General features: G+C 36.3%; 5 protein-coding genes across 11 annotated transcripts; 3 read left to right on the forward strand and 2 right to left on the reverse strand.

The window, feature by feature from the left end:
• Window positions 1-37,812: 37,812 nt before the first annotated feature.
• On the forward strand, window positions 37,813-61,659 carry LOC131167544 (E3 ubiquitin-protein ligase UPL1-like). 4 transcript variants are annotated; one of them, XM_058126348.1, is made up of 16 exons: window positions 37,813-38,192; window positions 43,913-44,008; window positions 44,089-44,295; window positions 44,692-52,623; window positions 52,701-53,018; window positions 53,599-53,800; window positions 53,875-54,161; window positions 54,244-54,533; window positions 54,726-55,857; window positions 55,963-56,109; window positions 56,212-56,292; window positions 56,445-56,670; window positions 56,761-56,900; window positions 59,426-59,532; window positions 59,615-59,789; window positions 61,317-61,659. In XM_058126348.1, the coding sequence occupies exons 1-15, from the start codon at window positions 38,160-38,162 to the stop codon at window positions 59,715-59,717; spliced, it is 11,301 nt and encodes a 3,766-aa protein (XP_057982331.1). In that variant the 5' UTR covers window positions 37,813-38,159; the 3' UTR covers window positions 59,718-59,789; window positions 61,317-61,659. The 4 variants fall into 4 exon arrangements, with proteins under 4 accessions (XP_057982331.1, XP_057982343.1, XP_057982337.1 ...); XM_058126360.1 differs by having other exon boundaries at window positions 44,695-52,623; XM_058126354.1 differs by having other exon boundaries at window positions 37,819-38,192; window positions 59,615-59,783.
• Window positions 61,660-63,498: 1,839 nt separating this feature from the next.
• LOC131167567 (pentatricopeptide repeat-containing protein At5g55840) lies at window positions 63,499-70,702 on the forward strand. 3 transcript variants are annotated; one of them, XR_009140124.1, is made up of 4 exons: window positions 63,499-63,756; window positions 63,858-67,276; window positions 67,410-67,533; window positions 69,915-70,702. XR_009140124.1 is itself a non-coding variant. In XM_058126371.1 (2 exons), the coding sequence occupies exons 1-2, from the start codon at window positions 63,591-63,593 to the stop codon at window positions 67,085-67,087; spliced, it is 3,396 nt and encodes a 1,131-aa protein (XP_057982354.1). In that variant the 5' UTR covers window positions 63,501-63,590; the 3' UTR covers window positions 67,088-67,386. The 3 variants fall into 3 exon arrangements, 1 of the variants encoding a protein (XP_057982354.1); XR_009140123.1 differs by having other exon boundaries at window positions 63,503-63,756; window positions 69,929-70,702; XM_058126371.1 differs by lacking the exons at window positions 67,410-67,533; window positions 69,915-70,702 and having other exon boundaries at window positions 63,501-63,756; window positions 63,858-67,386.
• A 4,479-nt stretch (window positions 70,703-75,181) lies between these two features.
• On the forward strand, window positions 75,182-79,997 carry LOC131167579 (protein NOI4). Its single transcript, XM_058126380.1, has 3 exons — window positions 75,182-75,275; window positions 78,344-78,523; window positions 79,684-79,997. Exons 1-3 carry the CDS (start codon window positions 75,270-75,272, stop codon window positions 79,723-79,725), a joined length of 228 nt encoding a protein of 75 aa, XP_057982363.1. The 5' UTR covers window positions 75,182-75,269; the 3' UTR covers window positions 79,726-79,997.
• A 2,099-nt stretch (window positions 79,998-82,096) lies between these two features.
• On the reverse strand, window positions 82,097-93,613 carry LOC131167586 (transmembrane emp24 domain-containing protein p24beta2-like). Of its 2 annotated transcripts, XM_058126387.1 has the most exons (12): window positions 93,235-93,613; window positions 92,130-92,448; window positions 91,568-91,708; window positions 91,303-91,434; window positions 90,951-91,163; window positions 90,613-90,837; window positions 90,116-90,463; window positions 89,467-89,961; window positions 87,159-87,368; window positions 83,289-83,475; window positions 83,081-83,188; window positions 82,097-82,340 (listed from the first exon to the last, which is right to left on the reverse strand). In XM_058126387.1, exons 1-12 carry the CDS (start codon window positions 93,585-93,587, stop codon window positions 82,207-82,209), a joined length of 2,865 nt encoding a protein of 954 aa, XP_057982370.1. In that variant the 5' UTR covers window positions 93,588-93,613; the 3' UTR covers window positions 82,097-82,206. The 2 variants fall into 2 exon arrangements, with proteins under 2 accessions (XP_057982370.1, XP_057982367.1); XM_058126384.1 differs by lacking the exons at window positions 89,467-89,961; window positions 90,116-90,463; window positions 90,613-90,837; ... (3 more) ...; window positions 92,130-92,448; window positions 93,235-93,613 and adding an exon at window positions 88,185-88,561.
• Window positions 93,614-109,004: 15,391 nt separating this feature from the next.
• On the reverse strand, window positions 109,005-114,651 carry LOC131167592 (cellulose synthase-like protein E6). The gene is made up of 8 exons (XM_058126389.1): window positions 114,228-114,651; window positions 112,714-113,032; window positions 112,347-112,487; window positions 112,133-112,264; window positions 110,696-110,908; window positions 110,251-110,487; window positions 109,670-110,017; window positions 109,005-109,585 (listed from the first exon to the last, which is right to left on the reverse strand). The coding sequence occupies exons 1-8, from the start codon at window positions 114,623-114,625 to the stop codon at window positions 109,037-109,039; spliced, it is 2,337 nt and encodes a 778-aa protein (XP_057982372.1). The 5' UTR covers window positions 114,626-114,651; the 3' UTR covers window positions 109,005-109,036.
• Between the last annotated feature and the right edge of the window lie 29,528 nt (window positions 114,652-144,179).

Consider the following 144,179-nt stretch of genomic DNA (forward strand, 5'->3'; position numbering starts at 1 on the left):
ACACTGATATAACCTGCTTTCTTCCTTACTGAGAGGTGTCTCACCCCGAATGTACGTACAATGTTTTCAGGTCCATCAGATAGTCGTATTTAGCATCCTAGTAATTGGAAGCAGGGGTGTCATTAGCTGCTCTTAGTACCTGATTAGGTATGAGATTTTGTAACCGAGTTGTCGTGATGGTTTTGTAGACACCCGGAGTATGTACGATAATTATGGGATTGTATACCTTTGTATTGTATGGGCACATGTATCCTAGCTTTATGCAGACTCTGGTATGGTATGTTATATAGATAGATGAAGCATTTTCTGCTGCATAACTGATGAGTATGTATGTATATGTGTATGCGTATAGGGCATCCGTGTACCCCACGAGGTCAGACCCTCTTATTGTATTGTATTATGTATATTTGAATTGATACAGAGACATGTTTGTTAGGTTACTATATTCACACTTGGGACCCATTTGTGGGTTCGGGGCATGACAGTTTGGTATTAGAGCTAATTAGGTTACTAGGTTTTGTAGACTTGGTTAGGAGTATTGATGTGTACATATTAGAGTATAGGATGTAGGAAATGGGTACTGTTGGTCGAGGGTTGTTCTGTTGTTAGACCGGGATTTGTCCGTGTTTTTCCTGGGATGACGATTCCAGTAAAGGCAGGGCAAACCATTGATGGATTCGTGTCAATGTGACGGGGCAGGCTTAGACCTGTGAGAGTAATAATTGACATGATTAGGTCTATGATTGTGTTAACTGTGTACGACATAGGAATTCTAATCTATTCTTATTCTGTTTTCAAAATGGATCCCAAAGATAAAAACTTGGAGAGTGGTTCCGAGGAGATAGCAAGTGATGAGTCTCCTTCTGTGTCTCGTGGTTTGGTGAGACAGGTGATCCGAGAGATTGGGCAGAGTGTTAGGAGACGTGAAAGCTTTCCTACTGATGCGGGGTGTACCATCGAGAGGTTCACATGCATGCACAATCCGAAATTTATGGGAGGACCTAATCCAATAGTGGCGAAGGACTAAGTCGAGAAGACCGACAAGATTTTGTAAGTCCTCCACTGCACTAAGAAGCAGAAGGTCTTGTACGCTACCTCCCAGCTGACTAGGGAGGCAGGGCGTTGGTGGACGGCGGTGAGTCTGCTTGAGAGGCAGAGAACTGGTCCATCTGGTATGACGTGAGACCGTTTTAAAGAGGTATTTTTCGAGAGATACTTTCTGGTCTCTACTTGGGATGCAAAGGCCGATGAGTTCTCGAGCCTGACGTAGGGAACTCTAACAGCGCAGAGTTATGTTGCAGGTGTATCGAGTTGTCTCAATTTGCGCTGTACTTGGTTCCGAATGAGCACGAGAAGGCTCAGAGGTTTGAGAGGGGTTTGAGGAAACACATTTGCCATCTTGTGGGGATGCTACAAATCCGTCAGTTCTCTGTCTTGGTGGATAAGGCCACCATAGTTGAGACCGACCTTCGGGGAGATGAGGTAGTGCAGGATCAGGGGAAGAGGCTAGTATCTTTTGGTCCTTAGAATGGTCCTTGGCAGGGACAGTGGAAGAAGAAGAAGAGCTATAGTTCTGGTTATCGGCAGAACACCAAGCGGCAGAGTTATCAGGGGGATCTGTCGCCCGCACCATGCGCCAGGTGCCATAAAAGGCACGATGGCGAATGTCAGTCGTTCTGGGGAAATTGCTACAACTGTGGAAAGTTGGGCCACATGTCACGGTGTTGCCAGGCACCAAGGAGAGATACGCCTGCATAGAGCCAGAATCGTGGGAGTAATCAGATGCCTCGGGGGAACTACCAGGCAACCACGGCTCCAGCGAGGGTATATTCACTGACTCCAGCAGATGCGGAACATGCTGAGAACGTGGTGACAGATACCATGTTATTGCTTTCGAATAGAACTGTTGTTTTATTTGATTTGGGGGCAACCCATTCGTTCATATCTGCTAGTTTTATGAAGTTGTGTGGGGCTGAAACCTATGTGATGAATGAGATGTTGTCTGTAACTACGCCGACTGGGAGTGTAACGATCTATAGTAAGATGTTAGGGAACTGCACAGTGGAAATCCAGGGGAGACTACTATCAGCGAACCTTGTAGTATACGACATGTATGGTTTTGACGTCATACTGGGGATGGATTGGCTATTCTCCAGTTTTGTAGTGATTGATTGTCATGGGAAGGTAGTAGTGCTCAAACCTCCTAGAGAGCAGGAGTACGAGTTTGTAAGATCGTGTGTGCGTTCGATGCCACAGGTTCTATCTGCGTTACAGGCGAGGAGGCTACTCTGAGACTCAAGGATATTCGGGTTGTCAACGAGTTTCCATATGTGTTTCCTGCTGATTTACCCAGTTTACCTCCGAATCTTGAGGTGGAGTTTTTGATAGAGTTGCTACCTGGCAAGGAACCAATCTCTAAAGCTTTGTACTAGATAGCTCTAGCAGAACTTCGAGAGTTGAAGGAGCAGTTGCAGGAATTGGGTTGATGCATATGTGCATTGATTACCATGAGATCAACAAAGTAACAGTGAAGAACAGTTACCCTTTGCCTCGTATAGATGATCTCTTTGACCAGTTGCAGGGAACGCAGGTCTTTTCGAAGATCGACCTACGGTCAGGGTATCATCAAGTGAGGGTTAGATAAGAGGATGTAGCGAAGATTGCTTTCCGAACCAGATACGACCACTATGAGTTCTTGGTTATGCTGTTTAGGTTGATGAATGCGCCGGCAGTGTTCATGGATCTGATGAACAGGGTGTTTCATGAGTACCTGGATCTGTTCGTAGTGGTGTTCATCGATAACATTTTGGTATACTCGAAGAGTCCGGAAGAGCATGGAAACCATTTGAGGTTGGTATTACAGATTATGCGAGAGAAGAAGCTGTATGCTAAGCTTAAGAAGTGTGAGTTCTGGTTAAATCAGATCGCGTTCTTAGGCGATGTGGTGTCTAAGGGCGGTATCTCAGTTAATCCTAGTAAGGTTGAAGCTGTAGTCGACTGGGCAAGACCGAAGAGTGTGTAGGAGGTTTAGAGTTTTTTGGGACTGGTAGGTTACTATCGTCAGTTCGTAGAGAGTTTTTTTAAATTATCTGGACCTCTGACACGATTGACTAAGAAGGGGGTGAAGTTTGACTAGACTAGTGATTGCGAGCAGTGCTTTCTCAAGTTGAAGCACCGACTGGTTACTGCTATAGTATTGACCATTCTTTCGGGGGATAGGGGTTTTGTGATCTATTATAGTGACGCGTCCTTGAAGGGTTTGGGATGTGTGCTTATGCAACATGGTAAAGTTGTAGCTTATGCTTCTCGGCAACTTAAGGAGTATGAGAAGAATTACCCTACGCATGATCTGAAATTGACTGTTGTAGTTTATGCCTTAAAGATCTGGCGACACTACCTGTACGGTGTTCAGTGTGAGATTTTCACTGACCACAAAAGCCTCAGGTACTTTTTCACGCAGAAGGAGCTAAATATGAGGCAAAGGCGGTGGCTAGAGTTGATTAAGGATGACGATTGCACAATCAGTTATCACCCAGGGAAGGCTACTGTGGTAGTTGACGGGTTGAGTCGGAAGTTAGAGCATGCGGAAGTATTTGCGGTTGTAGCTCAGCAACATATCTGGCGGGATCTGGAAAGCCTTGGCATGGAGTTGGTGTCTGGTGATCATCAGGATTTCATTGCTAGCTTGGTGATCCAGCCGACCTTGTTTGAGCGTATTAAAGTCGTGCAGGCTAGTGATGCAGAGTTAGCTGAGATTATGGAAAAAGTGCAACAGGGTTTGGCTGTGGATTTTAACATCTCTGACGGAGGTATGTTGAGGTTTGGGACCAGGCTGTGTGTTCCAAACGACAATGAGATCAAAAGGACGATTCTAGAGGAAGCGCATTGTTTTTCGTATACGGTACATCCGGGTAGTACAAAGATGTATTGGGATTTGGGCGAGTCCTTCTAGTGGAGTGGTATGAAGAGGGATATTGCCCGGTTCGTGGAGCAGTGTTTGACGTGTCAGCAGATGAAAGCTGAACATCAGAGGCCGGCAAGGCCGTTGCAGCCTTTGCCTATTTCGGTGTGGAAATGGGAGCACATTTCCATGGACTTTGTTACCAAATTGCCGCCAGCGCGTCATGGGAAGAATGCTATTTGGGTAATCGTGGACAGGTTTTGTAAGAACCCGAACCGTAGTATATGGATTAAACTGATTAAGAGAGAGGTAAAAAGGTAATTATGCAGACTTCATCAACGAGGCCATCATTCGTCGATGAAGGCTAGTGGCTCCTCATCGACGAAATTCAAAGGCTCGTCGACGAGGGAATGCTGAGGAGTTCGGAAAAATTTGAAATATCCGGCTCGTCGACGAGGATGCCATTTCGTCGATGAGGGCGGCCGAGTCAAGGGCTACAAATATCAGTTTCCATTACTTCTAAGCTAAGTAATCTCAAAATATCCTCTCTCTCTCTCTCTCTCTCTAACTTAAAGAACTCTCTCTCTCTAGCTTTCTTTGTCATTTGCTGCCTGATTTGTAAATCCAACGTTACTGTGAGGATCAGAGAAGGATTCTCTACGTTTCTAGCGGATCAGAATCTCGTTTCGAGTAGTTTCAGGTTTCAGGCTAAAATCGAGGTAAGACTCGATTTTCCTTTCTAATTCGCAATATGTGTAGTTGTATGAGTTGTAAGCATGTATTGTACTGTGGTTTATAGGTTTTGGAGTACTGGTTCGTAGTTTTAGGGACTATAGAGTTCGTAGTTGGAATTCGGGTTAAGATAAGGGGATTCTATTTATATCAGTTTATTTTTTAAATCGGGATCGGTAAGCTTGTAGGCTACAATCGTATGTATGTTTTGGTAACTTATTTAGGGAAATCTATCGGGTAAAATGCGGGATTTTCATATTACAGTTTTCGAAAAAATTTGGGGATTTCGGGTATCATCTCTGCTTTATTTGGAAAACTGTCTGTTTTGTTTAAACTGTATTATTGAGATGATTGTTATCCATATTTGTATAAACTGTATACTTGAATTGAAAAACGATATGATTTCCGTAAACCAAATGAGTGTAGTATGTATGGTTGTATGTAATTGTTCCAGGTATTTTGTAAAACAACTATGTGGCGGCTAATTACCGTACACTGATATGTATAGGAGCTCCAAAATGATTCCAGGTTTTGTGAAATCGTCTAGTGGCGGCTAATTACCGTACGCCGAAACAACTATGTGGCGGCTAATTACCATACGTTGCGCCATGTACCAGTGTGAAAATCGTAGGCGAGAGTGTTCGGCTCTATATCCGAGGGTGTGAAATATCACTAAGTATCCCGGCTGGTCACCAAGGGATGTGAGCTACATTGTATTGGCAATGTAATCACTGTGAAGTTTTGAGTTTCACGGAATAGTTGTGTATTGGCAATGTAATCACTGTGAGGCTTTGGATTCATGGAGTAGTTGCGTACTAGTGTGAGCTACATCGTATTGGTAATGTAATCGCTGTGAAGTTTCGGATTTCATAGCCTAGTTGCGTATTAGTGTGATGACACTGACCGTATGTTTTGGGTATCGTATGTACTAGAATGCATTTGTGAAAATACTGGAACTGTATGGAAATGTTTTCGAACTGTATAGTGTTATGTTTTATGTAAAATAACACTAATATACCACACACTGATATAACCTATTTTCTTTGTCACGACTTGCTCATTTTTCATATATATTTTTTTTATAATAATATCATCATAAAATCAATACCACACATCCCACATTCCAGCTCAACAGGTCACAATCCACCTGGACCCATGGGTACCAGGGATACATCAGAATATATATAACAGAAGCCTAAGCAGTAGAAAACATACAATCTCATGCATCTCATCATTTCATATATCACAATACCAGAGATACTACATTCATTGTATTTCCATATACATCCCAAAAATGTAATCCAGGGACAATCCCCACAAAAACCTAACTGTCCCTACCAAAAACTTACCCTTCAAAAAGGGCAGATAAACCACACTATGTCAGCGGGGCTTTCCCCTCTCTTTTATCTGGGACTCTTGAAAAATTTGTAAAGTTTAGGGGTGAGACACCTCTCAGTAAGGGAAATAAACTAATACTAGTGTGTGGCAGCATGAGTATTCTGTGCTCTACATATACCATACATAACATATTCGATACTGTTTATCAAATATGGGGAAAACATGTAAATATATCAAATCATGGCAGAACATACTGCATTTCATAAGCATATCTCATCTCATATCATAATAATAACATAAAAACATTCCTGGTAGGTTAGTGGTTGTTGTCATGTATTACCCCCACATGATTGGGTTGTGTGGCCCGAAGGCGGGACCCGACAATGGTTGGCCAACCACTGCCAAGTCAATAGTCTAGTTTGTAGGTCCGATGGGTCTGCCAGACCTAGTCCGTACACCAGGGGCGATAACAGCACACTTCTTGAAAATAACCAAATCGACCATCCAATTTCACACCACTCCGTACAGCGGTGTTAACACAGATATCATGATCATGAAGACCATAGACACATAGCAATGGTACCGTGCAAGTGCTAGCCTAGACCAAGCCAACCAGGTTCTGATATCATATACATATACTAAAACCGTGATACATAGATATCTCATATCATTCATTTGCATATATATATATATATATGTGTATCATGAAAATCATCGGCCCGTACGCCGGTAAATCATATAGCACAGCCCGTACGCTGACAAATCACATAGCACAGCCCGTACGCTGGCAAATCTCATCCACATAGCACAGCTTGTACGCCGGCAAACATATCCACATAGCACGGCTCATACGCCGACAAATCACATATATATATATATAAATATCTCAGCCCGTACGCCGGTTATCCATCATGAAAACCCGTGTCATAATCTCATTTCCAGAAAACAGTTTTTCACAACATTTTATATTCATGCCACACAAACAGATTTTCACATATTCGATCATACAATAATTTTCACAGTATTTTGCAAATATAAAACATATATATAAATATATATACATTTTCCGCAAATCAAATGCTAAATATATATATATACATACATTTTCCTAAAACAAACTAGCTTAATTTATCCCCTTACTTGATTCCTGCAAAGCCCCTAAGAAAATCTTCCCTGCACCTGCAGGGTTCCCAACTCAACAACCCTGGACACGAAAACTTCTAGTATTAAAGTTTAATATTTCTACGTGCATAACATTTCTTATAACTACCATTAAGTCAAATTTGGCTTAAAAAGTCTTACCTCAACTTAGGGATGACTCCCAACGTTCCCAATTCAATACCCCTAGAAATGAAAATTCTCAATATTAAACTTCGATATTTCTACGTGTATAACACTTTTCTCAACTGTCAAAAGTCCAAATAATGAGTAAAAAACCTTACCCTGGATTTGGGATGGTTTCCAACTTGCTTTCACCAACGATCCACTCCAGCAGATTTGGAGAGGACTTCCCCAGGAGCGTCGTGGTGACTTCATATTGTCGATCCGGTGAAAATCTAGCCCGAAATCGAAGAAAGAAAGGGAGAGGACCGAAGGGGACAGAGAGAGAGAGAGGAGAGAAAGCTTCTTTAATAAGTTAAAAAATCGGATTTATATATGTATATATAACAGAGAATTTCATCGAAGAGCCCATCCTTCGTCGACGAGTCCTTCACAAATTTCCTCGATGAAATCCACTCCTTGTCAACGAAATTCAGTCAACTCAAGGACCCCTCTCGGTATTTTCTCGTCGACAAGCCCCCTGTGTTCGTCGACAAATTCTGTTAAGCCTTCGTCAACAAAACCCTGTGTTCGTCGACGAAGTCCTGCCGATTCCCTTTTTTTCATTTTTCTTCCCAAAGTTCAATGTCGTTGACGAAGTCAACGGCCTCCTTCTATTTTCGGTCTCCATTTCCCTCTCTTTAAATACCATTCTAAATTCGGGTCGTTACATTCTTCCTTACTGAGAGGTGTCTCACCTCGAATGTACGTACAATGTTTTTAGGTCCATCAGGTAGCCGTAATTAGCATCCTAGCAAGCGGAAGCGGGGGTGTCATTAGCTGCCGTTAGTACCTGATTAGGTACGAGATTTTGTAATCGGGCTGTCGTGATGGTTTTTGTAGACACTCGGAGTATGTACGGTAGTTATGGGATTGTATACCTTAGTACTGTATGGATTCGTGTATCCTAGCTTTGTATAGACTCTAGTATGGTATGTTATATAGATAGATGAAGCATTTTCAGCTACGTAACTGATGAGTATGGATGTATATGTGTATGTGTATAAGGCATCCGTATACCCCACGGGGTTAGACCCTCTTATTGTATTGTATCATGTATGTTTGAATTGATACAGAGACAGGTTAGGTTTCTATATTCACACCTAAGACCCATCTGTGGGTTCGGGGCGTGACAGGTTGACGAAATCTACTCACTTTTTACAGACGAAGGTTAGCTACCCTTTGAGTAGGCTAGCAGACCTGTACGTGCATGAGATAGTGAGAATGCACGGAATACCGGTGTCCATTGTTTCAGATCGGGATCCGAGGTTTACTTCTCGATTTTGGAAGAGCTTGCAGGAAGCACTGGGGACGAAGCTTACTTTCAGTACAACATTCCACCCCCAGACTGATGGATAATTGGAGAGGACGATATAGATCTTGGAGGATATATTACGGGCTTGTGTATTAGACTTCGGTGGTAGTTGGATCCAGTTTCTGCCACTAGTGGAGTTTGCCTATAACAATAGCTTCCATGCTAGTATAGGGATGGCACCGTTCGAGGCTTTGTATGGTCGGAGGTGTCGATCTCCTTTGTATTGGAATGAGGTCGGCGAACGTCAGGTTTTAGGACCTGAACTCATGCAACAGGCATTTGAGAAGGTAGGTTTGATCCAGGAGAGGATTAGATCGGCTCAGAGTGGGCAGAGAGTTACGCGGATGTTCACTACCGTGAGTTGGAGTTCGAGGTAGGGGTAAGGTATTCCTTAGAATCGCTTCGATGAAGGGAGTGATGAGATTCGAAAGGAAGGGCAAGTTGAGCCCGAGGTATATCAGATCATTTGAGGTTATTGAGCGAGTGAGTCCGATAGCCTACAGAGTTGCACTACCCCCAGCATTCTCGAGGGTTCGCGATGTGTTTCACGTATCCATGTTGAGAAGGTATGTGTTGGATCCATCACATGTTATCAGTTATGATGAGTTGGAAATTGAGGATACTTTAACGTATGAGGAAATACCTGTTCAGGTTCTGGACCATAAAGTTCAGAAGCTCCGTACCAAAGATATACCGTTAGTGAAGGTATTGTGGCGAAACACGAGGTTGAGGAAGCTTCTTGGGAATTGGAAACGAAAATACGCCGGAGGTATCCGCAGTTGTTCTGAGTAGTAGTTGGATAGCAGGGTGGTATGAGTATGTATATATGTATGTAATACTCTATTATCGTATTAGTATTTGGTGGTTAGTCTCTGGGAGAATCCTGTTGCATTGTAAGCTCCCGAGGCCACGTATGTATGTAATCATGGTATTCCTCCGCCATAAGTGAGGGAATGTATGTATGTATTGTATCGGGGCTATGTATAAATGGCCGCCGTTTTCTCTAGAGTATGTATGTATATATCATGACGGGGCTGCGTATAAATTGTGATATCCCATGGATGAAAAGACTTAAAAAGATTAGATGTTACTACCTATATCAATAAGGTGCACCTTTCTTTTCGGGAGCTTTCCCATAAGAACTCCACGGTTAAGCGTGCTTGCCTTGGAGCACGTCCTAGGAAGTTTTCTCAGGAAGTGTGCGAGTGAGGACAAAACACACTGAAAATGACAAGTGTTGATCTTTAGGGCCAGTCATTAGTCCGATAAGGCCCGCCCCCTGTTGTCTGGTCCAAGTGGAGAAAGGGAGATACAGTGCTCCTTGGCAGACCCAAGTTGGGGCGTTACAAATGGTATCAAAGCCAACACCCAGCCGGAAGTGTGATGAGATTCACATCACCTGGGTTTGAAAATGTGGGTTTGCAACGAGGACGTTGCGTTCTATAAGTGGGGGAGAATGTGATACCCCATGAATGAAAAGTCTTAAAAAGATTAGATGTTACTACCCATATCAACAAGGTGCACCTTTCTTTTCGGGAGCTTTCCCATAAGAACTCCACGGTTAAGCGCCTTGGAGCAATATTACGATCGGTGACCTCTTGAGAAGTTTTCTCAGGAAGTGTGCGAGTGAGGAAAAAACACACTAAAAAGGACACGTGTTGATCTGTGGGGCCAGTCATTAGTTCGATAAGGTCCGCCCCCTGTTGTTTGGTCCAGGTGGAGAAGGAGAGATGCAATGCTCCCTAGCAGACCGAAGTTAGGGCGTTACATAAATGGCCGTCATTTTCTCTAGAGTATGTATGTATGTATCATGACGGGGCTGCGTATAAATGGCCGCCGTTTTCTTTAGAGTATGTATGTATCATAACGAGACTACGTATAAGTGACCGCCGGTTCACCTTAGAGTGTGTATGTATGTAGTAGTATGAATGTGTTCGTAATAAGAGATTGCAAATTTTGAGGACGAAATTTTTTGCAAGGAAGGGAGGTTGTAAGAACCCGAACCGTAGTATATGGATTAAATATTCGAATAAGAGTAAAGTGGTAATTTGGGCAAGCTTTGTCGATGAAGCTAAAGTTCGTTGACAAAGTCCCTTCTGTTCTCGGTGACGAAATTCAGTGTCTCGTCAACGAGGAGATCCCAAGGGATTTTGGGAAAATCTGGAACCTCGGCTCGTTGATGAGGCCACCATCTCGTCAACGAAGGCAATAGCAGACTCGTCGACGAGGACGCCAATTCGTTGACGAATTCACTCGAGTCAAAGGGTTATAAATATCCAAAAGGGTTGCTTCTAAGCTAAGTTAGCTTGATTTTCTCTCCCTCTCTCTCTAAAACTCGAAGCTCTCTCTCACTCTCTCTTGATTTCTTCGTCATTCGTTGCCTGATTCATAAATAGGATGTTACTGCGAGGATCATGAAAGGATTTTCTACGTTTCTAACAGATCGGAATTTTGTTTCGAGCGATTTTGGGTTTAGGGCTAAAATCGAGGTAAGACTCAGTTTTTGTTTCTGATTCAGAATATATATAGTAGTATGAATTGTAAGCATGTATTATATTGTGGTTTGTAGGTTTTGGGGTCTCAGTTCGTAGTTTTGGGGACCGTAGAGTTCGTAGTTGGAATTCGAGTTAAAGTAAGGGGATTCTGTTTATATCAGTTTATTTTTGAAATCGGGATCGGTAAGCTTGTAGGCTATGATCGTATGTATGTTTTGGCAACTTATTTGGGGATATATATCGGGTAAAATACGGGATTTTCAGGTTACAGTTTAACTGTAACGTCCTATTTATCTTAACATATAATAAAACGTAATAAATAAAATAGTCGACCCGAACCCGTGGGTAGCGGGGACACCTGTCATACACAGTGGAACCTAGGCAGCAGTAAATGTAAATCATATTCATCAACCAATAATTACATAATACTAGAGTCTACTACATCACCAAAATACTGTATTTATATACAATCTCCAATAACGTCAAAATAAACCTAGGATCATACAACAAAAATCTCTTGATCCTAGATCAACACTTACCCTTCTAGTGGGGAAGCTCAACTCACTCAGCGGCGACCCTGACCAGCCGGTTTTTTTGGGTTTCTTGAAAATCATTTAATGTTCGGGGGTGAGACACTTCCCAGTAAGGGAAAATAAACTAAATACAGCTGTGTGACAACATGAATACTTAATGATAATATAGATATACGGTATAATCTTCATACCAGAAATCATTCATCATTTAATAACTGCAAAACGTATACTTTCATATTTCTAATAAATCATACTAACCATAACTGTCTAGTATAGCTAATAATACTGAAAATGAATCTAGGATGAATAGCTAGCTGATGTCATGTATTACCCCCCATGACAAGTTATGCAGCCCAAAGGCGGGACCCGACAATGGCTGGCCGACCACTGTCGAGTCAAAAATGTCTGTAAGTACGATGGGCCCGCCACACCCTGGTCCGGACTGTCAGGTGGACGTCTACAACTCTACACTAAAAGTCACATCGACTATCCATCTCCCACCCCCTCGTGGGGTGATTAGCACAAATCTGAACATAGATATTTGATCTATAGGTTATGGTACCGTGCTCCTGAACTGAACTAAACTAACATCCGGGTTCTGATAACATATAATACATGATAATATAACGTTTAACATAAATGGATTGATAGCATTTTCTATAATTTCATAAATACGGCCTCGTGCCGAACATTTCATAAATACGGCATCGCACTGAATATTTAATAAATACGGCCTTGTGCCAAAATCATATCTAAAACACGGCCTCACGCAGGCTATTAATCATGGCCTTGCACCGAATATCTCGTACATATCATTTTGAATAATAAATCAATTATCATGTATTTTCAACATCATTTTGTACTGTAATATTTCATATTCTTGAAAACATGCTTCATTCATAACATAGTCATATCATAATACTTCTCACGTAAAGTAATATTCATGCCACACATTTTCTATATAAAACCATACTTTATATTCTAAAATCATAATTTCTGGCATCTCATACATATATATACATTTCAACATTATAGTAGTATTTTCCCAAATGTGCATTTCCTTCGTAATATACTAATATAATACATGCTTTACTGAAAATTAATTTACTGATAAATAATAACAATTTGCATGGAAAATAACTACTTTAATTTATTCCCTTACCTGGCACTGAAAAGAAAACCCCCCTAAAACCTACTCGTTCTGCACCCGCAGGGTTCCCTGAGTAACACCCTAAAACCAACAACTCACAGAACTAAACTTCAATATTTTCACGAAAGTATCATTTCCTATAACTGTGAAAAAATCAAATTTGGCATAAAAAGCTTTACCTCAACCCAAGGATGAAATTTAACTCACTTCCACCAACGATCCGCTCCAGTAGATTTGGAGAGAACTTCCCCAGGAGTGTCGTGGTGGCCTCAGATCATCGATCCAGCGAACGACGGAGCCGAAATCGAAGAGAGAGGAGAGAGAAACCGAAGGGAGGGGGGGAGAGAGAGTGATTTCTTCTTAATTTTCTATGTTTAAATCTGGGTTTTTACTATTTATAGGGTCGGATTCGTCGACGAGACACGTCACCTCGTCAACGAGTCCTGTAGAAAGTTCGTTGACGAACTTGCACCTTCGTCGACGAATTTCAGATTTTCCCAAAATCCTCTCTCGGTATCTTCTCGTTGACGAACGCAAACCTTTTGTTTCTGTTTCCATTTCCCTTTCTCTCTATTATTTAAATATCATTATTCTTCGGGTCATTACAGTTTTTGAGAAAATTTGGGGATTTCGGGTATCATCTCTACTTTGTTTGGAAAACTATTTGTTTTGTTTAAACTATATTATTGAGATGACTGTTATCTATATTTGTATAAAATTGTATACTTGAATTGGAAAATGATATGATTTGTCGTAAACCAAATAAGTGTGGTATGTATGGTTGTGTGTAATTGTTTTAGGTATTTTGTAAAATAAATATGTGGCGGCTAATTACAGTATGCTGATATGTATAGGATTATGAGATCCAAAATGATTCCAGGTTTTTTGAAATCGGATAGTGGCGACTAATTACCGTATGCCGAAGCAGCTATTTGGCGGCTAATTACCATACGCTGCGCCATGTACCAGTGTGAAAACCGTAGGCGAGACTGTCCAACTCTATATCCGAGGGTGTGAAATATCACTACGTATCTCGGCTAATCCCCGAGGGGTGTGAGCTACACTGTATTGGCAATGTAATCACTGTGAAGTTTCGGGTTTCATGGAGTAGTTGCGTGTTGGCAATGTAATCGATGTGAAACTTCAGATTCATGGAGTAGTTGCGTACTAGTGTGAGCTACATCATATTGGCAATATAATCGCTGTGAAGCTTCGGGTTTCATAGAGTAGTTGCGTATTAGTGTGATGACACTAACCGTATGTTTTGGGTATCGTATGTACTAAAATGCATTTGTGAAAATATTGGAACTGTATGGAACAGTATGGAAATGTTTTCGAACTGTATCGTATTGTATAGTGCCATGTTTTGCGTAAAATAACACTAGTATGTCACATACTAATATAACCTGCTTTCTTCCTTACTGAGAGGTGTCTCACTCCGAATGTACGTACAATGTTTTCAGGTCCATCAGGTAGTCGTATTTAGCATCCTAGCAATCGTCGGAAGTGGAGGTGTTATTAGCTGTTGTTAGTACCTGATTAGGTACGAGATTTTGTAACCAGGTTGTCGTGATGGTTTTGTAGACACCCGGAGTATGTACGATAATTATGGGATTGTATACCTTAGTATTGTATGGGTACGTGTATCCTAGCTTTATGCAGACTCTGGTATGGTCTGTTATATAGATAGATGAAGCATTTTCCGCTGCGTAACTGATGAGTATGGATGTATATATGTATGTGTATAGGGCATCCGTGTACCCCATGGGGTTGGACCCTCTTATTGTATTATATCATGTATGTTTGAATTGATACAGAGACAGGTTAGGTTACTATATTCACACTTGGGACCCATTTATGGGTTCGGGGCGTGACAACTATACCTACTCACTTAATCGGGTGGGGCAAAAGCCTTTTACATCCTCTCCTTACGGGGCGAGGAAAACCCCAACTCAATTACTAGGCTGAGCCAAACTAGTCTCACTTGCGGGGCTGAGACTCCCCAGTTCAATTTCGTGCTGAACCGAACCGGTCTCATTTACGGGGCTGAGACTCTCCAGTTCAATTAACGGGCTGAACCCAACCATTACATTAAAACCATTTTGTACATGAAAATGCTTCTAAAAAAATACAAGTAAAGATGTACACAATAAGCTCAATAAAATATGCACTCCAATGATATGAAATAATGCTCAGGGGAGTAAGGGTGCTTAACTATATTTAAACCCTAATAAATGGTTTTCTCCAAAAAGGTATTTCAATAAAAATATAGGAGAACCTAGGGTTTTTCTCTTTCAATGATTTTTGCACAAATAGAATGTATATGAAAAATGAGTATTATGTTCTCCAATCAAATATTTATGCATGTTAAAAATACTTGGAGAATCTAGGAGTTAAGCTCAATAAAATATTTGTGCAATAGATAACTTCTCCCAAAATATATTTATCAAGGAAATAATCCGGGAGAAAACCAAAGCTATACTCTCAAAATGATTTTCAAAGAATAGAGAATAAGTGAGAGTAAACAAACAAATACCCAAATATAAATATGCTCTCTTCAAGAGTATTTTTGAAATGAAAGAGTGGAAGAGAGTTTGGAGAGTTCAAAACAAGACAAGTGCTCTCTTTTAAAATTATTTTTCAAACATTAAGAGTGAAAGAGAGTCTAAGAGATTAAAAACATTTTATCCCAAGAAAATATTTTTGCAATGAAAAATTAATTTGGGAGAACTTTGATAAAATTAGCCCAAAAGATTAGAGAGAGAAATTTGGCTAATCAAAGTTGCTAATCTAGAGTTATGAGGGGCTATTTATAGATTTTCAACAAATCTGACCATTGAGGGACCCGCTTGGTATTTCGGAAAAGTTTAATTAAGTTTTAATTACATTTTAAAACATTTAAAAAATTCTAACCCAAGAGCACCGGTCGACTAGGACAAGTTCGGTGGACCGAAGTTCTTGAGGTTCGGTCGACCAGGGAAAAATTTAACTGTGAGCTCAGTTGACCAGACATGTAAGTCCGAAGGGCGATTTTCCATTTTGCGTGGTTCGGTCGACCGAGAAGATTTGAACTAGGTGGTTCAGTCGACCAGACCATTGGGACAACTCCTGAGGACCCTCAGTCGATCAGAGCGTTGGAGTACATTTTTCTTTTAGTCGACCAAGAAGTCAAAATGTTGACTTCATAAGGGTTTGGTCTACCGAGACCATTTGAACTACAATAATTTGGTCGACTGGGACATGGTCAACCATTGACCTGGACCTAGGTTCGATCGACCGGGCTACAAATGAACTATAAGGGTCGATCGACCGAAGCTGCACATTTTGTACAATTCGGTCCTGTTTCAGCCAACAATCACCCTATTCAAATGACTAACACGTGTAGGTGTAAGAGTGAGTGTCATAGGGTCATCCTAGGTCTTTTTGAAAACACCGAAAAAATCCGGTGTCGGTCGACTGAAGGAAGCCCTAAGGTCATTCGGTCCCTAAGGTCATTCTACGGTCATCTGAGCATTTTAAACATATCATGCAGATACATGCATTATTATAGACCAAAGATAAAAAATAAATGCATATACAAATTAAACATAAATGTCGTCTTTATCTTTTGTGCTCTTAAATCTTCATGGAAAACGTCAGATATGAGCTTTGAGTTGTGGCATGACTTCCATGTCCTCTTGATTTTATGTGTGACCTGAATTATACCTTTTTATGCACTTAAAAGCACACATAAGATGCTGATGGTTTGTCAACATCAAAATAAGAATCGGACTCAAAAAGTCAACAGAGGTGACGATAAAGAACAAATACCCACCACCTAGGATTGACGATTTGTTTGACCAGCTACAGGGCACACAGATCTTCTATTTACTTTTTGAGTCTGATTCCTATTTTGATGATGACAAAGCACCAGTATCTTATGTGTGCTTTTAGTGTATGAATAGGTTTTCATTTCAATACAAACATAAGATACCGAAAAATGGATGCCAACAAGAACATAAAGCTCACACTCTCTTGGCATTTTCCATAAAGATTTAAGAGCAGAGAAGATAAAGAAGACATTTGTTTTTAATTTCTATATGCATTTAATTTTTATCTTTGGTCTATAATAATGCATGTATTTGCATGATATGTTTTAAATGCTCAAATGACCATAAAATGACCATGGGGACCGAATGACCTTAGGGATCCCTTTGGTAGACCGACGCTGGATTTTTTTATGGTTATTTCTCAAAGGCCTTAGATTGACCTCAGGTCCCTGAATATTTCATAAAAATATGCCCTATAGGCTTAACATTAATCATCATATGAATAGGGTAAATTTTATAAGAGAAAATTAACCGAAATGCACTAAATATGCATGTTCGGTCGACCGAACCTCTCAAGGTTATATCTACAGGTCGACCGAACCGGGACCGAGTCAACAATTTGACCACAGCCCGGTCGACCGAACTTGCCCAGTTCATTTTCACCTAGTCAACCAAACTCTCTAAGAGTCAACTGTTTGACCTTATGGTCAACCGTGCCAGATTGCATACCAATGCTTCGATCAACCAAGTTCCCACGTGTGGAGCTCAATGATCTAGTCAACCAAATTAGTTAGTTCAAAAGCTCTCGGTCGACCGAACAGCGTTAAAAAGGAAATTCGCCCTCGAACCTCTATGATCGGTCGACCGAACGTGTAGTTCAAATGTTTCCAAGTTGACCGAACTTGCATAAGCTCGATCAATCAAACCTTGCTTCGGTCGACTGGTGCTCTCGTGTTGAAATTTTTTTAAGTATTAAAACTTCATTAAAAATTAATTAAACTTTTCTAAAATACCGAGCGTATCCCTCAACAGTCAAATTGTTCAAAATCTATAAATACCCTCTCCATGACTCAGATTAGCAACTTTTGATCAACCCAAATTTTCTCTCTAATCCATTGTTAATCGAAGTTCCCCCAAAATATTTTTTTATTGTTTAAATCATTCTTTTGGGGCCAAATTTTTCTACCAGACTCTCCAACTCTCTTCCATTCTTTCATTTCAAAATTACTCTTGAAAAGAGTATATTTATTTTTGGGCATTTATTTTTTACATGCTTACTCTCACTTATTTTTTATTCTTGAAAATATTTTTGAGAGTATAGCTTTGATTTCTCCTCATTATTTTCATGATAAATATTTTTGAGAGAATTTATTTATTACACAAATATTTTATTGAACTTAACTCCTCAATTCTCCAAGTATTTATCACTTGCACACATCTTTGTTGGAGAACATAATACTCATTTTTTCATACACATTCTACTTGTGCAAAAATCATTGAAAGAGCAAAACCCTAGGTTCAACTATATTATTATTGAAATATCCTTTTGGAGAAGACCTTTTATTAGGGTTCAAATATAGTTAAGCAGCCTTACTCGCCTGAGCATTATTTCATATCGTTGGAGTGTGTATTTTTATTGAGCTTATTGTGTACATTTTTGGTTGTATTTTTCAGAAACATTTTCATGTACAAAAATGGTTTTAATGTACTGGTTGGATTCAGCCCATTAATTGAACTAGGGAGTCTCAGCCTCATAAATGAAACCGATTCGGTTTAGCTCAAAATTGAACTGGAGAGTCTCAACCCCGTAAGTGAGACTAATTTGACTCGGTCTAATAATTGAGTTGGGGTTTTCCTTGCCCCGTAAGGAGAGGATGTAAAAGGCTTTTGCTCCACCCGGTTAAGTGAGTAGGTATAGCGGAATCCTTCGGGGGTATGCCCAAGGCGGGGATGTAGGCAGTATTGATCGAACCTCGTTAATAAATATGTGTGTCATTCTCTCTTTATCTTATTTAAATTCTTACACTTAAATTTCAATATGTGTATGCTTGTACATATTTTGTTATAACCATCTTGCATGCACACAGAACTAATTTAAAGGAGATATGCTGCACACATGTATGTATGCAACACTGATAGCTTAATCGTTGTACGTACACATTTTCAATATTGAATGGGATATGAACAGTGGTGAATCAACGTAATTATTTAAATTAGTGAAAAATGTTTTAAAACCCAATTCACCCCCCCTATTGGGATCACACCAATTCTAACATCTTCTCTAAGATCGACCTACAATTTGGGTATCATCAGCTGAAGGTGAAAGTGGAGGACGTTCCGAAGACAGCATTTCGAACTCAGTATGGCCATTATGAATTTATGGTTATGCCTTTTGGTTTGACTAACGCACCTGCAACATTTATGGATTTGATAAACAGGATCTTTTATGAATACTTAGACCAGTTCGTTGTGGTATTTATTGATGACATCCTAGTGTATTCAAAGAGTGCTGCAGAACATGAAGTTCATCTGAGACCAGTACTGCAAATGCTTAGGGAGAAAAAGATATTTGCTAAATTGAAGAAGTGCGAGTTTTGACTGGAACAGATTGCATTTCTAGGGCACGTAGTATCTAAAGAAGGTGTATCAGTGGACCCAATTAAGATAGAGGCAGCAGTGGACTGGGAGAGACCGAATAATGTTTAGGAGATCAGAAGTTTTCTATGTTAGGAGATCAGAAGTTTTCTATGTTTTGTAGGTTACTACAGACGTTTCATAGAAGGGTTCTCCATTTTAACAGGTCCTTTGACATGACTCGCAAGAAAGAACGTGAGGTATGATTGGACTGATGTGTAACGACCTCAACCGGCCACGTGGCTTGGAGTGCTACTTTAATGACGTCTGTGTACCTAATACCTTATTCATCATATATAAAGCACATATACGCAGCGGAAATAAAATACAAAATCCTCAAATTACATTACTAGAGTTCTATTTATCCTTATACATAAATATATCCATTTTCACATAATTACATACCATAAAACTAAACAAAAATAAAATTTCTATCTATACACTACTTACATAAAATTTACACCACTAGTCCGGCTCCTCTAGCCTGCTAGACCCGATCTCTAGGATTCCCTGAAAAGACAGTTTGTAAAGTAGGGGTGAGGCACAGTTCAGTAAAGGAAAGACTAAGTTAATGTCAATGTGTGGTCAGCATGCATATAGTGTATAGAAAATAGCCAGTTCACTAAGTAGATAAACACATTTATGAAATTATTCTTATTTTACACAAACACACACAATTAGTCGAGGATAGAGAAGATTACCCGTCCATACAAGTAGTTTCCTTCTGCTCTAATACCACTACTGCTATTAGAGCACTCACCTTTATAAGCAAACCCTCGAAATTATTTTATTAATTATCCGTTTTCAAATAAATTAACAGATATACATATAAGACACTTCCTGTGACAAACACTGTAAGAACCTAAACCGTCATATAGGAAATTTAATTAATTAAGAGAGGGGTAAATTGGTAACTAAGCAAGCTCCGTTGACGAAGCCAGAGTTCATCGATGAAGTCTTTGTAGTTCTCGACGATGAAGTGCAGCGACGAGGAGTGGCCGGGTCAAAGGGTTATAAATAGATATTTTCAATACTTCTCAGCTAAGAAAACTCAACCTATTCTCTATCTCTCTAAATTTCTTTGTCGTATGTATCGAGAATCGTAGATCCGATGTTACCACAAGGATTAGGGAAGGATTCTCTACAAGTTCTACGGATCGGATCGTTGATTCGGGTATCTTTGGGTTTTGGCTCGGAATTAAGGTAAGGCTCGATTTTCAAATCTAATCCTGTAGTTGTGTAGAGAATAGGTTTGTGAGCATATTTTGTATTGTGGTACGTAAGTTTTGGAACTCGATTCGTTGTTTAGGGGCCTTGGAGTTCAGGATTTGTCATTTGGGGAAAGATAAGGGGATTCAGTTTATGTTAGTTATTTTTGAAATCGGACTCGTTAAAACTATGGTTCACGATCCTGTGTGCATTTTGGTTACTCATTTGGGGGGATCTGACAAGTAAAATTTTGGGTTTTTCATGTTACAGTTTTGGGAAAAAAAAAGGTATTGGGTTGTATCCCTGGTTTTGTTGAAAACCGTATGTGTGATGACCTGCTAATAAAAATAAAATATTTTCCCCTATTTTAATATAAAACATTAACCTAAATAGCGGAAAACCACATACATAAACATAACCACATAAATTACAATACCAGAGTGTCAAAAAATCCCATATTTTATACATATATCACTGTTCTCCTCAAAACTATTCCCTACTGAAGTCAGGGCATACAAAAATACTACCCAAAAGTACTACTCACCCTCAATAGGGCAGTCTAACAGCCTCTCTACCTGCGAGTCTGATCCGCTCGCCTAACTGGTTCACCTGAAAAATAATTCAACACTGGGGTGAGACGATGCTCAGTAAGACGAAACATGTTATTACTAGGGTGTGGCTACTAGTTATATTTCTATATAAATAATCTGATTTAAAGAAATATCATGGATAACTGAAACTGTAAATACTGGTATAAATAACATATATTAAAACTATATAAATTTACTTTTCATAATACTACTACTATTTCTAAAAATCTATTTATACTTATAATATCTGAAAAAATTTCCCTAGATGGCTGTATGTCATGATTTAACCTCTCATGACAGGGTTGTGCGGTCCGAAGGCGGGACCAATCCTGGCTGGCCTACCAGGGTAAGTCAACTGAACTCCGACAGTCTGATCGGCCCCCTCAATCCATATCTGATGGGGAGCTTGTCCTGACGTGGGCACGATCGACCTCATACCACTTACTATCTAAGTAAAGTGGTTGCACTCTGAATTGAATGTTTGTAGCTACGGTGCCGTGCTCTGCTAAATTCGATCCATCAGGGTCTGATACTATATAGGTAGCTGATATCTTTAACATACTGTTTTTACCATGATTTCTGGAATAACCATAACCTCATAGAATTTATCTGAAATTTTAAATTAACTGACTGAAAATTTGATTTCTGTATAACTGAATTGTTATCTGTATAACTGAATATTGGGGCATCATGGTACTGGAAAACTGATTATTCTGAAATTACTGGAAATACATTTTTCTGTGTATACTGTATACTGAAAGTCCTTAATTCTATAAACATGTAAATATCATGATATTTCTATTCATAAACTGTAAACATGGTATTCATAGTTTGTATAAATACGGTACTATACTTTAATCAACTCAAGCTACACTAATAAATATCATTATAATTAGGCTATAAAAACCGTATATATATATAATTTGAATAATAATTTGATAACAACCTATATTTTGTATTGAAATCATAATGAAGTTTTCTAACATAGCATGTTTCCCTTACCTGACTACTAGAAAGGCCCTCCTAAATATCGGTCCTACACCCGCAGGGTTTTCCACTCAACTCCTTGAAAACAACATTCACCAGAACAGAACATCATTATTTTTCTATCTACTTCATTTCTTACAACTGTTGAAAAACCTAATTTTGAGTAAAAGACCTTACCTTGAACCTAGGGAGAAATTCAACTCGATCCCATCGACGATTTGCCCCGATAAACTTAGAGGGAACTTCGCCAGGAGCGTTGTGATGACCCAAATATATATATATATATATATATATATATGATTAAAGTACAATAATAATAAAATAATAAAAATGGTCATTAAGTTAATATCAATACAGAAGTGTTTTTCTATAAGATCCTTGATTTCATGTTTGATGTCTAAGAAAGACCTTGTCTAAGCGAGTGCTCAGAGACCATTGCGGCTCAGTCGCTCCCTGGAGGTCGGCCTGGTCAAAATGGAATTTCATAGGATAAACAGGATAGACACTGTTTGTACACGTAAATAAGTATATATACATAAAATAGTGTTTTGACAGACATAATTTGTAGAAATACATAATAAGATGATAATAATATAGGTATCATATGTGGGGCCCACAAGACTATGTGGGGTCCACATGAGTCCCGGAGCCACAAGACACTGTTTATATACGTAAATAAGTACATAAAATAATGTTTTAACTGATATAATTTGAAGAAATATATGATAAAATAATAATAATATAGGTATCCTATGCGGGGCCCACAAGACTGTGTGGGGCCCACATGAGTCCCGAAGCCGTATGGAGGTTTACACAAGTCTCAAAGCTATGTAGGATGCATAAAATCGTATAAGAGTTATTCAAGTTACGTATGATCCATTCGGGTCTCGAAGTTGTGTGGGGCCCACAAGACCATGTGGGGCCCACATGAGTTTTCAAAATTTAAATTTAATTCTTATTCAAAAATAAATAATAAAATAAATAAATACTAAAAATAGTTTAAAAGTAATAACAATGATAATAATAATGACAATAATGATTAAGAAAAATAATAAAATAATAAAATAATTAATTAACTAATTGATTAATTAATTAGGTAAGTAGTTAATTAAAAATTTATTTAATGGGAATGGTGGCAAGCACTCCCACATGGCCTCCATCCCCATCCCATACTCAACCCATACCTTGCCCATTCTTTAATTTAAAAAAAAAAAAATTATAATTTCATCCATCTCCCCACACTTTTATAAATTCTATTTCTTCCCCAAAATTTTCCTATAAATAGGGAGCTCTCAACCTTCATTTTTCACAACAATTTTCTAAGGAAGAGAAGGATTAGTGAGTGAAAGAATTTGTGGTGGAGAGAAAATTTTTGAATAAATTCTCAATCACCCACTTTTTCCGATCTCATTTCTTAAAGATAATTATTGTGTTCGTAGCACACGGTAAAAGAAGAAGGTAAGTAAATTTTGATTATGTTAGTTTCTTTTTATTTTAAATTCATACCCGAGTTTATTTTGTACGTAAATTTTAATTATGTTACTTAGTTCCACAAAATTTCTATGAGTTTATTTTTACGCATATTTAATTATACCAGTTCTATCTTTAATATACTTACACCTATATTTGGGTTAATAAATGTTCTAATCCCCTCGGGTAAATTTTCAGCATTTCTTTCTATTCAAAAGTAAAATTATATATATTTTTAACACAAAAATTGTGTGGCATGAGTTTATTTTTACGTTACATTTTTTATGAAAATATGAGTAAATATGAGATTTTCACGATATTATTTTAAATTGCATAAATTATAATAAGATGATTTTAAAACCCCTTATGGCAACTAAAGTTCAAAGTTATAGATGCTCGGTACCGCAGCTTAAAGTTTATACGGATCAGAGTGCACCCACACTGTTTACAGAGTGGTTATTTATATTAGTGGATTTCTCCTGAGTGCACACCTGGTTCCGGACCAGGACTTAATAAGGAAAATCTCACTTAAAGTTTACGTACGTTGATTTAGTTTGGTCGGCCAACCAGCTAAGTCCAGTCTTCGGACCGCACAACCCAGTCATAGGGGTAAACATGACTTACAGCAAACAGGCCTAAGGGTGGTTTTTATAATATATGTTTATACATATTTAATTACGTATACAAGTTACTGATGATTTGAAGGAAAAGTATAAGTTTACGTGAAAAGGATCATTCTGGTGCTTAAATGACGATCTAAGGAAAACGTATAAGGAAAAGTATATGTATGTTTATCATTAAATGTTTTTACAGTTTTAAAGTTAAAAGTTTAATTTAGCAGTTATAATATATGATTATAAAAATTTACTGTTGAAATTGATGACAAAAGTTTTATGCAGAAATTTTTAAATTTATATTTATTCTAAAAGCAGTCTTGAAGTTATAGTATTAAATATTGTTTTACAAAATTCTTTAAAAGCTCATTTTAGCCACACACTAATAATAATCTTATTTACTTACTGAGCGTCGTCTCACCCCAATCATTTTTTATTTCAGATAACTCTGAAGGACATGTCGGAAATCAGGCTTAGCAAGCATGCGGGTGGGGATTAGAAAAATAAAGATTAATTAGAAACATTAGTATGATTTTAGATATTTACGTTTGTGTAATTTTCTTCTTTTGAAATAAGTGATTGTAACATGAATAATTAGCGCTCTGGTTTAATAAAAATTGAGTTTATTTGCTTCCGCTGTAAATCAGTAGTAAAAAGTTAATATCTCAGGCCCCTTGGGGTCGGGGTGTTACAAGCGTCGTGGTGGCCTCAGATTGTCGATCTGGCGACTGATAGGGCCGAAATCAAAGAGAGAAAAGGGAGAGATCGTAGAGAGAGAAAAGAGAGGGTTTCAGTGAGTTTTCTGCGCAAGAAAACTGAGTTTAGCACTATTTATACTGCAGGATTCGTCGACGAGCCATGTCACCTCGTCGACAAGTCCTGTATAAAGTTCATCGACAAACCTGCACCCTCATCAAAAAATTTCAGACTTCCCAATAATCCTCTCTCTGTATCTTCTCGTCGACGAGACAAGATCTCATCGACAAGATCGTGAAGAACCCTCATTGACGAAACCCCTATGTTCATCGATGAGGCCTAGAAAAATTTCTTGGGTTATTATATCCCAAAGTGCAGTTCGCATTCGTCGATGAAGTTGACTGCCTCCTTCTGGTATTGTTTCCATTTACCCTTTTCTTTATTATTTAAATACTATTATTCTTCGGGTCGTTACAGTATGTATATGTTGATTTATACTGTGTAATAGGGATGACCATGCCTTAACTTTATATTAAACTGTATATGTTTGGAAAACATGATTTTCGGATTTCCAAATGGGTGTGGTTTGTTTGGTTATATGAGCATGCATGGTTGTGTTTTATTGAAATGCAATAGGAACTGGGTTCTGAGTTGTTCCAGGTACTAAAAGAGTGTTCGACTCTATATCCATGGGTGTATGAAATCGTTAGGCCAGCGTGAGCCTTACCGGCTAATCATCGAAGGGTGTGGATCCACCAGTTTGTACCAGTACGATGCCATGAGAGCCTAGGGTTTGCCATGTGCCCGGGACACCGTGTATCGCGGGCCGGCTACGAGCTGACGTCAGATATTGCGGGCCAGCTACGGGCCAAAGGGTGTAACGACACCGGGTTGATCATGTGTGTGTATGCGTGTATGCACTGTACTGGAACCGTTTTTTGAAAATACTGGAATTGCATTTAACTGTGTATGTTTTGCTATCATGATAATACTCAAATGTCACACACCGATATAACCTGTATCTGCCTTTATTGAAAGGTGTCTCACCCCTACTGTACGTATATATTTTTCAGGTCTTTCAAGTAACCGGAACTAGCGTCCTTTGAGTTGGGAGCGTAGTGGTCGGTGTACTGTGAGAGGTACTTGGGTAAGTACTTGGACTGTATTAGGTGGTCTTTTGTGGTTTTGGTTGACACCCGGGTTGTGTTTTGTAGTATGGACCTGGATTTCCTTTTGTATAGACTCTGGTATGGTACAAAATATGTATAGAATGACCTTTTTTCACTGCGTATATTCTGTTTATACATGGATGTGCATAGGGTGCTTGGGAACCCCATGGGGACAGACCCTCATTCATTATGGAGTATCATGATTGTTTGTATGATACAGGAATATGTTAGGTTACTAATTCACCTCTGGATCCCATTACCGGGTTTGGGGTGTGACAAATACTCCATTTACTTCTCCCATGACACAGGTTGTGCGGTCCGAAGGCTGGACTAAGCCTGAGTGGTCAGCCCAAACAAAGTCAAAAAAACAACATCCTTTGCAAACACATCTGCAGGCATCCACAGTAAAGCTACAGGTCCGACGCCCTTACTTTAACCTCACGCAGACAGTCGACTGGACCCCCTATACTTCTATCCAGAATAGTGTGGGTGCACATGGTCTAACTAGCAACGGTACCGTGCTCACAATACACTGGTCCCCAGGGTTCCTAAAGCATATCATGTAATTTAGATAGTAGAAATCACCATTCAAAAACGTTAATTTATATATATTTCCTATTATTCCAAAAATCTGGCCCCCGACCACAAAATACAATCCGACATATAGCCATCAATTAAAACTCGGCCCTCGGCTGTCAAATAATAATCCTGACCCTTGGCCAATCAAACAATACCCAAGCACTAGCCGTTAGTCCAAACTCTTGCATTTCATAAATAGTTCCAGTATTTTTACAAACAATTCAGTATTTCAAAATTCCAAATCCAAATATACAATAATTCATACCAATTAAATCACCCGACACACGATTTTCCACATTTTAACATATCCATATAAACAAACAAGCTTTCCACCGTTCATTTTATTTAAAAATACCATACCATATATCCTAGGCTTGTAAAACCCATTTTGAACGGTTGGTTTTCAAAATAGCCTTTAAATTCCCAAATGAATAAATAAATAAATAAATAATATGTTTATATAAACATAACAATTAAATTGATTCAAATTTCATAAAATTACTGACTTAACTTAATCCCCTTACATGATTCCTGAAAAGTCCGCTAACACCTTAGCCTATGCCCCACAGTATTCAAAATCTAAATTCAAATTTCTCTACATTACTCATTACAATCCCTGGAGTAATTTTCCCTAAAATTTCTTAGGTTCTGAATACCCTAAATAGCCTAATAAAAGCATAAATTATTAAACTTACCCCAATTTAAGATTGGTGCCCCGGAGCTCTAATTCGAAAACCCACTCCAGTTAAATTGTAAAGAATCTCCCCACGAATCTCCTGGTAATTTCCATTCGTTAATTGGACTTAAGATTTAAGAAAAACCGAGGTAAAAGTGAAAATTGGTCTTACCCCAAAAGATATGCCTACGCCGCTTCTACGACAAATCCACTTCAGTAGGATTGTCGGTGGCGGTGATAGAAACCCAACGGTATTTTTCGAAATTTCGATCGACCGAATATTGGAGACGAGATTGAGGAGAGTGGGAGAAGGAACGGAGGAGCGCACAATGAAGAAAGAAAGAAAGAAAAAAAAAGACGTCTGTTGTTCTTCTTCCTGAAGGATCCTGAGATCCTTCAGGTTATAATATATATATATATACACACACAATATTTTACTATAATATTATATTATTTCATTTAATTAATAATAAAAATTATTTAAAATTAAAATTTAATTTAATTTTAATTTCTTTTAATTATTATTATTATTATTTTTTGGATCACTACATTCTCCCTCCTTATAAAAAATTTCATCCTCGAAATTGCTTAACTATTACCAGTCACATTCTTAACTCATTATTGCTGTATATAGAAGAGTTGGTAGCCACCCACATAAGCGGCTTCGTCCCATGTTTATTAGCTACCTTCACTTATGGCGAAGGAATACCGTGGTTACAATACTACATTTGGGAAATTACAATATTCATAATAAATATTCCCAAAGACTATTCATAATTAAAACTATGCACAACTAACCACACAACCTACTCTAATCTCTCCATGTATAACAATACCCTTACCCGTCTAGCACTAGCCCTCCATTTTGTAATGCCTCAACCTGGGTCTGTCAGGGAACACTGCGTCTCTCCTCCTCCACTTGAAGTTGACAACAGGGGGCCGACCTTATTGGACTAATGACTAGCCCCACAAATCAACACGTGTCCTTTTCAATGTGTTTTGTCCCCACTCACACACTTCCTGAGAAAACTTCCTAGAAGGTTCCCAAAGACTATCCATAATTAAAACTATACACAACTAACCACACAACCTACTATAATCTCTCCATGTACAACCATACCCTTACCCGTCTAGCACTAGCCCTCCATTTTGTAATGCCCCAACTTGGGTCTGTAAGGGAGCATTGTGTCTCTCCTCCTCCACCTAAATCAAACAATAGGGGGCCGACCTTATTGGACTAATGACTAGCCCCACAGATCAACACGTGTCCTTTTCACTGTGTTTTGTCCTCACTCACACACTTCTTGAGAAAACTTCCCAGAAGGTCACCCATCCTAAGATTACTCCAAGCCAAGCACACTTGACCGTGGAGTTCTTATAGGAAGGCTCCCGAAAAGAAAGGTGCGCTTTGTTGATATGAGTAGTAACATCAAATCTTTTTTTAAGTCTTTCTTTCACGGGGTATCACATTTTATAATGCCCCAACTTGGGACTATCAGGGAGCATTGCGTCTCTCCTCCTCCACTTGGACTAGACAATAGGGGGCGGGCCTTATCGGACTAATGACTAACCCCACAGACCAACACGTGTCCTTTTCAGTGTGTTTTTTCCTCACTCACACACTTTCAAAGAAAACTTCCAGAAGGTTACCCATCGCAAGATTACTCCAAGTCAGGCATGCTTAACCATGGATTTCTTATAGGAAGGCTCTCGAAAAGAAATGTGCATCTTGTTGATATGGATAATAACATCAAATCCTTTTTAAGTCTTTCTTCTACGGGGTATCACATTCTGCCCCACTTACAGAACGCAACGTCCTTGTTGCGAACTCACATTTCCAAACCCAGTCGATGTGAATCTCATCACACTTCCGGCTGGGTAACTGTTCTGATACCATTTTGCAATGACCCAACATAGGTTTGTCAGGGAGCACTATGTCTCTCCTCCTCCACCTGGCCTAGAAAATAGGGGGGCGGGCCTTATCAAACTAATGACTAACTCCATAGACCAACATGTATCCTTTTCAATGTGTTTTGTCCTTACTCAAACATTTCTTGAGATAATGTCCCAGAAGGTCACCCATCCAAAGATTACTCTAAGTCAAGCACGCTTAATCATGGAATTCTTATAGGAAGGCTCTCGAAAAGAAAGGTGCACCTTGTTGATATGGGTAGTAATATCAAATCCTTTTTAAGTCTTTCTTCCATGGGGTACATGATGAGTGCGAGCGAAGTTTCTAGGAGCTGAAACGGTGACTGGTTACTGCTCCGGTTCTGACCATTCCATTTGGGGATGATGGATTTGTTATCTACAGTGACGCCTCTAAGAAGGGTCTTGGTTGTGTTATAATGCAGCAGGGTAGAGTAGTTGCTTACACTTCTCGTCAACTTAAAGAGTACAAGAAGAACTACTCGACGCATGATATAGAATTGGCAGCTGCAGTGTTCGCGTTGAAAATATGGAGGCACTGCCTGTATAGTGAAAGGTGCGATATTTTTACTGATCACAAAAGTTTTAAGTACATTTTCACCCATAAAGAGCTGAACATGAGACAAAGTAGGTGGCTTGAGTTGATAAAAGACTACGACTGTACTATTAGCTATCACCTAAGAAAGGCAAATGTGGTAGCTAATGCTTTGAGTTAGAAGTTAATTGATGCGCCAGTCTCTGCAGTGGGAGATCATCATCAAATTTGTATGGACCTAGAAAGGTTGGGCTTAGAAGTGGTGGAAGGAAATCATCAAGCTGTTCTTACTAGTTTGGTGGTACAGCCGACCTTATAGGAGAGGATCCGAGTAGTGTAGAAGGAGGATCAAGAGTTGGTTGAGGTTATGAAAGGAGTTCAAAGTGGGTTTAAGCTAGATTTTAGTATCTCTGGTGATGGGATATTAAGATTTCACAACAGGGTTTGTGTATCGAATGACGCCGAGATTAAATGGGTCATTCTGGAGTAGGCACACCATTCGCTCTACACCGTACATCCGGGCAGTACGAAGATGTACCAAAATCTGAGGGAATCTTTCTGGTGGTCCAACATGAAAAGAGAGATCGCTCGTTTCGTAGAGTAGTGCTTGACATGTCAGTAGGTCAAGGCAGAGCACTAGAGGCCAGCAGGACTACTTCAGCCACTTGACATCCCTGAGTAGAAGTGGGAGCACATCTCGATGGATTTTGTGATGGGATTATCTACGGCAGTGCATGAGCAGAATGCTATATGGGTTGTAGTTGATCGGTCGACAACGACTGCATATTTCATTCCAATCAGAGTCAGCTATCCTCTAAATAGGCTAGCGAACTATATGTGCAGGAGATTGTACAACTCCACGGTGTTCCTATTTCTGTTGTTTCGGATCGAGATCCACATTTTACGTCTCGTTTCTAGAAGAGTCTACATGATGCCTTGGGATCACAATTGACATTCAGTACGTCTTTTCACCCGCAGATGGATGGGCAGTTTGAGAGGACTATTCAGACGTTAGAGGATATGTTGCGAGCTTGTGTACTAGGCTTTGGGGATAGTTAGATATGGTATCTACTGCTAGTTGAGTTCGCGTACAACAACAGTTACCAGACCAGCATAGAGATGGCACCTTACGAGGCATTGTATGGTCATCGGTGTCGATCTCCGTTGTATTGGGATCAGGTAGGTAAGAAGCAAATACTGGGTTCGAAATTGACTCAGCAGGCCTCTGCAAAGGTCGAGTTGATCAGGGAGAGAATTAAGGCAGCTCAGAGTCGGCAGAAGTGTTATGTTGATACTGGCCGACGAGAGCTAGAGTTCGGTGTAGGAAGTATGGTATTCTTGGGGATCGCTCCGATGAAAGGGGTGGTGAGGTTCAGGAAGAAGGGGAAGTTAAGTCCTTGGTATATTGGGCATTTTGAGATCTTGGAAAGGATAGGTTGGGTTGCGTATCGAGTGGATTTACCCCTAGCACTATCCAGAGTCAATGATGTGTTCCACGTATCAGTGCTGAAGAAGTACGTGTCAGATCCATCACACGTGCTGAGTTACGAACCTCTAGAGATCAGTGATGCCTTATCATATGAGGAGGTACCAGTACAGGTATTAGATCGGAAATTTCAGCAGTTATGGACTAAGGAAATATTGCTAATGAAAATATTATGGTGTAATTATGCAGTGGAGGAAGCTTCATGAGAACTGGAATTAGAGATACGCTAGAAGTACCTGCAGTTATTTTATGGTATGTAAGTATGTATAGTAGTATAGGCGGTTCAAATTAAATAGTACGGTCTTCGAGAGACTTTTGTATGTGCATGTAATCTCCCGAAACGTCATGTTGTAACCACGATATTCCTTTGGCATATGTGAGGGTATGTAATAAACTTGGGTTAAAGCTGTTATGTGGGTGGTTGCTGACTCTTCGGTAGGACTGAACCGTAAGTGTAGAATATGTGTAGTATGTGTTAGCAAATTTTGAGGACAAAACTTTTATAAGGAGGGGAGATTGTAGAGACCTGAACCCGTAAAATAAATAAGAAAATGGTATTTCAGCAGGGTTTTTCAATGAAGGCAGTATGTTCGCAGACGAAGTCTCTTCGGAGCTTCGTCGTCGAAATTCAGAGTGTCATCGACGAAAAAATACCGAGCAAACCAAAGAAAATATCCGGATGGGGTTCGTTGATAAAGGTAAGGCTTCGTCCATGAATTGAGTGGCTAGCTTGTCGACGAAGGCGCCGCCTCGTCGACGAATTTGACTCGATCAAAGACTCTATAAATATCATTTTTTGTTGCTTAAGGGTTAAGAAAACCCAAAACTCTCTCTTTCTCTCTTTAGAACCAGCGAGTTCTCTCTCTCTCTCTCTCTACGATTCTTCGTCGTTCGTCGTCCGTTTCGACGATCGGAGGTTCTTACGAGGATCAGAAGGAAAAACTGCATAGTTATAGCGGATCAGATCATCGTTTTAAAGATTTTTGGTATTTTCCATAAAATCGAGATAAGGATCTGATTTTGTTTTCGATTAGGAAGTTATATGGTAGTTGAGATTATAGTGAAGTAATGTTTTGTGGTTTTTACGTTTTGGGGATCCTGGGTCGTTGTTTTGGACCGATCCGTTCGTGGTTTGAAATTCAGATTTAGGTAAGGAGATTTTTTTACATTTGTCTTTTTATAAAACTAAACCGCTAAAAAAGTTAGCTTATGTTTATATGGATGATATAACTGCTTATTTGCGAAGTTTCACCAGGTAAAAATGCCAGTTTTACGATTTTACAGTTTTGGTAAAAATAAGGGTTTTGGCATATGATCTCCAAACTTTTCAAAACTTCTTTATTTGCATTAATATTAACGTAGGAGATGCTTGAATCCCTTACTTTCCATTTAAATGATATTTATCGAGTTTTATACTATATAACGAATTTTTGATCAAACAAGTGTGACGTATGTTATGGAATGGAATATGTGAATCTATTTTAATACTTATATAAACTATAGGAACTGGAGTTCCATTTTGCTATGTGAAAAATGTGGAAAACAGGTGCCAGTTATATGTCGAGTTAAATAAGTAAAAAGGGTTAAATCGAGAGGGTGTGTGCCGGTTTATACCACAGTGCGATTGTATGAGTTTGTGAAAATACTGAAACTGTACAGGTAATTTGAGAATGTGAACAAGTTAATTCATTTTAATGTAAATTGTATTTATGATATTTGAAACCGCAATTTGTTAATATTATTATATTATGGCCTTTAAAGCTCACTGTTATAAGAGAGCCTTAAAAGCCTTACTGTTAAGCGCGGTTCCATTGCTATATATATATATATTGGATACAGTGCAATCACACATATGATTTTCAGTGTGGGTATTGAGATAGTTGGCTGGGTATTGGAGTGGCCACTGGTGGATTAATGGACCAGGTGATACTAGTCGGACTATAGTAAATTGCACAACCTGTAAGCCAAGGGGTAATGTGTTGGTAGTTTGTTATTATTGTATCTAAGCTGGACAATGTTTTATATATGCATATTTATGATTTGAAAACTAAAATGGGTAAAGTCACTGGTTTGAGTACTAGGCGGAGAGATCGTATAGTGAATGGGCTTGTATCCTACTCTAACCTTGGGAACTTTCACTTGTTATGATGTTAAACGACCTATCATAGGGTTTATGTGTATATATCTCCTATATCACAGTATTGAGAATATTCATTATATGTATCCGATTTCAATTGAAATAAATGCATGTGGTCACACATTGATGTAATATTTTCCACCTTACTGAGAAGTGTCTCACCCAATATACAACCTTTGTTTCAGGTCTTACAGCACATCGGTCCTAGTTGCTAGAGGGACGTGGAGGGTCGTTTTGATTTTTGGCTTACATAAGTGTTTTGTATATGCAATAGACTTAGTCTAGATTAACTTTTGGAGATTTTGAGAACATGTTATGTTTTAAGTACGAACTTATGTATTGGAGGATACAGTTAGAAGCTCTTGTAACGACCTCAAAAATCTTAATATAAACAAAACATAATCAATACAATAGTCAACCTGAACCTGTGGGTAACGGGTTCACCTATCATTCACAGCGGAAACCTCCGCAGCAGTAAATATAAATCACATTCTCAAAACCGTAATATACATAATACCAAAGTTTACTACATCCCCAAAATACTGTATTTATATACAACCTCCAAAACATCAAAATAACCTCTAGGATCATACAACAAAAATCTACTGATCCTAGATCAATGCTTATCCTTCTAGTAGGGAAGCTTAACTCACTTAATGGCGGCCTTGACTCGTCGGTCTTTCTGGGTTTCCTGAAAATCATTTAATGTTCAGGGGTGAGACACTTCTTAGTAAGGAAAAATAAACTAAATACAGCTGTGTGGTAACATAAATATATAATGCAGTTATACATATACAATACATTTTATATATTTGTAAACATTCATCATATCGTGTTGAATAATCATATATTTTCATATTTGTTAATAAATCATATTGTTTATAAAACGTTTGTTATAACTGATAATACTGAAAACATACCTAGGATGAATAGTTAGCTGATGTCATGTATTACTCTCCATGACGGGTTGTGCAGCCCGAAGGCAGGATCCGACAATGGCTGGCTGACCACTGCCGAATAAAAAATGTCTGTAAGTACAATGGACCCGCCACACCCTTGTCCGGATTGCCAGGTGGACGTCCACACTCTATTGAAAGCCACATCGACTATCCATCTCTCACCCCCTCGTGGGGTGGTTAGCACCAATCTGATCATAAATATTTGATCTATAAGCTACGGTACCGAACTCCTGAACTGAACTAAACTAACATCCGGGTTCTGATAACATATAATACATGATAATATAGCATCTTTCATAATTTCATAAATACGGCCTCGCGCCGAAATCATTTCATATATACACAGCCTTGCATCGGAATCATTTCAGGTATATACGACCTCGCACCGAAATCATTTCAGGCATATATATTCTGAAAATAAATCAATTATCATGTATTGTCAAAATCATCATAACATAATGTATCTTTTCATAATACCTGAAAACATGCTTTACTCGTAAAATCTTTCATATCATAATACTTTTCATGAAAAATAACATTCATGCCACACTAAGTTAGGTAAATCATACATTTCATTCTAAAATCATAATTTTCGTACAACAGCAGTATTTTCCCAAATATGCATTTATTTTATAATATTCAAATATCGTACATATTTTTCAGAAAATCAATTTGCTCATAAATAATAGTAATTTGCGTGAAAAATAACTGCTTTAGTTTATTCCCTTACCTGACTACTGAGAAAGCCCCTAAAAATTTCGGTCTAACACCCGTAGGGTTTCCTGATCAATGCCCTAAAAATGACAACCCCTAGAATTAAACATCAGTATTTTTTCGTAAATATCATTTCCTACAACTATGGTAAGACCAAATTCGGCATAAAAAGTCTTACCTCAACTAAGAGATGATTTTCAACGGAGTCTCACCGACAATCTGCTCCTGCAGATTTGGAGAGAATTTCCCCAGGAGCGTCGTGGTGGCTTCAGATCCTTGAACCAGCGAAAATTCGGCCCAAAATCGAAGGGAGAGAGAGAGAGAGAGAGAGGGAGAGAGATTTCTTAATTTTGAAGGTTAAATCCGGGTTTTTGATATTTATAGGACTAGATTCGTCGACGAGCCACGTCATCCCGTCAATGAGTCCTTTAATAATTTTGTCGATGAAACCCACTTCTCGTCGACGAAATTCAGACTACTCAAAACCTCTCTCGGTATTTCCTCGTTGACAAATCCTGTCTTCGTCGACGAGGTCCTCTTATACCCTCGTCGACGAGGCCCTGATAATTTCTCTCGGTTATTCCTTCCAAAGTGTAACGAAGCGTTCGTCAACGAGGTCTACTTCCTCTTTCTATTACTGTTTCCATTTTTCACCTTCTTAATCATTATTTAAATCCCATTTATTATTCGGGTTGTCACAACTTTGGTATGTCTTTTAGATTTTTTCATATGGATATTTATGTTTTCCTCTGTGCATGAGATTTTGGATTAGTATGGAAGACCCGTATGTCCCTATTCAGGGCGGGTCATATATGTATGTTATCAGGGACATGTGTATTAAACAGGTATCGTAACACTCTGGGGCGTATAATGGGCCGGTGCGTTACACATAGTATGCTTTCATTATATGCCTTTCAATATTTTTTAAAATATATATATATATATATATGCATATCTCATCTTGATCAAATGAACAAAAAAGGTTTTGGGTTTAGCTACAAATCATAAAAGCTCAATCCCCTAACCCCTCCCCCAAAAAGAATAAACATGTTTGGGCTAAATCAATGCTTAGCCACAAATGCCTCAGATTCCACAATAAGTGCTTCCCCTCAAACCCCACCCGTCCCACACCACCACCCCCCCCCCAAAAAAAAAAAAAGGAATGGTCATTTTTTAATCATTTGCATGGTGAAATCATGGAACCTAAAAAAGAGACTGCCTCCCAAAATTTTATTGTGTTTATTATTTGATGGTTTGCAGAAGTGAGAGGCCAACATAAGTATGAAATACAGAGGCCCAAGCAGGATTCTCCCAAAAGCCTCTTGGATTTTTTACTTCATTACTAAGAAAGATCCATCAATGCCACTTTTTCCCCTTTAAAAAAAGGAAGGAATTGGGCATCAAGAAAAAGGAGCCCATTTTAACAAGGAAACCCTTTAAATTTAAAAGCCAAATTATGCTAAAATGTCGTAATTTGTGCTTACATCCTTGAAAATCCCGTATTTTTGCGCTCGATGTAGAATAGAGGATTAGATATGTTTTTAATTGGAGAAAATATGAGCTTTGTATAGCTTGAAATTGCTAATTTAATAACTCCTTGGAATATTTGTATTAAAATACATTTATAGATAAACAAAAAGTTATAGAATCTTTTATAAAGTGAATAAACAAAATCTTTCTTAAAAACCGATCAGTATAATTTATTTTATTTTGAAAAATAATAAATTTGTAGTATCACTTGAACTTTTTTTTGTAAAAATAGTGTTTTATTTATACAACGTTGGCTAAAGTATAAATTTATAATTCAATATATTTGTTTAGAATTTTATTAATTATAGAAAAAATGTACCGACCTTTTAATAATTGAATTAGAATTTTTTAAATTACACTTGTAGTTTATAGATTAAGGGATAATTTTGATAAAATTCTTATTTTTTTCCCATCTAGGCAAGGTCATATTTTGACGAGCACGTGTGTACATTTTTTGTAAATATTTTTAAAATATTTTATAGATAAAAAAATTATCATACATGTTCGTCTATCTACAGTTTAATGTTCAGGCATATTTAGATATCGAAACAACTTACTTGTATTAATATAAAAAATTAAAATAAAATTTTAAAAATCCCGTTTGATTATATTTTAAAAATTGAATCAAGTAAGTAATCTTTATTGCTGTCATTAAATCAATTCAAACATGGTTTAAATAATAAAAAAACACAAAAAATATAAATATTAAAAATATTATAATAAATATAATTAATAATTATATTTTGCACTCTAAGCATCGTCTTATTATTTGTGACACTAGACATTATAAAAATATTTATCAGATAGTATTAATAATAACAAATTAAGTCTTAAATCTTACTAGAGAGAATTTGTTATATGAATATTTTTGTGCCAATTTATACAATCATGAAAATATTTGTTGAATAATTTGTATAAAAATAAACTATAATTGTTGTGACAAAAAGTCACCATAAATAAATAAAATTATAAAATATAATTCTCAATTGTGAGTTTAAAGTTTACAATATAAATTAATAATAAATAATAAATATAAAAATATTATTTTTACATTTTTTACTGTATTGTAATGAAAATAAAAATAAAATATCCTATCAAATCATCCATTAAATATTAAATATTACAAATATTTCATTGCTTTTAATAACTCTAAAATAATTTTGACACACAAATTCTCCATTTTATTTTTCCTTTATTTCCTCCCCCTTTTTCTCATGTTTTTTTTTCCTTTATTTTTTGCCCTCTCTCTCTCTCTCTCTCTCTCTCTCTCTCTCTATTTAAATATACGACACTCCAGGCTTCCTTAGCTTCATCTCTTTTAGTTGGAATTCCTCTCTCTCTCCCTCCCTCGCTCTTTCTCTCTCTATCTGATCGCGTAGCAACTGAAATTGTAAATTCTGCACTGAAAACCCTAGAATTCGATCACAAAAGCTTGTTTTTTTTTCATCCGTGCGGGCCGTGCTGATCTTTTATCTCGCCGCTCATCCTTTCTTGTCTTGTTCTACACGGTCCGATCTTCCTCGCAAGAACCCTACTTGACTTCGTCTCTCATTCACTTCGATTATCTCGAGCCTCCACTCAATAGATTCTCGGAAAAGAATCGATCAATTTCGCATCAGCAGCTTGATTCGGGCAATGCTTTTAATCTCAAGATGAAGTTGAAGAGGCGGAGGGCTTTAGAAGTGGTCAGTAGAGCCGCCGTTGCGTGATTATATTCTGCACTTCTTTATTTTCTGGGATAGTGATGCTTTTGTTTTTGCTTCCTGGGGTGCGATATTGTTAGGTTTTATGCTGATTTCGTTATCTATTGCTCGATTCCGGTATTAGCATTTAGAGTTGTTCAGTTGAATTATCGATCCTTCCAATTTGATCTTATTTTATTTGTTTATGGTTGCTGTTTAAAGGTGTTAACTGTATGGAGGCTGATAGTTCTAGGGTTTATCCTGCTTCTCTTGGTTGCTGGCTTGATGCCATTAGCATCAATATCCATCTGTGGTTGTGACTTATCGGACAGTGATTCAGATGGTCAAAAAATTGAATCTGTATGGTTTAACTTCTTATTATGTTATATCTTATCTTGTTCCTACAATGAACTTCACAAAAAATTTAAACTGCGTCAACTTATTTTCTGTTCCTATTGCTTTGGCATCCAATTATTTGCTACCTTTTTGGAAACCAAAAGGGGCATTAATGTTCAAAGTCAAGAACTTAGATGGTGTAACTTTTCTAATCCAACCCCCAATTACTTGTTTTTGCAGTCAGCAATTTACTTATTTTTATCATAAATCATTATATCACTATTCCCTCCCTCCTCATCTGTGCAGATTTTTGCCCATTCTATTTCTCTTGGTATTGAATATATCTAGTCCTATAGATTTGTTATGCTGGCTTGATACTGGCCTGCAACTTTTGTCCATCAGTCCCAGGGTTGGGCAAAACATTAGAAATCACAAGGCTTGTTGATTGATGTTTAATAGATGATTGTTATGTCAAGAGCCAATGACTGATGTATAAGATGATTAATGATGCTGCTTATCTGTTGGGATCTGTACACTGCTCGTTTTATTTTGATTGAAAGGGATATAATAACACTAGAAATATGGTAAGGAAGCATTATATATCATATGCATAGGGACCAGCATGAATTCTTTTAACAACTTTTTAATCTGGGCTTGTTTGCGCTCCTCTGTGCTAGGGCCATGGTCAGGTCAGGTAAGGTTTGGGCCAGCATGGTCGAAAATTTTAACAATAGGCACTGGCTGTTCTTGATTTTTCTTGGTTCACTCCCATGTCCAAGGTTGGTATGCTACTCCACTGGGTGTGAGACAAAAAATTTCCGTACCATATTTCCATGACCTTAGTTGTGTCCTTAATTGCTTGCTCTCATGCTTTTTGATGTTTTATTTGTTGTTCATTGCTTTCAATCTTTTTTCTCCATATGACTCCTTTCAAATTACCTTCCTCTTATTTCGTCTCATAATGATGTTACCTCTGGTTCTTTAGATCTAACAAGTGTATTGAAACTCTGTATATTTTGTACTCCTAATTCTTTTTGGCCTTCTCATTACAGTTAGGTTTGTCACTCACAGAGATTTTTGTTTAATGTTTGAAATTTGATAGATGCATGCTGCTTTTAATATTTTATTGATTGTTTAGGCAAAAGGAATTTGGACCCCATGGGTTTGATTATTTGGGCAGCAGAAAGGAGGTTGCCTCTGCAAACCGGGGTAATACTTACACCCACCCATAGTTGTCAAATTGAGATTCGAATCGTGAATCGAAATCCCAATTTCATGAATCGTGAATCAAGAATCGAATTGAATCGTAAAATTTGGTGCAAAATTTGAAAAATCTATTCCTAATGACTTTCATTTATGTACAAGAAGTAAAATAGTTAAATACATTGAAATTTCACCAAATATGGATCATTCATGTTGATAATTGTAATGGCGCTTGCCCTCAAAGCAAATTTTGTAGGTCTAAATCCTACCATGATCTATTTAAGTCAATACATATATTGATGTAGAAGGAAAACTAGCCATATAAGCAAGATATAATATACCATGATCTAACCATTCCACCTCTATCAAATATCAAGTTAAGCTAGTTTCTGGAACTATAACGCTTGTTATGTGACTCAAAACTAAAGCACTAAGTTAAAGAATTCAAAATACACTAAAAAGTAAGATAAGCTCCACGGGAAAAAAAATTAAAGATTGAACTTCATGCTTGTGGTGTAGTTTTACATGTTTAACAATAAAAAAATTCATGTGTGTGCTTTCTTTGAAAAAATGAGAGGAATTAAGAAAAAAACTTAATGAGAAGTTGAACTTTATGGTTTTAAAGAAAATGAATCAATGAAAAACAATAAATATTTGAATTTTATGGTGTTTAATAATAATAAAAAAAGCCATCTCTAAAGCATGGGTTTGCTTCAATAACTAAAACGGGAAGAGAAAGTAAAGAAAATTTTTCTAAAATATTAAAAACTAATGTAAATCAGATCTTTAAATCCATAGCAGTGGATAGGGCAGCATGCCAACCAAAAGCTCACCCACCTAGTTGAATTTTTTCTTCTCAAGACAGGTTTCATTCTATAACTTTCTTCTAATCTTATCTAATGGCAGAAATAAGAGGTGCAGAATGAGAGGGCCACCAGACTTCTTTCTTCCCTCTTGGAGGGTCGAACTCATTTAAGTAGCAAATAGAAGTCCTCCTTGAAGAAGGAAAAAGGTTTAAAAATCTTTTAAGTTGGGTTCTAGATGAGTTGCATCCAAATCTTACAATTTGTATGATTCAATTTGATTCAGCGATTCACCAGGTGAATCAGAGTTTACCTCGATTCACTGCCTTTTGTGATTCTCCCATGCAGTTCGAACTGCTTTATGGCTTTATCAATACAAATCGTACTATTCTAGCGACAATTTTGCCTTCTACATTCAGGAAAATAATACAAGTTGATTTAGAAATTAAATATTGTATTTTATCTATTGTTTTGGTTTCCATTTGTTATGTTTAATGAACTAAAAGAATATGAGTTAGTCTCAAAGAAAATTTTAATTATAGCATTTTATTTGTCATATAATTCTAATTAAGTATTATGTGTTTCAAAAAACCTAATCTTTTTTCTGTGATTTTTTTTGAATAAAAAATGTGAGTCTTCTCCCACCAGCATGTACTGAATCAGAAATTAAAAATCGTTTATTTCAAGACCTAATCTTTAGACTATGAATAGTTTTTGATAAATAGTATGAATCTGCTGCACAGCTGCATGTATTGAATCTGAATAACGTCAGTAAATGTTAAAATGACACTGAAAAATTGAATTTATTTGGGCAAAATGTTGAGTATGACTGCAAAGGGAAAACTAGGAAAGAACTATTAATCTAGCCCTAAATATCAAAAGAATAAAAATGTAAAAAAGTGAACAAACTTGTTGAAGTTTTTGCTCCTAAGTTTTTGGTTGCCCCATCCTTTATTGCTTGTTTATTTGAGGTTTGACAGGTTCAGTTGCTTATAATTAATGAAACGCAACCTCAATACCTGCAATTCCATTTGGGACGGGAAAAAAAATGCTAGAATCAACATCAATACTTACAGTTCAATTTTGGGAAAATTAACCTTTGTCCCCTAAGCCTTCTAAAAAATATGCAAAATGGTCAACATGTTAGAGAAGCAATTCCTCAGATATGAAAAAATGATATTAGTTGCAAAAGGCAAAGGAGATAAACGGACATCATCTTAGCTAATGTAATGCCCTTCGCTAGACCTTTGTTAATGCCTTTGCATCCTATAATACATCTAGACTTGGGAAAATGGATAAAATTTTTTTAATGTGAACTGAATTTAGTTCGCTTAGACTGGCTCATATCTGATCTGCCTATTAAACGAGTCAGATATGGATTGCATTTTGACCATACAATTTTATGTGCCATGGATTAACTAATCCGAACTGCTTTGTCAGTTTTGTGGTGGATGCTGTTGTGTGACATTCCCAAACACTACAATTGATTATAGAGACTTTCATGCTTTAAAGTTATTAAGAAGCATCAATTGATAAATTTGTTTGAGTATTAGTTTTTAATATAATTATGCTTTTATATTTAAATTTGTATGGAAAATTACATTTTGAATTGTGGGTTTTTGTTAATTTTTGAGAATTATATTTTAATATATATGTTTTGTATCTGAATTTAGATGGATTTTACACTTATGATGTAGTTTTAAGAATATTTATGTTTTGTATTTAGTAAATGTTTTACGATTTACCAAATTGTAAATTCAAACATAGACAATTATTATGTAAAGAAATCAGTTATCAACCAATTCAGGGAAAAAAATATTCCTAGGAATGATTGATTATGTGTCAATTGCCACAAATTATCTGATCCTAACTGTTACTTATTTGAGTCGGATATGGATTGTAATTTGTCCACCCTATAATCCTCCTAACCAGTCATGAATTATCTGATCTGATCCGCTTTGTTAAGTTTAAATACATCCATGACTTGGGCAAAAAAGAAAAGGAGATAATAGCCAGGTCCCTTGCCTAATCCCCCCTTTACTTTTGAATGAACATCTGGGTTCACCATTAACTGTGACATGGAAAATAATGAACAAAAGGAAGTTGTTAATCCCTTTCCCCCACCTCCCCCAAAAAACAAACACTTACTCTTTGTTAGGGATCTTCAACACACTCAATCATAGGCATTTACAAAATTAAATCTCTAAAACACACCTGCCCTACCTCCTCCGCTAGCATCATACACCACCTCATTGGTGACCAGTGCAGGCACCCTCCGACAAAAGCATGAGACACAACGCTGTATATTAGATGGAGCCATAGGCACTGACAACCAATATAATAGGTGTATGCTTTTTGTCTGTCTTGTTGAAAGACAGCCATGGTAAAACTGTCTGGACTGTAAAACTATTCTGACCCAAAAAATAAATAAATGAAGATTGATTGGTTAGAGCCAAATTTTATCTTGAGAAGTGATTTGAAGCTTCTCAGTCTGTATGATCAGGTTTGACTTATTTAATTTTTGAAAATATCCCCAATATTTGCTGAAATTTCACCCTTTTATATCTGCATGTAAGATTATTGATTGAATTTCAACTTTGGGTTTCTTTTCTCACCTTTTTTTTGTTATAAATAATTTTTCAGTTAGTTAGTTCTGGTTAGTGCCTTAATCATTAAATAAAAAATCAGCATTTACGGTTGTGCAGTACTACATAAGGCTAATAAACATGTACACTTCAAAAGCATATGTTACTTTTAAAGGCATGGAGTCCAGTGAATATGGAAAGGATACAAAATCCCACTCTGAACAGGGCCATGTTTGCTGAGGGTAATACAGGAAGGGGAAATAAGAGGACCACACATCAGCGTGACTCAATAGAGGTGATGATAGGGCTGTAGACAGCAGCAGTTACTGTCACTTAGGCATTGAATTGCCCCAATTCCCTGGTTTCCCAATTTCTAGTGGACTCGTTTTTTGGATCAAATAAACATGCATAATATCGGACATGTTGAACTGCCACCTTGAGTTAATCAGCTCTGTTACTAACATTGTTTCATTTTTTCCTTGCCTGATGTGTGAAATCTGTATGTTGTATATTATTCTTTTTAGCTACTATAATGAGTTTGATATAATGTAAGAAGTAGGCTCGGTGATGTTGCTGCTGGCATTCATGTTTTTTTTTTTGCACATAAATTGATGGCCTTTGCATTGAAGGGGAACCAATGCTTTCAAATAGACAGTTGGCTTAGTATAGATTTATTTGGTTTATCTGCTTATTCATACGATCTTTTGTATGATTCACTTGCTATATCCTGATATTTCGATATACTATTTTTTTGCTGAGATATTAGTGTGATATTCAGTTACTACTTTTTTCACAGCCTCCCAAAATTAGATCCTTCATCAACAGTGTTACTGCTGTCCCACTTGAAAATATTGGAGAACCTCTGAAGAGTTTTGTTTGGGAGTTTGATAAGGTGATTTTTTGATCCTTATGTGTTAAGATTTTGCTGCTCCTTCATTGCTATTCAGTTGATGCGCATTGTTGTTTGTGCAGGGGGATTTCCATCACTGGGTTGATCTTTTCAATCATTTTGATTCATTTTTTGAGAAACATATAAAATCAAGGAGGGATTTGCAGGTTGAGGATAATTTTTTGGAATCTGATCCTCCCTTCCCAAGAGAAGCTGTCCTCCAGATTTTACGTGTTATCAGAATAATTTTGGAGAACTGTACAAACAAGCACTTCTATAGTTCTTATGAGGTATTATTATTCTTTTAGGAAAATTATTTCCTTTGCTCATACAAATATTTTTGGAGAACTGCACAAATAAGCACTTGTGCGGATTAATATTCTCCTTAAGTTCTTTCTTATGCATTTTTTGGGAGTTGGGTGCATTTCTTACCTCCTCCTTTTCCCCTTTTGCTAGAGTAATATTGAATTTGGTTTATGTTTGTACCATTGTTAGGCATGTAATATCTTTTACTTATGTGCTTTTCTTCCTTGCTTGATTGTAGCAGGCCTGCTTGATCTGCATGTATTTTTGATACATGTGAAAGGTTATAGCACACACCAACACATAGTTACCTCCCTGGGTCATATTTAATTAATATATATATTTTTTTCTTTTTTATTTTTCTCCCCTAAATCAATATGCAGCAGCATCTTTCGTCTCTGCTTGCATCCACAGATGCAGATGTAGTTGAGGCTTGCCTGCAGACTTTAGCCGCTTTTTTGAAGAAAACAGTTGGAAAGTACACCATAAGAGATGCTTCGCTGAGTTCAAAGTTATTTGCTTTTGCACAAGGTTGGGGGGGAAAGGAAGAAGGCCTTGGATTAGTTGCATGCGCGGTACAGCATGGGTGTGATCCAATTGCTTATGATTTAGGTTGCACCCTCCATTTTGAATTCTATACAGTGAATGAGTCATCAAATGAAATCCCAGTTGTAGAGCAGTCCACGCAGGGTTTACAAATTATTCATTTGCCTAATGTTAACAATTGTCAGGAAACCGAACTTGAGCTTTTGAACAGGTTGATTTCAGATTACAAAGTACCCACAAGTTTAAGGTTTTTACTTTTGACAAGATTACGGTTTGCTAGATCTTTCTGCTCATTATCTTCCCGACTGCAGTACACATGCATCCGTCTGTATGCTTTTGTAGTTCTTATTCAAGCGTGCAGTGATGCTGACGAGTTGGCTTCTTTCTTTAATAATGAACCTGAATTCATCAATGAATTGGTGTCATTATTGAGCTATGAAGATTTGGTCCCTGAAAAAATTCGAATTCTCAGCCTGCTTTCACTGGTAGCTCTATGCCAAGATCGGTCTCGCCAGCCAACAGTGTTGGCTGCTGTAACCTCTGGTGGACACCGTGGCATCCTATCTGGCCTTATGCAGAAGGCCATTGATTCTGTCACTAATGATACATCCAAATGGTCTGTCGTTTTTGCTGAGGCTCTTTTATCTCTTGTCACTGTTTTGGTCTCATCATCGTCAGGTTGCTCAGCCATGCGGGAAGCAGGATTCATACCAACTCTCCTACCTCTTCTTAAAGATACAGATCCCCAACACTTGCATTTGGTCAGCTCAGCTGTACACGTTCTGGAAGCTTTTATGGATTACAGTACTCCGGCTGCTGCCTTGTTCAGAGACTTGGGGGGTTTGGATGATACCATTTTACGTCTGAATGTAGAAGTGTCTTACATAGAAAATGGCTCAAAGCAACAAGGTGAAAGTTCTGACTGTAGTAGGCAGAGAACACAAGCAGTATCAGGTACTTCAATTGAGCTAGATAACATGCAGCCTCTTTATTCTGAAGCTTTGGTTTCTTATCACCGACGGTTGTTGATGAAAGCTTTACTACGTGCTATATCTCTTGGAACATATGCAACTGGGAGCACTGCTCGTATTTATGGTTCCGAGGAGAGTTTGTTGCCACATTGTTTGTGCATTATTTTTAGACGAGCAAAAGATTTTGGTGGTGGGGTGTTTTCTCTTGCTGCTACTGTCATGAGTGATCTCATTCACAAGGATCCTACCTGTTTTCCTGTCTTAGATGCTGCTGATCTTCCTTCTTCATTTATTGATGCTATACTCAACAGTGTTATTTGTTCTGCAGAAGCCATAACATGCATACCTCAGTGCTTGGACGCCTTGTGTTTGAACAACAGTGGCCTCCAGGCTGTGGAAGATCGGAATGCTTTGAGGTGCTTTGTGAAAGTATTTACTTCCAGAGCATATTCTCGTGTCCTTGCTGGTGAAACCCCAGGATCCTTGTCTAGTGGATTGGATGAGCTAATGCGCCACGCTTCCTCATTGCGTGGGCCTGGAGTGGACATGCTTATTGAAATCTTAAATGCCATTTCAAAATTTGGATCTGGAACTGACGCTTCTTCTGCTTCAGCTGATTCTGGGAGCTCTTCTACTCCTGTTCCCATGGAAACTGATATTGAAGAGAGAAACTTGGTTTCATCAGATGTCAGGGAATTGTCGAAGATGGAAAGTTCTGAGCAAATTATTGAGCCATCTTCTGATGCTTCAGGGGTGAACATTGAGTCTTTCCTCCCAGAATGTGTTAGCAATGCTGCTCGGCTTCTTGAAACAATTCTTCAGAATGCTGACACCTGCCGTATATTTGTTGAGAGGAAGGGAATTGAAGCTGTTATGCAGCTATTTACATTGCCTTTAATGCCTCTTTCCGTGTCAGTTGGTCAGAGTATCTCTGTGGCTTTTAAAAATTTTTCGCCACCACATTCTGCTTCCCTGGCTCGCGTGGTGTGTTCATTTTTGAAAGAACATTTGAAATTAACGAATGAACTTCTTGTTTCCATCGTGGGAACTCAACTTGCTAACGTAGAAGCTGCTCAGCGAACAAAGGTTTTGAGATCACTTTCTAGCCTTGAAGGTGTTTTATGCCTTTCAAATTTCTTGTTGAAGGGGACTGCTTCTGTTGTCTCTGAATTGGGTGCTGCAGATGCTGATGTTTTGAAAGATCTTGGGAGTGTGTACAGGGAAATTCTCTGGCAAATTTCTTTGTGTTGTGATTCCAAGGTGGATGAGAAGAGGAATGGTGGTGACCTAGAACCTGAAAGTGCTGATGCAGCTGTATCTAATGCTGCTGGAAGAGAGAGTGACGATGATGCGAACATTCCAGTGGTGAGATATCAAGTTTCTGCTAGGAATGGTTCTCTTTCTCAGTGGGGTGGAGAGCGTGGGTTTCTTTCAGTGGTTCGCTCTAGTGATGGGCTAAATCGTCGTAGTCGGCATGGCTTAACACGAATACGGGGTGGAAGGGCCAGCCGACATTTGGAGGCTTTAAATGTTGATTCTGAAGTTCCTGCTAATTTACCAGAGACTTTCTCAACCCAAGATTTCAAAAAGAAAAGTCCTGAGGTCCTTGTATTGGAAAATCTTAAAAAGCTTGCTTCTACTCTTCGTTCTTTTTTCACAGCTCTTGTCAAGGGATTCACATCACCTAACCGTCGTAGAGCTGAATCGGGGTCATTAAGTTCAGCTTCAAGGAGCCTTGGAACTGCACTTGCTAAGATATATCTTGAGGCTCTTACTTTTTCTGGTTCTGGTGGGCTTGATTTGTCTCTGTCTGTAAAATGCCGTTATCTCGGAAAGGTTGTGGATGACATGGTGGCACTCATATTTGATAGCAAGCGACGTACCTGTTATACAGCTATGGTTAATTACTTCTATGTTCAGGGTACTTTCAAGGAATTACTCACCACATTTGAAGCTACAAGTCAGTTGTTATGGTCACTACCTTGTTCTGTTTCATCATCTGCTATTGATCGTGAAAAAGCTGGAGAAGGAAGCACATTGTTCCATAATTCATGGTTGCTTGATACATTACAGAGCTATTGTCGTTTGCTTGATTATTTTGTTAATTCAGCTCTCCTTTTATCACCATCTGCACCGCAGGCTCAGTTGCTGGTTCAACCTGTTGCAGTTGGGTTGTCTATAGGGTTGTTTCCTGTTCCTAGGGACCCAGAAACATTTGTTCGTATGCTGCAGTCTCAGGTTCTGGATGTTATACTTCCTGTCTGGAACCACCCCATGTTTCCCAATTGTAATCTGGGTTTCATCACATCTATTGTTTCACTAGTTACTCATGTATATTCTGGCGTTGGAGATGTGAATCGCAATCGCAGTGGTATTGCTGGAAGTACCAGTCAACGGTTTGTGCCACCCCCACCTGATGAAGCTACAATTGCTACCATAGTTGAGATGGGTTTTACCAGGGCAAGAGCGGAAGAAGCATTGAGGCGGGTTGAGACCAATAGTGTTGAAATGGCCATGGAATGGCTCTTTAGTCACGCTGAAGATCCAGTGCAGGAGGATGATGAGCTGGCTCGAGCACTTGCCTTGTCTCTAGGAAATTCATCAGAAACATCTAAAGTTGATAGTGTTGACAAATCGATGGATGTTGTGACAGAAGAGGGCCATACAAAAGCGCCCCCTGTTGATGAAATCCTTGATGCATCAATGAAGTTATTTCAGACTGATACAATGGCATTCCCATTAACCGATTTGCTTGTGACTCTTTGCAATCGGAACAAGGGAGAGGATCGCCCAAGAGTAACTTCTTATCTTATTCAGCAGCTAAAAATCTGTCCATTGGAATTTTCAAAGGATACCAGTGCATTGGGAGTGATATCTCATATTTTAGCATTGCTACTTTTTGAAGATGGAAACACTCGAGAAATAGCTGCGCAGAATGGTATCATCTCTGCTGCAATTGATATTCTAATGAACTTCAAGGCTAGAAATGAGTCAGGGACTGAGGTTTTGGTCCCAAAATGCATTAGTGCTTTACTGCTCATCTTGGACAACTTGTTGCAGTCCAGGCCCAGGGTTTCTTGTGAGAATACAGAAGGAACTCCAACAGGAACTCTTCTTGATTCAACAGGTGAGCATACACCCTTATCTGAACCAGCATCTGTTGCAGCAAAAAATAAGGGTTCAGATGTCAATGAGAAGGAAACTTGCTCTTCCTTTGAGAAAATACTGGGCAGATCGACTGGTTATCTCACAATGGAGGAGAGCCACAGGGTGCTGATAGTTGCTTGTGACTTGATAAAACAGCATGTCCCAGCTGTGGTCATGCAGGCTGTTCTGCAGCTATGTGCTCGCTTGACGAAAACACATGCTTTAGCTGTGGAATTCCTTGAAAATGGAGGCATGACTGCTCTTTTTAATCTTCCTAGAAGTTGCTTCTTCCCAGGCTATGACACCCTTGCATCTGCTATTATACGCCATCTCCTTGAAGACCCTCAGACTCTGCAAACTGCTATGGAGTTGGAGATACGCCAAACCTTGACTGGAAGCCGCCATGGTGGCCGTATCTCCCCACGAACGTTTTTGACGTCAATGGCACCTGTTATCTCTAGAGATCCTGTTATCTTCATGAAAGCTGCAGCTGCAGTGTGTCAGTTGGACTCATCCGGAGGCAGGACTGTGGTAATGTTGTCAAAAGAAAAAGAGAAGGAGAAGGACAAACCGAAAGCATCTAGTGTTGAACTTGGGTTGTCATCTAATGAAGGTGTGCGGATTCCAGAAAATAAGGTCAACGATGGTCCAGGTAAGTGCGCTAAAAGCCACAAGAAGATTCCCGCCAATCTCACTCAGGTTATTGACCATCTTCTTGAGATTGTATTGAAATACCCTTCAACGAACAGCCAGGAAGATTGTGCAAGTTACTTGAATGCTATGGAGGTAGATGAACCTGCCACCAAAGTAAAGGGTAAATCAAAGGTTGATGATGTGAGAAAGATGGAGTCAGACAGTTTGTCTGAAAGATCTGCAGGGCTGGCTAAAGTGACTTTTGTCCTCAAGTTATTGAGTGATATTCTTCTGATGTATGTACATGCAGTTGGGGTTGTATTGAGAAGGGATTCAGAATTGTGTCAACCCCGTGGGTCTAGCCAACAAGATGGACCTGGACATGGTGGGATACTTCATCATGTATTACAACGACTTCTTCCACTATCTATAGATAAGACAGCAGGACCTGATGAATGGAGAGACAAATTGTCTGAAAAGGCCTCATGGTTTCTTGTGGTTCTTTGTGGTCGTTCTGGTGAAGGACGTAGACGTGTTATTCATGAGCTTGCAAAGGCTTTATTTTCATTCTCGAACTTGGAGAGCAATTCTTCAAAGAGCATCTTATTGCCTGATAAAAGAGTTTTTTCTTTTGTTGACTTGCTATATTCAATTTTGTCAAAAAATTCTTCCTCCAGCAGCCCCCCTGGTTCAGGTTGCTCACCGGACATAGCAAAAAGCATGATAGATGGAGGAATGGTCGAGTGCCTAACCAGCATTCTTCAGGTGATTGATTTGGACCATCCTGATGCTCCCAAAACTGTGAATCTTATACTGAAGGCTTTGGAAAGTCTAACAAGGGCTGCAAATGCCAGTGAGCAAGTTTTTAAACCTGATGGCCTGAATAAGAAAAAGTCTGTTAGTTCTAATGGGAGATCTGGTGACCAGGTAATTACACAGTCGGCCACAGGGACTGCAGATGATAATCAGAATGGCAGAATTCAACATGAACATGCAGATGTGGCAGAAACTGAGCAAAGACAACCACAAGGAACTCCTCAAAGTGAAGGCGATCATGATTCAAATACCAATCAGGCGGTGGAGCAAGATATGAGGGTAGAAGTGGAGGGTACAGTAGCGACTAATCCACCTATGGAACTTAATATCGATTTCATGCGTGAAGAGATGGAAGAAGGTGGTGTGCTACACAACAATGACCAAATTGAGATGACCTTTCGGGTTGAGAATAGAGCTGATGATGATATGGGGGATGAAGATGATGACATGGGTGATGATGGTGAGGATGAGGATGATGATGATGAGGGAGAGGATGAGGATGAGGATATAGCTGAAGATGGTGCAGCTCTGATGTCTCTAGCTGATACAGATGTGGAAGATCATGATGATGCTGGTTTGGGGGATGAGTATCATGATGAGATGGTTGATGAAGAGGATGATGATTTTCATGAGAACCGTGTTATAGAAGTCAGGTGGCGGGAAGCTCTTGATGGGTTGGATCATTTGCAGGTACTTGGGCCACCTGGCGCTGCAAGTGGTCTTATTGATGTTACTGCCGAACCTTTTGAAGGGGTGAATGTGGACGACCTTTTTGGCCTCCGCAGGCCTTCAGGATTTGAACGACGCCGTCAGACAGGGAGGACGTCCTTGGACCGATCTGTATCTGAAGGAAATAGTGTTCAACATCCTCTTCTCGTGAGACCAGCTCAGTCGGGGGATCTGGCTTCAATGTTGACATCAGGTGGGAATTCGTCAAGGGAGTTAGAATCTGTGTCAGCTGGAAGCTTCGAGGTGGCTCATTTTTACATGTTTGATGCTCCTGTCCTTACATACGATCATGAACCAAGTAGTGTCTTTGGTGACCGTTTGGGTAGTGCAGCACCCCCACCATTGACCGATTATTCTATAGGCATGGGCTCATTGCCATTGCCTGGACGAAGAGGCACAAGTGATGGGCGATGGACTGATGATGGCCAGCCGCAAGCAGGTGGTCAAGCTGCTGCTATTGCACAGGCAGTAGAGGAGCAGTTCTTATCTCAGTTGCGCACCACTGCTCCCTTAAGCAGTCCCGAAAGACAGCAGGAGAAACAACAATCAGATGTCTACCTTTCTGGGTCTGGGGATGGTCAATTGGTGTTGGAGGGAAACTACACAGACAGTCAACAAAGAGAAGGTCAGAATGAAGTGAATGGCAACGAAACAACACACCAAACTAATCAGACAGTTGACAGTGCTTCCTGTCAAGGACAAGCGAATATAGATTCTGCTGTGGAAGAAGCAGTTGAATGCCCACAGGCACATGAACCAATGTCAACCCAAGCTGTTTTTCCAGACAATACCCAAAATGGGAATGATAGCATGGAAATTGCTGAAGGAAATGCCATCACCAGTGAGCAGCTACAGACAATACCAGAGTTTGTAACATCACCTGCAGAATCCCATGGTGATCTGCAATGTGGGGGAGGTTCTGATGCACTTGCACTTCCCCAGGATGAGCCAATTCAGGCTGTGGGTGATGATGGGTCTTTAAGAACGGGTGGCCAGTCTTGCAATCCGGGTGATTCTCACCCTTCTGTTCAGGCAAGTGCCGACGTTGATATGAATGGCACTGATGCTGAAGGAAATCAGAATGAGCAACATTTGCCTCTTTCAGATGAGCCATTGTCAAGACAAAACACTCCATTTCTTCATGATGCTAATCAAACTGATCAAAGTAGTATGAATAATGAAGCTCCTAGTGCAAATGCTATCGATCCAACCTTTTTGGAGGCACTGCCAGAAGATTTACGGGCAGAGGTTCTAGCTTCCCAGCAAGCTCAGTCTGATTCAGCTCCAACATATGCTCCAGCCTCTGCAGAAGATATCGATCCTGAGTTTTTAGCTGCCCTTCCTCCAGATATACAAGCAGAAGTGTTGGCTCAACAACGAGCACAGAGGGTTGCACAACAGGCTGAAGGACAACCAGTCGACATGGACAATGCTTCTATCATTGCTACTTTTCCTGCTGACTTGCGCGAAGAGGTTCACATTATTTAATTCTTCCTTTTCCCGGTGGTCACTGAATTTGATTAACCTTTTGGCTTTTTCTTTTGTTCCAGGTGCTTTTGACTTCGTCAGAAGCAGTTTTGTCCGCGTTACCTTCTCCACTATTGGCTGAAGCCCAAATGCTGAGGGACAGAGCGATGAGTCATTATCAGGCTCGCAGTATTTTTGGAAACGGTCACCGATTTAGTAACAGAAGAAATGGTTTGGGGTTTGACAGGCAGACTGTGATGGACCGGGGTGTTGGAGTTACCATTAGCCGTAGAGCAGCTTCTGCTATTGAAGATAGTTTGAAGGTGAAGGAAATCGAAGGAAAGCCTCTTATGGATGCAAATGCATTGAGAGCATTGATCCGGCTCCTACAGTTAGCTCAGGTACTGCTATGTATTAATTCAAGTTCAATTTATAATTTTAATTTTTAAGTTTCAGATAGTTTAATTCTTAATTTTAAATTTTAGTTGGGGTAGTTCCTGTTCTTGTCATCAGTTTACCATCTGGTTTAAAGATGAACGTTGACAGCTGGAATTTGATTTTGTGACAAAAAATGTACTTACCTATGTGCTTTTATCTGAGGCAAGTAATTTTGTATTTTTGACTAAATTGTTCACAGAATGAATTTTTTGTTGGTTGAATTAGAATTGTTAAATTCTAATATGCATTGAATGGACTTTGAACCAGGAGACTAATCTCCACATTGCTGCAAACTTGTTGATGACAAATTTAAACTCTGGATTTTCTTCGTATCTTAAAAACTTTGTGCAGGAAAAGTTCAAAATTGTCTTGAAGTTCAATAGTCAAAATTTTCAAATTGTTTGATTTTTTTTTCCTTTTCTAATTTTTTTTTTGGAATAAGAACTTTGAACAGATATATTGTAATTTTCTTAGAACTGTAATTATGTTTGTTGCCTACGATGTTCAACTAATAGGGACTTTTGTTTACTTTCACATGGTTAGCCTCTTGGAAAAGGCCTTCTGCAGAGACTTTTGTTGAACCTTTGCGCTCATAGTGTTACGAGGGCAATTTTAGTTCGTCTTTTGCTTGGTATGATCAAACCAGAGGCTGAAGGGTTGGTCAGTGGATCGGCAATGGTTAATTCCCAAAGACTTTATGGTTGTCAGTCGAGTGTTGTTTATGGTCGATCACAGTTGCTAAATGGTACTGGTTTTATTTTTCTGTTCATATTTATCTGTATGCTTTACTTTTTTTATATTTGAGTGTATTTCTTACAGGTCTACCTCCACTGGTGTTGCGCCGAGTTCTTGAGATTTTGACTTATTTGGCCACAAATCATGATTCTGTTGCAAATGGATTGTTCTACTTTGATTCTTCTTCTGTGCCAGAGTCAACTCCAAGGTATTCAGAAATGACAAAGGACAAAGGCAAGGAGAAAATAGTGGAGGAAGGAGCTTCATTGAAGCCTCTGGATGACTCTCAGAAAGGAGATGTTCCTATGATACTATTCTTGAAGCTGTTGAATCGACCATTATTTTTACGCAGTATTCCTCATCTTGAGCAGGTATAATTGAGGTTCTGTTGAGATGGAGTTATTGTTTTCAATCTTAGATGCTATGATCATGCAATGATTTTTTGTGGTTCAGGTTATGGGCCTACTTCGAGTAATTGTTGATGCTGCTGCAAAAATATTAGAGCGTCAATCTGTGTCTGAACAGGAAACAGACAGCTCACAAAATCTGCGTGTCAATGAGGCTACAGGTGAAGTTCAAAAGGATCCTGTCCCATTGGATCTGGTGTCTAACCAGGAGGATAGTGGTGGAAGTGCTGAGTTATCCAATCCGGATGGAAAGAGAAGCAGCCAATTTTATAATATCTTCTTGCAACTTCCGCAGCCTGATTTGCACAATTTGTGTTGCCTTCTTGGCCGTGAAGGGTACTGTGAAACAGCCTTTTAAAATTATCACTATTTTTGTTCATGCAACTTTCATTACCTCTTAAAATTAATTGATTTTTAGTTCTTAATTTGAAATTTGTTCTTTGGGTTTTATGCAATAGCCATTCCTGTTGCCAGTACCCTGTATTCATTCCATTTTTTTCTGACTAACCTGGGTTATCAACTCATTAGGCTATCAGATAAGGTCTACATGCTCGCCGGAGTGGTTCTGAAGAAGTTGGCCTCTGTTGCTCCACCCCATCGGAAATTCTTCACTTCAGAGCTTTCTGAGTTAGCTTGTGGTTTGAGCAGCTCAGCTGTCTCCGAGCTTATAACCTTGAAGAATACAGACATGCTGGGTTTGAGTGCTGGTTCAATGGCCGGAGCTGCAATCCTTCGTGTACTACAATCGCTTAGCATTCTTACTGCACCTAATATTGAAGGTAGCAAGGGTATGGAGAGTGATGGGAAGCAGGAAGAGCATGCTGTTATGTGGAAGCTAAATGTTGCCCTGGAGCCTTTGTGGCAAGAATTGAGTGATTGTATAAGCATGAGTGAGTCACAACTGGGTCAGAGCTCTTTTTCTCTGGCCGTGTCAAATACAAATGTTGGGGAGCATATGCAGGGCAGCTCTTCCTTATCGCCTCCTCTTCCTCCTGGAACCCAAAGGCTTTTGCCTTTTATCGAGGCTTTTTTCGTTTTATGTGAAAAGCTACAATCAAACCATTCCATCATGCAGCAAGATCTTATCAATGTAACAGCTCGAGAAGTCAAAGAATCTGCTGGGAGTTCCGATCAATCATCCATGAAATGTGATTGGGATTCTCAGAGGAGGCTTGATGGCCCCCTAACATTTGCAAGGTTTTCTGAGAAGCATCGCCGTCTTCTGAATGCATTTATTAGACAGAATCCTGGATTGTTGGAGAAGTCACTTTCTATGATGTTGAAGGCACCTAGGTTGATTGATTTTGACAACAAAAGGGCATATTTCCGTTCAAGAATTAGGCTACAGCATGAGCAAAATATAACTGGACCGTTGCGAATTAGTGTTAGGCGTGCATATGTTTTAGAAGACTCATATAATCAGTTGCGCATGCGACCCAGTCAAGATCTGAAGGGGCGATTGAATGTGCATTTTCAAGGGGAGGAGGGTATTGATGCTGGTGGTTTGACAAGGGAGTGGTATCAATTACTTTCAAGGGTCATTTTTGACAAGGGAGCTTTGCTTTTCACCACTGTGGGAAACAATGCTACATTCCAACCAAACCCTAATTCTGTCTACCAGACTGAACATCTTTCGTACTTCAAATTTGTAGGCCGCGTGGTGATTCTCCTGAAATATTCTGAGTTGTGATCTTGTAATTTGTTTTGTTATGATGTTTGTTTAAGGCTTTAAGTGATGTTGTCTCTTGCACACTTTCTTCTGCAGGTTGCAAAAGCATTGTTTGATGGACAGCTCTTGGATGTTCATTTTACTCGATCGTTCTACAAGCACATTCTTGGTGTGAAGGTGACTTACCATGATATAGAGGCTGTTGATCCTGATTACTACAAGAACTTAAAGTGGATGCTGGAGGTTGGTGACTTAATAACACATTCCATTATTTGCTATGGAGTTTGTTTTCTGGAGGAAATGGTTTCTTTTTTTTTTTCATTAAAATTTTTTTCTTTGAATCAGAATGATGTGAGTGACATACCTGACCTTACATTTAGTATGGATGCGGATGAAGAAAAGCACATTCTGTATGAGAAAGCTGAGGTATGAGTATGCTATTTTGAGTTTTCAAGGCCTAAACTATTTTGGCCTTATTCTAATTTCATGTTTAACATTCTAGGGATATTTTCTATTAATTTGTTGAGCGTATAAGTTAGGCTGTTTAAGGTTGTTGACTCTTGATCTTCTTGAAAAAGGTTACTGATTATGAGCTTAAACCTGGAGGAAGAAATATAAGGGTTACAGAAGAAACAAAGCATGAGTATGTGGACCTTGTTGCTGGGCACATTTTGACAAATGCTATCTGTCCTCAGATTAATTCTTTTCTAGAAGGTTTTAATGAATTAGTACCCCGAGAACTTATTTCTATTTTTAATGATAAAGAGCTTGAGCTTCTAATCAGTGGACTCCCAGAAATTGATTGTAAGTTGGCTTGCCTGTGCACTTGTTATTGTGAGCATAAGATGCTCATTTTCTCCTTAAAATATCTGATTGACCTTCTTGTCCTTGCAGTGGATGATCTGAAGGCCAATACTGAGTACACTGGGTACACAGTGGCATCAGGTGTTGTTCAATGGTTTTGGGAGGTTGTCAAAGCTTTTAACAAAGAAGACATGGCAAGACTGCTTCAGTTTGTCACTGGAACATCAAAGGTAATGTGATTCACTAAAATGGCTTTAAAATTTAAAATCCCTTCTGTTTCTTAGTTTCTTCAAATAAGTGACCTCTCTCTCTCTCTCCATATGATAAGTACTTGATAATAATTCGCACACAAGTGCATGCTTCAATGTTTTAACATGGTGTTTTTCTTTTTTCATTGGTTTGCCACATTTCCTTATCTTATTTTTACGTTAATAATGAATAATAATATCTACGCTTTGTGTGAGACTAGGAAGCACCATACTGACGTGGGATGCAGCTGCTGCGGCAATACGAGTACTTTGTAAAAATAGGAATGCGACATGCCGGGATACATTTAATATATATATATTTAGGCATGTTTTTCTTTTCAATTGAAAAATATTGAGATAATTTTAATTTAAAATGAAATAGGAACCATTTGTGGTCAATTATGAATTGCATGATATTAAAGAACTCAAGAAACATTCATCATTCATCAAAAACCAAAAATCGTTAAGGCTTTCATAGTTTCATACTTCCATAACATAATGATAGTATTTGTATTCATAATTTGATACTTCCATAGTTCCATACTCCCATAACATAATGACAGTATTGGTATTCATAATTTGATATTAATATTAAATTATTGGCATCAATGTATGAATATCATAAGCCATAGTTTTTTTTTTTTTTTTAAATATTGAAAAAATGAGGGCTTGGGGGGGGGGGGGGGGGGTTTTGTGAAGTACTGAAGTTGCATAATCAGAGCCTTGTGATATGGTTCTGCATACCAGCTAAAAAAACCTGGAAAGGAGATGGAGAAGAGGGAGGGAAGGAGGTGGGAGCAACTCACATTGGCAAAGAAGAGGCTTCGAGCTTTAAGCAAAGAGGGCTGAGATGTACAGTGAAGAGGGTGAACAGCCGAAGAAGGGTGAGATGCTGGTTTGATGGTTAGGATGGGGGAGGATGTGGTCAAGGGTCAAGCTAAGGCCTCGATGAAGCTCCTGCTCGTCTCCTCAATCTGCCTCTATTTTTTGGTGGATTTTGTACAAAGTGGTCGAAGGAAAAGCAAAACACAGCATTTAGCATAAAATTGTGTCCTGGGCTTGTCTACTCCGTGTCCTAGAGTGTCTGGACATGTCAAAAATTAAAAGCAACAAAAAAATTCTGGATATGCGTTGGACACGTATCCAGCCGTGTTGGGAGCGTGTCCGTGTCCAACATGTGTTGGATACTGGCACTGGCCCTTTTGGGTTGTCCATTTTTCCTAGTTCTGAGACCTTAGTATTTAATCCTGTAAATGGAGATGGATAATAGTAACTTGGAACATGTAACTTTTCCATATTGGTGAGAGGATGTGAGCGCCACTTAGCTTGGTGAGTGGCATGTGGGGGACAGGGGTGTGGTTTGCTATTTTGAATCATGGGTTAGAGTGGGTAGTGAGATCCCAGTGACTGGATGAACTGCGTGGCTTTGTCTTTGATATTCTCAGCATGATGTGTGCATATATGCGAAGTGCTTTTTGCAAATGTGTAGTTTTGGGGTTTCTGACATTTAGTCAGGAAGATGTAGACATCAATTTTGTGAAGTTGATGAAGATTTACAAAATTCATGGGGTTTTGTGGTCAGACTTGTAGTTAGAATCTTATGATTCACAATTCTGAGTGATACGTTTTATATCAATTCCACACCAAATCGATTTGAATCTTAATAGATAATCTAAAAATAGCTGAATCGTTGCCAAATCTATTGATTCACCTTGTAAATCTAACGAATCGATCCAAATATATTGATTCACGTGATTCTAGGCATACCGTATCCGCAAGAACATTTTTTTTACTGCTTTTATTTTCCCACAGTTACCTTCCATTCCTTGTCTACTTCAGTTTTGTGCTAAAAAAAGGAGAGAGTAGAACTTTAGGTCTTATGTTGCTTTTGCAAGATCGTGTTCCACTCTTGTAGAGTGTTCAGCCATTGACACGAAGGAGCAAAACACTCCTCGGCTAACGTGGTACTCATATTCGTTGTGTTTTTAAGATTCAGAAAAATTGATTTTTTTAGTAGTAGTTCAATTATTACCATATTTTTAGGTTAATTGTTTTTCCCATTTTTAATTCAAGAAAGAATGTGCTAGAAATATTTTTTTTTTCAGTTGTTGATGAACACTAGAAGCACAGTTCTTTATTATATTTTCTTGATTCCTTCCCTTTAACAGCATGAAGTTCATTTTTTTATTAATATTTTTTGATTCATTCCATTATTCTTCATTAGTTTAGGGAAAGCATACACATGGAATATGGGTTTTTTAAGTGTAAAATTTGATTGTATTTTACTATTTTGCTTGTGGCTCATATATGATATATACATTTAATTTAGAATTGATTTTAGGAATTTATATGAATCGTATGGTTTGATTTAATTCTCAATTCCTGATTCCCAAATTTGGAACTCTGATCTATGATTCAATTCTTGATTTTATAACTATAGTCACTATAAGACCTTCTATAACTCTATCTATTAAGCCATTGACCATCTATGTCTTCGTGGTTTTAAGGTTCCATTGGATGGCTTCAAAGCATTGCAAGGTATTTCTGGTCCTCAAAGGTTTCAGATTCACAAGGCATATGGAGCTCCGGAGCGGCTTCCATCGGCTCATACCTGGTAGGTGTTGCAATTACTTGCATGAAAGTGATCTTGTTTTTTCTGTGGATTGTTGCTTATTCATAATTGTTATTTTCATCAGCTTTAATCAACTAGACCTTCCGGAATACTCTTCCAAGGAACAGCTTCGGGAACGTTTATTGCTTGCTATCCATGAAGCTAGTGAAGGGTTTGGCTTTGGTTGACCTGAGTTGCTGTATGGTATCCCTGCCTGCCCCAGCAATGCCAGCATTCCATCTTCACATTGTCATGTACATGTCAGTTGACACTTTTTCTCCTTCAAGATATATATTTCTAACTGCCTTGTCATATCTGCTGATATGTGCTATTTTACGGGGTTAATGAGTTAGGAAAACATGAAAGGTACATAATACATTCCAAAAAGGAGAAGTGAAACTGAGAGACAGAGCGAAGGGATAGAAAAGTAGTCCTGCATATAGGAGGGAATAAAATAAATTTTGTCCATGTACGATGTTGCACTAAGAAGGGGAGCTTAGGCACAACGGTAAGGTTGTTGCCATGTGACCTGGATGGAGGTCATGGGTTCGAAGCATGGAAACAGCCTCTTGCAAAAATGCAAGGTAAAGCTGCATATTATAGATCTATTGTGGGCCACCCCTTCCCCGGATCACGCATATGTGGGAGCTTTGCGCACCGGGCTGCTCCCGTTTTTTTTTTTTTTTTTGCCAATGTTGCACTAAGCTCATTGGAAATTTGATATTTGCTGGAAGTTTGGTCATGATTTTTTTTTTTTTCTAAAAAATTTTTGTAGTGGGTAAAGCTTGTGCATTTTTATGAATTAAATGGTTTGAATTCATGCAATTATAAAATTTTATTTTATATAATTGCTAATAACAACAAATGAACTTGTCTACATCAAGAAAACAGTGATCATAAATAGTGGCACATGTTTTGTGAGCCTTTTTGCCATTTCTCTTGCTCTTGCCGTACTCTCTTTTTCTTTCTCCATAATTCTATTACCTTAACCTGTTTTAAAAAATTGAGTTTCCTTGCCAATATGTTACCAATATCTAAATGAAGGGCTCTAAGAGATGTCTTGATTACAGATTTACAAGAATGAATCAAGTGTGGATTGGTAGATGCTAACTTAGCTATTAATTTTTGTTGTGGGAAAATTTAAAAAACCTTGGAAATGCAAAGGATTTGGATTAAATGAGTTTGAAAATATGAAATTTATTCATATGTAGCAAAAGCATAATATGGTGGCATACAACCTTGTCAGACCTTGGGCATTCTAATATTGGTACTTTGGATTCCTTTCCATCATTTGTAGAATTTATTTGGCTGGACATGCCAAGTGCACCTTTTTTCTATATTGCACCATTGCTTGATCTGTTGGCGAGTTTTATTTTAATACCTCATTTTCTTCCAAAAGAAGAATGATAAAGTGAGTTGGTGTTTTGGCACACAGTAATGGTTCAAGAACTACCTTCTGTTTACCTTTGTTCAGTTTCTCTCTTTGTAGGGCATTGTGATGTTAAATTTTCATTTTAAATTTTTGTAAGGTTTTTTTTTCACACGAGATATATTTCCTTCATAATTCTGATGTATTGGATGACATCACAAAAAAGGCAGATTTTGTTGCTGGTTCTATGTTGCCATCATGATTGGTCTTTGGCATTGGCAGTATTGTGTCCAGCAACAAGCACTTGAATTGTTTTCCTGTGTTGCACCTGCTTATGGGGTTACAGTGGTGCATTTTCTCTATATGCAGATTAGAAGTGTGACTGATTTCTGCAAGTCCATGTTTTATTTTTATGCAGAGGGATCAGCGACTATGGTAGAAAAGGTACTTCAATATTTTGAGAAATGGCTTGAAAGGATTGTCAATACTGTGGACACTTTCGATAAAAAGTTACAGTTGAAGCATGCATTATCCTTCGCTTATAACACCACCCAGGCTTTCAATGAATGGTGAGCTCTGCAGCAGCCGTGGCATAGAGAACAACTTTTTTTTTTGGTTTCTTGCCATTGTCGACATATATATATATATTCAGGGAGCAGATGGTATCTTGAAAGGCATGTGTATCTTTTTGTTAATATTGTTGTTCTGATGTTATGGATTTAATATTCTTTAATATATGTCATTTCGGGCAATTGGTTCTATAACCAGTTTTCATCTCCATGGTAATTTTATTAGTCGAAAGTATATCGGCATCTGGTGTAGTCAATTGGGCAGTTCATTATATGAGATTGTGCATGGTATTTAATTCAGTGGAATGATGGAAGTGATGCACCCTATGTTGTTGGCATATTCAACTTAGATTTGAATTTGTATGAATTTGAACAAAGTATAATATAAAATTATATTAAATTTTGTTCAAATTTGTATATTTAAATTTAAGATTTGAACTCTATGCTTTAATTACAACCAGTAAATTTTGATGCATTTGTGTTTTTGTTGGTTTAAATCTTCGGCTTAAATTTGAGTTGAATTGAATCATGTTTTGGTAGGGGGTTGCATGGGCTGTAACCCTTGTTGGGCATAATGTCCTTCCTTTTGGCATGCAAGTTCTTCTCCATTTTCAATCTTTGTTCCAGTTCCTTTGTTAATGTTAACTTCATATTCTTCTCGAGTTCCAATATTTTTCTTCAATGTTTTTGCACTCTCTAAAACAACAATATGTAGGGTCGGCAATATATACACCTGTTTATTTGAGCTAATTTGTTTGGATGGTTTAGATTGCTGATTCTTTTTTGAAAAAAAATTTATTTAAGTTAAATAATGAAATATGATATTCATCTCGGTTTAGAAAACTAGACGATTCTTTGACTAATCAGTTGAACAAACCAATATGAATTTCATATTTTATACGAATGAATATGGAAAATGTTATCCATTTAACCTCATATTCTATGCTGTTACAGCACTACTTATTTTAGGCCAACAAATCATGAACTATATAGCAAGCACTATTATCATTTTAGAGTATAAATTTGAATTAATTAATATCCAATGCTGTAAATAATAGAAGTATTTATAAAATAATGAAATGTTTATAATATATAATTATGTATAATTGGGGCACAGAAGCTTCTATGACTTATTTCAAGTGTTCTAAAATTTTAATATGGAAACTTAGATTTGAGAATTGGTTTACTCCTTCAATTTACCCAATCAAATCAAGAATCAACCTACTTTTAAGGGCCTAACAATTCAAATGGAGCAAGGAAAAACCAATGAACTAACTCGAATTGGGATCAACCAAATAACATAAATTTGAATTATTTTATTTTTATGTATTTAGCATTTGCCTTTCAAACATATAAATATTAATGTTCAACTCTCTAATTTTACTTTATGAAATGTGAATTTTAAAATATTGATTTATATTTTTTAATACTATCTTTGATAGATTATTTAAAGATGAAAGTATTAAATTATGTTTTATTTGTTTTATTATATATATATATATATATATGTTCATTTAGTTATATTACAAATATTTTTTCAGTATTATTTTAAGTTCAAATTTAAAAACATCTTGTACCATCATAGTTATTTAGATATTTTTTAATTTATTATTAATTATAATTTTCTCCATATATGTCTAAGAAAATTTATTTGAAATAATAATAAAATTATCTTGTCATACTACTATTAACTAGTTGGTTTCAAAACTATTATCAGCAAATTTGGTAACTAAAGTGTTTGCTAATTTGAACTTTTTCCAACTTAATCTATTATATTATTATTGTTTTCTTAAATCAACTTATACAATTAAATAAATAGTAAAAAATGGCATTTTATTAAGGTTAAATATATATATTTTTTCATGTGGAAGGTCCTTTTAATTAAAAAATTTAAATTTTATAAATTCTTTTGTAATTTTAAAAGAATTTTTAAAAACAAAAAAGGAGAACGTCATATTTTGAAAATAAAAAATAATTAAATAAGTAAAAATAAATACATAAATAAATAAAGACATGCCCATGACGATTGAGGCTCGGAAGTTGAAGCTCACATTTGAATCGCCGCGGTAAAGCGGGTGTCTTATTGAATGAAAGGCGACAATGAAGAACATAACATGAGTTGAATGATGTTTGCGTGTTTAATTCATTCGACAACCAAAGCACTCCCTCTGTTCTACCGAAAATTATCCAAATTTAGATTGGTTTCTCACATGGGTTTCTCGGAATGTGTCGGGAAAAGATTGAGAAGTTATGATCACAGCGGAGCACGGAACAAAACACAAACACCTGGTATGCTCTCTCTCTCTCTCTCTCGCAGTCATTTGCGGTGCTTCTTTCTCTACTCTGTCTCAGCCTCTGTTTATGTTTTTAAACATTTGCAAATGGTTCAGATATGGAGAGCAGCATTTACACAATTCTCACCATTGATCGTTGGGAGTCGCTCAATCTAATGGAGTATAGGCTGGCTTCACTCAGACCAGTTCATGGAAGGCTGGCTTTGAAATTCCTCAACTGGGTCATCGCCCAACCTGGTTTGGAACACAATCACCTCATTCACATACTCTCCATCTCTGCTCACATACTCATTAGAGCTAGAATGTATGACTCTGCTAAATCTGTTCTGCTGCGTCTCTCTCGTACGGCTATTGGGTCTAGTTCTGTTTTTGGTGCCCTTATGGACACATACCCTCTCTGCAATTCAAACCCTTCAGTTTTTGACCTTTTGATTAGGGTTTACTTGCGCCAAGAAGTGGTTCAATGTGCTGTGGAGACATTTCGTTTGATGGGTTTTCGAGGATTTAGACCGTCAGTTTCAACCTGTAATATGATCCTAGCAGGGGTGGTGAAGGAGGAGGGGTCAGTTTGGACATTTTTTAAGGAAATGCTAGAGGGGAGGATTTGCCCTAATGTTGCTACCTTTAACATACTGCTGAATTTTCTTTGCATGGAAGGGAAGCTCCAGAAAGCGGGTTATCTCTTGAGGAAGATGGAAGAGAGCGGTTATGTTCCAACTATTGTTACTTACAACACTTTGCTCAATTGGTATTGCAAGAAAGGTAGGTACAAGGCAGCTTTTGAGCTCATTGATCGAATGAGTTGCAAAGGTATTAAAGCTGATGTGTGTACTTATAACATGTTTATTGATGATTTGTGCAGAAACAAGAGGAGTTCCAAAGGTTATTTACTTTTGAAGAAGATGAGGAAGAAGATGATAACCCCTAATGAAGTGACCTATAATACCCTTATTAATGGATTTGTTAAGGAGGGAAAGATTGAAGTTGCTACTCGGGTTTTGGATGAGATGTCAGCTTTCAACCTTCTGCCAAATTCTGTTACTTACAATTCCTTGATTGATGGGCACTGTCAGGGTGGTAATTTTGAAGAAGCTTTTAAACTTTTGGATAGAATGAAAGCTGTGGGATTGAGTCCTAGTGAAGTTAGTTATGGGGCTCTTTTGAATGGGTTATGCAATCATGCCAAGTTTGATTTGGCAAGTTGTCTACTTGGGAAAATGAGGGTGAGTGGTATAGTTGTTGGGTGTATTCCTTATACAATGTTGATGGATGGTCTATGCAAAAATGGGATGCTTGATGAAGCCATACAGTTGCTTGATAATATGCTTAGGGATGGTGTGAATGCTGATGTTATCACATATTCTGTGCTTATAAATGGTTTCTGCAGAGTTGGAATGATCAATAATGCAAAGGAGATGATATGTAAGATGCATAAAGATGGTCTCTTACCAAACCACATCATTTATGCTACTTTAATCTACAATTCTTGCAAGCTGGGAAATATCATGGAAGCATTGAAAGGCTATGCAGTTATGAATCGCAATGGCCACAGTGCAGGTCTTTTCATATGTAACACGCTGGTTGCTTCTCTTTTTAGGGTTGGAAAGCTAGAAGAGGCAGAATATTTTATGTGTCACATGAGTAGGGTTGGTTTATTTCCCAACTCTATTACTTTTGATTGTGTTATAAATGGCTATGGAAGTGCTGGTGATAGTTTAAAGGCATTTTCCTTCTTTGATGAAATGATTGAATGGGGTAACCATCCAAGTTTCTTCACATATGGCAGTCTAATAAAAAGCCTGTGCAAAGGTGGACATTTAGTGGAGGCTAAGAAGTTCTTGAATAGACTTCACTACATTCCTCGTTGTGTAGATGCTGTAGTTTATAACACATTGTTGGGTGAAACCTGTAGATCAGGGAATTTACAGGATGCAGTGGCCCTTTTTGATGAGATGGTCCGAAAAAATGTGCTGCCTGACAGATACACATATTCCAATCTGCTTACTGGATTATGTGGAAATGGCAAGATTGTTCTTGCAATTCTTCTGTTTGGAAAAGTGATGGAAAGGGGAACTTTGTTTGCTAACGAGGTAATGTACACCTGTTTAATTGATGCTCTTTTCAAGGATGGCCAACCAAAGGCAGCATTCTATTTCTATGAAGAGATGGTAAAGAAGGGCTTACAGCCTGATACTATTTCACTTAATGCAGTCATTGATGGCTACTCAAGGATGGGGCAAATATTGAATGTGGAAAAATTCTTTTCCATGATGAGGAGCGGAAGTTTGTACCCCAATTTAGTTACTTATAATATTCTGTTACATGGGTATGCTAAGAGAAAAGATTTATTGAGATGCTTTACATTACACAAAAACATGGTGAGGAAAGGTTTTGTGCCTGACAGAGTTACTTGCCATTCTCTAATTCTTGGACTCTGCAAGTGTGATATGCTGGACATTGGTGTTAAAATTTTGAAGAAGATGTTAGTTGGTGGTGTTGCAGTTGATCGCTTAACATTTAACATGCTTATTGCCATGTGCAGTGAGCGTGGTCGGTTGGCAATGGCCATTGACCTGTGTGACATTATGAACTCTTTAGGAATTTTTCCTGATGGAGACACCTACAGTCACATTATTGATGGACTTAACAGAAAACATGCTTTCCGAGAATCTCATTCTGTTTTCCATGAAATGTTGGAAAAGGGAATAAGACCTAATTATACACAATATATTACTTTGATTAACGGTATGTGTAGAGTAGGAGATATAAAAGGAGCATTCAAGCTAAAAGATGAGGTGCAGGCACTTGGTGTCTGTCCCCCTGTTGTAGCCGAGAGTGCTATGGTTCGAGGCCTTGTAAAAGCTGGAAAGATTGAGGAAGCAATGCTGGTTCTTGATTGTATGCTTCGTGCACAGCTCATTCCAACTCACGCCACCTTCACAAGTCTGATGCACATTTTCTGCAAGAAAGCTAACCTTGTGGAGGCTTTAAAATTGAGGGATCTAATGGAGTGTTGTGGAGTGAAGCTTGATGTTGTGTCTTACAATGTTCTCATCACAGGCTTGTGTGCCAATGAGGATGTTGTAGCTGCATTTGAATTATATGAGGAGATGAAGCAGAAGGGTATCTGGGCTAATACCACCACCTATGCTGTTCTAATTGATGCTGTTTGTACCAAAAACATTCTTGATGAGGGTCAATTGCTCTTGTTGGATCTACATGACAGAGGATTGATATCTTGGGATGGCAGCACCCAACAATTGCACAAGGTACTGATGGTTGCCATGGAAAAATTGAATTTCTTAAGGCACAAAAGAAGGAAATAATGTGAAGGGAAAAAAAGGAGATAATCTGAGCCCCACTGTGGGTATTCCACAGCGTGGAACATTAAATGCAAGCCGCTCCTTTGGTGGCCTACAGGCACATGAAGCTGAGATGACCTTACAACTGTTCAATAATTTTGTAAAGCTTATCACATGGTCTGTTGGGTACATTTTAATAGCTTGAAGCAGAAGGTACACTATGTGGTTCATCTGTAATATGCTTTTTTTTTTTTTCCACTTAGTTAACTTTGAACTTTTTTTCTTTTTTATATTTATCTAATTATCTATACCCTTGTAAATTATGCGTTTTCTTTTTGTGCCTCAGGTTAAAAGTTCATTACTATTTGATTCATGCTGTTCATTCATGGGTATTGTGGGAATAGAAAAACCCTGGACTTACTGGAAGGAAGAGCTTCAATTTTTTATATTCTGAAGTGAATTGAGGCACTGTGAGTATGCTCCAGGAACTGGTTCTTAGTAGTAAAAGCACAAGTGTTCATTCGTGATGCATAAGTCAGCTACATTGTTTACATTTCTGTTGTTATTGATCCTTTTATTTTTGTATGCTTTGGGTTTCACCACCTTCCCCAGCCCCATCCCCTCCCAAAACAACAAATGAAGGGAATATTTTTTAAGATTCTTTCATTTGATATAAGAAAGTTTTGGATAGTTAAGGGCCCTTTTTGGTTTTAAGATATTTCAATTCTCAGGTTTTAATATTTTTAACACAAGTTTTGGAACCCTTTGAAAGGAATTCCCGAACACTTGAAAAGATTATTATGTAATTGATGCAAACCACCTATGAATGTAAAGAAAACCTAGAAGATAAGAAGGAAGGATAGACGGCTACAACATTGATGCTTCAATCCTCAAGAAAAAAGGAGAGGAAGAAGCCTACTGTAGCAGGCTGAAAGTATCTTCAATTCACCCAAAAACTGTCCTAATACAAATTGGAAAAACCCTTTTAAGAGATTCTTGAGCTTCCTTGCAAATAATCCCTCCAGGTCCTTCATTCAGACTTAATCTCTGTGCTGCAAATCTGTCCTGGAGAAATTAAAACATGAAAGTGCCAAAACACCCTGAAGGACCTGAAGAGTTACACGACTTCTAAAATAAATATCTAGACACCAAAGCCCTATTGAATATGACATAAACGACTGACAAGATAAAAAGAAATGTATAGTAGATAATAAAATACAGCCAGATTGGGACATAAAGATGATGACAAACACATTGATAGTCACATTATTAGATCATCTCTGCATCAGTAGCCTTCTTATTTTCAAACTTGAAGCCATCTGAGATAGAATCTCCAACTCTCCATGGGACTGGTTGTTGCCCAGTATTGAAAATATTTCACTTAACTGGTACATGCTTGTATTTCCTTTCAAGTTTCATCTGTGAGTGCAAGTGGTTGAGCATTTTAAAACCTTTTTCACTTCTGTAATTTTTTGGACGGATGAACCTGGACTCTATTTGAATTCCAATTGAAACAAATGCATTCCATGAGTTTCCATTGCCCCATTCAATTGTTAAGTAATTCTAGGAAGGCGAAACTGTTGAAATCCTACTATAACTGCTCCATCTCCTTCCTAATATTTTTAGTTTGTTTTGTGTTTTTCCCCCTCGTATCTTCTTTGCCATTAAAGTCAGCATTATTCTCTTTGGTTAGGGATGAATTTTCGTTTGGGTACTAGAACTTATTTAAGCACATTTTATGTTAAGGATGTGTGTGTTTTGATAACAGAGGGGCCTGGTTGGATCTGTCTATCTCTGGGACCCCTAGTGCAACAACCTCTAAAATACTAGTTTGCCCTAAGCTCTCCCTTGGCTGCCCCCTATTCATTTTCCTTAGAGAACCTGAATTAACTTCGATCAACTGATTTCAAGTATCTTTCGAGATAAATGTTGTAAAGAAGTGGCTCTTTATATACAGGCATCTACTTGCCGGACTTGATTTCCCGAATGCCCAGGTTGGATTCAAATGAGAAATGTAATAACAATGTGTGGTGTCAGATTTTATGTAAAGTAAGACGGAGCATGGAAATCTCTTGCAAATTGATTTGAAAAATAAAAATTGAACAAGAACACAGAAGTCATTAGATGTACATTGAATTTGCCACTACTTTTACCATATGAATTGGTAATGAATGCTGGAATGGAGCAATATTTAATGCTAAACTCCTATTCCTGAACTTTTCTATAATAAATTCCCATCTCATCAAAGATTTGTTTTGGCAAAATAGAAAATAAATTAAAGAAGTGATCAATGTTTTTGCATGATGTTTGTTTCAATATGATTTTGCCTCGTTCATCTGCTGCATGATTGTCATATTTGAATATTTTGACCTGCAGTTCCTGCAAATTTGCAATTGACAAAAGCATCAATCATTTTTGTTTTCCGACTAGTGCCAACTGCCAAGCCTTACCTTAGATATCGCATGTTGCCTATTAATCATTCACCATTTGGTATGAGGTGCAAAGAAATACTTAAAAAATCTTCAAGAATTATTTTTCCCCTCTGGAGGAATGCAGGATATTGAATACTGGATACTGACCAGACCGTTATGTTATATCTTTGGATGAAGGGGTTATGTTTTGGGCACTCAAGTCAAAGACTCAGTTATTAGTTATAAAAAAGCCTCGGCAAAATATTTGTTCAGTAACATGCATGTGTTATTGACAGAAAACTGACTTGTTTCAAATTTTAAGTGGAGCAAAATTGAGAATGTTTGGGTTCCTCAATGTTCAAATGCAACCTCATTTAAAGCTTGAATTCAAAATCAATGATATTTTATTACTGCAAAGGTGCATCTTGAGTTTGATTTAGTCCTTGTTTTTCAGGACCCGACACAGTTGTAGAACATGAAGCAACCACCCTAGTGCAGGTGGAATGAGCACTTGACAGTTGAAACATGCTTCATTTCTATTCCATTGGAGGCTCAGAATTTTCAGACAATCATGATTCCATGGCTTGTTAATCACTGTCAGGATATACCGATGGCACACCAATGCCACTTCTGTAGGTTCTCCAGTCTGAGTAAATTTGCTAAAAAGGATTTTTACTCCAGAAATTGTTGCATCTTCTATAGTGATGTGGATCTATGATGGGCACTTATCCACCCGATGGATCACGCAAAGGAATGGTGGATAAGTAATGGGCATAACTCTGCCTCACTACAACAGGCACACCGAAGAATTTCTCACTCGGCTCCCCTCTCTCCCTCCTCCTCCTCCTCTCGCGCACACTCTTAGCCCCACACATGCCTTAATAAAGAGCATCTTTCTCCTGTGTTTCTGACCCTTTTGAACCCTGAGGCTTTCATGCTTATGCCTTGCTTGAACTTGTCATGATCCCTGAAGCAGCTTAAAAAATAGGCGAATGGTGGCAGAAAAGCAAGTTACCGTGTGCCTGAAATATGAATCAACCTCTTTGGTCTGCACCAGCTAAAAGGAGGCATGGGGAGTAGTGTGTTGAAAAATTGTACATAGTGGCCCTTTGTTTTGGGTTTTCTGTTTAAGAAAAGATTATGCTGTGTTGTTGGCATGGCAGACAGAATCTAGCAGTGTTAAGCAGAGACATTTTTGCGATAATTTACTTTGGATTATTCTTGAGCATCCCACCTTCTCATGTTTTCTACCACATGCTGCATCAATGAGACTCTTTTGCCCCCTTCCAATTCCTTTAGACTTTGTTTGGAACAAGAAATAAAAAGAAAATATGGAAAACTACATATTTTCTTGTCAAAGAAAATAAAAATAAAAATAAAATGTTTAGCATAGCGGCGAACATTTTTTCTTTTTAAAGGTCATTGACTGTTAAATTATTTTTTTAATCGCACTCAATAATTTTTTATCCTTTGTTGTATTTGAGATTGAAATGACATGAAAAATGAATTTCTTTATTATTATTATTATTATTATTATTATTATTTTTTTCTCTCACAATCTTTGATCCAAGCCTTAAATTGCAAAAGTAAAATTTATAAACCAGCGATAGAAGTTAGATATGACAAATGTACAAATCTAAAGTACAAAAATAAAAAATGCTAATTCGAATCCGAATGCCCCACCGAACCAAAAAAAAAAAAAATTTCGGCTACAAAATCCAAAAATAAAGACATAAGCCCAACAAATCCTTCAATCCAATTATTTTGGTTGGCTATACTTTTTTTCTGTTCATTCATATGAGCCCATGTTCTGTGTTTTTTTTTTAATGCTGCATTTTAGTCTTTCCATCTTTTTCTTTTTGTTGCGACTTTTTGTCCCTCTCTCTTGTCTTATTGCTGCAATCATCAATATTGGTTGCAGTGACATTCATTCCTTTTTAATTATTTGTAAATTTTTTAGTACCCAAAGGGTAAATAAATAAATAAAAATTATTCTTTATTTAGGAGTATAATTCGTCCGGTTTATTTTGATTTTAGCCAAAACCAAATATCGAACCAAACTAAAAAACCAATAATACACATGCACATGCACATGCACATGTCACGTGACATTTATATCTTATAATAATAATGAAACTGGTAGAGTTTTTTACCAAAATATTATAAAAAAAAAATCAAAAAACACAAATATGTAGGAAATTGGAAAATTTTACATAAATGTACCCAACCGACTTTCCAAAAGTCGATTTGGGCTTTAAAAAAAAAAAAAAAAAGTTAGCCACAATTCTTGACTTTCAAAATAGAACCGACTTTACAAAAGTCGGTTTGGGCTTTAAAAAAAAAAAAAAAAATTTCAGCCACAATTCTTACTATCAAAATAAAAAATAAAAATTAAGAACCTACTTTTCAAAAGTCACCCCCCCAAAAACCAAATCCCAACCTTCCACCCAAAATCAAATAATAAAATATATATTATTTTTAATTTAAATAATAATAAAAGATATATTATTTTTAAAATTTTAAGATTTAAATAAAAATTTGTACATAAAAAATATATTTTTAAGTGTCATTTAATACAAAAATATTTTTTATATTTTATTTATTATTCAAATGAATTAAAAAAAAGTAAGTTAATTTTTTAATTTCAAAAAATTATATAAAAATGAATACAATAACAAAAAAAATTTGAAATAATTTACTTTTGGGAATATTAAGAAAAAAAATGACATTTTACTTCCTAATTACATAAAAAATTTATTTAATATATAATTAAGAATGGAAAATTTATTTAACATATTATTTGATGTATATTTTATATAGGAAAATTTTAAAAATATTTCTTACCTAACTGACTTTTCAAAAGTCAGTTTGGATTAAAAAAACAAAACAAAACAAAACAAAAAACTTGCACAAAAATCTAGGCACAAAAAACAATTAGAATGAAATAATGGAATGGAAGAAAAATGTAATGAAATAAAAAAATTATAACACGTGTTTCACATGTTCTTCCATCACCAATGTGTTCAACCAGTGCCGCCCGTGCACCACAACTGGGTAAAAATTCAGGTATTCCCACATTTCGATTTTCGGAGTATAGTGGAGTAGGTATTTCGCCTTGACCTAATTCACGAAATCTCTGCTTTGGTACAAGTAGGTCATTCCCCGGTGCTTCTTTCAGCTGCCAACGACCATTCTCCAATGCTCGTCTCACCCGATCTAGCCCGTGGTCGGGTCACGGAACGCGCTTGTGTTCATGTTCAGGATGGGAACCACAAGGGGGTTGTTGTCGGGTTTGATCCATTCACGGAGATGCGGGTCGGATAGGTTGGTGGGTACGACATAGTTTTGGAACTGTCTGTTCTAAGGGTCGAGTCTAGTGTAGAGGATGACGGGTTTGTTGCCCGGAAGGATGGTGGCAAATTCGGACCAACACCCATTTATGTCGGAAGGCTTGGATGGGTAAATGGTTGGGTCAAGGGCGACCCAGTTGATGAGGTTCTTGGAGATGGAATGAGCCCAAATGATGTTGCCCCACACAGTTCCCTTTGGGCTGTGCTGGTAGAAGAAATGATAGATTCCATTGTAGTACATTGGTCCTATTTAGTTCGAAAGAAAAGTAGAATAGCGGAAAAAAGGAAAGATTAATTAAAATTAGAAACAAATTTTCTATTTTAGGGAAAAAAAAATGGAAGTTAGTTTTTTTAAATAATTTTTTTATGTAATTAGAAAGTAAGATGTTATTTTTGTCTTATTATTCTCAAAAGTAAATTATTTCAATTTTTTTGTTATTGTATTCATTTCTATATAATATTTTGAAATTAAAAAATTAATTTACTTTTTTTAATTCATTTGAAAAATAACTAAAAAGTAGAAAATATTTTTTATATTAAATGACAGTAAAAAATATTTTTTTTATTTACAAATTTTTATTTAAATCTTAAAATTTTAAAAATAATATATTTTATTATTATTTAAATTAAAATTAATATATATTTTATTATTTGATTTTGGGTGGGGGGTTGAGATTTGGTTTTTGGGAGGTGACTTTTGAAAAGTAGGTTCTCAATTTTTTTTTTATTTTTTATTTTGATAGTTAAGAATTGCGGCTGATTTTTTTTTTTTTTTTTTAAGCCCAAACTTACTTTTGGAAAGTCAATTCTTTATTTTGGAAGTCAAGAATTACGGCTAACTTTTTTTTTTTTTTTTTAAAAGCCCAAATCGACTTTTGGAAAGTCGGTTGGTATATTTATGTAAATTTTTTTAATTTCCTACATATTTGTGTTTTTTGATTTTTTTTAATAATATTTTGGTAAAAAACTCGGAAGTGGTATTTGTTTTTTGTCATTTCAAACCAAAGCAAGAGTCGTTAACTAGGCCTCCATCTAGCCCAGCATTTCTCCCTCAGTGTTTGCCACCTCAGCAGACATGGGCCACGGCCCGTCCATGTCACGCCCCTAGAATGATGTGACATGGATATTCTTTAAAAAATAATAAAGTATTTGCATTGTATTTCTAATGTTTTGAAAATTAAACTTATATTACAAGCACATTTATGTCTAATAATAATAATAATGAAAGTGGCATTTGTTTTTTCGTCATTTCAAATACAAGCAAGAGCCGTTAACAAGGCTTCCACGTGGCCCAGCATTTCTCTTTGCCACCTCAGCAGACATGGGCCATGGCCCATCCACGTCACGTAGAATTATGCGACATGGATGTTCTTTAAAAAATAATAAAGTATTTGCATTGTATTTCCAATGATTTTGAAAATTAAATAGATTTTAATTTTATTTTACTCCAAAATAAGATTTCATAGAAATTGGTCATATACAAAGCTTAACAAAAAAAATATATTTTTATTTTATTTTCATTTAAAATCTATTAAGATTATTCATTATATGTATTTTATTGTTATAGGTAGTATGGAAAACTTACTTGTTCTATCATGCGTAAATTTTAATGCTCGTAAAAAATAAGCATAAAATCAATGATGAGTTTTACTAATTAAACCCAACTGATTGAACTAGCGAAATAAATTGAACTCGTAAAGCACTGAGAATTAGTAAGTTTAAATTTTAAATTTATTAAAATTTTATATTCATCGTGTCATGTACGATTACTTTTGTTCTAGATTTGACCAAGCGAATTGAATAATTTATGTAGATTATGATTAACAATTCATATTCTTTGATGATAATTTAGATTAGATGATCCATGAGGTCTATGAGTTGTGACCACATGGGACGTAAAGTCCAACTGTCTAAATCTCTAATTTTGGTTCATTGTAATCTTACATTAGATAGCTGCAGATGAGCTTGGAAATTACGTTAGTTGAATAGTAGTACTGGGTAATTAGCAAATAAGCTAAAATCTTTTTCTTAATAGACTAATGGATATGTATCGGATGTAATTGATTCCACTGGTTTAATAGCAAATAATATTTTTTTTCTAAATAATATTTGACTTGTATGATAAAAGATTAGTATGAATCGATTTAAACATTTTGAATTTAGTTAGGTAAACGGAAGTCTATTATTTTGTTTAAGTCTACCTATTCAGTCAAGCATACAACTAGTCACTGGGCCTGATAAATTTAATGGGCCCAACCTACTGAGTTTGAAAGTGGGCTAGGCCCTTCTTTCGTTCACATTGGAGGCCCAAGCCCACTTTCGATTCCTTTATATACGCTTCTCTCGCTTTTCTGCGCTCTCCATCTCTCTCTCTCTCTCTCCTCCTTTATTGCTGTGTTCTTACTGATTACTTTCCCAAGGCCAAGGACTATCTCCTTTGAATTCATGACGGTACGATACCGAATCTCTATGTATATCTCTAATCTCCGATTGCTAATTTTATCTGATTTCTACGGTTCGTGGTTTAGCTTGATTTTTGCATAGCTCTCGATCGGTTGGAGCATGAGTTTGTTTTTTGACTCAATCTTGTACTGGACTTAGCTGTTGATCTTTGTTTTTTGGAGCTCGAATTGCGTATGGAATCAGTTGTTTGACTATATTGCTTTCTTTATATTTTTTTAGAAATATAATTTTCTGGATTGCAACACAATGAGCTGCTTGACATCTATTGAGATTAGATGGGACTGAGTTTGTGGCTTTTCTTAATTTCAGTTTGTGTAGTTTCATAAACTGTACTTTGTTTCTACGCTAGTGTACTAAATGAGTTCATTTCTTTTTGCTTGCAAAGTTTAAGTTTTCGATGGTTCCATTTTCCCCCTATTTTGATCAGCTGTGTTTGTTTGCGTTATTTCATTTTCTTTAATGAATGTGTTGGATTTTTCTAGTTTTATGGTTTGTGTTTTTTGTTTGCTTTATTTTCCATTACAAATTAAATATAATTTATTGTCCACTCACATTTTAGATATTGAAAACCCAAATGTTTGTTCGTTCCAGTTGGGTTGGGTCCGCCTAACATTGACTTGCTCACTTCTCATCATTATCATCATCACCTTCATCATCATCATCATCATCTCCTTCTTCTTTGTTTATTGCTGCCGCTGCTGCTGCTGTTACCACCGGTTTTTTAGTGAAAGGGGGAAGAACAGCAATGTTGACATATATATATTTTTTCATTATCTGTACATTTTCATTACTAATATTTAATAGACACTATGTTGGGGAAGGAATGCAACATATTGTTGACTATCCAGCTTCCATAGATGGAAAAAATCAGCAATGTGTAGATTCAAGACTAGTTGGGTGGTTGGAAGGAATGGTTTATTGGGGACAAAGGGGTCAAACACAATAAAATATGCTGAACAGTTAAAATATTGTATACTATTTTAAAAAAAAAAAAACCCCCACCACTAAAATGTAGAGTCTTTGCCCATGGTTTTTGCAAGATTGTTTGCAAGCATGGCATATAACTCAAATAGTTTATTACCCAGTTGCTTGACTTCTTTTATTTATATATCCTTCTTCTTCTTTTAACAAAAGACTATTTAATGAGAATTGTCATACCTAGATTGGTGAGGTTGGTATGTTAATAGGCATGGAGCATAAGGCAATAGTTTATTTCCTAAATTTTGCTCTGGTTTTCAAGGGTTCTTGACAGGATCAGTCTGGTCAAATGGTTGACTGCTACATGTTCCGCTAAATTTGGTATTTGTACTCAACAGCATTTAGACGTTAGTTTGAGATTTTTATCTACTATCTTTTGCAGAGATATAAGATGTCATTTGGTACCTTTATCTAATTTTTATCTATTTGACTTATTTTATTGTTCTATAAAATTTTTGAATGGACACCCTTATATTTTCAATAAGCTGGGTAGGGGCAAGGAAGGTACGGATATATGATTTTTTCTGTCAATGAAAAATGTATCTACATAATATTATGATGCAATTTTCTTCCTAGGCTGCAATTTGGCTAATTTCTTTTCACATTCGGAAGGACAGGAAGTTATACTGAAAATAACTTGTGTAAAACCTTGATGGATGTTAGGCTTTTTTTGCTGATTTTCTTGAATACCAATTTCTCAGCCCAAAAGCATGCAGTGGCATATGCAGATTTAAACAAGGATGACCAATACTGGGTTGGATTTGTTGCCAATTTGGTTACAATGGACCAGGAGGGATGCTAAGTTCAAATTTGTATTAAGACATAATATGTAACATTAAAATATTAAATATCAAAGTTCCCCTATGGTTCATTTTTTTTTATCCTACCTTTGCTTTTTCCCCAATAAATTACTCTTTTGATCCACTCTATTTGTTTTGGATATATGAACTGGTGGTTCAATGATGGCCAGCTGTGTGTTGCTTCCCTTCACTTAATCTGGTACATATTAGATATGAACTCTAGAATAATATCATTAGTAATAAAAAATTTAGGAGAATATTCTTGTGTTGCCCCCACCTAGATCAATGACTACATTGAAAGGCTTTGTGGTGGTGGCAACTGAGTCTTGATTTTAACCATATGATTGTTAGGTCTAACTGTTAAGATAAGAATGATATGGCTACTTTTATATAATTTCTGTGGAATATTGCATCATTTTGGTGCGCACACACTTGTTTTATTGGGATTTTCTTCTTTTTTCTTTTTGGCTTTTAACATCACTACAGATGAGCTATGATTTGCATGTAATTTATTCTTTATGTTTGTGTCCATCACTTCTTTCGTCCTTTCATTCACATGACATTAATTTCTTTTATTTATTTTCATTTTTTTTTTTTAAATTGTTATTCATGCCTTAAGCTTGCCTCATTGGTTAGCAAAAGTCTTTATATTTTGCTATATCATTTAAATTTATGATTGCAATCTAAGCTTCTTGCCCTCAAACAATGTGGTTTATGATCCTAATTTTCTAATGGTTATACCTTGGTTTGGTGATCCTTATTATTATGAATGCCGAATGGATGCTGCTTAGCATTCATCTGCAGTTGTTGATTATGTGAGAAAGTAATTAGGCAGTCGGTTATAGTTTACCGTTCATCATCTTTGTTGAAACAAATGTAGTGACACCATCTTTCTTCAAGAGTAGTATTACTTTCTGAGCATTTTGCATATTTTTCTTGTGTTGAACACTCTGCAGCTTGTGATCACTTTATTATCTGGTTGTCTGTCTCTGACATGCTTGATTCCATGATAGAAAATTAAATTGTGAAAGACCGATCAGTTGCAGTGAAGATAAAATTATTTCCCCTTTGTTTTCCCTTATTCTGGCTGAGTTAAGTTTTGCTTCTATATTTATTTTATTTTTATTTTTGTGAAGTAAGCGCAGATTTGAGTAATTAAGTGGACTTTACTTGCAATTCAATTTCTTGATTATTTTAATACATTGCTGCTCTCCTTAGACAGCCAGCAGAATCCATTTCTTTATTTAAAATTTAGTTTTGATCTTTTTTCATAAACAGGACAAAGGTCAGCCATTGCCAAAGTTTGGTGAATGGGATGTCAATGATCCTGCCTCGGCTGATGGTTTTACTGTGATTTTTAATAAGGCTAGAGATGAGAAAAAGGCAGGTGGCAAACCGGACTCGCCAACAAAGGGGGATAATATTAAACAAGGAGTGGATCCTGGAAAGCCTCCGGCTGTAAGTGTTCTCTGTTTTCTTGCTGATGCTCTTGCATCTGTGAACTTTTTCCCCCTATAGTTGTGGTTCTAAGACAGCAGATAGCTGTCTGTTATTGGCCATCATTTATTAGCAGTTTGCTTAAATATTAACAGTGCTGGCTTCAGCTATATGCCTATTTTACTTACCTCTCTCCACCTGGAGGATTATCCAGTGGATATTTTTTTGTAGTTAGTTAATATATTAAAACAATCCAAAGCCATCCAACTGTTAAGGTTGCTGGCCAAGAGTTGACACATTGTAGAGGGAAAGAAAAATATATTTGGTAGTGTCATCTCAATTTTGCTTGCTATGCTCCCTTGGAGAGCTGTGGGATGGAAATCTGAAATCGCTACCATCATTTTCTTGTGGAGAGCTCAGTGTTCGTTGACTGCCAAACTAATGTTGGCAACCCATTATTGATGTTATCATCTTAGCTGCAATTTTCATAGCTGTCTCAAGTTTATTTTTCATTTGGAAAATGCATATTTGCATGATATATACTTGTAAATGGTGGTGAATCCAAATTAAAATTACCGACAAATCAGGGTTAATTGCAGTTGTGGTCTTTTACTGTCACCGAAGAATTATTGTTCCTGAACTTTAATTTGTTGCGCTAATAAATTACACATATAGCAAATGCTTCTGCCGCCACCACCTCGACCTCCCCCCCCCCCCCCCCCTCCTCCTAAAAAAGGCACCCTATTCAGGACCTAATTAACAAAAAAATTCCAAAAAAAAGGAAAACTGGGAAGCACCCCAAATGCTCTCCAAACACAAATATGTAATTGTATTGTTAACAAGCCAAATGCAAGTGTATGTGCCTTGCTTATGGGAGTGCTTTCATGCATCTGCTTTTGGGTGTTAGTTGTTGAGAAGGCACTCGTTAGGTTGATAACAGAAACCCCAAAGGTCGTTACTTGTGTACAATTTCAAGACCACATTGTAATGAGTTGAATAGCTTGAGATTGTCAGTGAAACCAAAATATAAAGTTAGGATGAAAGAGCAATTTTGGCTATGGTTCAAGGACCACTGGTGCGATTTACCCTATTGCCGGAGTATCATTTGATTTATTTTTGCCCTCTTTTCATAGTCTAAATGTTTTGTTGTCATTTGATATGGGAAATGCTCTGATTTGCAGAAAAAATGGTTTTGTTGCATGCAAACACCCGATGCAGCTTGACAAGGTCCGCCCCTCTCCCATGTAAGAGCTGTAATAGAAGATCATGCTCATCTGTAAGTGACTCCATTAAAGTAGGGGAGCTGTGATGGGTCATCCTGGAATCCATTTTGTGTGTTGTAAATCTGCAATGAGGGAAAAAAAAAACATTGTTGTATGTATTTTGTACCGTGGGTTATTAGGAGCTGAGTTGTCTCTTTCATTTCTTGTGGTATGAGCTGTAGAGCCTGTCTGACATTTTGCCCCCTTATGTATCAATGATGTGATTTTTGTTTTCTCCACGCCTCAATGTAGAAAATAGCAGCTAGTTAGAGCTTTCATCTGCAAATGTGTGAAGTTGTTGACACCACCACCACCACTGATATTGGTTTTTCCTGCCATTCTGCACAAGCCCCTAAAGCCTAAAACTTCAGGTTTACATCTTGGGTCTTATGGAAGTGACCTAAAATGACAAAGCAGCAAGGCCTCCTTGGGTTTGGTTTTGCTATAGTTTTTCTCTAGTTTCCTCATTCTTGCGTTCCAAGAGAATATCCTTGCATATATATATATATATATACATAGCATGCAAGAAAGACGAGGGAATGTAGGGGGCGCTCGGGGATATGGCAGTTCCTACGGTGTGTTTGGTTTACAGAATAAAATATTAAAGGAATTTAATCTACACAAAAAAAAAAAAAAAGAGTCGTATTTAAAGCTTAGTTTGGCACCCGTTATATGGTTTTATGAAAAAAGAAATACTCAATTGATTCACAAGGTTGTCAATATTATTTAGTCTTTTTTATGAAAAATGATTTATTTTGTGTTGGATTAAAGAGTTACGGTGCACGAAAATGTTTAAAATGATAAAAATTTTATGTTATTTTAGAAGTAATAGTTATGAAATTTTTTTAATATTTGCAAAGAACTAAAAGCTAGCTTTTTATTTTCAAAAGTTCCAAGTTCACTAATTATTATGTTCAAAAAATTTTAAAATTGATTATTGAAATTGAAAAAAATTATTTATTAAATATTTATTCTCAAATTTTACTTTTGAAACGGAGTTTATTCATAAGAACTATCTTTCACAATGAAATTTTAAAATAAATTTTCTTCATCTATTTTGTATTTGCTCCAATTTTCTTATAAATATGTCATCAACTGTTATTAATTTTGCTTTACAAACAATTATTTTGGACACAAATTCCCGTACCATACCACTTTAATAATCAAATGTAACCCTTGCAATGTCAAAACAACAATTTTTTATTTTTTTTTTTCTATTATGAATTATAACATAATCTATGGATGGTTTAATCCTCATAGTTCTAAGAAACTTAGGGTTTATTTGGTATCGTAGTTATTTTTAGGTTCTCCACAGTAAAAAAATAAATTATAAAAATGTTTTTATTTATGTTGTCAATTTTCTATTTTTATTGTCGATTTTTTGCTACTAGTCAAAAAATTCAAAACCAATTTTATGAGTTTAAGTTGTTTTGACAATTTGTTGTCATAAATTTTAATATGCAAAGTCTTTTTAGGATTAAATTATTCATTTTATACATTTTAAAATCAAAATTAAAATTAAATAATCATATGAATTTAAATATAATTAAAAAAATATACATAAATTTCAAAAAATATTAATAAAACCAATTACAAACTACTTTATTATTTTTCAATTATAATATCTAATAAAATTTTTATTGTAAAGTAAAATTTGAAAGTAAAATAATTATAATAAATCTGATTTAATGTGTATTTTTGTAATTTTATTATTTTTAATCATATTTTTATAATACTATTTGATTTAAAGATGAAAATAAGCATTTTTTAATTAAGTTTTTTAATTTATATTTATTTTATAAATATTGATTCTTGTTTTTAGTTTCAGTTTTTGACTTGTTTTTCACTTCGGATTTTCATTTTTCTAATTTTTAACAATCATACCAAACAGGCCCTTACCCTTATTTTTCCTTTGTGACTTTCTTTGATGGTGTCCCTGTGCTAATAAAATTTTTCTTATCTGTTCGCTAAAAAATATTCAGTCCTATTTCATGAAACTATAATTATCTATTACACAAAATAGAATAGAATAAAATGATATGAATCTTTACAAATTTATATTTTCACCATATAAGTTTTCATTTGGTTTCATTCAATTCATTCTATTTCAACATACCGAGTATAAGATTAGTATTATATGGAGACAAAGCCTAAAGGACGGGCATGCACTAAAAGAAATGTGGGTTATGTTTTTGTTGTCTGATTATTAGCTAGCTTTTTGCTGAATATCAATTTCATGTAAGAAAACATGTATAAGCTCAGAATCAAATAGCCAAAAATGACAATTGAACGTTTCGCAGTCCATGGTTAACCAACAAACCAAAGAAATCCATTTGAAAAAGACCCATTTATAATTAATTTTAGAAATATTCCTGCTGTATTTCTGCAGTTGATAATTACCTCATAATAACAAAGTTAAGTCCCCCCATGGGAAAAAATAAGCTACACTCTTGACAACCCAAGCTTTCTCTCGAACAAGCGGCGAAGAAGGTAAACCTGGAGAACACTGGCGCCAACAAGGGCGGCAGATTCAAAGAGGGCTTTGTGGATTGCTCTCCGGCCCATTGCCTCATTTACTACATCATTTGAATAGAAAGAACAGCATTAGATTGTAAAATGATCAAATTCAACAAGCTCATTAACAAGTGTTTAGATAGAAAATCCCTTCTTGCATCACAGAAAATTAAAGCAAAATTTTCCCATGTCATGTGGGAGGTTCTTCCCACGAGGTACCAACATAATATCAAAATGATGAACCATTTGAATTGTAAGGTCATTTTGCTGTTATGTTGGTACTTCTCACAACCAACTTGTGGATTGGTAAGAGTTGAGCCTAAGACAGAAAGCTCAAATTGGCACATTTAAGGTAAATAATGCATTCTTTCACAGTCCGTTTGGTTGGAAAGAATGGTAGAAGAGAATCTTATATGAGAGAACAAAAAATAGGGGAAAAAAAAATGCTAAACGAAAATAGAAGTCAACTATCATCAACCACTTTTTTAAGTGTTCCAAGTCCTTTCGAGTAGTTCATCTCATTTTCTCACCAATTTGGAAGGGAAAAAATGTGACTCTTTGTTTACCTTCCTTTCTCTCGACTTCCTTTCTCTCTTGCAATTTTAACCGAGCAAGAGGAATGGAGGGAAACCTATTTCTTTTCTCTTCTATTCTCTATACTCCTCTCCCCAAAAGACAGAGAAGCAGCAGTGTCAAGTTCAAAAAGGCATAAGAGGCTGCTCTATGAGTATGGGTGACGGAGGACTGCATTCAGGAGTAAAATTAGCATGGAAGGTACTGGGTAGCAAGTTTCATCACATACCTATTGCTTGCCGATCAGTCTGAGCCTCCAGCCAATGCTGTTCAAACTGGATGTTGTAAAGAGCATCCTCTAACTTTGATATTTGTTCTAACAAAGGTTTCAAATGCTCTGCAGATATGCACACAAGAGTTAAAGAGTAAGAAAATCTCTTTTTCCCCGAGGACTGACAGTTACGTGCAAGTTATAGAGGCACGGAGCCATTGCTTACCGTCTTTTGCATGCTCATCATAGTATGCAAAATGGCCAACACGTACGTCAAAATCCAAGGTTTCATGATAAGGAGACTTGTTGGTGAAGCAGAACCGGTGAAGTCCTTTCTCATGAGCTACAAACTCGAACATCTCACTTGTCTTGTCACGGGAATCATGAATTTGTTCGCCAGAAGGTCCCTTCACCTGACAATTTTAACATGGTGCAAAATTACATGAGAATTCTACAAGGAAAAAAGAAGCAGGAATCTGATTCTAAACTATACCGAGTTTATGAGTGCGATACTTTTCCCAGGAACATGATTTGGCCAGCACTAACTGTAGCAGAATTTTCTTTACAACTAATTTGAACACAGGATGAGAAGGAAAATAAAAAAAATGAAGACAATTTTTTCTTTGTGGAACTCGGCAATGTGTTTGACAAGCATAAAAAAACACTTCCTAAAGAAAATGAATATAGTGATATTTCAAACAATAACTGTCAAACAAATAAGCTCAATGGGAACATGAATTGATTGGCTTCAGGAGTGTGCTAGCACTTTCAACATTTATTAGTTTTCTACTCATCAATGTTCTTGCAAACCATTTCTCACAACCTATTCCAAGCCTCTTCACATAAAAACTTCCTTCAACCAGGGATCAAGAAATTTGTACATATATAAATAAATGATTTAATCAATCAACAGATTAAAGCGCAACCCTATTCAAAGGGTCCTAGATACCTATATTTCTATTTCATACAAGTTTCAAAAGGAAGTTTCATCACTGTTTCTGCACAATGTTGAAGAAAATAAATAGAAGGCAATAGCTACTTCATTTGCATTTGAAACCTAAACAAATAATCACCCCATGACCTTATCACCTTAAAGTTGATTCAGTTCAATATATCATTAGCACTACGTTGAAAATGTCTTTTAAAATCAGTCTTCCCACACACGCAAGTCAGACATCCCAGGCCAATATTGATTGACCTTTCTCAGCCCTCAATTCTAACCAGGCCTAAGAAACAGCAAGTCCTGTTTTGACACAACAAAACTACGATAGAAAAAATAAACTTCGACTACTGTTTTAAGATTTGAAAGCAGCATCCAGGTAAGAGAAATTGCACAGATTAAGGGGGTAGTGATACTCAGTTGCTTGTAACAATGCCTTAAAAACATAGTTGTCAAATGGAGATTCGAATCGTGACACAAAATTCTAATTTCGGGAGTCAAGAATCGAGAAATGAATCAAATCGTAAGATCTGGTAAATTTTCCAAAACCAATTCTAAATGACAAAATCATATTTCATGAGTATGCTTTCCCTAAACAAATGAAAAAGTAAAGAGGATGAGTTAGGAAATATTAACAAAACAGTGAATTTTACGCTGTTTAAGGGAAGGAATCAAGAAAAACTTGTAAAAAAATTGAACTTTCGGTGTTTATCAACAATTGGAAAAATATAATTTCATGCATATTCTTTATTGGGTTAAAAAGAAATAAAAAAACAATTAACCTTGAAAAAATGATAATAATTTAACAAACTACCAAAAGAACTAATTTTTAAGTCTTAACAACACAACAAAACATGAGCACCACCCTAGCCGGTGAGTGTTCAGCCCCTTCTTCTCAATGGTAGAGCACTATAGCCCCGAAGTAAAGAATGGTTTTGTGAAGGTGACATGAGACCCAAAGTTCAATTTTCTCCTTTTCTAAGCACAAAACTAAGGTAAACAAGGAATGGAAGGTGATCATGTAAAATATGAACGACAAAAAAGAAAGAAATGCTGCTTTGGGGGTTTCAAACTAGTTGGGTTTGTCAAGATATGATAGGTCCAGAATTGTGTGAATTGATAGATTCTCATCAATTCGATAGATTCACGAGGTGAATCGATAGATTCGACAAAGATTCAGTTGATTTAAGATTCTCTAGTAATTCGATCGATTTGGTGTGGAACTGATACGAATCACATGAATCAAATTGTGAATCATAAGATTCTAACAACTTTGCTTAAAAATGATAAAGCAGGCCAAATATTGACCTAAAAACCCAACTTCTGCCCTTGTTCCAATCTGCAAAACTTCTAAATTCAAAATATCAATGCAATCTTCAATTTTTTTTCCTTTTTGTTGGTGGATACTTCTTTCGTTTGGTGAAAGGAGAAAGGAGGAGGAGGAGGAAGAAGAGGAGGAGAGAGTGAGTGGGGAAGAACTGGAGCAGTTGTCTATCCTAAAAAAAGAAAAGGAAGATGACTTTCATCCATCACCACTCTTTCTAAATGCATTGCAAGCTAGAAGTTCTTAGAATTTTTTTTTTTAAAAAAAGAAAATTTTAAGACGTAAGAACAATGAAATTAAGAAAGAGAGGGAAGAAACACCTCCAAAATTTTATTCCTTGTGTGAGCCTCCTCCAAGTTTACCAATCTAATTACCTCCCCAGTGGGAACAACTAGCTTCGAACCCATTTTTCTAATAATCCTGAGCATACCAGTCATCTGCAAAATTTTCCAACAGAATCTGCTCATAAGAAGGCCTAGAATCCACTTCTCTATATTTGTTGGCGTGATAATACTCCATCACCTTTAGAATTATGTTTTTCTCCCGCATCTCCCTGCATGCTAGCATCATTCTGAACAGTATAAACTATGACTTTCTCAACCCCTCCTTTTGGCGTTCATCTCCACTCAATGATTTCCTTTCTAACCATCCATACCTGCTTAACTCTTAGTAGGATGCTTTCCTTTCCTAAGACTTGCCATGAGCATGCGCATCATGCTTGCTCCACAGCTTTGATAGCTAAGAGTAAGAAAGTGTGCAAAAATTAAGGAGAATATGCATAGTTATTTGTTTGTCATGGATAGGATTATATTTACTAAATTGCCCACGCGTGAAATTTTCATTTTAAATAGAAATTTGAAAAAGCATAAAGAGATTCAAAGTAGAAAAATATTTATAGAGCAGAAATTCAACAAATTACACATACAATATCTTAGTAGTATCCATTTCATACAGTTTATTAATTAGCTTCTATTCGATTGTACCAGCAATAATCTGTCTCTCGACTCTCTTTCCTTCCCTCAACAATCATTTCAGTCTTAAATTTTACCTCAGAACTTGTGTGGCCAATGCTCAATGTAAGTACCCTGAAGATAAGCTTCTAGGAGGGAACTGTTGGCAATGTTTCTCTTTCTTTCTGATTAGATACCTACTATGCTACATTTAAATCGTTTCTAAATGTCAATGCTGGAAACGTCCATCAGCATCAAAGGAAGAAAATTGAGGCAAAAAAAACATTATAGAACCCCTCTGTAAGAGGAGCGTACTGTGACCGCACAGAAGGTCTATCTACATGACATGTTGGCAAAATGCACAAGGAAATAGTGATGGAAAGATCCAAACTTAAGGGATCAGATAGAAAAAGATACATATAGTTTTCAAGAACCGAGATAATTATGTTTTAAGAAGCAATTGACCTGAATTTTCCTAAACAAAGATTAAGAATTTTTGGGAATTGTCAAGAATTTCACTTTTTAGTTTAGACATAACCAAAATCAGGCACGATATTTTTTCATAGGAAAATTTAAACCAGCAAAATCATATTGAGTCCTCGCCAATTCAAGCAAGCCCTTGCATTTCCCGAAACCCCACTAAAAATCTCAACTGAACCTTTACCATATAGATGCAAAAATAAACTTAATTCAATGCTCTACAAGACACCCTAGTCTAAAAAACAGCTGTTAAATTGATAAGAATCTGATCATGCAATGGCAAAGTAGCATTACACATTTAACGCTGGAACAAAAAATAAACAAACAAACAAAGGTAAAGCCAATAAAATGCTAAGAAACTTAACTAAGCAAACTAAACATTACAATGATAAGAAGACTTACGATAAGATCAACACCGTTTTCACTATAATGCCGCCAGGAATCATCCTTAATCACAACAAATGAAACGTGTATTGTATCACCTTCGTACTCGACATTATGGGAGAAGCACTCTTCCCTATCTATTGCAAATCTAATCCCAAATACTACATGCAGGCTCGATACTACCACAAGCAATGCAAGAAAAGCAAATCTGGGTGACCAAAACCCCATCTGTACATCAAAAACACATGAATTCAATGTTAGATAATATTATGGCAATACATAAAATCTATGAGCATACAAAAGAAAAAACCATAACAAAAACAAGAAAACCCTAACCCCATGTTTGGGAGTTCAGAATTGGGACCTTGAACATGGATTTGAGTGGACTTAGAGAAAACACAGTACAAAATTGTATCCATTTTGGTCCAAAAACACACAACTTTAAATCCAGAACCCTAAATTTATGCTCCCAAAGACAAGCTAGGAGTTGACTAATCGATACACACACACACAACACACACAGTCGTCACTGAACTAAAAGGATGGTGCAGAACAATCTGAGCTCCGTAAATCCAATAAATTCAGACTTGTGCAAAATTTTTATCAAGAAAAAGATAACTGAAACCAAAATGAGATGGGTGACTTTTGCCCCAAAAACTGAATGAATTTACTAAATGGGGATTTTTTTTTCACGGTCATTTAACACAATTTGAACTTTTTTTCTCCAAAAACTACTTTCCGTCGAAACAAACAGAGCAAAAATAAAATTTCCCCTGTATGAAGGAAAAGCAATTCAAGGGTTTTACGCGACCCACAACCCAAAATCAGTTAAACAACAAAAAGAAACAGAACGATGATGCGCAGATAGTGATCGGGAGAATAACTGAAGGAGAATCATGATTCGTATATGGGAATTTGAATTCCCAGGAAACAGAATCCACTTCAGGAATTGGATCAATCAATGAGTGCAGAACTGAAAAAGGAAGAATAAACACAATCTCTACGAAGATTGAAGTAGGAGAGATTGAGGAAAAGAAAATCTACCTCCCAAACTTGAAGAGTTCAGACAGATTGTGTTCTTCTTTGACAATCGAAACTTCAAACTTGAAAGTCGAAAGATTAAAACGACACGGGCCGTGCGATTCTGTCGAGGTTTCGAGGTTGGGTTGAGTTGAGTTACGCCGGAGTTGTACTTTGGGGTTTTGATTCTCTGTGCTTCAGGTGCAGGTGAAGCTTTGGAGCATACGTGTAGGTTTTAGGATGAACCAATAGTATTCGGCCACATCAGTCTTATTGTACAGGTAGGACTCCTCCCATTGGAGAGAGTTGTGGGAGCCACTTGTACCAGAACGTGAGACGATGATTCATTGCTTGCTGTGCCATGGAAAGAGATCTTGACTATTTGAAAAAAGGCTAATCTCAGCTTTCTGAAATTATATACCTTATTATATATTTTATACATCACTATTCATTAATTTACTATTAATTTGATTCTAAAAATTTTAAAATCAATTGAATTTGAGTTTAGATGAAATTTCAAAAATTTCAAATCAAGTCCAGTTTGAATAAGCTATAATATCAACTTGAGAATATTATTTGAGATGAGCAATTTTTCGTATAATCCATTTCTGATATAACTTTTAATCGAAAAATATAGGATGACACTAATTAAAAAGAAAATTTTTATAATGCTGATCATACTATCTTGATTTTTTCTTTTTTTAAGTTGAAAAATAATTATCTCACTCTATTATTATTATTATTATTATTCAAGCAATAGATAATGAGATTCATATCCTCATATTCCCTTCTAAATGGCCTACCTTGTAATTATATTAAGGCTCAAGCTCAATGTTTGGCATGTTGGAAAGGAATAGAGTGAAGATGGAATGAAATGAAAAATTAGATGACAAGTATATAAAATTATAAATAATTTTTGTTCTATTCCATTCCAATTTTCTGTTCCGAACAATTCAAAAAAGTTTATAGAAAGAAATTTTTGTTAGCGTAAAGATCAAACCATAGGTTTGAATTTATGAGAATTTGAATAAAATTCAATTAATCATTGTGAGAATTTGTTTTTTTCTTTAAAAAAATTACAATCCTTAATGCTTGGTTTTATGACTGAAAATAAATAATTTATTTCCTATTTCCCTCCTCATTTTCTAAAGTTCGAAATGAAGCCTTTTCCGTAGTTGAAACTTGGAATCCTTATTTCCACATCACTTGAAAAATGCCAAAGTTTTGTAACTGGAAACTGCAACACAATTTAATACAAGAATGCAAAGCTAGTACAGACAACAAGCGCGAAAACGACCGATTTAACTGCGATCGAGGGTGGCATCTTCCCCTTGTCTTTCCTAAAGAAAAGACCTTGATACAATGGCAAGTTGATGAGAACTAGAAACCCACATAGGAGAATTTGCAAAACCATTGTTCCATAAACTGCAATTCCCCCATCCATGACCACTTTCTTCACCACCCCAAGAAGGCAGAACAGATTAAGCAATGCAAGTGTTGCCAAGACGGTAAACATAGGGGAAGGGATTCCAAACTCCATTATCTCTCTCTCGTATCGCCACAAGATGTCTTCCTCAGCCACCTTTGCTGAGATTATAAACTCAGAATTGGAAAACCCCAAGAGCATCAAAACGGTATCAATGCAGGCGAAAAGATAGGAGCTTGTTCTCTTGTATAGCCATATCCTTTGATCATTCCACCATCCGAGGATCGTGCCCCCGGACCAAAGGAACTCAACCAAGCTGTAACCATAGCTTGAGACTATGACATATGCAAATGGCAGGAACCATGGGCTTGAAACCTGCATCAAAGAACTAGTTTTGGTCACAATAGTGTGGAAGACTCACAAAGGGATAAAAAAATATTTGGGACAACTTTCAAACTCAATTGAAATATAAAATGCTTTTAAAAATTATGTAAGGAGCTAGAAGATGGGAAGCAAAGAAGGAACATGCCTCTGGGAATAGAGGAATTCCTTTGAGGAGATAAAGGGAAGGGATGGTGGAGTAGTACAAAGTGGGAAAGCAGTTAAGAGCCCAGAAGCAGTAGGTGCAGTATCCCATTTGGAGCAATGGGCTAATCCTTCCGTGCCCGAAGCATACGGGATTGTACTTGGAAAGAAAAATCTGAAGATCGCCTTCGGACCATCTCTTATGCTGAACAAGAGTCTGAGCTAGTGTGGTTGCAGCAACACCTAAGAAACCCTCCCTCTCTGGATTAAAATAGACTGATTTCCATCCTTGGCATTGAATGAACAAGCCGGTTATCACATCTTCCACGGGACACCCATACTTCAATCCTATCTGCAAATCAAACCATTCAAAAACTCTCACACAGACACCAAAGCATTTGTTTGGTAGGCAAGAATGGAATGCAATTTTTTCATTCCATTCTAGTGTATCAAACATAGGGTAATATATATATATATAGAAAGAGAGAGAGAGAGAGAGACCTCATTTCCCCATTGAGTGTTTCTCTCATATGTACAGCTTGCAAGACACTTTAGGCTTTCTTCTAATTCACTTGCGCTTGCTTTTACCTTCCAAGTGTTTGCTTTGTTCCATTTGTCCCTCTTTTCCCCATTGAACTGCAACCCACACAGAACATCTCTTCTGTGAAAGCAGCCAGTTCCAACATATAGAGGACCTCCAATACCATCCAAACCATGAAAGTCTACCTTCATTATGTAGCATTCCAAATTATTGAGCCAAATGAAAGCAAAGCAGGACAGTTTTAATAAAGAAAAGGAAATCATACAATGAATTATCTTCATTTTTTATATCTACGCACCTCAGCGATTACCCTTAATGAGTTGCTATAAATATCATTCTTAGTGATGTTCTCAAAATTTTGTGGGAACTGCACAAAGGCAATCTCATGACCCTTTCCTTCATCCATCAAAAAACAAAGGGCATCTCGCACGGACTGTGAATTGTTCGAGTACATATCGCAATCTACATTAAGAATAATCTGCCCATTGCTGATCTGCGATGACACCCTTATCTGGGAAAAATAACACAAAAAATTCACAAAATTTATGTATATCCAGCCCAAAACGGGTGCTATTTACTGAAAAACAAAGCATTGTCTTTATGAACTTTGTTAGTTTTTGTATGCATAGGTGTTCCATGGAGGACTCTACCAATGCATTCATTGCTCCAGCTTTATAGTTATGGGGATGTTGGGGTCTCTTCTCTCGTGCTAAGTATACCAAAGTAGGCAATGTGCGGCCTTGGGTATCTGTTGCCTCAGGGTCTCTCCCATCAATTATAAACTGGAAAGAAGAAAAAAACAATCATAAAACTGTTTTACCAATGTATGTTGCCTGCAAGTTCAAAGTTCCTGTTTATGGAGGAAAAAAGAGAAACAATTTTGCATCTTGCGAATAAGAGGTGAGTGAGAAATACTTGAAGAATGGTATCATGATCACTTCGAGAGGAAAATGAATCCCACTGGGAAAATCCTCTGTGCTTTGACCGTACTTCTTCGGAAATTCGACCTAGCTTGGCTGAAGTTTCAATTCGATTCTCCATGTCTTCATATAATTTCTTTAACATAAATTTCAGACAAAAAAAAAGGAAGCAGTTGAAGATTTCTTCAGTAACAAAGGATTTAACTAAACAAAATCGACTTAGCACCAAAAATTTCTCCTTCCTTTTATGCCAGTGAAATTGCTTGAGCTAATCTACCCCACCATGGAAATGTGACCAGAAGTGAATGCTCTTTCCTAAACTTGTTTTCCTTTAGGTCAGTTATGATTTAAAAAGAAAAAACAGCACAACACAAAAGAAATCAAAAACAAAACAAATCAAAACTTGGGCTGCTCAAAGAACAATAGAAGATTGGCCAAGTTACATTTGTGGAGGTGGAGGGGTCAGCTAGCTTGCAGCAAATTTGATCAGGGAAGATAGATATCTTTTTTTTGTTTTTTCAAGTGAATGAACAAATTCGATAAGAGATTGAGTTTACCTTGATAGAGACTAAATCCTTAGCTTGATTGGTATCACAGTGGTCAGAGATGGATGCAAAATGAGCAGCTGGGGACCTTGGTTCCACCTTGAATTTCCTGCAGTAAGGTATCCAGTGCTTGGAGAAGCTAGAGGCCTCCAAGAGAGCATAGAAAGTAATATTGGACCCTCCATCGTCGGAGAGATACACGCTGAGCTTCTCCGGCGGGTAGTCATACGCCATCACTGACAAAACAGTGTTGATCACCATCATTGGTGGCTCGATTTCTGGGTCTGCTGTGCACACAAATATGTCCACTGTTGGCAATTCATCCTCATACCTGTTTAGGCCAGGGAGCTTCCATCAAAGTATTTTCTTAAAACAATGAACCCTGCTTCAAGTCCTTATACTCTTAATTTCTTTCTATTGCTTTTTTACTATGTTTTGAATCTTCCTCACTGCAAAAATCAATTGTGGCTTCAAGCTGATATCAATATTTGTATGTTGTGTAGTGTAATCTTCTTTATTTATTGACAAAGATGGACGATGTTGAAGCCCAAAATGATGAGTTCTGCTAGTAATGAATGCTGAAAGGCATAATCGATGCAAAACTACATGATTGTGCAGGAGAAAAAAATCCCTTTTTACAAATTCACTCCTTTAACTCAGATGAATTGTTCCTCCATATGGGATTTAAAACTCACCGATCACAAGCTGTAATATTAATGTTTGGTCCATTGAAATGTTGTGAGGGCCAAACATGAAACATGATAATACCTCACGACATCTTACGATTGTCAAATCATGTGTCTCAAAATCATTACTAGGTATTTCTTTGTAAGCTTGCGAGTGGAGTGGAACTCACATGATTAGCATCCACACCTAACAATATCTCTTATTTTCATTTACATTATGTTTGGAGCGTATTTTTAAATTTAAATTTATGTGGATAGATTTTTTTTCCTAAATTCATACAAATCTAAATCAAAATCCAGACAACATATATCTTAATAGTGTGAGCTTGAATTTCTCTACATAACCAAATTATTGCATTGCAAATATTACATGTTTCATTTCATACAGTTTTTTTTTAAATGAACTTTTTAGAGAGAGAGAGAGGACATGCCTGAGAGAGAGGCGACGGGGGAAGGTGGCGCGAGAGAGGCGGGTCCAGCGGGCGGCTTGGGTCAGGATCCAGTAGAGACCGAACCACATCTCGGATCCCAACAGCCCCACCCAACCCCAATATCCCCACATGCCACCAATAGCACCACCATCCCCGCCGGCTGCATCCGCCGCAGACGGCGGCCGATGGGTGGCTCTGTAAACCCATATCAGGCATATTCCGGCCCACACGGTGGCCGCAAACGCCCTGTATCTCCCTCCTCCCTTCACCCTCCTCGTCTCAAACAGTGGACGAAGCTCTTCCTCCTCCGCCCCCTCATCCCCTCCATTACTATCATTACTTCTACTCACCATCTCTCTCTCTCTCTCCCTCTCTCTCTCTCAAATGAATGCACTATTAAAAAGGACTCATGATGATGAACTATTCCATTTAAAAATATATTAAAAATAATGTTGTCTAAAGTCAATAGGTACATAGGATTATTTCATGGGGAAGGCTTAATACAGCACCAATGCAATTTTGTTTGGTTGTTAGACATCCTACTGTAAAGACTTATTATATTTGATGAATTCAAAGTCTTGTATTTTATTTTAAATGGATAAATGAGCCAAACCCAATCATGTTCACACTTACAAATCAAAGCTAAAAATTGAATTTAGGACTTGCTCATTTAGATAATAAATAAGTACGGGCGAGTTCTTACTGAATTGAGTTCCTGAGTGGGCTGATTCGTTTGTAGCCTTAGATAAAATCCTCTAACCATAGTTTTATACCAAAGAAAATATCTCAATAAAAAAAAAAGAAACACAATATGAGATCCAATGTTTTTTTTAAGATAAAAAGTATTTATAAAGGGACATTTTAATTATTAGAGTAAGAGATCGTGGAAAGAATTTGAAGGTATAAAAAGAGGCACGTCGAACGTTGTTCACCCTTAGCACATTGCCACCGATGACAATGATCAATTAGGTCTTAAACAAATTTTTTTTTTCTACACGAATATTGAAAAATAATATAGCAATTTTTAGCATAATTTTTAAATATAAAAATAACTAAACAAGCCATCAAGTCTACTTCTCCGTGTTGAATTATTATTTGATACATAATAATAATAATAATTATTATTATTATTAATTTTAATTTATATAAGATTTGGCTCAAAATGATTCTCACAAACAACAAAAAATAAAAATAAAATAAATAAAATTAGAGACCAACGGCAGGATTAACTAGTTAACTTAAGAGAGGCTATCCATCAAATCATGAACCACCCAATCGTGAGTTTGAACTTCTTTTCCTCATTTAATTATATACTAAATAGTGTTAACTTCATTTATGTGTCCCACTACTTAACATCCACACATTGAATCCTGCATGATTTGAAACTTTCAACAATTACTCTATATTAAATATTTTATAATCATGTGTTGTAAATTTAATTTTTTTATTATGAAATTTAAAGTTTGACTCTAACAATTAAGGTGTTGCACTTCAAGAGTTTTTAACAATATAGAATTCAAGATGATAATGTAATATTCTTATAAAGCTTAATATAAAAAAATTTAATTTTCATTGTTATATAAATAAAACGAACATAGCAAAAATTATGTGTATGTGTGTTATAACGAAAAATTTTTAGTACCCATTTATGATTATAAGGATACAATGTCATAAACAAAAACAATTCAAGCTAATTATCTTTTTCTTATTTTATCTATTACAAGAATGGCTATTTTACTCCAATTGTATAATTAATAATAGAAGCAATACATCGCCTGAAGCCTCTGCTCTAGAAGTCTCATGATCAATCAAGTTATCAAGGTATATTGTAGTAATCCGAAAAAAATAATAATTAATTAATTATATATATATATATGTATGTATGTATGTATGTATGGAAGCTTAACAATTAAGCTTCCTAAAGCATCACAAAGAGCTCACCCACCCCCTACGCTTTCTCTCTTCTCATGCTCTCTCACTCTCTCTAGATTATTTCTTCATCCGTAAGCCAAATTGAAAAACAAATACCACCGAGGTCTTGGCTTCTATCCTTACCAAATTAATCGGAGCAGATTTTAGGTTTGAGCTTCCTAGGCACCACTCCAAGGTTAAAGTAAGAAAAATAAATTATGTCAGAAATTTTTATAATTTAACCAATTAAATTATAATATGAGATCATAAGAATTATATACACGTTTTTTTGAATATTCTGGCATATGGAAATTGGATTTTAGATTATTATTATTATTATTATTATTATTATTATGCATTAATTAAAGTGGTGTTTGTGAGCCTGGAGATTTTATAATAATTGTTATTTTAAAATTGAACCAATTGAATTAAAGTATTTGATTTCTGAATTATTGTAGTGAATTTTCTGAATGATTTGATCGATTAAAATTATTGGTTTGGTTTATTATGCGTATTTTGTAAAGAATTGAAGTGAGTAGGGTTGGATATCTCCATTTTTCCTTTAAATACATATTTTGAGTTAAATAAATTGTAAAGATGATTAAACCAGCATTTTCGGTAAAATAGATATTGGGTATAAAATGACCTGTTTTTTAATAGTTTATATAATTATGAGAAACACTCAAATCGTGTGGCATGAGATTAACTCTTTTTAACAAACTAGTTGTGATTACTGTGGTAAATGAATTTATATGTTTGAATGCTTTGTTTTGTGTGGTTATTCGTGTATTTCACAATATAACGTTAGCAGGCCTAAGGAGTTCGTTATATTACCCTGGATATAAATCACGATATAATGTCGGCAGACTTGAGGAGTTCGTTTTACTGATTTACTATGAATAGGTTATTGTGAAAGTGTAACAGTGGATATCTGTTGTGAAGTATGTGCTAGGAACGATGGGGAGGGATGCCCTAAGAACCATGAAAAGCGAAGTATTTGTGCAGTATTTTGTGTGGATGTGAATGAAATGTATTGTAAATATGGATGTGCTGTGGTGTATGTGTATGCAGATTCTGTGGTATGATTGATGTTGAATGTGTGCGACTACATGTATGTGAATTTAAATGCATGAATGTTTATGGCAAAGTAAAACTCTCCATCCGAGAGCTTATTGAGTAAGATGAGTGCTTTGATAAATATCAGTTGTAGCCACACCCAAAGTACTCTCGCTAATAAATAATGCTGCATGTGTGAATACAATCTATAAGTGTTTTAACAAAAAATATTTCCCTATGTTTGATACACTAGAATATAACGTCGTAGTAACGTCGGATCGACGATTCCAACAACGTACAACGAAGAAATCTAGAGAGAGGGAAAAAGATTCGAGTTCTTAGAGAGAGAGAGAGAGGATTTTGATTTCTTAGCTAAAAAGAAATGGAAAAAAATATTTATAACCCCTTGACTCGACCAACTTTGTCAACGAGGTGGCGTCTTCATCGATGAGTCAATGTAGAAAGTCCGTCGACGAAGCGGTGGCCTCGTCAACGAGCCTAAGATTTTCAGATTCCCGAAACTTCTTGGCTTCTCCTCATCAATGAGCACCTGCACTTCATCGCCGAACAGCAAAAGAGCCTTCGTCGGCGAACTCTGGCTTCGTCAACGAAACCTGCTCAATTTACTATTTTACCCTTCTCTTTATTTATTTATTCATATATCACGGTTCGGGTTCTTACAGACAAGACCACTATGGCGGAGGAGAGCGAGCAGAAAGATGCAGGAGCACCGAGCCAGAGGGATGTGGAGACATTGAGTCAGAGAAAGAGGCCTACATCTTCAGGATTTCAGACGAGTTCTAGACGAGGCCATTGGAGGGGAAATAGATTTTGCAGAGTTCAGAGAGCAGAGGGAGGAGATCATGGGTATCGAGGTGAGCAGGCATACCCTATTTGCCCTATTTGTGCTAGGAGGCATACAGAGCATGCCGGTTGGGGAGTAATGTTTGCTATAGTTGTGGAAGATCTGGACACATAGCACGGGAGTATCAGTGGTCACTAAACAGAGCACCGGCCCCTAGATAGATCCAGAAACATAATCAAGCACCCAGGGGTGGCGGCCAGCAGAGGAATGTAGCCTTGACAAGGTTTTATATGTTGATGCTGAGAGACGTCAAGACTGCCGCAGACGTCGTGATAGGTACTTTTACCGCTTTATCATATAAAGATGTTGTTTTGTTTGATACAGGTGCCACCCATTCATTTGTATCATCGGGTTATGCTAAATTATCTGGGATTGAGGCACAACTGTTAGATATAGAGTTAGTTGCCACGCCTACTGGATCTATAGTGAGGTGTAGAAAGGAACTTAAGAATTTTCCAGCGACCATTCAGGGGAAAGTACTACCAGTTGATCTCGTGATACTAGACCTGTAGGGGTTTGATGTGATATTGGGTATGGACTAATTGGCAACTAATCATGCTAGTATTGACTATCATCAGAAAGAAGTGATCTTTAGACCCCTGGGTGAGCAGGAATTCATATTCATGGATTACGTGTGCGCACCCCACCGCAGTTAGTGTCGGCTTTGCAGGTGAGGAGGTTGCTTCAGGGCGGTTGTCAGGGATTTGTAGCTTATGTAAAGGAGAGGCTAGAGAGAGAAATAAAGCTTATTGATATTTCAGTGGTTAGAGAATTTCTAGATATTTATCCAGAAGAGTTACCTGACTTACCACTTGATCGAGAGATAGAATTTGCAATTGATATGATTCTAGGGACGACACCAATATCTAAAACGTCTTATAGAATGGCTCCAACAAAATTAAAAGAGTTAAAAGACCAATTGTAGGAGTTGTGAGAAAAATGTTTTATTAGGCCTACGTGTCGCCTTGGGGAGCACCGATTTTATTCGTGAAGAAGAATGATGGGACCATGAGGATGTGCATTGATTACAGAGAAATAAACAAAGTGATGATAAAGAATAAATATCCTCTTCCTAGAATCGATGATCTATTTGATCACCTCTAGGGGACTTTAGTCTACTTCAAGATTGATCTTCGGTCAGGTTATGACTAGGTGAGAGTTAAAGGGGAGGATGTTCTGAAGATGACTTTTAGGGCCCGTTATGGGCATTACAAGTTTCCTATTATGCTGTTTGGTCTGACGAATGCACCGACACCATTTATGGACCTGATGAATCAGGTGTTCCATCAGTATCTGAACCAATTTGTTGAGGTTTTTATAGATGATATAATGGTCTATTCGAAGAGTTTTGAGGAGCATGAACATCATTTGAGGTTGGTGTTGCAAGTATTGAGGAAAATAAAGTTGTACGTGAAATTCAAGAAATGTGAATTTTGGCTGAGGCAGGTCGTTTTTCTAGGGCATGTGATATTTGGAAATGGTATAGCAGTTAACCCAGGAAAGATAGAGGCAGTAGTAGACTAGACAAAGCCGAGAAATGTTCAAGAAATCAAGAGTTTTCTAGGACTGATAGGGTGTTAATGACGCTTTGTAGATGGGTTTTCCAGACTGTCAGGTCCCTTGACACCACTCACGAGAAAGAATGCGAGGTTTGAATGGTCTGATGAGTGTGAGTAAAGCTTTTAAGAGTTGAAGCAGCGTTTGGTTACTGCCCCGGTGTTGGCTATTCCATCAAGAGAGGATGAATTTGTCATTTACAGTAATGTGTCTCAGAAAGGGCTCGGGTATGTGTTGATGTAGCATGGGAGAGTTATTACTTATGCATCCAGACAACTTAAAGAATATGATAAGACTTGTGCATGATTTAAAGCTAATTGTAGTGGTGTATGCTCACAAGATCTTGAGACACTATCTTTGTGGAGGAAAATGTGAAATCTTCACGGACCACAAAAGTTTTAAATATTTCTTTACTCAGAAAGAACTGAATATAAGGCAAAGAAGATGGCTGGAACTCATTAAATATTATGACTGCACTATTAGCTACCACTCAGGGAAAGAAAATGTGGTAGCTAATGCATTGAGCCGAAAATGGGAGCAGTATTGTCAGTAGTGGATATTCAGCACCCTATCCAGATCGATTTGGAGAGGTTAGGCATGGAGCTGATAGAGGGTGACCACCAGGCATTCATTGCCAACTTGGTGGTACAACCTACTTTGCAAAAAAGAATTAAAGCCGCCTAGAGGAGTGATCCAAAATTAGCAGAACTGATGGAAATAGTACAAGAGGAACAGGGGGAAGAGTTCAGTATTTCAGATGACGAAGTTTTGAGGTTCTGTGCCAGACTATGCGTTCCTACAGACGCTGAGATCAAGAGGACGATCTTAGAGGAGGCTCATAGATCCATTTACAATGTACATCTGGGTAGCTAGAAAATGTATCAGGATCTACAGGAATCCTTCTAGTGAAGAGGCATGAAGAGTGAGATTGTTGAATTCGTGAAACAGTGTTTAATGTGTCAGCAGATAAAAGCTGAGCATCAAAGACCAACAAGGCAGATGCAGCCATTATACATTCTTGAGTGGAAATGGGATCATGTTTCCATAGACTTTGTGATAGGGCTACCACCAGCATAGTAGGGACAAAACGATATATGGGTAGTCGTGGATCGGCTAACGAAGACTGCTCATTTTATCCTTATCAAATTCAACTATTCTATGGACAGACTGACATAATTATACATTCAAGAGATAGTGCACTCACATGATGTGCCTGTATCTATAATCTCAAACCGAGACCCTCGATTTACTTTACGATTTTAGAAGAGCTTTCAGGAGGTTATGGGGTCACAGTTAGCATTTAGCACCACTTTTCATCCTCAGACAAATAGGCAGACAGAGAGGACGATCCAAATACTTGAGGATATGCTGCGAGCGTGTGTGCTGGATTTCGGGAGTAGTTGGACCTAGTATTTGTCACTAGTTGAGTTTGCGTACAATAACAGCTATCAGGCCAACATTGGGATGACATCGTATAAGGTTTTATACGGTAGGAGGTGCCGTTCTCCATTATACTGGGATGAAGTGGGAGAAAGGCGAGTATTGGGACCAGAGTTGGTGCAGCAGGCATACGAAAAAGTTCGGCTTATTAAAGAAATGATCAGTGCAGTTCAGAGTCGGCACAAAAGTTACGCAGATACTCGCTGCCAGAATTTAGATTTTGATGTGGGAGATCGGGTATTTTTTAAGGTAGCTCCATTGAGAGGAGTTATGAGATTTGGGAAGAAGGGTAAGCTAAGTCCTAGGTACATTGGCCCATATGAGATACTTGAGAGAGTGGGGTCAATTACCTATAGGCTAACTCTACCGCCAGCTCTATCTAGAATTGACAACATATTTTATGTTTCCATGTTGAGGAAATACGTTCCAGACCCTTCTCATGTGATAAGTTATGCTGAGATAAAACTTAGAGATTCACTGTCATATGAGAAGCATCAGTACAAATCTTAGACAGCAAGGAACAGAAATTGCGCACCAAAAAAATTTAGTTAGTAAAAGTCCTATGGAGGAATCATGTTATAAAGGAAGTTTCATGGGAGCTTGAGGAAGAAATTAGAAAGAAATACACACACCTATTTAGTGGAGTATAGTAATAGTCAGTATTGTTCAGATAACGACAATTTTTATTTATTCAGTATAAAGTGATGAATGTATAGTTGTATTTTAGGTTATAGGGTAGTTAGTGTTTTGGTTTTGGGATAAAATTTTCTGTTATGGGTATAACTGTAATCTCCCAAAATTGTTTATATAACCACGATATTCCTCTGCCATAAGTGAGGGTAATTAATAAAAAAATAAGTAGCTATTTTTTTTTTCAATGGATGATGTTCAATACAGATAGCAAATTTCGAAGACGAAATTTTATAAGGAGGAGAGAATGTAGAGACCCGAAGAATTATAGTAATTAAATAATAAAAGGAAAGAGAGAAAAATAAAATTTTAAGAGGGACTCAGTAGAGTCTCATCGACAAACGCAGAGCGCTCGTCAACGAGAAGCCTTCTTGGGATCATCGACGTGGACTCGTGTCTTGTCAACGAGAACTTACTGAGAGGACTGATTTCAGGGCCTGAAACTCGTCGATGAGGGTTAGGTGTTCGTCGACAAATCCCCTTCTTGGACTTGTCAATGAAAATACATGACTCGTTGACGAGGCCACATGGATAAGCATTCTATATAAGGCCAAAAATCACATTTTCTCCAAAGATTGCATACAGGCTCCCTCTCTCTCTCTATAAAATTCGTTCTCCTCTCCTTATTTTTACGATTTTGGCTTCGTTCTTCACCAGTTCGATGAATGGGAGCCGCCACGCTACTCCTAGGAAGATTCTCTTTAAGTCTGCTGGAGTAAATTGTTGGTTAGGCCAACTTGGGCACCATCCCAAAATCAGGGTAAGTTGATTATTTGGGTATTTTCAGTATTACCAAACATATCTGAATTTAGATTCTATGTTGTATGGGAATATACTGGTGTTTTGTGGAGTAAAACTAGGGTATTATGTTTTCAAGGTTAGGGTGTTTTTGGGACCCTGCAGGCATGGGTTGAGAACCCCAATGGGTATCTTGCCAGGAGCTTAGGTAAATTATAGTTTAGAAATGTTAGATATGTGGAGTTAGGGAAAATATGAATGTGATAATTATTATCGTAAATTTAGTTGTGTGACTGGGGATTATATGGGTGTTATTTCAGGTGTTGAAAATTATGAATACTGCATGTGTAAGATTGTTAAATAGTATTTAGAGCTAGATAGTTAGGTAAGGAGAATACATGTTATACCAGCTTTATTAGACATTTTACCAGTATAACATAGTATTTGATCAAAACATGAAAATTATACAGCTTTACATAATATATTTTTATGGAATTTTATTTAGTTGTGTGACATGAGAATTACTGAAATAGTATACATTATTCAGACAGAGTACATAATTATGCTTATATATATAGTTTCTACAGAAATATGTTATACAATTTTACAAAAACAGGATTATATAGCCTACAGAGTTATGAAAAATAACTTATACAGTTTTATATACAGAGCTACGACTATATAGAATTATACAGAACTACACTTTATATGATATACAGTATTTTACAGAATTATGATTACGTAATATATTTCAGAACATGATTGTACAGTATTTTTATTACCATGATTATACAGAAATATACAAAACAATGATTATATAGAATTTTATAAAACCATGATATACAAAATATAAAACTGTGAAGTACATAAATACAACTTATACAAAATATAGAGCCATGATATACAGAATATAGAATTACAACTATAGAATATACAGATATACAGATATTACAGCGTCATGGCTATACAGTTTATATAGGATCATGGTTATCACAGAAATGCAGAATCATGGTAAAACAATTAGACTTATATAGAAATATTATTATACAGTATTAGACCTCGATGGAATATAGCAGTTTACAAAGCACGGGACTGTTATTATACAGTATAGACAGTGCAACTGTAGTGACCCGAATAATAGCATGTTAATAATAATAAGAGGGAGATAAAATAGAAATAAAAACAGAAGGAGGCCGCAAACTTCGTCGACGACATTGCATTTTGGAGATAATATTAAATAAATATAATTTCAAGGAAATTACTCAGCTTTGTCAACGAAGGCTTTCAGAATTTCGTTGACGAGAAAGTACCGAGAGGGATTTTGGGATAGCCTGAATTTCGTCGACGAACACAGGGGCTTCGTTGACGAGGTGACGTGTCTCGTCGACAAGCCTGGCTGTATAAATAGTGGAAAGACGGGATTTTTATTCATTTCTCTCGCCGCTCTCTCTCTCTCTCTCTCTCTCTCTCTCTCTCTCTCTCCTATGACTCTCTCTACCTTCTCTCTTCATTTTCGGCCCCACCAGTCACCAGATCGACGATCCGAAGCTACCACGACGCTCCTGGCAGAGTTCTCTACGCATTTTGACCGGTGCAAACTGTAAGTGCACAGTATCGTAGTTTTATAATATAATGATGTGTAGAGTATCGTACTCAGGGATTGATGTCTTAATTTTACCAAGTACCGAAATTTTACTAACCTTGATTTTATTTAGAAAAATTAATAATTTTAAACTGCGAAATTTAAACAAAGCTACTTTAAATAAATTATTCAGGAGAATTTAAAACTGGATACCGCGTGTCAAATTGATGATCGTGAAAACTTCTAGGAAACCGATTTCACCTAGTTCCTCACTATGCTTTACTCATTTAGCTAATGTAACTTCGTTTTCTCTGTTTATTAGCAAATCGCCAATTTTTCCAAAAGCCTCTTTCGATAGTCAATCGGAACCTATTCTTGTTTATTATTTAACATAAGAGTATGCAAATTAATAACGCAAGAACGCAGTAAGACCCTCGATTTTTAATGCTACATCGGTTCACATAAGTCTTTCGATCTCTATATTTACCTACGCTGAATTATCCAAGATCTATCCTATAATTCTCCCTTTCGGTAGCAAATCACAAGACTAAAATCATTTAATTAATAGCCAGTTAATTAAAAGCATTAGGCACAAAATAACTCAAACAAACATTAATGAAAACTATTTCAGATTAGCATCAAAGAGCAAGCATAGTTCGAAACTGGCTACATCGTTTTCCTAGAATTCAAAAATTTAGTTCATTCCGAAAATTAAATCCAACATAACAGATTTCACCATATTTTATTCAATTTGGAGCGTACGAAAAAGATCAACACTCGCCGCACCGCCGTCGCGCGTCACGAACACCCCGAACACCGCCGTTGTTCGCCGCTTTCTGATTCTGAAAAGATAGTATTTTTGCGTGCTTCCAACTCTCCTTTGCTGGCTGTGTGTGTATCTCCGCAGTACCACCAAAAGAAAACCACAAGAAAGCTCTCCAAAAATAATTTTTCCCAGAAACTTTTTGTGTGTTTCTTCTTCGTGTCTCTCCCCCAAGAAAAATCCTTTTTTTCTTTCTCCTATGATGCGGCCTCTCTCCCTCCAGCCCCAGCGCACACTGCCCTCTCCAAGTCTCTTCTTGCACACGGCACTCCCCCACAAGGAAACCCTCCTTTGACTTTTCCTTTTTCAATCCTTTCCTTTTGCTTTTCTTTCCTTTTTTTTTTTTTTTTCTTTCCATTCTTTTGCCTTTCCATTCTATGTACCTAGCGCACACTGCCCTTATGAGATGACCCGGCTGCATGGCTGGGTCACATCTCATTTTTTGATTTTTTGATTTTCTTTTTTTGTTCAAAGGTACATGAACTGTCCTCCTCTTTCAAGCCCACTTTCAACCCTCTTACAACTTGTAACTCTCAAATCTTAAAACATAAAAGATTAGAGCTCTTTTTCAGCTTTTCCCAAAATTTTGAATCATCTCAATCAGAGCTCGTATGAGAAAGTTACGCCAAGATTACGAAGAATTGTCGAAAAAATCCATAAAACGGCGTATGCTAACTTTACGTCTGATTTTGGCCTTGATGCTGCCAGTATTTTGCAAAACACAAAACACGAAAATTGTAGATTGTTTTCTTATCTTTCTACAGCATCTTGAATCATCTGAATCAAAGGTTGGATGAGAGAGATACGCACAGATTGCAAAGTACTATCAGTTTTTTTAGCTTCCAACAGTTGCTCTACAATAAAAAACACCAAAATTTCATACATTACTCAATAAAACCCAAATTTTATAAATAGAACACAATGTTAGAATATTGAGAGTAATTAGGCATTTAAATACAAAATATTATTCGCAATACATGAATTAAAGCACCTAATTACGCAATTTAAGCGCATAATCACATCTACCGGAGCGAATCGTCAGGGAATCGGAGTTGGAAATCATCCCAAATTCAGGGTAAGACATTTTAGTCTTCTTTTGGCCTTGTGGTAGTTATAGGAAATGATACAGGCAGAAAAATACTGATATTTAGTTCTGGAAAATATTGGTTTCAGGGTGTTTTGTAGGAGGCCCTGCGGGTATCAGGCTAAAGTACAGTAGGGGCTTTTCAGAGTTAAGGTAAGGGAAATATGCTATGTTAGGAAAGTTCTGAATATTATGCAGTTTATTTATTTACGAAAATTATGTATTTTAGTATGGTGTGGCTTATGATTATGCATATGGTACGGGGATATGTTTATAAATTTAGTTTCATGATTTTATAAAATTTCAGTATTATGATTATACGCATTTTAGTACCATAATTATACGAATTCCAATACCATGATTTTATGATATTTCAATACCATGATCTTATGAATTTCAGTACCATGATAACACGAATTCCAGTATTACGAATATGCAGTTCCATGTTATGATTATTCAGATTTCAGTACGATACGCAGTATCATGGTTATTTCAGTACTTCAGAACCATGGTAAATCAAATAGACATGTATATAGAAATATATTATACGATATCAGACCCTGTTGGACTTGCAGCTACAGAGTACGGTACCATTGCTACAGATATTATGTTACTTTATGAGTGCAACCACTTATTCAAATATACGTGGTACGGTCGACCACCTAAGCCCTTGAAGAGGTTAGGCTCCCCATCCAGATATGGGTTGAGGTGGGCAGGTCGACTGACGGAGTTCAGTGATTTATTCCTGATTGGCCAGCTAGGGTAAATTCATCCTATGGGCCGCACAGCCTCGTCATGAGGGGCATGTCATGACACAGATAGCCACAGGGAACAGTTTCAGTTACTATTATTTACGTATTGATTTACAGAAACAGGGATCCTACTATATACACTAGAAGTATTTTGAATTATAACCATAATACTGATATGTTAAACAATAGGGAAAATGGGTGGTGTGCTTTATTACTTGTACTGTACTTTGGTACTCAGTTATTCATGTTTATATGAAACAGATTTCATGATATATAGTAGCTCATTTGCCACACACTAGTAATAGCATATTTTCTCTTGCTGAGCGTTGACTCATTTGCCACATGCAAGTAGAGGGGCGTCTGTAGTGCCCTGTTAGCAAAGTGAGTACAGTGTCGGATTTTTGTATTAACGCTAGCTAGTTGAGGGTATTTTTAGGGAAGAGATGTATTTATATTTTAGGAAAACAGTGATATGTATATAACTCTGGTATTATATTGTATGGATATGTTTATTATGATTTACGCTTCTTGCTGCTTAGGCTAATGACATAGATGGTATCACAGTGGAAAAAAAAAATCATGTTAATTAAGCAGGTCGTTACAGCAACCATATGTCTTAGATAGGGTATGGTACAGCCGATTGTGCCCTCAGGTAGAGTTATGAGCTCCCTGGCATCCGGACCCGGTGGAGCGGGCCGCCTTTCGTGCTATAGGCATCTAGATATGCATATAGTTAGGCTAGCACTGAAAGGCCAACTAGTGTTTAGCCCCGCCTACGGGCCTCACAACCCAATTATGAGGGGGTAAGTCATGACATATAGTCATCCAGGGTGAAGTTTACAGATATATGGTTATGTATATTACACACAGAAAGCAAAGATTACATATTATAGATAAAAGTATTTTTGAATAGATAACTCAGAAATTTTCATATTCTATATGACATAAGCATGTGTTATTATACTGATGTTTTTCTCAATATATATTGTATACAGTATTGATTAAATGATATGTTGCAAACTAATTCATATGCCACACACTAGTAATAACATGTTTCTCCTTACTGAGAGGTGTCTCAACCCAACATTATTAAACATTTCAGGTAATCCAGAGAGGCGAGAAGGGCTGGCTCAAAGGTAAAAGTGGTGTAGAGTCGGCATAGTTTTTGAGGTGAGCTTTGGGCTGGTCTGTGGAGCCCACAATATTTTTGGGACTTTTAGAAAGTGTTATATATATATATATATATGTATGTGTATGGGTACAACTAGGTATATAATACTCTGGTATTATATTTTTGAATATGTTGGATATAAATGTACTTCTTCTGCTTAGGTGTTATATGAAATGCATAGGATACCATGTTCCCACTTCGTGCTGTGATGATGTCAGTTATGCTCATGCAAGGTGTTAGAAATTATATATTAATATAAAAGGAAAAAAATAGATGAAAATTTCAGGTCGTTACAAAACCAGAGTGTCCATAGAGAAAGAAGAGGAATGTAGAAAATCAAAAGATTTCATCAAAATTCGCGAATGTAGTGAAAGAAGGAGACTCGGAGAGCGGTGATGGTGATATATTTTCTGTTTCATCGGGTTCAGAACATCTCACGGATTTTTGGATCTTAGATTCGGCATCTTTTTATCACATGACACCAAATAAAAATTGGTTCAACACCTATAGGTTAGTAAATTTTGGTTCTGTTCTCTTCGTGCAAAATTGTTGGAATAGGGAATATAAGAATTAAAATATTTGATGGTGTTATGAGAACATTATGTGATGTTAAACATATACCGGATCTACGGAAGAATTTGATTTCATTGGACACTTTAAATTATAACGAGTTTAGTTACAAGTCTGAAAGTGAGGTAATGAAGGTGTGTAAAGGCATTTTAATGATGACGAAGGGACATAAATTATTAGGGTATATCTATGTACATTTGGGTACAACAATTGTTGGTGGAGCTACAGTTACAAAGTCTGAGTTAGATAACACTGTCTTGTGGCGTATACGGTTAGGACATATGTGTGAGCGTGGGATGATGGAGTTTCATAAGAAAAATATTTTGAGGGGTGTTAAAACATGCTAGCTGAATTTTTGTAAGTTGGTTCGGTCAGGTATGATTCGGTTTTAACAATTAATTCTATCGATTCGATTAAGGATTAATATTAATTGAAAAATTCGGTTAATTAATTAAATTTGGTCAAACGGACCCTTTACACACCCCTACTGATGGGGATGAGATTTTTGCAATGAAAGTGATATAAAGAAGAATCATGTGGATTATATGAAGGCTCAAAGGGATATACTTATCATTGTTCATCTTTGCAAGATTAAGTAGCTAACTTAAAGAGAGGCTATCCATCAAATCATGAACCACCCAATCCAATGGTGATTTTGTCTTTTCTTCATTAATATATATATATATATATATATATATATATATATAATTTTATACTAATTAATGTCAACTTCCTGTACCCAATCAATTTTCCCACTACTTAACGTTCACACATTGAATATTGTATGATTTGAAAAGTTGAAACTTTCAACAATTACTCTATAGGTTTAATCCAAAATTACTATATTAAATGTTTTTTTAATGTAAATGTAAATTCTTTAGGTGAACTTTAAAATTTGACTCTAACAATTAAGGTATTGCGCTTCAAGATTTCTTAACAATATAGAATTCGATATGATAATGTAATATTCTTATAAAGCTTTATATAAAAAAAAAATTAATTTTCATTCTTCTATAAATAAAATGAACTTAACACAAAAAACACTTAAAATTATGTGTTAGCACCCATTCATGGGCATAAGGATAAGGTGGGATGGTTGAATTTGAGTTTGGGTGGAATCAGGAGTAGGGCATAGTCAATGTCATTAACAAAAGCAATTCAAGCTAATTATCTTTTTCTAACTTTATCCATTACAAGAACTACTATTTTACTCAAGTTGTATAATTAATAATAGAAGCAATACATCACCTAAAACCTTAGCTCTAAAAGTCTCATGATCAATCAAGTTATCAAGGTCTATCTCGAGAGAGATGTAATAATTTATTTTAAAAAGGATAAATTATATTATAAGTTCTTAAGTTTGACTCGTTTGTACTTCACTTGTTAAATTTTAAATACAAGAGTTGGATCATTAAAATTTCATATTTAAGATAGTTTAAGTCCTTGTTCGAGGACTTGTCAAAGTTAAAATTGAAACTTTAAGGATCAAGATATCACAATTTAAACTTAAGTGAAGTGTAATTTAGTCAAATTTTAAGAACTTATAGTTTAGTTTACATTTTTTTAATTATAAGTAAACAGCAAACATAACACTGAGGCTACAACAATGGACTTAAACACAACTAGCATTGGCATGCACCCTTTGTCATTCCGAACAAAGAGGGCTTCATAGATGGGTATGTTAATCCCAACCAATGCCCCACAAAGAACAATTTGAGGCACCATCTTCTCAAAAGTGCTAAACTCCTTTTCTGCACAAACTCTTATGACTCCCCCAACAAAGCTAAAGAGATTCAACAATGCCAATGTAGCTATAACAACGAACATAAGAGAGGAGCTCCCAAACTCTATCTTCTCTTCCTTGTACCTCTTTAGAGCATCTTCATCGACCACTTTAGATGTAATAGCAAATGTCGTCTCAGAAAAGCCTAGTTGCTTCACGAGGGTGTCTATAAAGGCAAGAGCAAAAGAAGTTGTTCTTCTTATCACACACATCCTTTGTGAGTTCCACCAAGCTCTAGGTGTCTGGCCACACCTCAAGACCTCCCACAAGTTACCGGCATTCTTGACAACAACGACATATGCAAAAGGTAGAAACCATGGGCTTGAAACCTACTTAGATGTGAATAAATAACTCAATTAATGTGATGCATTAAGAAGGGACATTAAATATTAATGATGATACATTTAACATACCTTAGGGAAGAGGGGAATGCCATGGAGCAAGCAAAGAGAAGGGATGGTCACATAATAGATGGTGGGCAAGGACGTGGGGGCGAATAGGAGGTAAATGCAGTATCCCATTTGGGCCCCCAATTTGATCTTTCCAGGCCCACAGAAGAAGGGGCAATACCTGGAGCAGAAGATCTGAAAGAGGCCCTCGGCCCACCTCTTGTGTTGGACCAGAGATTGGGCCAGGGTAGTTGGGGCCAACCCCACGAAGGCCTTCCTCTCTGGGTTGTAGTAGACTGGCTTCCATCCCCTGCATTGAATTGCCAGGCCTGTGACCAAGTCCTCCACTGAAAACCCATATACCAAGCCCATCTGCAAATGGAAGATAATTTTTACTTTTAGTTTCAAATTTCCAATTCATTAATTCCACCAACCGAACAGGACATTAATGTTCATAAGACTTCTCTTATTTTTATTGAATAAGAATTAAAATATGTTGAATGTAATCAATGCAGATATAATCCTTCAATGGTTTCTAGCTAATTTCATGAGAGAGAGAGAGAGAGAGAGAGAGAGAGAGAGAGAGAAGAGAGAGAGAGAGAGACCTCTTTTCCCCACGTCGTACCCATTTCGTAACTACAACTTATAAGAGCTTTTGATGCTTCCTCTAAGTCACCAACATTTCTTTTCACATTTTTATCATGAGTCTGATAATTGATACTGTTCAAATCTAGTACACAATCCTCAGAATACTTTCCTCCGCATAGACTTTCTCGACGATGAAAACATCCAGTGCCACAATAGAGCATTACGTCAAGTCTATCGAGCCCAGCAAATTCAATCTTAATAGTAAATAAATATAACGTCAAAAGACTTCCAAATTTCTACATAAACTTTAAGAAACTAAAAATAAAAATTGTGTCATAGTTACGATCCCTAAAAACTTAAAAGCAATTTCGTAGTTATGAGACTAAAAGCAAAATAATGAAAAATATTTTTTCCATGAGAAAAACTCGATACCTTTATTTTTTAAAGGCACATTAATAATACCTTTTGAGCAACTAGATATGAACTTGAGTAAATGTCATTTTGAGTGAGATTCTCAAAACTTTGGGGGAACTGCACATAAGATATCTGCTTGCCTCTGTTTTTATCCATGAAGAAGCATAGTGCCTCTTGTATTGTGGTTGAATTGTTGGAGTACATGTCACAGTCCAAGGTTAAGATGATGGGCCCATTGCTAATCTCTGATGACACTCTTATCTGCAAAATTAATTGAAATTTAAATATTTCTTTAAATAAGTTCATTTTTCTTAAAAATAAAAATGACACGTGGGATAATAATTGGACCGAACCATATATGCGTGGTGTCTTACGAAAAATTATTTTGATTTTGCAAATGGGTTTATGCCACACATACCCACAGATACATATATAGCTAGACGATAGTGTAATCTCGTTTTGTCCAGTTAGGTTTGTTCAAGCGATAAGGGCGAAGTTAGGTTTTGGTAACTCAAGATCTTAAGTTCGATTCCCCACTTGCGTAGTTTGTTCAAAGGCAGTTTGGTATTATTGTCAAAAATTGGAGAATTGAAAATCAGAAATGAAAACCAAAAGCTAGAAATAGAAACTAAAAATCGACAACTTGTTTGGTTAATATTTATAAAATTAATATAAATTAAAAAACTTAATTTAAAAATGCTCATTTCTTATATTTAAATTAAATAGTATTATAAAAATTATAAATAATACACATTAAAAAATAACTATAATAAAAAAAACATTTATTATAGTCGTCTTACTTAATTGTTCTACTTTCAAAAATTTTTGGACACACCAATTTAAGAATAATAAAAATATTTTAGAATTGGCTTTGTTACTATTTTTTGAAATTTATATATATATTTTTTATTTTAATTATATTTAAATTCATATGATCATTTAGTTTTGATTTTAATTTAAAAGTGTATAAAATAAATAATTTAATTAAAAAAATATTTTTAAATATTAAAATTTCTGGCAATAGGTTGCTAAAACAAGTTAAAACCATAAAATCTAAATTTTAGTTTTTTGACAAATAACTGAAAATCCCAAAAAACTGAAAACCGGCAATAGAAATAAAAAAAAAATAACAATATAAACAAACACACTTTTATAATATGTTTCTTTACTATGAAGAAATATAAACAAAAATAGAAAATAATAAGAATATCAAAGAAGCCCTTATTGAATTACGATAAAATTTTTAAAACAAGACTTCAACAAAGATTTGGGCAATTTTCAAACATTTTTTTACTAAAATATATTCTTTTATATAGCTAGGCTTTTATTTTCATCATGAAAATACATAAAATGTATATATATTATATGAAAACTTTGTTACCAAAAATATAATTTTTTAAAAAAAAAAATCTATTTAGGATTTATTTAAATATAAAATATTGTTATATGAAATATAAAAACAAAAAACATTAAAATATGAATTACCAGTGCATTTATTGCCCCAGCCTTGAAGTGATGAGGCCATTGAGGTCGCTTCTCTCGTGCCACGTACACTAGTGTGGGTAGTCGCCTTCCATCATCGTCTACTTCCTTTTTGTCTCTTCCATCAATAATTATCTAAAGAAAGATTTTTTAAATTAATAAAAAAGCATAATAATGCATTTTTAAAAAGTTAAATTAAAAATAATTTAATTAGCACCTGCACAATTGACTGATGATCTTGCTTTGTTATAATACCATCCCATTCTGAGAATCCTCTGTGTTCATCTCTTATTTCTTTTGAAATGCTGCCCATTTTCATCGCCGATTTGATCCGACTATTCATTTCTTCGTATAATTTCTTAAAAGGAAAACAATTATAAATATAAATATTATTTCATAAGAACAGTATGAGTAATACACTCCAAATTCATAAATTAATTATTGATTGAAGAGATGATAGTGATAAAATTAACATTTTTTTTAACATAATAGGGATAAAATTATTTAATTTTTTTTAAAATAATATGTTTTTAAATTTCAAGCAAATGTTGATTAGGATGAAATACAGACGAATTGAAATTTACCTTAATGCCCAACCATTCTTGAGCAAAGGTGAGTTCATGAGGATCGGAATTTCTGGCGAAGTAGGCCGCCGGCGATCTGGGTTCCACGGCGAATTTGTTGCAGAAGGGGAGCCAGTGCTTGGAGAAGCGAGAAGCCTCCAAGAGAGCGTAGAATGTTACGTCCGACGCCCCATCGTCGGACACATAAACGCTCAATTTCTCCGGCGGATAATTGTAGGCCATCGCCGACAGAACCGTGCCCATCACCATTGTCGCCGGCTCTATTTTTGGATCCGCCGTGCACACGAATATGTCCACGGCCGGCAACTTCTCCCCATATCTGCCTCTCGTGTACATTCAAATAAATCAATAAATATAATATATATATATATATATATATATAAATTTTTATTGGTTGGCTTGATTTTAGCTCATATGAAATATATGTATAATTACTTTAAATAATAGGAATTTGAGGTGTGTTTATTTACTTTTTATACAATAAATTATTTTTTTGAAACCAAAATATGCATCGGATTTATTTGAATTTATATTTGGTTTCAAGATAAAATGAATTGAGAATATTTGAATTGTGGGATTATTTTAGAATATTTTTATTTTTGATTGATGATAGTAAGAGTGAAGTAGAATTTAAATTAGAACTTTAGAAAGTCACACCAAAATTTAAAAAAGTTAGGATGAGTATGAATATGATAAAATATATGAAATGTATTTCTAGTCATGTAAAGGATAGCAACATATATAAATTAAACTTGACAATCAAAAGATTAATAACACTATAAGATTTAGATATTTTAGATCTATTATGTAAGTTGAAGGGGAAAATGAAGAAGGTATGATGCATATAATTATATAATAATTAATAATATACCTACCGTTATCTATATTTAATTATATTTTTTATTATATAATGTTATAATTATGTAATAATTTTAAGTATGCGCTTCTCCAGCCTTCTAAAAATATTTATTTAAAAATTATTAAGTACATCATACTTATACGTCATATTTAATATAATTATATATATATTTTATATATATTAACTTAATATATAATTTTTATATTTATAATAAAATTATATAGACTTGGAAGCACAACATCCCATCAAACCTAATCCACATCCCTCCTTAAAATGGAAATGGATGGTCCCATTCATCAATTTTTAGGATACATTAAAATGAGAAATAAAATTTTCATTAAATCTTTATTTAATATTTTATTATAAAATAAAATTTAGAACAGAAAAAACCTCAAAGTTTTTAATTCAAATGGTTGAAACCTAAAGAATATTTGTAAAAATAAAAATACAAAAAATTCACTTTTTATATTTTTACTAAGAAAATTTAAAAATAAAATATATCATAAATTGATCACCTCAGTATTAACCTTTAACTTTTAAATTTTTTTAATATAATTAAACATAATTTTTATTTAATATAAAAAACAATAAAAGAGTAATATGTGTGCGTGTGCGTGTGCGTGTGCGTGTGCGTGTGCGAGCGAGAGATAGAGACCTGCGGAGGAACGTGTGGAGGAAGGGAGAACGGGAGACGACGTTCCAGCGAGCGGACAGAGTGAGAATCCAGTAGAGGCCGAACCATAGCTCCGCCATGAACATCATCCCAATGTTCCATCCCCATGATGATGATGATGATGATGATGATGATGATGACCTCATCATCATCATCATCGTTCTGCTTAGCATACCTCTTCCTGCTAATGCTTCATGGTCATCATCATCATCATCTGCTGCTGCTGGACTCATAAAGATAGTAATAATTTGAAGCAATCTGTAAAACCAAATCAAACAGATCCCCACAAACACACTACTCCCAATCATCTTATAACCCATCCCCACTATTCCTCCCCTTCTCGTCTCAAACAGAACCTCTCCTCCCCCACCCCCGCCCATCTCTCTCTCTCTCTCTCTCTCTGCATGGGCGTATACATGTGCATGTATATATATATATATATAGCTGAAATTAGCATCCACATATTTCTCTTTCAAACGAATCTTATTGGGATACTGTCCTGCCATTGCACGCCACATAAAAACAAATCCGCATGCTACATGCTTATTATTATTATTATTATTTTCCAGTAAAAACAACTCTGCATACTGTTCTGAATATTTTGGCAAAAAAAGGTGTAGAGTGTTTTTTTATTATTTATTTTGAGGTTTTAAATATTTCACGAATCTCATTTTTTAATAAAAAATACAAGCATGAAATTTCCTTGAGACCTTCAAAATTTAAGAACTTCTACTGAGGTTTAATAAATAATAAAAAAAAGCACACCACTCTCAATGTTGAACAACTCTCTTAAAAAAAGGGGATATGTCCCACATGAATGATATGGGTCTCATATGATAAGGATATGAATTAATGGTTGTATGAGTTAATTAAAGGGTTAGTTTATTTAATATGAATAATTAATTATGGGAAGTGGCTATAAGGGCATGCTATACATCAAATTAAGCTCTAAGAGTAGGGAAAAGAAAGTTAAAGAAGAGAAAGGAAAAGTTAAGTTCAATTAGATCTAAGGGGTTAGCTACATGGTGATATTAGCTACAAAGAAAAGATAGGAAGAAAGAGATTATTCTCTCTCTGCCTCTACTTCTCTAATCATTAGGAGATCCCATAAATTTGATGAAGGAAAGAAAGAGAAAGAGGAAAAGTGGGAAAAACGATTTCTTCGGATTCTCCAGATGTTCTTTTTTATAGGTTCGATATGGCCTATTCTGGTATGTAAAGTTTGTAATTTATGATTTATTTATTTTCCTACATAAAGGTTATTGATGTGAAGTTCGTGATAATTAAAGATCCTTGACTGGAACATATTTATGAAAATTTTCTTACATGTAGTATCAGAACCATGTTGGAATTATCATGAACTTCCTTCATATAAAGATCGCTTATGGTTATTTTGTTCGATCTTATTATAGTTTTATGGGTAAAATTTGTGGGTATAATGTTTATCGGAATCAAACTGAAAATATATGTGATATTTGATGAATTTATGGGATTTTTGTTGGTCTAAAAATTTTCTTACATGTGGACGGTTGGTAGTTTCCCCTAATATAGTGATATCAAAGTAGGACTGCTGAATGATATGCATGCAAATAATTTTATTATAACTTAATTAGTACAGGAACACTCACATGTTATGCATGCATAAGTTAAAGAATTTTTTATGAAAGTAAGTTAGTAAAATTCTTATATTGAAAAATTGATTATCTGTTATAAATTATGGATAAATTTTGTTGAATAAGGAATTAATCAATGTTTCTATTATAGTTAGCATATTGTCACCAAAGTGATCTTCCTGCTGATGCTTCATGGTCATCATCATCATCTGCTGCTGCTGGACTAATAAAGATAGTAATAATTTGAAGCAATCTGTAAAACCAAATCAAGCAGATCCCCACAAACACACTGCTCCAATCATCTTATAACCCATCCCCACTATTCCTCCCCTTCTCGTCTCAAACAGAACCTCTCCTCCTCCACCCCCGCCCATCTCTCTCTCTCTCTCTCTCTCCCCCTCTGCATGTATATATATAGCTGAAATTAGCAGCCACATATTTCACTTTCAAACGAATCTTATTGGGATACTGTCCTGCCATTGCACGCCACATAAAAACAACTCTGCATGCTACATGCTTATTATTATTATTATTATCCAGTGAAAACAACTCTACATACTGTTCTGAATATTTTGGCAAAAATAGGTGCGAAGTGTTTTTTTATTATTTATTTTGAGGTTTTAAATATTTCACAAATTTCATTTGAGTTTTAATAAAAATACAAGCATGAAATTTTCTTGAGACCTTAAAAATTTAAGAACTTCTACTGAGGTTTAATAAAATAAAAAAAAAGTGCACCTCTCACCATCTTTAACACCTCTCCTAAAAAAAAGGGTCAAAGAATAATGTATAAGTGATTTAAAAATCAATTGTTAAGTGAAAATTCAAAATTTTTGAAATTTTGAAGGGATCTCTGTCTTTTCATCACCTCAACTTAGTGTCTTTTACCCCTCTAATTTAAATTAAGATGGAAGTGGACGTGCGTTAACTTTGTTCAAAACAAATGCTATGTAATATTATTAATTTATTTATTTATAAGTTGTTCTAAGAAGAAAGACTTACATATATGTCACAAGATTGATATTGTGCCCTTTCCACTAAAATTATGCCTTATAAACAATTTAACTCTATACAAGCATACATGATATAGTTCAATAGAATGAGCATAAGCATTGTATGTAAGAAGGAGTATCGGGAGTTCAATTCTAGGTAGATACATTCACGGAGTCAGCGGTATCTGTGAATGGTGAGAATTTACTCTGTGAATTAGCAGAAACCGTGGTTGGTGAGAGTTCGTTCTGTGAGCCATCAGAGACCGTGGATGATGAAAGTTCTCTGTGAGCCAGTAGGAACCGCGAATGGTAATGGAGATGTATTTTAGGGGTCGAGTTGACCGAACGTCCAACTAATGCACAAAAGTCGTGTACGCACTCCAGACTTTACCTGATCAGCGAGACATAGGAGGAGGACGCTGATCTGTAGGTTTGGTACCGTGCTAAGGGGTCTGAAGGGCTTGTTGGTGGTTGGAGTTCCTATGTATTCAAAAAAAAGAAAGAAAGAATGAGCATGAGCATTGTACCCTCTACAGTTAGACAATAATTAGAGATGAGATTTTAAGTGACTTTGGAAAAGATTCAAATGTATTCTTTTTTTTTTGGGTGGGGGGGGGGGGGGGGGGGGGGGGGGGGAAGCATTAGCAGGCTATCTAGCTAATTGTTCATGACACTAGCTTTTTTGGCATTTGGTTGCACTCTCTTGCTAGGTGGTGAGATAATGATGACTAATTATTAAAATAATTTTGGAGGGATATTTTAATTTTGGTTTTTAGCAAGGGTGAGTTCTTTCTAGATTATTGTAATTAAATTATTATGTACACCTAGTCCTCCGGCTTATTAGGAAAAAGAGGACAAGAGGATTAGCTCACTTGATGAATTGAATGTGCCACAAATATATATTTAAAATATCATGTGAATGATGCATTAGTGCTAATTTAAAAATATTGTCATAGAATTGACAAGCACATAAAATTAATTTTAAATTATTTTGCAGTTTGAGTTTTATCGGTTTGATTCGATTAATATAAAGGTTCGGTTTAGGTTGATTTGAGATTTGGATAATTTCGGATATTTAGTTTTCGGTTCGAGTATGGGGAATCTTTAATTAGGTTAACTGCATTATCCAAATTACTAATTAATTAATAATTAAATATAAATTAGTAATATTAAAATATGATATATGTTAAATCTTAAATGTTTAATCTTAAAATATCTCTTTTATCAATTAACTCTTTTATTAATTAAGATGGAATTGGTAAACTATAAACAAAATTTGCAATCATATTTTGTTTTAATAATTAATTTTAAATTTATTTGGTCAAATTTGGTTAATCGAATTACCTAAAAAGTTGGTTTGGTCGGGTATGGTTCAGTAGAACAACCAATTCAGTCGGTTCGATTAGAAATTAGTATTAACTGAAAAATTCGATTAATTAATCGAATTTGACCTAATCCACATTCTTACTGATAAGGATGGAATTTTTGCAATGAAAGTAATGGGGAATGATACTATTATAAAGAAGAATCATATGGATTATATGAAGGCTGAAAGGGATATACTCACCAAAGTGGTGTATAACAATAATAATAATAATAGTAATAATAATAAATCATTAATTTTAATTTATATAAGATTTGATTCAAAATTTTTCTCACAAATAATAAAAAATAATAATAAATAAATAAAATAAAATAAATAAATGACCAACTGTAGGACTCACTAGCTAACTTAAGACTTAAGAGAGGCTAGCCATCAAATCATGAACCACCCAATTTATTTCAAGATTAAACTGATGCTAGTTTGAAGTTCTTCCCTTGGATAATATATATAATTATATACTAATTAGTGTCAACTTCATTTATGTATCCCAATCAATTCATTGAATACCGTCACTACAAAAAATCAGGGTATTAATGAAGGATCAAATTCGTCACTAAAATCTTAATACCATCACTATAAATTTTACATAGACACAATTCAAATTCGTCATTAATAGCAAGGTATTAGTGATGAATTTGAATCTTTCACTAATAATTAAGAAATTAAAAAAATTTAATACTAATTTTTTTGAATCATCAATTCCTGTAAAAATTTGTAATTACATTTTCACATACATAACCTGAAACCATAATTAGTACAAAAATCATAAATTATTCAAAATTTTGAATTCAAATACAAATTCAATTAAAAAAAAAAATAACAACTTTTCAGAAATTTGTATACATTATACAAATTCAAATTAAAATACAGAAATTTCATTTGTTCAAATAACAATAAAAATTACAAAGAAATAATCAAAAATTGTATCTGACGACTATAGTGCATACATGGTATCGTACTGATATTATGACAGTCGCGAATCCTACAAATTAAGAATCATAAAAAAAAATTAGTATACAAATGGAGAACAGAATTGAGAGCTGACGCTCAGTATAATCAGGAAGAAAAATATAGAGAGTGTGTCATACAATAATTTTCAACCCTAAACGAATAGCTGAAATAAATGTGAATGACGTACATATGAATATATACAGTTGCATGCATCAAACAATGCATATAAACATTTTAACTCGTTCTCAAAACAAAGTATCTCTGGTGGTGGACAAATGATAATGTTTATCCATAGTTAAAAGCAAATGATATGTCATGTATGTTAATAGATGCAAATTTAGGATTTAATGAAATGACTTTTCGTTTAACTTTCACTCATTTTTCAAAAATATTTTAAAATTCATTTTATCATAATTATCTTTGTAAGTGATTTTTTTTTTTTTGAAAAATTTTAACAAAATTTCGACAGCATGTCGTTTGTAAATTGGACATTATTTCCTATAAAACATGTACCTGAAATATGATTGTTTTCACAAAATAAAATATTTCAAGCATGCGAGAACCTAAATCCACTACCAGCATACAATTCATAATGTACTGCATCAACCATGCAGTTGACGTTCAACACAAGCTTGTATTCTAGTAGTTCAATATATAATTCATATAACATAATACCATCCATGAAGAAAATATTACCAGGAAAACGTTAAAACACAATTCAACTAAGGTTTTCTAGTTTTGTCCAAACAGTTGCTTTTCAAGCATTCTTGATGCTGCTTAGGTTGTGCATGAAGTTGTTACTTAGATTATGAAAAGACTTGTGATAGATTGTGTTGGGGTTTCTTAGATTCTGTTATGAACATAAAAAGCTTTGGTTATAGATTAAGGAAATGGATTATGGTTTGTTTTTTTTCTATTCAGTGATAGTGATGGAATCCTTACTTATAAGGTTTTAAGATTGTCTTTACTTTGTGCACTACAAAAATTCATGGTATTAGTGAATGATCAAATTTATAAGCATTAGTGACGATTTTAAAATAGTTGCTATATCTACTGTTATTACTAACTTTTAGTGACAAAATCAAAATTTCCTCACTAATAATGGAGTATTAGTGATGGATTATAACCGTCACTAAAACCCTAATACTGTTCTAGAACGGCTCAACTCAAATTCGTCACTAATAGTAGGGTATTAGTGACGAATTACAAATTTCACTAATACTAGGGCATTAATGAAGGATTCAAATTCGTCACTAATAGTAAGGTATTAGTGATGAATTTATAATTCATCACTAATAGTACAATATTAGTGAAAGATTCAAATTCGTCACTAATAGAAGGGTATTAGTGAAGGATTTAAATTCGTCACTAATACTTTATTAATAGTGACGAATTTGAATCATTCACTAATACCTTACTATTAGTGACGAATTTGAATCATTCACTAATAATTAGAAAAATTAAAAAACCTTTAAATAACATCTGAAACCATATATAACCTGAAACCATAATTACTACAAAATTCGTAAATCATTCAAAATTTCAAATTCAAATACAAATTCAATTAAAATAAAGAAATAACATCTGTTCAGATAACAAAAAAAATTCAAAATATTCAAAATTCAAATACTAATACTAGCACAAATTCAAATTAAAATACAAAAATTTCATTTGTTCAAATAACAATAAAAATTACAAAGAAATAATCAAAAGTTGCATCCGACGACTGTAGTGCATGCATGCATGGCAACGTGCTGATGTTATGACAGCCGCGAACCCTACAAATTAAGAGTCATTAAAAAAAAATTAGTATACAAATGAAGAGTTGACGCTCAATGTAATTAGGAAAAATAATTATATGATATAACAAACATTAAGATTTCATAATCATGCATATTACACAATTTGTACGGTAGTAATATCAATAATGAAAAAAATAATGTTAGTATTTAAAGCTAAACACTGAGTTCACATATTTCCATTAAGTTGCACACTTGAAAGGTAGCCTATAAAGTCGAATGGATGAAAGGGTCTTTGAATAACCATGAGAAGATACACACACAACTATACTTGCAACTACTTATATATATTATGTGTAATTACCTTTAAATTTTTTGAAAGGTAAAATCGAGTGAATTCATTGATAAACAAAGTTCAAGTCAGAGGCCTGAGGATACAAAAGTGCAGGAAGATCCAAAACAAGAAATCAACAAGGCAATAAAAACAGTGAGCAACAAACAAATCAACAAAAAAACTGAAGAGAACACCAATAATAGAAAATGTCAAAGCAGCTGAATCAGCCACTGAGAATTTGATACTGTTCATTAACCATACGTGTAATTATTATCTTAAGATTGAGACACCTTTTTGTTATGGAGGTTGTTTTATCTTCTTTTTTTTTTTTTGTGATAGTGTTTAAAGTCTTTTAGGCATGTTTTATTATGAAAATTATTTTATAATTTTTTTCTATGATGGTGTTTAAGACCTTTCAAATAGTTGATTAATTTTTTAGGACATGAGGTTAGTCTGTCCTTCTACCATAATCTCCAATTAAATAAATTTATGTCTAATATTTGAGTCATCTATTGCCCTTTTGATAAACTTAGGTGCTTACGAACACGTAACATGGATCCTTATGTTATCCTCCTTTGTCGTACTCAGGAGTAGAAAAGCAATTTGAATTTACGCCTAAGAAATTATAGAAGGAAAGTGAAAACAAATTTTGTTGTTAGCTGGATTAGTGTACTTACAATGGGCATTTAAGTTATGTGCTTAATGGTAAAAGTGATCATTGTAATGTATATTATATAAGTTTGGTCACTGTTATGTACAGATAGCTGATACAGGGCAAAGGTCTCAGTTAGAATAGAATAAGAATTTTGTATTCACCATAACTGGTGAAGTCTCCGAACTCAAGATGAAGATCATGGACAACGATAGTAATACTCAAAATGATTTTGTTGGAGAAGTAACGTGAGTTGCAATTTATTATCAGTTGTTTCTTATTTTTTTTTCTTTTTCATTTTATTATTTGCTCAAAGTACTGACTTGGTTGCATCCTACCTTTTTATGCATTATACCTACTGCTTGACTTTTCACTTGTAAATATGGGATTCAAAGATTGTGAACCATGAGTGTTTGCACATTGTCCCTTGATTAGTGCACTACCTTAAATTTTTCATGTTGCTGAGATTATTTTGACTAAAGATGTTTAGAAAGGGGACTATTTAATAAAATCACATAATGATTGTTCTTTAGATTTTTCATTGCCTTCAATTTCACAAAACACAAACAGTATAGGGGAGAAATCACATTCTCTAAACCATAAATGTCCCTATTGTAAAATGCATTGTACAGCTATGATTCTTGACTAGTCATTCTAAGAACTAAACAATAAATTAGCCTCTAACACTTGGTTTAAACATGTTCATTTGGCTTGGTGTACAAGTGTGATATGTAGTAACCGGGAAAAATAAAATTAAAAAAATAATAATAATAATAATAAAATGATAAAATAATAAAATAAAATAAATTAATTAAATTAACAAGTGAAATGAATAGTATGATAAGGAAAATATATATATATATATATATATAAGTAAGTTATTAAGATATACATTTAATATATAGGTTAAAGGTATATATATATAAAGTGTGAAAGCTTCTTTAAGAAGCTTACTTTAATTAATGTTTAGTATGATATTAATATATATACATAAAGGTGTGCAAGCTTCTTCAAGAAGCTTGCTTAGATTTTTTTTTGGAAGTGCTCTCTCTCTCTCCTACGACTCTCTCTCTCTCTCTCTCTCTCTCTCTCTTCGATTCCGGACCAGTTTTACCCCGGATCAACAAACCGAAGCCACCACGACGCTCCTGGCAAAGTTCTCTACAAGTTTGCCGGAGTGGATCGTCAGGGAAACGAAGTTTGATTTCATCTCAAATCCAAGGTAAGGCTTTATACTCAATATTTGAATTTTTGATAGTTGAAAAAAGTGATATACGCGTAAAAATACTGAACTTTAATACTGAAAATTTTCATTTCCAGGGGTGTTGATTGGGAACGTTGAGAATCATCCCTAAGTTGAGGTAAGACTTTTTAAACCGAATTTGACTTAGTGGTAGTTATAGAAAATGTTGTACGTACAAAAATACTAAATTTTAATTCTGCAAGTTTTCATTTTCAGGGTGTTGAGTTGAGAACCTTGTGGATACGGGGAAGATTTTCTTAGGAACTTTTCAGGAATCATGTAAGGGGATAAACTAAGCTTGTTTTGTTTTAAGAAAATGCATGTATATATATGTAGCATCTGGTTTTAAGAAAAATAAATATATTTATATATATGATTTATATTTGGAAAATATTGTTTAAATGATGATATGTTCAATACGTGGAAAATTTGTTTAGTGTGACATGAGTATAAAAATGTTGTGAAATACTGTTTTCTGGGAATAGGGACGATATGGATTTCTATGAAGGAAAACCGACGTACTGGCCAAGATATTTATATATATATATATATATATAAATATATATGTGATTTGCCGGCGTACGGGTCGTGCTATGTGGATATGTTTTCTAGCGTACGGGCCGTGCCATGTGGATGAGATTTGCCAGCGTACGGGCTATGCTGTGTGATTTTCTGGCGTACGGGCCGAGTTATGTGATTTGCCAGCGTACGGGTTGTGCTATGTAATTTGCCGGCGTACGGGCCGAGCTATGATAAAATGTGTAATTTTGGCATACGGGCTGATGATTTTCATGAAATATGTATATGTGAAAAATGATATGATTGATTTGATAATTATTGATATGAGATATCCATGTATCACGATTTTAGTATATGTATATGATATCAGAACCTGGTTGGCTTGGTCTAGGCTAGCACTTGCACGGTACCGTTGCTATGTGTCTATGGTCTTCGTGATCATGATATTTGTGTTAACGCCGCTATACAGAGTGGTGTGAGATTGGATGGTCGATGTGGTTATTTTCAAGAAGTGTGCTGTTATCGCCCCTGGTGTACGAACCAGTCTGGGTAAACCCATCGGACCTACAGACTACTATTTGACTTGGCATGGTCGGCCAACTATTGTCAGGTCCCGCCTTCGGCCCACACAACCCAGTCATGTGGGGGTAATACATGACAACAGCCAGCTAACCTATCAGGATTATTTTATGTTATTATTGTTATGATACGAGATGAGATATGTTATGAAAATGCAATATGTTCTGCCATGTTTTGATTGATATATAAATTTTCCCAGATTTGATAAACAGTACTGAATATGTTATGTATGGTATATGTAGAACCCAGATTACTCATGTTGCCACACACTGGTATTTGTTTATTTCCCTTACTAAGAGGTGTCTCACCCATAAATCTTATTAACTTTTCAGGAGCCCCGGATAGGAGAGCGGGAAAAGCCCCGCTAATATAGTACGGTCTATCTGCCCTTTTTGAAGGGTAAGTTTTGTAGGGACAGTTAGATTTTGTGGGAAATGTCCCCAGGTTTTATTTTTGGGATGTATATATGAAAATACAGTGATTGTAGTAACTCTGGTATATTGTGGTATATGGTATTGAGATGTACATATTTGTATATTTTCTGCTGTTAGGGCTTCTGCTTTATGTTATGATATATCCCTGGTGCCCACGGGTGTGGGTGGATTGTGACCTGTTGAGTTGGAATATGGGATATGTGATATTGATATTATATATAAAAAAAAATATATGTGGAAAAATGAGCAGGTCGTGACATGATAAGTTACTTGCATTGTGATTTGCATCTTGTGAATTTGTATACAACTTGAAAAAATTATATGGAATGGTTGTTCTTAATAATCTTGATTCTTGACAGCACTTCCAGCAATTATAAAATTTGATTTATGTTTTCAATGAATCATTCTTGGTTGTATAGCTTGCTTGATTTAATTAATTTTCTTGGTGATGAAAGATAATAATAAAAAAATAAATTGGTAATAATCTACCATCCACCATTGCTTTTATTAGAAGATAAATAGAAATCTTAGTTTCTAGATTATTATTATTATAAAATGTCACTTTTTTTTTTTTTTTTTGTGATAGTGTTTAAAGTCTTTTAGGCATGTTTAGTCATGAATGCTTATTTAAATGAACTAAACCTACATTGCCTCATTTCTTATAATTCCTAACTTTCACTCATCCTTTCAAAAATATTTTAACATTCATTTTATCATAATTATCATTGTACATGATTTTTTTTAAAAAAACTTTAACGAAATTTCGATAGCATGCTGTCTGTAAATTGGACATTTTTCTATAAAACTTGTACCTATATGTTCAAATAAGTCATTTATAATTCAGTTCAAGGCACACGAGAACCTATATCCACTATCAACATGCAATATACATCAACTGCATTTGCCATGCAATAGGCATTTTAGACTAGCATGCAATCATGTAGCAATCAACAATTCACAACATATAATGTATCCATTAAATTCAGAATATAAATAGTAGAGAACAGTGGATAGTGTTGAGTTCAGTGTAGTATTGTTATTCATCTAGGCATATGGACATGAACGTTGTGAGATAATGAGAGCATTTAATTTAAAGAATTATGAAGATGATGCTCCCTCTGAGTTATATATATATATATTCAACTTATGCCTTTTTCAAATTTTCAAATCCTTAGTCAAGTGTTTCTAATATTTTCAATGATTTAAGCTAGAAAATGAATGCTTTAGGCTTATCGGACCAAAAATATATAAATGAATGCTTCTTTAAATGAACTAAGCCTACATTGCCTCATTTCTTATGATTCCTAACTTTCACTCATCCTTTCAAAAATATTTTAACATTTATTTTATTATAATTATCGTTGTACATGATTTTTTTTTTGGAAAAATTTTAACGAAATTTCAGTAGCATACCGTCTGTAAATTGAACATTTTCCTATAAAACCTGTACCTAATATGTTCATATAAGTCATTTATAATTCAGTTCAAGACACACGAGAACCTATATCCACTACCAGCATGCAATACACATCAACTGCATCCGCCATGCAGGAGGCATTCTAGACTAGCATGCAATCATGTAGCAATCAACAATTCACAACACATATTCTATTTATTAAATTCAGAATATAAATAGCAGAGAACAGTGGATAGTGTTGAGTTAAGTGTAGTATTGTTATTCATCTAAGCATATGGACATAAACATTATGAGATGATAAGAGCATTTAATTTAAATAAATATGAAGATGATGCTACCTCTAAGTTATGTATATATTCAACTTATGCATTTTTCAAATTTTCAAATCCTTAACCAAGTGTTTCTAATATTTTCAATGATTTAGGCTCGGCAATGAATGCTTTAGGTTTATCGAACCGAAAATATATAAATGAATGCTTCTTTAAATGAACTAAGCCTACATTGTCTCATTTCTTATAATTCCTAACTTTCACTCATTCTTTCAAAAATATTTTAACATTCATTTTATCATAACTATTGTTGTACATGAATTTTTTTTTTTTTTTGGAAAAAATTTAACGAAATTTCGGCAGCATGTCATTTGTAAATTCAACATTTTCTCATAAAACATGTACCTAATATGTTCAAATAAGTCATTTATAATTCAGTTCAAGGCACACGAGAACCTAAATCCACTACCAACATGCAATACACATCAACTGCATCTGCCATGTAATAGGCATTCTAGACTAGCATGCAATCATGTAGCAATCAACAATTCACAACATATAATCTATCCATTAAATTCAGAATATAAATAGCAGAGAACAGTGGATAGTGTTGAGTTCAGTGTAGTATTGTTATTCATCTAGGCGTATAGACATGAACGTTATAAGATGATGAGAGCATTTAATTTAAAGAATTATGATGATGATGCTCCCTCTGAGTTATGTATATATTCAACTTATGCATTTTTCAAATTTTCAAATCCTTAGCCAAGTATTTCTAATATTTTCAATGATTTAGGCTCGACAATGAATGCTTTAGGCTTACCGGACCAAAAATATATAAATGAATGCTTCTTTAAATGAACTAAGTCTACATCGTCTCATTTCTTATGATTTCTAGCTTTCACTCATTCTTTCTTATGATTTCAATACTTAACATATGTTGTCTTACATGTATGCATGATCATAAGGTGCACGAACACACTCTTTATTCAAAACAATATGCATCAACACACTCTTAATTCTAGGCAATTTATTCATCCAAAGTGACCATCACATAACATTCAAATAACATACATTTACACTTTTTCTTTCCAAATATAGCAGTGTTATCCTAACTAAGTGCACATTTTATGGATAAGAAGTGTCAAATTCCAGCTTTCCTAACCACCGCTTAATTCAGATATGCCAACAAGTAAAGTTATCATCCGTACAAGATGAATATCTATCATATGAAAATTTCCCAACTAAATAAGATATACAACTATGATAACAATAAATAAATAAAAAAAACATGTACGCATTATGCAATCATATCAAGTAATTAGAGATAACAACATCCAAAAGCATGATAGATCCATAAGGAGGATGCATTTAGAAGGAGCACACATCCAAAACGAAGACGCATTCAAAAGGAAGCCGCATCCAAAACGAAGATGCATCCATAAGGATGATGCATCCAAAAGGAGGTTGAATCCGCAGAGAGGATAAATAGGCACATCCACAAGGAGGATGCTTTCACAAGGATGATGCATCCAAAAAGTGCAACACTGATAGAGCTTTCTGAAACAATAAAGATCAAAAAATAATATTATTCGATGAAAAACAGATAATTATAAACTTGAATTGAAAATATATGCATCATGTCATTAAATTTAAAATAGATCTTTTCAAAATCAATGCAATCCACGTTCAAAAATCTGTTTTCAGTCCATTAATGGAGTATAAATCAAGTTATCAGATTTCTGGATGTTAAAATGCAATTATTCCACCTGCTCGTCCCCTTCTTGAGTACTTTATTTAGTCATCGATGGCACTCCCTGCGTTTTTTAGTGAAAGGTACATAAATAGCAATGGGTAAAACAAAAGCGAACATAAATGGCAATGACTAAAAGAAAGCATTTTTATCTGTCAATGCAATTCAAGGAAGACAGTTGCACCCTTACACCCTCTCTCTCTCTCTCTCTCTCTCTCTCTCTCTCTCTCTCTCTCTCTCTCTCTCTCTCTCTACATATATATATATATACATATATATATTCACACACACACACACATTATTATTGGATGTGAAAGACATCTATCATTCTCACATCAAACTTTTACGTGTTATTTTTTTTTATTATAGTAATTTTCTCAAGTCATATTTGTTTGTAATATTAATTTTTTGTAGTATTCATGCAAACTATCTATAACTACATAATATAAAAATTGCCCAAAATATGAGACTTTAGTTCTTCCTAGAAGTTGTACTTTTGCAATGGGTGGGTTAAATTGAATGTTATGACCCATACTTCTTAAAAAAAGAGGAATATCTCCTAAAGTTGTTTTTCAAGATATTATTTTTTAATATATAAAATTGAAATTATTTTGATAAAAAAAATTAACATTCTAAGATGATGAGCACAATACTCTATTAAAGCTTATCATTTACAACTTATTAATTAACCCGTCTTATTCAATCATTTAAAAACACCTCAATTCAAACTTAACCTATTTATTGTCAATATTGTAGACTATGGTAAAAAATTTTCAACCAAACTCCACTAAAGACAACACAACCAGACATATGAGAAGTTAAAGTTATCCTTACATATAGAGAAATCACATTATCAAGGAAAAAATTGCACGAGTTCTTATGAAGTGGAAAATTTTTGTAGAAGAAGAATCAATTAAACGTTAGTGGATGACATGAGACAATTCATGGATAAAGTCTAAAACACTTATAGTCAAACTCTACAATCATGTCAGCTGTATAAGGGAGAGAATGTCACGAGTCAAGCTTGTTTAGGGCATTATATTTGCATGTAGCTGCTTGTCTTGTGTACATGTGGTGAGTAATCGTCATGTAAATAATAGTGTTGTTTTTATTTTTTGACACGAGTAATTTGATATTATTATAAATCCTAGAGAATACATGTAATGCTATCTTCCCCCCCCCCCCCCCCCAAAATATTTATCCCATTACTGTCACCCTCTAACACTCAGCTTAATGGTTTTTAGTGTCCAAGTTACAATAACGTATAAAGCTCTTTAGAGGAGCAAGTATGAGTATTCGTTAATCATTGAAAAATTCGCTATATTATAAAACAAACAAAATCATAAAATACTTTTACACAAGTACTATGTTAAGCCATAAGTACCATACATACCTTCTAATGAGAGGAGCCACCCGCATCATCTGGTCGAGATTGGTGCATCATTTGCTCGAGCTGCACTTGCCTATTCATCATGTCTTACATCTGGGCTTAAAGGTGGAGACCGTGTCTTTCAATTGCTGGTTCTTCATTTCCACCATTTGCATCCGTCGAGCCATCTCCTTTGCCCGAGACTTGGCGTCTTGACGTGCTCGTTCCATGTCTGCACGAGCTGCCGCACCCATGGATGATGATGCTGTTGGGACAATGTATCCACTTCCAATACCTTTCACCTAGCCCCCCGCTCGTTCCCCAAATACCTAGGAAGTTATCTCGAAATCTGTCATTTGCTGACTCCCCTCTGAAACAGGTGCATCTCTTAACTCGACCATCCATGCCTAATTTCAATCATGAAAATGATAAAAAGGAATAAGTAAGACTACAACTTTGATGTTTTGAATCAAGTAATAAGCTAAATATTTTGTTTCACTTACATGTTTGCCCTACGCACCCTCGCACCACTCCCCCGATCGCCGTTGGTGTGCTCTATGATAAAGATCCGGCAGCGGCTACTCTGCGCTAGTATCAGGATCACGCTACATTATCAGTTAAGACATCATTAGTATTATGTCATATAATGGTCAGATAGTTTTATATATAGTAATTACCTGTCGATGATTTACGAATAACCTCGATCCACCACAATGCGTCGTAGGAAGTTTGCTGCGGTTTGCAGCATTTGTTTCACATATGGCCTACAAGGAAGATGTAATGATGGTTTATTAGCAACATCAATGTGAAAAATTAGTGATTATAATACAAACACACCACCTGATAGCGTGGGTCGCAGAAATGGCGACACGCCACCTCCCAATCCTCTTGGGATATCTTATCGTATGGCCACGCTTCTGCTTGATCTCCCATCTCGAAAATGCTAGCACATTTTCGAGCGATAGCTCTTAAATTTAAAGAAGTGTGAGCGCCCTTGGTGTACGGACCAGGTCTGGCAGACCCATCGGACTTACAGACTGTACTATTGGCTTGGTAGTGGTCGGCCAACCATTGTCAGGTCCGGCCTTCAGACCACACAACCCAATCATGTGGGGGTAATACATGAAAACTATTACTATTTATATGAGATGAATTATGTTATGTAAACCATTATGTTCTGCCATGTTTTGATTATACATGTTTTCCCAGAAATGATATATATACATATATATTTATATTTATATTTATATATATACATTTTTACTAGTTATGTATATGATTATATGTATACCACAGAAATGTTCATGTTGCCACACACTAGTGTTAGTTTATTTCCCTTACTGAAAGGTGTCTCACCCCAAAATTTTATAAACATTTCAGGAGCCCCTGATAGGAGAGCGGATAAAGCTCCGCTGAGATAGTACGACTGATTTGCCCTTCCAAAAGGGTAAGTGTTTTGATAGGGTCGGATGTATTTTGTGGAAATGGCCTTAAGACATATTTTGGGTTGTGTATTGTGTATATATAAATATAGTGGTTGTAATAACTTTGGTATTGTGATGTATGGTATAATAAGGTGTTTTTGATTTATGTTTCCTGCTGCATAGGCTTCTGTGATGTGTTTTTGATGTATCCCCGTTACCCATGGGTACAGGTTGATTATGATCTACTGAAATTGTTATTATGATTTTATTTATATTATGGAAAGAAAAAAAATTATATGTGAAAATTAAGCAGGTCGTTATGGTTTGGTATTAGAGTCTAGGTTGCTAGGTTCTATAGACTTTAGAATGCAGTGGAAACGATACCAAAGTATAGGAAATGATTTAAGGTTTAGTTCTACAGTCTAGAAGCAGGACTTCTGTGGTGGTTTCTGTGCTTTTCCTGGGGGGACGATTTCAGGAAAACCATAGTAAACTATTATCGGGTTATGTTCCTAGAATGTAGGACTAGGGTTAGAAATAAGTTAGGAATGTTAAGATAAGTGGTGAGGTTAGGTGGGTAAATTATAAGGACAGGATTTCTAAGTTATGTTTGTTATTTTTCAGGATGGATCCAGGAGGAAGTAGTGCCCATGCGAGTAGCAGTGATGGTGCAGGGCCATCAGGTACAGTTGGGACCAACTCTGACGCGGTATTACGTAGTGTGGCTCAGCAGGTTATGGTTGAGATCGCTAGGAGCTCGAGGGAGCAGGGTGGTCCATTTACAGGCCATGGGTGCACTATAGAAAAGTTTATAAAGATGAATCCTCTAACATTCTCAGGAGTAGTCGATCCTGCAGCCGCTGAGAACTAGATGTAGGAGACCGAGAAAGTCTTGGCTGTGTTGCAGTGTACTGAGGAACAAAGGGTCCTCTTTGCCACCTATAGACTGATGGGAGAGGCCGAGAGGTGGTGGACTGCGGTGAGACTGCTGGAGCAGCAAAGGACGACTCTAATAGCCATGACATGGGACCGATTTAAAGAGTTGTTCTTCGATAGATATTTTCCAACTACTGTCAGGGAGGGTAAAGTGGAAGAATTCCTGAGTATGAAGCAGGGACAGCTATCCATCCAACAGTATGCGACGCATTTCATTGAGCTCTCTCATTTTGCTCCGTATATTGTCTCTGATGAGGTGAAGAAAGCAAGATAGTTTGAGAGAGGCTTGACGTGGAGTACTGTCAAGCAGGTGTGGTAGTGCTGCGAATCCAAGATTTTGCTGAGCTAATCGATAGAGTAGCTTTGACAAAGGTTGGTGAGCATTTGGATGTAGAGGAGCAGGGACAGAGGAAGAGATCTGCATCTTCGAGCTACCAGAAGGGTCCTAGATAGGGTTAGTGGAGGAGAGGAAATCGTGGCAGAGGGCAGAGGTAGGATACTAGAGGTCATAAGGTTCAGGCGGTGCAGGGTCCTCCAGTATGTCAGGCTCGTGGTAGGAGACACTGGGGAGAGTGTTGAGCTGGTGGTGTGGTCTGCTATTGCTGTGGTAGACCCCTGGTGCGAGACTGCCCTACACCACCAGATGCAGTTCCAAATCCCAGACCATGCCAAGGAGGTTATCAGGCACCACGTGGGGGCCAGTGGAGGAATATGGCTCCAGCTAGAGTGTTTACTCTGACGTCGGGTGAGGCTAAGACGACAGGTGACGTGGTGACAGGTATGGTTATTATGCTTTCTTTTAAAGTTATTGCATTGTTTGATTCAGGAGCTACACACTCGTTTGTGTCTTCCGGGTGTGTTGACTATGTGGGGCAGAAACACAGTTGTTAGACACTAAGTTGTTGGTATCTACACCAACTGGGTTGGCAGTAAGGTGTAGTAGGGTGCTCCGGGGTGCTTCAGTTGATATTCAAGGGAAAATCCTGTCTGCTGATCTAATAGTGCTAGATATGCATGGATTCGATGTGATCTTTGGCATGGATTGGCTAGCAGTTAATTTTGCCAGCATAAATTGTCATTCACGAGAAGTGATATTTAAGCCTCCGGTAAGAATAGAATTCAGGTTTGTAGGGTCGTGAGTGCAATCCCCGTCTCAGCTAGTTTCAGCTATTCAGGCGAGGAGACTACTGATGAGTGGTTGTCAGGGGTTTGTGGCTGTTGTAAAGGAGGTGTCAGAGAATGAATTGAAACTTGCTAGCAAGCCTATAGTAAAGGAGTTTACAAATGTTTTCCCAGATAAGTTACCAGGCTTGCCACTCAATCGTGAGGTAGATTTCCCTATTGATCTACTTTGGGTATAGGTCCGATTTCTAAAGTACCTTACCGGATGGCGCCAATAAAGTTGGCAGAATTAAAGAACCAGCTACAAGATTTGCTTGATAAGGGCTTCATACGACCTACTATATCTCTGTGGGGAGCTCCAGTTCTATTTGTAAAGAAGAATGACGGGTCTCTAAGGATGTGCATAGATTATAGGGAGATTAATAAAGTGACAATCAAGAACAAATATCTTTTACCCCGTATAGATGATTTGTTTGACCAGCTCCAGGGTACACGGGTATATTCGAAGATTGACCTCAGATCTGGCTATCATCAGGTGAAAGTGAAAGTAGAAGACGGCCTTCAGGACCAGGTATGGGCATTACAAATTTCTTGTTATGTCGTTTGGTTTAACGAATGCTCCTGCGGTATTTATGGACTTGATGAACAGATTCTTCCACCAATACCTAGACCAGTTTGTTGTTGTTTGTATTGATGATGTACTGGTTTATTCGAGGAGTTATGAGGAGCATGAGACACACTTGAGGCAGGTTCTACAGATGCTTCGGGAAAAGAAGTTGTACGCCAAGTTCAGTAAATGTGAATTCTGGCTTGAGAAGGTCTTGTTATTGGGGCATGTTGTATTTGGAGATGGTATTTCTGTGGATCCTAGTAAGGTTGAGGCCGTAGTGAATTGGACTAGACCAAGGAATGTCCAGGAGATCAGGAGTTTCTTAGGGCTAGTTGGGTATTACCATCGTTTTATAGAGGGATTCTCGGCGTTATCGGGGCCTTTGACAAGACTGACTAAGAAGAATGTTAGATTTGAATGCAATGATAGCTGCAAGCAAATTTTTCAAGAGTTGAAGCAAAGGCTAGTTACAACGCCAGTGCTAATCATCCCGTCAGGTGGTGAGGGTTATACTATCTACAATGATGCGTCCTTGAAGGGACTTGGTTGTGTATTGATGCAGCATGGCAGGGTGGTGGCGTATGCGTCCAGACAATTGAAGGAGTATGAAAAGAACTACCCTACCCATAATCTTGAGTTGGCTGCAGTTGCTCACGCATTGAAGATTTGAAGGCATTACTTGTATGGCTAGCGGTGTGAAATCTTTTCCGACCATAAGAGTTTGAAGTACTTTTTCACGCAAAAGGAATTGAATATGAGGCAGAGAAGGTGGTTGGAGCTAATTAAGGATTTCGATTGTACCATCAATTATCACCTAGGGAAAGCAAACGTGGTAGCTGATGCGTTGAGCAGGAAATCTAGGGAATCAGTATTGGCAACTATGGAGATCCAGTATTCGATCATGATGGATCTAGAGAGACTTGGCATCGAATTAGTTGAAAGTGGTTCTCAGACTCACATTGTCAGCTTAGTAGTGCAACCTACTCTGCAGGAGAGGATAAAAGCTACTTAGAAAGAAGGCCCTAAATTAGCAGAGGTGCTGAATAGAGTGCAAAGTGGTCAGGGGGAGGAATTCAGTGTTGCAGATGATGGAGCTCTACGGTTACGTTCCAGATTATGTGTTCCTGCCGATGTGGATATTAGGAGAACCATTCTAGAAGAGGCTTATAGATCTTTGTACACAGTCCATCTCGGCAGTAGAAGATGTACAAGGATCTGCGAGAGTCGTACTGGTGGAGTGGTATGAAAATAGAGACATGCCAGCAAGTAAAAGCTGAGCACCAGAGGCCGGCAAGGCAGCTGCAGCCGCTATTTATCTCAAAGTGGAAGTGGGATCATATATCTATGGACTTTGTGTTAGGGCTGCCGATGGCGTTGCATGGCCAGAATGTCGTCTGGGTGATTGTTGATCGTTTGACTACGACTGCCCATTTCTTACCTATCAAAATCAGCTACTCCCTCCACCGTTTGGTAGAGATTTACATCCAGGAGATAGTTCGTTCTCATGGGGTGCTAGTATCGATTGTATCAGATCGAGACCCGCATTTTACATCACCTTTTTGGAGGAGCTTGTAGGAAGCTCTAGGGTCTCAATCATCGTTTAGCATGGCATTCCATCCACAGTCAGATAGGCAGACTGAAAGGTTGATACAAATATTAGAGGATATGCTCCGAGCGTGCGTATTGGATTTTGGGGGTAGTTGGACTCAGCTCATATCGTTGGTAGAGTTTGCGTATAATAACAGTTATTAGACTAGTATTGGCATGACACCATTTGAAGCACTATATGGTAGGAGATGTCGTTCTCCTTTGTTTTGGGATGAGATGGGTGAGCAGCGAGTTGTGGGGCCAGAGCTAGTACAGCAAGCGTGTGATAAAGTTTGACTTATTAGAGATAGAATCAGTGCAGATCAGAGCCGACAGAAAAGTTACGCAGATAATCACCACAGGAATCTGGAATTTGATGTGGGTAATCATGTATTTTTGAAAATAGCTCCGTTGAAAGAGGTTATGCGGTTCAGAAAGAAGGGTAAACTTAGCCCTAGATTTATCAGTCCATTTGAGATTCTAGATAAAGTGGGGCTAGTTACCTACAGGTTAGCTTTGCCACCTGTATTATCCAGGATGCACGACGTATTCCACGTTTCCATGTTGAGGAAATACGTCCTAGATCCTTCTCATATTATTAGTTATAGTGAGTTAGAGCTCAGTGATTCACCAGTACAGATTCTAGATAGGAAAGTCCAGGAGTTACATAATAAGAAGATTCCGTTAGTAAAAGTTTTGTAGAGAAATCATGCAGTTGAAGAGGCTTCTTGGGAGTCCGAGGAGCAGATGAAATAGAAGTATCCACACTTATTCCAAGAAATTTAACTAGGGCAAAATGTAAGTAACTAGGTAATGTTTCTTTTGCAAGTACATGTAATAGTTTAATTAGTAAGTGGTATTTTAGTTTTGAGAGAATTTTCTTTTGTATATGTAATTTCCCAGGACTTGGAATATAACCACGGTATTCCCCTGCCATTAGTGAGGGTAAGTAATAAAATAAGTAGACCCTTTCTTTTTTTAAAGGATGATGAGTTACGAGAATAGTAAATTTCGAGGACGAAATTTTATAAGGAGGGGAGAATGTAGTGACCTGAATAATTATAATAATTAAATGATAATAGAAAGGGAGGAAATAGAAATAATTACAATTGGGCTCGTCAACGAGTGTACATTTCGTCAACGAGAAAATACCGAAGAGCAATCCTCTCATTCCTGAATTTCATTGACGAGAAACAGAGTTCGTCAACGAACTTCTTTCATGACCTCGTCGATGAGGTGATGTGGCTCGTCGACGAGATGACGTGGCTCATCGACAAAGGTCGTAGTATAAATAGGCCTAAAATCCATTTTTGGCCGGAATCTTCTGTGCAGAACCTTCATTCTCTCTCCTCTTTGGTTCTCCTACATTCTCTCTAGATTTCTGGGTCCGCCTGTTACCAGATTGACGATCCAAAGCTATCACGACATTCCTGGAGAAGTTCTCTTCATTTTTTCTGGAGTGGATCGTCGGTGGGTCGAGTTCAGAATTCATCCCAAATCTAGGGTAAGACTTTCTACTCAGTATTTGGCTATTTGACAGTTGTAGAAAGCGTAGTACGCGTAGAAATACTGAACTTTAGTTTTGAGGAATGTCATTTTCAGGGTGTTGAACGAGGAACCCAATGGGTGCGGGGCTGTTTGTTTTAGGGGTTTTTCAGGACTCAGGTAAGGGGATAAACTATGTTAAATGTTTTTATGAAAATTTTAAGTATGATTTTATAGCATTTGATTTCAGAGAAATATATATATGCATTATGTTGGGAAATACTGCTAAAAACGATACTATGTTCTGATTATACAAAATACCCATTTTGTGTGACATGAGTAGAAATTTTTATGAAATACTATTTTTTGGGAATATGATAAAGATATGGATTTTTATAATGAAAAATCGGCGTACGGGCTGAGATTTTTGTATGATTTGTCAGCCTACGGGCGGAGCTATGGATATGTTTGCTGGCGTACGGGTCAAGCTATGGATATGATTTACCGGCATATGGACCGAGCAATGTGTATGATTTGCCGGCGTACGGGCCGAGCTATGGATATGATTTGCTAGCGTGTGGGTCGAGCTATGGATATGATTTACCGGTGTATGGGCCGATGATTTTCGTGATATACGTATATATGCAAAATTATATGATTGATTTGATAATTAATTGTATGAAATATCCATGTATCACAGTTTCAGTATATGTTATATGTTATCAGAACCTGGTTTGCTTAGTTTAGGCTAGCACTTGCACGGTACCGATGCTATGTGTTCATAATTCATCATGATATTTGTGTTAACTCCACTGTACGGAGTGGTGTAAGATTGGATAGTCGATGTGGTTTTAAGAAGTGTGAGCGCCCCTGGTATACGGACTAGGTCTGGCAGACCCATCGGACTTACAGAATGTACTCTTAACTTGGCAGTAGTGTGGGGGTAATACATGACAACAGCCAGCTAACCTACCAGGAATGTTTTTGTATTATTATTTATATGAGATGAATTATGTTATGGAAACCATTGTGTTCTGTCATGTTTTGATTATACATGTTTTCCCAAAAATGATATATATATACATACAGTTTTCCTAGTTATGTATATGATTATATGTATACCACAGAAATGCTCATGTTGCCACACACTAGTGTTAGTTTATTTCCCTTACTCACCCCAAAATTTTATAAACATTTCAAGAGCAGCCCTGATAGGAGAGCAGATAAAGCTCCGCTGAGATAGTACAACTGGTTTGCCCTTCCAGAAGAGTAAGTGTTTTGATAGGGTCGGATGTATTTTGTGAAAATGGCCCTAAGACATCTTTTGGGTTGTGTATTGTGTATATATAAATACAGTGGTTGTAGTAACTCTGGTATTGTGATGTATGGTATAATGAGGTGTTTATGATTTATGTTTCCCGCTGCATAGGCTTTCGTAATGTGTTTCTAATGTATCCCTGTTACCCACGGATATAGGTTGATTTTGATATTCTGAAATTATTATTATGATTTTATTTATATTATGGAAAGAAAGAAAAATTTATATGTGAAAATTAAGCAGGTCGTTACATAAACACTCTTTAATATTGGAGAATGCTATCTAGTCTTAGCCACTAATGGAGTAAATGATAGGCTAAAGATTTTTATTTTGACATGGTGTAGAACATGGCCCGTTGACACTATCATCTAATGCCTGTTTAACTTGTATGACTGAATGTCTATTGATAGTAAATATGTGTTATACATATATGTATATAGAGGATCACTCTTTACATTTCCCGTTGAGAAGAAAATTCTTGGTGGAATGATGAGAGGAGATGCCCAAATATAATTTTAAAGACATCAGAGGAGTTCACCTATTCTAGTTTAGGGTATACATTTTATCTAACATTTGTAATATCTTTGCATTTATTTTATTTTATTGAAAGAGGTAGATTTTTTCAATTCAAATCTTGACCTATTTAAAATGAAATTTAAATAGATTTTTGTTTTAAGTTTAAACTTTAACACACCTAAAATAAATTTTATAAATGTAATTTTATCTAACAAATTTTGATTGAATATATTTTCCTTTCGGAGTGTTTTGTATTGCTTTTAAGATATTGGAATATTTTTACTACAAAATGATCTATAAATGTAGATATTTATATGTAATGTTAGCTTATTTTATTTTTTAACAAACAATAATTTTTTCCTTAAATTACTGGAAAAGGCACTTCCCCCTTGAGTCACCGTGTGTATACCTACAAATTGGGATGATCCAAGGAACGAGAAGGACTCGAACTGGATGAGGATGTAGGAGGATTGGACACAGATACTAGGATTGGTTCTAGAAGGCAAAGCAGAGGAAGAGGCTCATTGAAGTCAACAGAACTTAAGGAATCAGAGTAGTATGGTGTAGACTCAAAGAAGATGATATCAGCAAAGACAAAGAATCAATGTAAAGTAGGACTATAACATCGATATCCTTTTTGAGTATAGGAATAGCACAGAAAGATACATTTGATAGCACGAGGATCCAACTTAATTATTCCTAGAGTTAACTGATGGAAAAAGACACACAACGGCGGCGATACCTTGTTTGGCAAGAGAAACAAGAAGATTTTCATGCAAACCTATTCGGGTTTTTGCTTCAAACTATGGCTCCATTTCTTTCCTGCCCAATCTTTTTGGGCAAGAAGATTTCTGAGTCAAGGCTTTCTATTTGGTATTTTAGTTTTTATTTGACTATGTAATTACCTTGTTATTTTTATTTGCTTTTCTATTTTGTGCCTAAAATTTCAATAGTAGTTAAGTAAATTGGATTTGGGCACCTTATGTATGCTTTGTGGTTCCTCCTTGTGTATCATGAAAGTGTGCCTATAAATAATAAAGAAGGCTAGCTTGGAAAGTAAAAATTTGAGTTAGGTAATATGTGATGACCTGCTTAATTTCCATATTTTTTTTTTCATATTACAAAATCAAAACCCTTAACTCAGCAGATTATAATCCACCTGAACCCGTGGGTACCAGGGATACATCAGAATACATAACGGAAGCCTAAGCAGTAGGAAACATACAATCACAATATTATAAATACGAAAACATCCATCACATTACCATAAATACCAGAGTCACTATATCCACTGTATTTCAGTATATGCATCCCAAAAACAAGATCTAGGGACATTTCCCACAAAATCTCATTGTCCCTACTAAAACTTACCCTTCAAAGAGGGCAGACAAACAGCACTAGATCAGCGGGGCTTTTCCCGCTCTCCTATCTAGGGATCCTGAAAAGTTTATAAAATTTTAGGGTGGGACACCTCTCAGTAAGGGAAATAAACTAATACCAGTGTATTATAACATGAGTATTCTGTGTTATACATATATCATACAAAACATATTCAGTAACTGTTTTGTCAAATTTGGGAAAACATATATATCATCAAAAAATGGCAAAACATACTGCATTTTCATAAACATATTTCACCTCATATAATAATAATACAAAAACATTCCTGGTAGGTTAGCTAGTTGTTGTCATGTATTACCCCCACATAATTGGGTTGTGTGGCCCGAAAGCAGGACCTGACAATGGTTCGCCGACCACTGCCAAGTCAAAAGTACAGTCTGTAAGTCTGATGGGTCTGCCAGACCTGGTCCGTACACCAGGGGCGCTCACACACTTCTTAAAACCACATCGACCATCCAATCTCACACCACTTCGTACAGCGGCGTTAACACAAATATCATGATCATGATGACCATGGACACATAGCAACGATATCGTGCAAGTGCTAACCTAGACCAAGCCAACTAGGTTATGATATCATATACTGAAACTATGATACATAGATATTTCATATCATTAATTATCAAATCAATCATATCATTTTGCATATATATGTATATCATGAAAATCATCGGCCCGTACGCCGGTATTTCACATTTTATCATAGCTCGGCCCGTACGCCGGCAAATCATATCATAGCACAGCCCGTACGATGGCAAATTATTTCCATAGCTCGGTCTGTAAGCCAGAAAATCATACACATAGCACAGCCCGTACGCTGGCAAATCATATCCATGGCACAGCCCACACACTGGCAAATCATACACATAGCTCGGCCCGTAGGCCAGTTTTCCATTCTAAAAATCCGTATCATAATCACATTTCCAGAAAACAGTATTTCATAACAATTTCTACTCATGCCACACTGAACAGGTTTTTCAAATATTCAACATACCATCATTTTCAACAGTGTTTTCTCAAATATAAATCATATATATAGACATATTTACTTTCCTGAAATCAAATATTATATATACATACATTTTCTTAAAAGAACTAGCTTAGTTTATCCCCTTACCTGTGTCCTGAAAAGCCCCTAAATCAAACACTCCTGCACTCACAGGGTTCCCCGCTCAACACCCTGGAAACAACATTCCCTAGAACTAAAGTTCAGTATTTCTAAGCATATATCGCTTCCTACAACTGTCAATTAACCAAATACTGAGTAGAAAACCTTACCCTGGATTTGGGATGGTTTCCAACTCAGCCCCACCGATGATCCGCTCCGGCAAACTTGCATAGAACTTTCCTAGGAGCGTCGTGGTGGCTTCAGATCGTCGAACCGGTGAAAATCCGGCCCAAAATCTTAGTGAGAAGGAGGAGAAACCGTGTGACGAGAGAGAGAGAAAGAGAGATTCGATGCAGGAAAATGAAGTGAAAATCATGTTAACCCTATTTATACTACGGGATTCATCGACGAGCCATGTCACCTCGTCGACGAGTCCTGTAGAAAGTTCGTCGACAAACTTCAACCCTCGTCGACAAATTTCTAGCTTCCAAAAATCCTCTCCTGGTATCTTCTAGTCAACAAATCCTATCATCGTCGATGAGCTCCTGTTATACCCTCGTCAACGAGGAGCTGAAAAATTCCTTGGGATTATCCTATCCAAAATGCAACGTCGTCGACGAACGCTTCCTCCTTCTGTTTCCGGTTTCCATTTCCCTTTCTTTTTATTATTTAAATACCATTATTCTTCGGGTCGTTACATAATAGGTTGTGGAAGAATAGTTTCAGGGTGTTGGGAAGCGATCATAGGAAGTTAAAAGGAGAGAGTTGATATATGGAACAAATCCCTGACTAGAATGCTAACAAAAAAGAGAGGAAGAGAGAGAGAGAGAAGATAAAAAAGGAAGAGCAATAGAGATTAAATACTCGGCCAAGAAGTGGTCTTCTAGAATCAAAATCCAAGGAAAATAAAGAATGTATCCCTGATTTTCATTACAAGTAAACTAGATTGCTTCATTACATCGATTACAATCCCTTATGTAGTACAAAACCCTAAGGTTGCATTTAATTTGTGAAATGGAATAGCTATTATGTAAAGTATTAGCTGACAAAAAAACATGACACTATTCTAAGGCAAGTGGACATTAAAAAATTGGTTCAATTGCAACCTGGTATGCTACATGTAATTATTGCCCAGTCTTCCCATGGAAATGCCTATTCCTAATCTGTTCTATCATTGGAAGAACTTTATTTATTTATTTATTTTTCACATGAATTGCTTTAGAATAACACCAATTTTTAATATGTAAAATATCATATTCATTTATAGAAAATGTAGTAGCTATTCATTCCTACTCTATTCCATTTTGTGAACCAAATTTGACATGATCAGAAAGATGAACCCTTACCCTTGATTCCTTGAAATAGGTTTAATCTCAGCCATCCAGTTATTCCTAGAGGTAACTTTGGCTTCAAGGGCAGCCAGAGGCAGGGTACTGGACGGCGACTAAGTGGTTGGGTAGTGGCGGCGGCGACTGCGGCTGCGACTGCAGCTCCGAGGGCAACTGGAGGCGGGGTACCCAACGGCGACTAAGTGGCCAAGTAGCGGCAGTGGTTGTAGTAACCAGGAAAAATAAAATTTAAAAATAATAATAATAATAATAATAATAATAAAATAAACTAAATTAATTAAATTAACAAGTAAAATGAATCGTATGATAAGGAAAATATATATATATATATAAATATTGAAGCATGTATATATATATATATATATATAGTGTGTGTGTGTGTGTGTGTGTGTGTGTGTGTGTGTGTGTGTGTGTATATAAGTAAGTTATTATGATATACATTTAATATATAGGTTAAAGGCATATATAAAGTGTAAAAGCTTCTTCAAGAAGCTTTACTTTAATTAATGTTTACTATGATATTAATATATATATATATATATATATATATATATATATATTATAACACAAGCTTCTTCAAGAAGCTTTGAAAGTCAAAATCCAATTTGAATTGGATTTTTGGTGTGCGTCAGTGCACTCTCTCACTCTCTCTCTCTCTCCTCTCTCTCTCTCCTACGACTCTCTCTCTCTTCGATTCTGGGTTAGTTTTACGCCGGATCGACAAACCGAAGCCACCACGACGCTCCTAGTGAAGTTCTCTACAAGTCTGCCAGAGCGGATCGTCAGGAAAACGAAGTGGATTTCATCCCAAATCCAAGGTAAGGCTTTATACTCAAAATTTGGATTTTTGACAGTTGAAGAAAGTGATATACGCGTAAAAGTACTGAACTTTAATACTAGAAATTTTCATTTCCAGTGGTGTTGATTGGGAACGTTGGAAATCATCCCTAAGTTGAGGTAAGACTTTTTAAACCGAATTTGACTTAGTGGTAGTTATAGAAAATGTTGTATGTACGAAAATACTAAACTTTAATTCTGCGAATTTTCATTTTTAGGGTGTTGAGTTGAGAACCTTGTGGGTACGGGGAAGATTTTCTTATGGGCTTTTCAGGAATCAGGGAAGGGAATAAACTAAACTAATTTTGTTTTGAGAAAATGCATGTATATATATGTAGCATCTAGTTTCAAGAAAAATAAATATATTTATATATATGATTTATATTTGGAAAATATTATTTAAATGATGATATGTTGAATACGTGGAAAATTTGTTTAATGTGCCATGAGTATAAAAATGTTGTGAAATACTGTTTTCTGGGAATGGGGGCGATATGAATTTCTCTGATGGAAAACCGGCGTACGGGCCTAGATATTTATATATATATATATATATGTGATTTGCCAGCGTACGGGCCGTGCTATGTGGATATGTTTGCCGGCGTACGGGTCGTGCTATGTGGATGAGATTTGCCAGTGTACGGGCTGTGCTGTGTGATTTGCCGGCGTACGGGCCGAGCTATGTGATTTGCCAGCGTACGGGTTGTGCTATGTGATTTGCCAGCGTACGGGCCAAGCTATGATAAAATGTGTAATTCCGACGTACGGGCCGATGATTTTCATGAAATATGTATTTGTGAAAAATGATATGATTGATTTGATAATTATTGATATGAGATCTCCATGTATCACGATTTTAGTATATGTATATGATATGAGAACCTGGTTGGCTTAGTCTAGGCTAGCACTTGCACGGTATCGTTGCTATGTGTCCATGGTCGTCGTGATCATGATATCTGTGTTAACGCCGTTGTACGGAGTGGTGTGAGATTG

The sequence above is a fragment of the Malania oleifera genome, chromosome 1 (assembly GCF_029873635.1).
Source record: "Malania oleifera isolate guangnan ecotype guangnan chromosome 1, ASM2987363v1, whole genome shotgun sequence".
Taxonomy (NCBI): domain Eukaryota; kingdom Viridiplantae; phylum Streptophyta; class Magnoliopsida; order Santalales; family Ximeniaceae; genus Malania; species Malania oleifera.

Bases quoted from the DNA above. Each gene is read 5' to 3' on its own strand.
- LOC131167544 (XM_058126348.1), top strand. From the start codon at position 38,160: ATGAAGTTGAAGAGGCGGAGGGCTTTAGAAGTG. The intron at 38,193-43,912 runs GTCAGTAGAGCC...CTTTTTTCACAG, and splicing joins GGCGGAGGGCTTTAGAAGTG to CCTCCCAAAATTAGATCCTT. The intron at 56,901-59,425 runs GTAATGTGATTC...CGTGGTTTTAAG, and splicing joins TTGTCACTGGAACATCAAAG to GTTCCATTGGATGGCTTCAA.
- LOC131167567 (XM_058126371.1), top strand. From the start codon at position 63,591: ATGATGTTTGCGTGTTTAATTCATTCGACAACCAAAGCACTCCCTCTG. The intron at 63,757-63,857 runs GTATGCTCTCTC...CAAATGGTTCAG, and splicing joins GAACAAAACACAAACACCTG to ATATGGAGAGCAGCATTTAC.
- LOC131167586 (XM_058126387.1), bottom strand. From the start codon at position 93,587: ATGGTGAGTAGAAGTAATGATAGTAATGGAGGGGATGAGGGGGCGGAG. The intron at 92,449-93,234 runs GCATGTCCTCTC...TGGCCTAAACAG, and splicing joins CCCCGTCGCCTCTCTCTCAG to GTATGAGGATGAATTGCCAA. The intron at 91,164-91,302 runs GTAGAGTCCTCC...TATTTTTCCCAG, and splicing joins CTGGAGCAATGAATGCATTG to ATAAGGGTGTCATCGCAGAT.
- LOC131167579 (XM_058126380.1), top strand. The intron at 78,524-79,683 runs GTAAGTGTTCTC...TCTGATTTGCAG, and splicing joins ATCCTGGAAAGCCTCCGGCT to AAAAAATGGTTTTGTTGCAT.
- LOC131167592 (XM_058126389.1), bottom strand. From the start codon at position 114,625: ATGGGCGGGGGTGGGGGAGGAGAGGTTCTGTTTGAGACGAGAAGGGGA. The intron at 112,265-112,346 runs GTGCTAATTAAA...ATCTTTCTTTAG, and splicing joins ATCATCAGTCAATTGTGCAG to ATAATTATTGATGGAAGAGA. The intron at 110,909-112,132 runs GTAATTCATATT...TTAATTTTGCAG, and splicing joins CTGGGGCAATAAATGCACTG to ATAAGAGTGTCATCAGAGAT.